The following is a 144,179-nucleotide window of genomic DNA, read 5'->3' as shown; positions in this document are numbered from 1 at the left end:
ATTAGATACACGGCTCAGCAGTCAGTATCGCACAGGAGAGGATTAGATACACGGCTCAGCAGTCAGTATCACACAGGAGAGGATTAGATACACGGCTCCGCAGACAGTATCACACAGGAGAGGATTAGATACACGGCTCAGCAGTCAGTATCACACAGGATAGGATTAGATACACAGCTCAGCAGTCAGTATCACACAGGAGAGGATTAGATACACGGCTCAGCAGTCAGTATCACACAGGATAGGATTAGATACACAGCTCAGCAGTCAGTATCACACAGGATAGGATTAGATACACGGCTCAGCAGTCAGTATCACACAGGATAGGATTAGATACACAGCTCAGCAGTCAGTATCACACAGGAGAGGATTACATACACGGCTCAGCAGTCAGTATCACACAGGAGAGGATTAGATACACGGCTCATCAGTCAGTATCACACAGGAGAGGATTAGATACACAGCTCAGCAGTCAGTATCACACAGGAGAGGATTACATACACGGCTCAGCAGTCAGTATCACACAGGAGAGGATTAGATACACAGCTCAGCAGTCAGTATCACACAGGAGAGGATTACATACACGGCTCAGCAGTCAGTATCACACAGGAGAGGATTAGATACACGGCTCAGCAGTCAGTATCACACAGGATAGGATTAGATACACAGCTCAGCAGTCAGTATCACACAGGATAGGATTAGATACACAGCTCAGCAGACAGTATCACACAGGAGAGGATTAGATACACGGCTCAGCAGACAGTATCACACAGGATAGGATTAGATACACGGCTCAGCAGTCAATCACACAGGATAGGATTAGATACACGGCTCAGCAGTCAGTATCACACAGGAGAGGATTAGATACACGGCTCAGCAGTCAGTATCACACAGGAGAGGATTAGATACACGGCTCAGCAGTCAGTATCACACAGGAGAGGATTAGATACAAGGCTCAGCAGACAGTATCACACAGGAGAGGATTAGATACACGGCTCAGCAGACAGTATCACAGGAGAGGATTAGATACACGGCTCAGCAGTCAATCACACAGGATAGGATTAGATACACGGCTCAGCAGTCAGTATCACACAGGATAGGATTAGATACACGGCTCAGCAGACAGTATCACACAGGAGAGGATTAGATACACGGCTCAGCAGTCAGTATCACACAGGAGAGGATTAGATACACGGCTCAGCAGTCAGTATCACACAGGATAGGATTAGATACACGGCTCAGTAGACAGTATCACACAGGATAGGATTAGATGCACAGCTCAGCAGACAGTATCACACAGGAGAGGATTAGATACACGGCTCAGTAGACAGTATCACACAGAATAGGATTAGATATGCGGCTCAGCAGTCAGTATCACACAGGAGAGGATTAGATACAAGGCTCAGCAGACAGTATCACACAGGAGAGGATTAGATACACAGCTCAGCAGACAGTATCACACAGGAGAGGATTAGATACACAGCTCAGCAGTCAGTATCACACAGGAGAGGATTAGATACACGGCTCAGCAGTCAGTATCACACAGGATAGGATTAGATACACGGCTCAGCAGTCAGTATCACACAGGAGAGGATTAGATACAAGGCTCAGCAGACAGTATCACACAGGAGAGGATTAGATACACGGCTCAGCAGACAGTATCACACAGAATAGGATTAGATACAAGGCTCAGCAGACAGTATCACACAGGAGAAGATTAGATACACGGCTCAGCAGTCAGTATCACACAGGAGAGGATTAGATACACGGCTCAGCAGTCAGTATCACACAGGATAGGATTAGATACACGGCTCAGCAGTCAGTATCACACAGGAGAGGATTAGATACATGGCTCAGCAGTCAGTATCACACAGGATAGGATTAGATACAAGGCTCAGCAGTCAGTATCACACAGGAGAGGATTAGATACACGGCTCAGCAGTCAGTATCACACAGGATAGGATTAGATACAAGGCTCAGCAGTCAGTATCACACAGGAGAGGATTAGATACACGGCTCAGCAGTCAGTATCACACAAGAGAGGATTAGATACACGGCTCAGCAGTCAGTATCACACAGGAGAGGATTAGATACACAGCTCAGCAGTCAGTATCACACAGGAGGATTAGATACACAGCTCAGCAGACAGTATCACACAGGATAGGATTAGATACACGGCTCAGCAGTCAGTATCCCACAGGAGAGGATTAGATACACGGCTCAGCAGTCAGTATCACACAGGAGAGGATTAGATACACGGCTCAGCAGACAGTATCACACAGGATAGGATTAGATACACAGCTCAGCAGTCAGTATCACACAGGATAGGATTAGATACACGGCTCAGCAGACAGTATCACACAGGAGAGGATTAGATACACGGGTCAGCAGACAGAATCACACAGGAGAGGATTAGATACACAGCTCAGCAGTCAGTATCACACGGGAGAGGACTAGATACACAGCTCAGCAGTCAGTATCACACAGGAGAGGATTAGATACATAGCTCAGCACACAGTATCACACAGGAGAGGATTAGATACACTGCTCAGCAGTCAGTATCACACAGGATAGGATTAGATACACAGCTCAGCAGTCAGTATCACACAGGAGAGGATTAGATACACGGCTCAGCAGACAGTATCACACAGGATAGGACTAGATACACAGCTCAGCAGTCAGTATCACACAGGAGAGGATTAGATACACGGCTCAGCAGTCAGTATCACACAGGAGAGGATTAGATACACGGCTCAGCAGTCAATCACACAGGAGAGGATTAGATACACGGCTCAGCAGACAGTATCACACAGGATAGGACTAGATACACAGCTCAGCAGTCAGTATCACACAGGATAGGATTAGATACACAGCTCAGCAGTCAGTATCACACAGGAGAGGATTAGATACACAGCTCAGCAGTCAGTATCACACAGGATAGGATTAGATACACGGCTCAGCAGTCAGTATAACACAGGAGAGGATTAGATACACGGCTCAGCAGTCAGTATCACACAGGAGAGGATTAGATACACGACTCAGCAGTCAGTATCACACAGGATAGGATTAGATACACAGCTCAGCAGACAGTATCACACAGGAGGATTAGATACACAGCTCAGCAGACAGTATCACACAGGATAGGATTAGATACACGGCTCAGCAGTCAGTATCCCACAGGAGAGGATTAGATACACGGCTCAGCAGTCAGTATCACACAGGAGAGGATTAGATACATAGCTCAGCACACAGTATCACACAGGAGAGGATTAGATACACTGCTCAGCAGTCAGTATCACACAGGATAGGATTAGATACACAGCTCAGCAGTCAGTATCACACAGGATAGGATTAGATACACGGCTCAGCAGACAGTATCACACAGGATAGGACTAGATACACAGCTCAGCAGTCAGTATCACACAGGAGAGGATTAGATACACGGCTCAGCAGTCAGTATCACACAGGAGAGGATTAGATACACGGCTCAGCAGTCAATCACACAGGAGAGGATTAGATACACAGCTCAGCAGTCAGTATCACACAGGATAGGATTAGATACACGGCTCAGCAGTCAGTATCACACAGGAGAGGATTAGATACACGGCTCAGCAGTCAGTATCACACAGGAGAGGATTAGATACACGACTCAGCAGTCAGTATCACACAGGATAGGATTAGATACACAGCTCAGCAGACAGTATCACACAGGAGAGGATTAGATACACAGCTCAGCAGACAGTATCACACAGGAGAGGATTAGATACACGGCTCAGCAGTCAGTATCACACAAGAGAGGGTTAGATACACGGCTCAGCAGTCAGTATCACACAAGAGAGGATTAGATACACGGCTCAGCAGACAGCATCACACAGGATAGGATTAGATACTCAGCTCAGCAGACAGTATCACACAGGAGAGGATTAGATACACGGCTCAGCAGACAGTATCACACAGGAGAGGATTAGATACACAGCTCAGCAGTCAATCACACAGGAGAGAATTAGATACACAGCTCAGCAGTCAGTATCACACAGGATAGGATTAGATACACGGCTCATCAGTCAGTATCACACAGGAGAGGATTAGATACACAGCTCAGCAGACAGTATCACACAGGAGAGGATTAGATACACGGCTCAGCAGTCAATCACACAGGAGAGGATTAGATACACGGCTCAGCAGTCAATCACACAGGAGAGAATTAGATACAAGGCTCAGCAGACAGTATCACACAGGATAGGATTAGATACACGGCTCAGCAGTCAGTATCACACAGAATAGGATTAGATACAAGGCTCAGCAGACAGTATCACACAGGATAGGATTAGATACACGGCTCAGCAGTCAGTATCACACAGGAGAAGATTAGATACAAGGCTCAGCAGACAGTATCACACAGGAGAGGATTAGATACACGGCTCAGCAGTCAGTATCACACAGGATAGGATTAGATACACAGCTCAGCAGTCAGTATCACACAGGATAGGATTAGATACACGGCTCAGCAGACAGTATCACACAGGAGAGGATTAGATACACGGCTCAGCAGTCAGTATCACACGGGAGAGGACTAGATACACAGCTCAGCAGTCAGTATCACACAGGAGAGGATTAGATACATAGCTCAGCACACAGTATCACACAGGAGAGGATTAGATACACGGCTCAGCAGTCAGTATCACACAGGATAGGATTAGATACACAGCTCAGCAGTCAGTATCACACAGGAGAGGATTAGATACACGGCTCAGCAGACAGTATCACACAGGATAGGATTAGATACACAGCTCAGCAGTCAGTATCACACAGGAGAGGATTAGATACACGGCTCAGCAGTCAGTATCACACAGGAGAGGATTAGATACACGGCTCAGCAGTCAATCAGACAGGAGAGGATTAGATACACGGCTCAGCAGTCAATCACACAGGAGAGGATTAGATACACGGCTCAGCAGTCAGTATCACACAGGAGAGGATTAGATACACGGCTCAGCAGTCAGTATCACACAGGAGAGGATTAGATACACGGCTCAGCAGTCAGTATCACACAGGAGAGGATTAGATACACGGCTCAGCAGTCAGTATCACACAGGAGAGGATTAGATACACGGCTCAGCAGTCAGTATCACACAGGAGAGGATTAGATACACGGCTCAGCAGTCAGTATCACACAGGAGAGGATTAGATACACGGCTCAGCAGTCAGTATCACACAGGAGAGGATTAGATACACGGCTCAGCAGTCAGTATCACACAGGAGAGGATTAGATACACGGCTCAGCAGTCAGTATCACACGGGAGAGGACTAGATACACAGCTCAGCAGTCAGTATCACACAGGAGAGGATTAGATACACGGCTCAGCAGTCAGTATCACACAGGATAGGATTAGATACACGGCTCAGCAGTCAGTATCCCGTTGGCGCTGGCAGACACACGGTTAAGCAGATAATGCTGCGCAGACCGCAGAGCACTGGGGGAATGTTCTGCAGAATATGATGTAATTACAGTTTGTATCCAAGCGTCTGGGAACTCTGCCGAAATCCACAGACTAAACATTGGGGCCAAGTCTGAGACTGTACGAAGTGACAGCAGCGACACTGACACTGACAGCACCGACACCACAAGTCCAAGTGTTGTCAGGCTGCAGCTCCCAGCGACCTCACTGTGTGGGTGCAGCATTTATTCCCCAGTCCTGGAGCAAACAGGGCTCCAGCAATAATCTGCACAAGACACAACACAAGCCCTCACACAGGGCCGACTCCAGGATTTCATGGGCCCCAAGCGAAAGAGTCTCAGTGGCCCCTTTACCACAAACCACGATTCATTATGGACAGATAAGAAACATAGGTACAGTACAATGCCAACGAATTCACTTCTTAGACAGCACATAGTTCTCCATATAGTATAATGCACACCATAGTCCTCCATATAGTATAATGCACAGCCCATAGTCCTCCATACAGTATAATGCACAGCCCATAGTCCTCCATATAGTAGAATGCACAGCACATAGTTCTCCATATAGTATAATGCACACCCCATAGTCCTCCATACAGTATAATGCACCCCATAGTCCTCCATATAGTATAATGCACAGCCCATAGTCCTCCATACAGTATAATGCTCAGCCCATAGTCCTCCATACAGTATAATGCACCCCATAGTCCTCCATATAGTATAATGCACAGCCCATAGTCCTCCATACAGTATAATGCTCAGCCCATAGTCCTCCATACAGTATAATGCACCCCATAGTCCTCCATATAGTATAATGCACAGCCCATAGTCCTCCATACAGTATAATGCACAGCCCATAGTCCTCCATACAGTATAATGCACAGCCCATAGTCCTCCATATAGTAGAATGCACAGCCCATAGTCCTCCATACAGTATAATGCTCAGCCCATAGTCCTCCATACAGTATAATGCACCCCATAGTCCTCCATATAGTATAATGCACAGCCCATAGTCCTCCATACAGTATAATGCTCAGCCCATAGTCCTCCATACAGTATAATTCACCCCATAGTCCTCCATATAGTATAATGCACAGCCCATAGTCCTCCATACAGTATAATGCACAGCCCATAGTCCTCCATATAGTAGAATGCACAGCCCATAGTCCTCCATACAGTATAATGCTCAGCCCATAGTCCTCCATACAGTATAATGCACCCCATAATGCTCCATATAGTATAATGCACAGCCCATAGTCCTCCATACAGTATAATACACAGCCCATAGTCCTCCATACAGTATAAAGCACAGCTCATAGTCCTCCATATAGTATAATGCTCAGCCCATAGTCCTCCATACAGTATAATGCACAGTCCATAGTCCTCCATACAGTATAATGCTCAGCCCATAGTCCTCCATACAGTATAATGCACAGCCCATAGTCCTCCATACACTATAAAGCACAGCCCATAGTCCTCCATACAGTAGAATGCACAGCCCATAGTCCTCCATACAGTATAATGCTCAGCCCATAGTCCTCCATAAAGTATAATGCACAGCCCATAGTCCTCCATACAGTATAATGCTCAGCCCATAGTCCTCCATACAGTATAATGCACAGCCCATAGTCCTCCATACAGTATAATGCACAGCCCATAGTCCTCCATACAGTATAATGCACAGCCCATAGTCCTCCATACAGTATAATGCACAGCCCAAAGTCCTCCATACAGTATAATGCTCAGCCCATAGTCCTCCATACAGTATAATGCACAGCTCATAGTCCTCCATACAGTAGAATGCACAGCCCATAGTCCTTCATACAGTATAATGCACAGCCCAAAGTCCTCCATATAGTATAATGCAAAGCCCATAGTCCTCCATACAGTATAATGCATAGCCCATAGTCCTCCATATAGTATAATGCACAGCCCATAGTCCTCCATACAGTATAATGAATAGCCCATAGTTCTCCATATAGTATAATGCACAGCCCATAGTCCTCCATACAGTATAATGCACAGCCCATAGTCCTCCATAGAGTATAATGCACAGCCTATAGTCCTCCATACAGTAGAATGCACAGCCCATAGTCCTCCATACAGTAGAACGCACAGCCCATAGTCCTCCATACAATATAATACACAGCCCAAAGTCCTCCATATAGTATAATGCTCAGCCCATAGTCCTCCATACAGTATAATGCACAGCTCATAGTCCTCCATACAGTAGAATGCACAGCCCATAGTCCTTCATACAGTATAATGCACAGCCCAAAGTCCTCCATATAGTATAATGCAAAGCCCATAGTCCTCCATACAGTATAATGCATAGCCCAAAGTCCTCCATATAGTATAATGAATAGCCCATAGTTCTCCATATAGTATAATGCACAGCCCATAGTCCTCCATACAGTATAATGCACAGCCCATAGTCCTCCATAGAGTATAACACACAGCCCATAGTCCTCCATACAGTGTAACGCACAGTCCATAGTCCTCCATACAGTATAAGGCACAGCCCATAGTCCACCATATAGTATAATGCACAGCCCATAGTCCTCCATACAGTATAAAGCACAGCCCATAGTTCTCCATGCAGTATAACGCACAGTCCATAGTCTTTCATATAGTATAATGCAGAGCCCTTAGTTCTCCATATAGTATAATACACAGCCCAAGTTCTCCATAAAGTATAATGCACAGCCCATAGTTCTACATATAGTATAATGCACAGCCCATGGTCATCCATATAGTATAATGCAAAGCCCATAGTCCTCCACACATTATAATGCACAGCCCATAGTCCTCCATACCGTATAATGCACAGCCCATAGTCCTCCATACATTATAATGCACATCTCATAGTCCTCCATACAGTATATAGCACAGCCCATGGTCCACCATATAGTATAATGCACAGCCCGTAGTCCTCCATACAGTATAATGTATTCCCCATAGTTCTCCATATAGTATAATGCACAGCCCATAGTCCTCCATACAGTATAATGTATCCCCCATAGTTCTCCATATAGTATAATTCACAGTCAATAGTCCTCCATATAGTATAATGCACAGCCTATTGTCCTCCATATAGTATAATGCGAAGTCTATAGTCCTCCATATAGTATAATGCACAGCCCATAGTCCTCCATACAGTATAATGCACAGCCCATAGTCCTCCATATAGTAGAATGCACAGCCCATAGTCCTCCATACAGTATAATGCACAGCCCATAGTCCTCCATATAGTAGAATGCACAGCCCATAGTCCTCCATACATTATAATGCATAGCCCATAGTCCTCCATATACTATAACGCACAGCCCCTAGTCCTCCATACAGTATAACGCACAGCCCATTGTTCTCCATACAGTATAAAGCACAGCCCAAAGTCCTCCATACAGTATAACGCACAGCCCAAAGTCCTCCATACAGTATAATGCACAGCTCAAAGTCCTCCATACAGTATAATGCACAGTCCAAAGTCCTCCATATAGTATAGTGCACAGCCCATGGTCCTCCATACAGTACAACGCACAGCCCATAGTCCTCCATACAGTATAACGCACAGCCCAAAGTCCTCCATACAGTATAATGCACAGCCCAAAGTCCTCCATACAGTATAATGCACAGCCCAAAGTCCTCCATATAGTATAATGCTCAGCCCATAGTCCTCCATACAGTATAATGCACAGCTCATAGTCCTCCATACAGTAGAATGCACAGCCCATAGTCCTTCATACAATATAATGCACAGCCCAAAGTCCTCCATATAGTATAATGCAAAGCCCATAGTCCTCCATACAGTATAATGCATAGCCCATAGTCCTCCATATAGTATAATGCACAGCCCATAGTCCTCCATACAGTATAATGAATAGCCCATAGTTCTCCATATAGTATAATGCACAGCCCATAGTCCACCATACAGTATAATGCACAGCCCATAGTCCTCCATAGAGTATAATGCACAGCCTATAGTCCTCCATACAGTAGAATGCACAGCCCATAGTCCTCCATAAAGTATAATGCATAGCCCATAGTCCTCCATACAGTAGAACGCACAGCCCATAGTCCTCCATACAATATAATACACAGCCCAAAGTCCTCCATATAGTATAATACTCAGCCCATAGTCCTCCATACAGTATAATGCACAGCTCATAGTCCTCCATACAGTAGAATGCACAGCCCATAGTCCTTCATACAGTATAATGCACAGCCCAAAGTCCTCCATATAGTATAATGCAAAGCCCATAGTCCTCCATACAGTATAATGCATAGCCCATAGTCCTCCATATAGTATAATGCACAGCCCATAGTCCTCCATACAGTATAATGAATAGCCCATAGTTCTCCATATAGTATAATGCACAGCCCATAGTCCTCCATACAGTATAATGCACAGCCCATAGTCCTCCATAGAGTATAACACACAGCCCATAGTCCTCCATACAGTGTAACGCACAGTCCATAGTCCTCCATACAGTATAAGGCACAGCCCATAGTCCACCATATAGTATAATGCACAGCCCATAGTCCTCCATACAGTATAAAGCACAGCCCATAGTTCTCCATGCAGTATAAACCACAGTCCATAGTCTTTCATATAGTATAATGCAGAGCCCATAGTTCTCCATATAGTATAATACACAGCCCAAGTTCTCCATAAAGTATAATGCACAGCCCATAGTTCTACATATAGTATAATGCACAGCCCATGGTCATCCATATAGTATAATGCAAAGCCCATAGTCCTCCACACAGTATAATGCACAGCCCATAGTCCTCCATACCGTATAATGCACAGCCCATAGTCCTCCATACATTATAATGCACATCTCATAGTCCTCCATACAGTATATAGCACAGCCCATGGTCCACCATATAGTATAATGCACAGCCCATAGTCCTCCATACAGTATAATGCACCCCATAGTCCTCCATATAGTATAATGCACAGCCCATAGTCCTCCATACAGTATAAGGCTCAGCCCATAGTCCTCCATACAGTATAATGCACCCCATAGTCCTCCATATAGTATAATGCACAGCCCATAGTCCTCCATACAGTATAATGCACAGCCCATAGTCCTCCATACAGTATAATGCACAGCCCATAGTCCTCCATATAGTAGAATGCACAGCCCATAGTCCTCCATACAGTATAATGCTCAGCCCATAGTCCTCCATACAGTATAATGCACCCCATAGTCCTCCATATAGTATAATGCACAGCCCATAGTCCTCCATACAGTATAATGCTCAGCCCATAGTCCTCCATACAGTATAATGCACCGCATAGTCCTCCATATAGTATAATGCACAGCCCATAGTCCTCCATACAGTATAATGCACAGCCCATAGTCCTCCATATAGTAGAATGCACAGCCCATAGTCCTCCATACAGTATAATGCTCAGCCCATAGTCCTCCATACAGTATAATGCACCCCATAGTCCTCCATATAGTATAATGCACAGCCCATAGTCCTCCATACAGTATAATGCACAGCCCATAGTCCTCCATACAGTATAATGCACAGCTCATAGTCCTCCATATAGTATAATGCTCAGCCCATAGTCCTCCATACAGTATAATGCACAGTCCATAGTCCTCCATACAGTATAATGCTCAGCCCATAGTCCTCCATACAGTATAATGCACAGCCCATAGTCCTCCATACACTATAATGCACAGCCCATAGTCCTCCATACAGTAGAATGCACAGCCCATAGTCCTCCATACAGTATAATGCTCAGCCCATAGTCCTCCATAAAGTATAATGCACAGCCCATAGTCCTCCATACAGTATAATGCTCAGCCCATAGTCCTCCATACAGTATAATGCACAGCCCATAGTCCTCCATACAGTATAATGCACAGCCCATAGTCCTCCATACAGTATAATGCACAGCCCATAGTCCTCCATACAGTATAATGCACAGCCCAAAGTCCTCCATACAGTATAATGCTCAGCCCATAGTCCTCCATACAGTATAATGCACAGCTCATAGTCCTCCATACAGTAGAATGCACAGCCCATAGTCCTTCATACAGTATAATGCACAGCCCAAAGTCCTCCATATAGTATAATGCAAAGCCCATAGTCCTCCATACAGTATAATGCATAGCCCATAGTCCTCCATATAGTATAATGCACAGCCCATAGTCCTCCATACAGTATAATGAATAGCCCATAGTTCTCCATATAGTATAATGCACAGCCCATAGTCCTCCATACAGTATATTGCACAGCCCATAGTCCTCCATAGAGTATAATGTACAGCCTATAGTCCTCCATACAGTAGAATGCACAGACCATAGTCCTCCATAAAGTATAATGCATAGCCCATAGTCCTCCATACAGTAGAATGCACAGCCCATAGTCCTTCATACAGTATAATGCACAGCCCAAAGTCCTCCATATAGTATAATGCAAAGCCCATAGTCCTCCATACAGTATAATGCATAGCCCATAGTCCTCCATATAGTATAATGCACAGCCCATAGTCCTCCATACAGTATAATGAATAGCCCATAGTTCTCCATATAGTATAATGCACAGCCCATAGTCCTCCATACAGTATAATGCACAGCCCATAGTCCTCCATAGAGTATAACACACAGCCCATAGTCCTCCATACAGTGTAACGCACAGTCCATAGTCCTCCATACAGTATAAGGCACAGCCCATAGTCCACCATATAGTATAATGCACAGCCCATAGTCCTCCATACAGTATAAAGCACAGCCCATAGTTCTCCATGCAGTATAACGCACAGTCCATAGTCTTTCATATAGTATAATGCAGAGCCCTTAGTTCTCCATATAGTATAATACACAGCCCAAGTTCTCCATAAAGTATAATGCACAGCCCATAGTTCTACATATAGTATAATGCACAGCCCATGGTCATCCATATAGTATAATGCAAAGCCCATAGTCCTCCACACAGTATAATGCACAGCCCATAGTCCTCCATACCGTATAATGCACAGCCCATAGTCCTCCATACATTATAATGCACATCTCATAGTCCTCCATACAATATATAGCACAGCCCATGGTCCACCATATAGTATAATGCACAGCCCGTAGTCCTCCATACAGTATAATGTATTCCCCATAGTTCTCCATATAGTATAATGCACAGCCCATAGTCCTCCATACAGTATAATGTATCCCCCACAGTTCTCCATATAGTATAATTCACAGTCAATAGTCCTCCATATAGTATAATGCACAGCCTATTGTCCTCCATATAGTATAATGCGAAGTCTATAGTCCTCCATATAGTATAATGCACAGCCCATAGTCCTCCATACAGTATAATGCACAGCCCATAGTCCTCCATATAGTAGAATGCACAGCCCATAGTCCTCCATACAGTATAATGCACAGCCCATAGTCCTCCATATAGTAGAATGCACAGCCCATAGTCCTCCATACATTAAAATGCATAGCCCATAGTCCTCCATATACTATAACGCACAGCCCATAGTTCTCCATATAGTATAATGCACAGCCCCTAGTCCTCCATACAGTATAACGCACAGCCCATTGTTCTCCATACAGTATAAAGCACAGCCCAAAGTCCTCCATACAGTATAACGCACAGCCCAAAGTCCTCCATATAGTATAATGCACAGCTCAAAGTCCTCCATACAGTATAATGCACAGTCCAAAGTCCTCCATATAGTATAGTGCACAGCCCATGGTCCTCCATACAGTACAACGCACAGCCCATAGTCCTCCATACAGTATAACGCACAGCCCAAAGTCCTCCATACAGTATAATGCACAGCCCAAAGTCCTCCATACAGTATAATGCACAGCCCAAAGTCCTCCATATAGTATAATGCTCAGCCCATAGTCCTCCATACAGTATAATGCACAGCTCATAGTCCTCCATACAGTAGAATGCACAGCCCATAGTCCTTCATACAGTATAATGCACAGCCCAAAGTCCTCCATATAGTATAATGCAAAGCCCATAGTCCTCCATACAGTATAATGCATAGCCCATAGTCCTCCATATAGTATAATGCACAGCCCATAGTCCTCCATACAATATAATGAATAGCCCATAGTTCTCCATATAGTATAATGCACAGCCCATAGTCCACCATACAGTATAATGCACAGCCCATAGTCCTCCATAGAGTATAATGCACAGCCTATAGTCCTCCATACAGTAGAATGCACAGCCCATAGTCCTCCATAAAGTATAATGCATAGCCCATAGTCCTCCATACAGTAGAACGCACAGCCCATAGTCCTCCATACAATATAATACACAGCCCAAAGTCCTCCATATAGTATAATACTCAGCCCATAGTCCTCCATACAGTATAATGCACAGCTCATAGTCCTCCATACAGTAGAATGCACAGCCCATAGTCCTTCATACAGTATAATGCACAGCCCAAAGTCCTCCATATAGTATAATGCAAAGCCCATAGTCCTCCATACAGTATAATGCATAGCCCATAGTCCTCCATATAGTATAATGCACAGCCCATAGTCCTCCATACAGTATAATGAATAGCCCATAGTTCTCCATATAGTATAATGCACAGCCCATAGTCCTCCATACAGTATAATGCACAGCCCATAGTCCTCCATAGAGTATAACACACAGCCCATAGTCCTCCATACAGTGTAACGCACAGTCCATAGTCCTCCATACAGTATAAGGCACAGCCCATAGTCCACCATATAGTATAATGCACAGCCCATAGTCCTCCATACAGTATAAAGCACAGCCCATAGTTCTCCATGCAGTATAACGCACAGTCCATAGTCTTTCATATAGTATAATGCAGAGCCCATAGTTCTCCATATAGTATAATACACAGCCCAAGTTCTCCATAAAGTATAATGCACAGCCCATAGTTCTACATATAGTATAATGCACAGCCCATGGTCATCCATATAGTATAATGCAAAGCCCATAGTCCTCCACACAGTATAATGCACAGCCCATAGTCCTCCATACCGTATAATGCACAGCCCATAGTCCTCCATACATTATAATGCACATCTCATAGTCCTCCATACAGTATATAGCACAGCCCATGGTCCACCATATAGTATAATGCACAGCCCATAGTCCTCCATACAGTATAATGTATTCCCCATAGTTCTCCATATAGTATAATGCACAGCCCATAGTCCTCCATACAGTATAATGTATCCCCCATAGTTCTCCATATAGTATAATTCACAGTCAATAGTCCTCCATATAGTATAATGCACAGCCCATTGTCCTCCATGTAGTATAATGCGAAGTCTATAGTCCTCCATATAGTATAATGCACAGCCCATAGTTCTCGATATAGTACAATACACAGCCATATTCCTCCATATAGTATAATGCACAACCCATAGTCCTCCATATAGTATAATGCACAGCCCATTGTTCTCCATATAGTATTATCCACAGTTCATAGTCATCCGTATAATATAAAGCACAGCCAATTGTTCTCCATATAGTATAATGAACTGCCTATAGTCCTCCATAGAGTATAATGCACCGCCCATAGTCCTCCATACAGTATAATGCACAGCCCATAGTCCTCCATATACTATAATGCACAGTCCATGGTCTTCCATATAGTATAATGCACAGCCCATAGTCCTCCATATAGTATAATGCACAGCCCATAGTCCTCCATATAGTATAATTCTCAGCCCAAAATACTTCATATAGTAAATGCACAGCCCATTGTTCTCCATATAGTATAATTCACAGCTCCTAGTTCTCCATATAGTATAATGCACAGACCTTACTTCTCCATATAGTACAATACACAACCCATAGTTCTCCATATAGTATAATGCACAGCCCATAGTCCTCCATATAGTATAATGCACAGCCCATAGTCCTCCATATAGTATAATGCTCAGCCCATAGTACTTCATATAGTATAATGCACAGCCCATTGTTCTCCATATAGTATAATGCATAGCTCCTAGTTCTCCTTATAGTATAATGCACAGCCCCTACTTCTCCATATAGTACAATACACAACCCATAGTTCTCCATATAGTATAATGCACAGCCCATAGTTCTCCATTAAGTATAATGCACAGCCCCTAGTTCTGCATATAGTACAATACACAGCCCATAGTCCTCCAGATAGTACAATACACAGCCCATAGTCCTCCAGATAGTACAATACACAGCCCATAGTTCTCCATCTATCTATTTATTTAATCGTATGCACATATATTTTAACATCATATAAGAATGAATAATGAACAATAAAAAGGTGATTGAAAAGGGGGCAAAGGAACAGAAATCAGAGTCAAAATGATGTAAAATATATTGACCAAGAGATCTAGATGTAATTTGATTGTTTGGTCGTCAATATTGTTAGTCCTTTAGCGTTACCCAGGGTGCACCACGTGGAGGTGGACTAACGTTGCACCCCTCCATCTATCTATATAATCGTCTAAAGGGTACTTCCGTCTGTCTGTCTGTTTGGAACGGAAATCCCCCTAGGCTGATTGGTCGTGGCCGGCAGGCCGCGACCAATCAGCGACAGGCTTAGTTCGTGTTATATACTACGTGGGCTGTGTTATATACTATGTGGACTGTGCTATATATTACGTGGACTGTGTTATATACTATGTGGACTGTGCTATATACTACGTGGCCTGTGTTATATACTGCGTGGGCTGTGCTATATATTACGAGGGCTGTGCTATATACTACATGGCTGCTATTTACTATGTGGCTGCTATATGCTATGTATGTGGCTGTGCTATATACTATGTGGCTGTGCTAAGTGCGACGTACATAAATACATATATATTCTAGAATACCCGATGCGTTAGAATCGGGCCACCATCTAGTGTTTCCCCGGTAGTAAGACACCCCCGATAGTAAGACGTAGTGGGGGTTTTAGCGGGGTCGGCTAATGTAAGACGCACCCCGAAAGTAAGACATAGTAAACTGTGCGATGGAAAAATATAAGCCATACCGGTAGTACCGGTACCTTTTGCTGCATTAACTGCGGGATACGGACGGATGCGGGATGCGGACGATTCAGCGATGTCTTCACTGGTAACCAGGGTAAACATCGGGTTACTAAGCGCAGGGCCGTGCTTAGTAACCCGATGTTTACCCTGGTTACCAGTGTAAATGTAAAAAAAAAAAAAACACATACTCACATTCCGGTGCCTGTCGCGTCCCCCGGCGTCCGCTTCCCTGCACTCCTCCTGCATCCTGTGTCAGCGCCGGCCGGCCGTAAAGCAGAGCGGTGACGTCACCGCTCTGCTTTATGGCCGGAGCATACACAGGATGCAGGAGGAGTGCAGGGAAGCGGACGCCGGGGGACGCGACAGGCACCGGAATGTGAGTATGTGTTTTTTTTTTTTTTACATTTACACTGGTAACCAGGGTAAACATCGGGTTACTAAGCGCGGCCCTGCGCTTAGTAACCCGATGTTTACCCTGGTTACCCAGGGACTTCGCATACCGTAGTTGGTCGCTGGAGAGCTGTCTGTGTGACAGCTCTCCAGCGACCACACAGTGACGCTGCAGCGATCGTCATCGTTGTCTAGATCGCTGCAGCGTCGCTAAATGTGACGGTACCTTTAGAGCGGGATGCGGACGGATCTGGAGCGGAATGAGTGGAGGGATGTGGAGGCCGCGGGAGCAGCAGTAATGTTGTCCATCAGGACCATGGGCAACATACGATACAAAAACACGCAGCCTCAGTGCCCTCATGGTAAAAACAAAAAACTACATTTTTTTCCCAATGTAAGACATTATCCATACCCCGAAAGTAAGACATAGTGGGACTTTTGAGTGGTAAAAGAATGTAGGACACTGTCTTACTTTCGGGGAAACACGGTAGTATAATGCACCCCATAGTCCTCCATATAGTATAATGCACAGCCCATAGTCCTTCATGTAATATAAATGCACAGCCCATAGTTCTCCATATAGTATAATGCACAGCCCATAGTCCTCCATATAGTGCAATACACAGCCCATAGTCCTCCATATAGTATAATGCACAGCCCATAGTTCTCCATATAGTATAATGCACAGCCCATAGTCCTTCATGTAATATAAATGCACAGTCCATAGTCCTCCATATAGTATAATGCTGAGCCCCTAGTTTTCCATATTGTGCAATATACAGCCCATAGTCCTCCATATAGTATAAATGCACAGCCCATAGGTCTCCATATGGTATAAAGCACAGCCCATAGTCCTCCATATTGTATAATGCACAGCCCATAGTCCTCCATATAGTATAATGCACAGCCCATTGTTCTCCATATAGTATAATGCACAGCCCATTGTTCTCCATATAGTATAATGCACAGCCCATTGTTCTCCATATACTATAATGCACAGCCCATAGTCCTCAATGTAATATAAAGCACAGCCCATTGTTCTCCATATACTTTAATACACAGCCCATAGTCCTCAATGTAATATAAAGCATAGCCCATTGTTCTCCATATAGTATAATGAACAGCCTATAGTCCTCCATATAGTATAATGTGCAGCCCATAGTCCTCCATACAGTTTAATGCACAGCCCATAGTTATCCATGTAGTATAACGTATAGCCCATAGTTTTTCATGTAGTATAATGTACAGCCCATAGTCATCCATGTAGTATAATGCACAGTCCATACTTTGTCAGTGCAGCTCTGGAGTATAATACATGATAAAACTCAGGATCAGTAATGTAATGTATGTACACAGTGACTGCACCAGCAGAAGAGTGAGTGCAGCTCTGGGGTATAATACAGGATGTAACTCAGGATCAGTAATGTAATGTATATACACAGTGACTGCACCAGCAGAAGAGTGAGTGCAGCTCTGGGGTATAATACAAGATGTAACTCAGGATCAGTAATGTATGTACACAGTGACTGCACCAGCAGAATAGTGAGTGCAGCTCTGGGGTATAATACAGGAGGTAACTCAGGATCAGTAATGTAATGTATGTACACAGTGACTGCACCAGCAGAACAGTGAGTGCAGCTCTGAAGTATAATACAGGATGTAACTCAGGACCAGTAATGTATGTACACAGTGACTGCACCAGCAGAATAGTGAGTGCAGCTCTGGAGTATAATACAGGAGGTAACTCAGGATCAGTAATGTAATGTATGTACTCAGTGACTGCACCAGCAGAATAGCGAATGTAGCTCTGGAGTATAATACAGGAGGTGACTCAGGATCAGTAGTGTAATGTATGTACACAGCGACTGCACCAGCAGAATAGTGAGTGCAGCTCTGGGGTATAATACAGGAAGTAACTCAGGATCAGTAATGTAATGTATGTACACAGTGACTGCACCAGCAGAATAGTGAGTGTAGCTCTGGAGTATAATACAGGAGGTGACTCAGGATCAGTAGTGTAATGTATGTACACAGCGACTGCACCAGCAGAATAGTGAGTGCAGCTCTGGAGTATAATACAGGATGTAACTCAGGATCAGTAATGTAATGTATGTACACAGTGACTGCACCAGCAGAATAGTGAGTGCAGATCTGGGGTATAATACAGGAGGTAACTCAGGATCAGTAATGTAATGTATGTACACAGTGACTGCACCAGCAGAATAGTGAGTGCAGATCTGGGGTATAATACAGGATTTAACTCAGGATCAGTAATGTAATGTATGTACTCAGTGACTGCACCAGCAGAATAGTGAGTGCAGCTCTGGGGTATAATACAGGAAGTAACTCAGGATCAGTAATGTAATGTACACAGTGACTGCACCAGCAGAATAGTGAGTGCAGCTCTGGGGTATAATACAGGAGGTGACTCAGGATCAGTAGTGTAATGTATGTACACAGCGACTGCACCAGCAGAATAGTGAGTGCAGCTCTGGAGTATAATACAGGAGGTAACTCAGGATCAGTAATGTAATGTATGTACACAGTGACTGCACCAGCAGAATAGTGAGTGCAGCTCTGGAGTATAATACAGGAGGTAACTCAGGATCAGTAATGTAATGTATGTACACAGTGACTGCACCAGCAGAATAGTGAGTGCAGATCTGGGGTATAATACAGGATTTAACTCAGGATCAGTAATGTAATGTATGTACTCAGTGACTGCACCAGCAGAATAGTGAGTGCAGCTCTGGGGTATAATACAGGAAGTAACTCAGGATCAGTAATGTAATGTACACAGTGACTGCACCAGCAGAATAGTGAGTGCAGCTCTGGGGTATAATACAGGATGTAACTCAGGATCAGTAATGTAATGTATGTACACAGTGACTGCACCAGCAGAATAGTGAGTGCAGCTCTGGGGTATAATACAGGAGGTAACTCAGGATCAGTAATGTAATGTATGTACACAGTGATTGCACCAGCAGAATAGTGAGTGCAGCTCTGGGGTATAATACTGGAGGTAACTCAGGATCAGTAATGTAATGTATGTACACAATGACTGCACCAGCAGAATAGTGAGTGCAGCTCTGGAGTATAATACAGGAGGTAACTCAGGATCAGTAATGTAATGTATGTACACAGTGACTGCACCAGCAGAATAGTGAGTGCAGCTCTGGAGTATAATACAGGATGTAACTCAGAATCAGTAATGTAATGTATGTACACGGTGACTGCACCAGCAGAATAGTGAGTGCAGCTCTGGAGGACTGTAGTTTGCTTCTTCTGTGCTGTCACCATTGGTATGTACCAGTAATGACACAGGTGATTTTCTGGCTGCAGTTCAGACTTCCGTCAGGGTACAGGATATTACTTCATTCTGTTTTTTTGTCTTTATAGCCAGAATCCTGACTTGGCCGGAGAACGTTCCATTTCAGGACTGGGTAATCTGGTGGAACAATGGGGGAGGGGCGAACCCGATATTCTTATTATTGCAGATCGTGAATATTTCTCCTCTGGTGATGTTTCGCCTCCATCTCTGGGGACCTCCAACACATGAGAACCTACAGTATGTGGGGCGGGGGAGGGGAGGCAGCATTATCAGGAGAGGGGCTCAGTAAGAATCCACAGGGGTCGCTCTGTCCATTTTGGATCTTTTATTTGATGAATTTCACAAACAATTGTTACAGAAGTAACAGGAACCAAACTCCTGGTTAATTCTACGCATTTTTTTTTACGTTTTTTGCCCAATTCGTATGGATTTTATCCTCCAGTTACTGCCAGAGCTGCATTCAGTGCTTTTATGTTCTCTTCCAAGAGTATACTTTTACAGAACAGCTGCGGAAATCAGCAGAATTGTGATTACAGCTCCGGATGTAATTAAAGTCACATGCCCAGTAATGCTCCATGTTATAGGGTCATCTGTATGACTAGCACAAGACCCCTCAGTAATAAAATGAACCTAGCTCACCATAGAATTGTATCGGCCTCGGGGGTCCAATTCCCCCAGGACCCCTCACCTATGTGCATCTTAGGCTCCGACATGATCAGTAAATGTTGTTGCCGTTTAATAGCCCACTGTGTAACGACCTTCCTCCCGAACTCTTGGGTTCTTGTCTTACTCATATATTGCAACTGCCCCCGAAAAAAAATTAGACCCCCACACGTCATCAATTCTCTGCAAAGGCCAAAAACTTCTGAGAATCCAATGATTCTGGATTCACACCCCTGGTATCTCAGCAGGATAAAGACATGGAGGGCTGGAAAAAGGGCCGGAGGGATACATCTATTCCAGAAATGTTAAATAAGCGTCTCCAGGATGCAAATATGGGGTAAAGTATACCAATCTGGCCATCCGGGAAGGCAGACAGCCCTCGCCTTTGTCCATGTAATAGATGGGGTCAATTGATTTACCAGTCCTAAAGTCACGCGCTCTCATGATAGCGGGGTCTTATGGGATTCGTGCAGTTTTTTATTATTAGGATCTTGCCCCAGAGTGGAGGAACCTGTGACACTGCAATAAACAAAAGGCCATATTGTAGGGTCAACGGAAGAACCGGCTCACAAGTGCAGAAAACCCTGTCTTCAGCAGAGAGACTGTGGTTGATGCTACCTCCGTAGCTACCGTCCTCTCCACTGCTGCCACCGCCGGCTGAGCCATGACCACAGTCCCCCTGGCTGCAGCTGCCCCAACCACCCCATATATCCCAAGACCGGCAGTGACGCCCAGCGTGACAGCATTGCATGTGAAACGAGTGGTGTAACCGGAGCAAAACTTCTCCTGCTCCTCCTGAAGATGGGACGCCAGCTCTACCTGCAGCTCGCTGTGATGAGACAGGTTGGGACCCAGGAGAGAGTCTTTGAACTTTGCTGTGAGTTCTGCCGACTTCTCCGAGACCAGGGTCCTCATGGTTGATGGCAGGAGGTGATACGGCTATGTAAAGAAGGGAGGAACACAAGATGAGATTCATCACCGAGGTCTACTTTCCATGATCTCAACCTCCAGGCTTAGGACCTACATGCCCGACAGCTCACATGGCTTCACCCAGTCTGAGGTCTCCACCAGTGAAGCGTGTTTTGCAGTTTTAGATGTGGCTCACCTGATTCTTCAGGAATTCCTGGAGTTCATCTTTGATGCTTTCAAGGATCTTTTGGTTTTTGATGGCATAAAACATCTGTGAGATGAAAAATATATGACAGATACAGCAAGGAAGGATGGTGTGGATGGTGTTATAAAGACTGGCTACTTGGATATAGATCGTGGTCTCCCCAACACCTTGACACATTACTCCACAAGTCTCAAGTAACGGACACATCCATTATGTGAAGATGAAAGATCACTCCTCCTCCTTAGGCTCCAGGCTCTGCTGCTTCGGTCTCATCAGCTCCACTGCTGACACAGCGTGGCTCACGATGAAGTGATGTCATTGCACGCCCGCTGAGTCACAAGGAGAGGGGGAGTGATGTGAGAGGGACGCGCTCTCCTCCATCTCTCCTTTCAACTGTATCGGCATCTATGAATCAGCGATGGGGGGTGGCGCCTAGTCCCTCAGCAGCAGTGAGGTGTGCCGCTATTACTGGCTCAGCTGGGGGCCCCTGGAGGAGCAGGGACCCTAGACAGCTGCCTGGTCTGCCTGCCCCTAATGCCGGCCCTGCCTACCTTGGAAGCTCCTCTCTCTTCTGTGGCTCTTCCACCATATCTACTCATCTGAAAACTCTGCCCACTCCCCTGATTCTTCCACCACCTCTCCTTGCTCTCCTGTGGCCTCCAGCACAGGAGTTTTATGGGCCCTAAGATCCCCTGATAATTAGCGGGAGCAGACAGTCTGATGTCGTGGTGGGACGTCTCTTTTTTCACAGCTTATTCTAGATGTAAGATGACATCGCTCACCTCCATTGGGGTAGAGAAACCATAGTTCTGCTTCTCCAGAACATCAACAAAGACCTAAAGAAGAAACGGTCATTAGAGGGTTAAACAGTCAATTGGAAACAAAAAAGTCCAATAATAGATATGGCTAAATAGCCCCTACACAACAGCAGTGCTGTCACTACTCACCCCTCCATGACACCCCTGCTGTCTATCAATGCGGGCCCCCATAACACCCCTGCTGACATAGCCCTACCTCTCAACCACAGCCCTGCTCCTCAGCCACACCCCCTTACGTAGCCCTGCCCATCAGCCACACCTCTGCTTGCACTGCCTGTCCCCCTCAGCCACACCCTTGCTGAGGTAGCCCTGCCCCTCAGCCACACCCCTGCTGACACAGCCCTGCCCCTCAGCAACACCCCAGCTTATGTAGCACTGCCCCTCAGCCACACCCCTGTTGACACAGCCCTGCCCCTCAGCCACACCCCAGCTGATGCAGCTCTGCCCCTCAGTCACACCCTTGCTGACACAGCCCTTCCCCTCAGCCACACCCCTGCTGATGCAACCCTGCTCCTCAGCCACACCTCTGCTTGCACTGCTTGTCCCCCTCAGCCCACCCTTGCTGATGTAGCACTGCCCCTCAGCCACACCCCTGCCGACACAGCCCTGCCCCTCTGCAACACCACTGCTGAAGCAGCCCTGCCCCTCAGCCACACCCCAGTTTATGTAGCCCTGCTCCTCAGCCACACCCCTGCTGAAGCAGCCCTGCCCCTCAGCCACACCCCAGTTGATGTAGCCCTGCCCCTCAGCCACACCCCTGCTGATGCAGCCCTGCCCCTAAGCCACTCCCCAGTTTATGTAGCCCTGCCCCTCAGCCACACCCCTGCTGAAGCAGCCCTGCCCCTCAGCCACACCACTGCTGAAGCAGCCCTGCCCATCAGCCACACCCCTGCCGACATAGCCTTGCTCTTCCGCAACACCTCTGCTGAAGCAGCCCTGCCCCTCAGCCACACCCCAGTTTATGTAGCCCTGCCCCTCAGCCACACCCCTGCTGAAGCAGCCCTGCCCCTCAGCCACACCACTGCTGAAGCAGCCCTTCCCCTCAGCCCACCCCAGTTGATGTAGCCCTGCCCATCAGCCACACCCCTGCTGACACAGCCCTGCTCCTCAGCAACACCCCAGTTTATGTAGCCCTGCCCCTCAGCCACACCCCTGCTGAAGCAGCCCTGCCCCTCAGCCCCACCCCAGTTGATGTAGCCCAGCCCATCAGCCACACCCCCGCTGACACAGCCCTGCTGCTCAGCCACACCCCTGCTGACAGCCCTGCCATTTGACACACCCCTGGTGGCACCACCAGCTCCTGTTGCCACTTTCCATCTGTCACTGCCCTCCTTTCCGCCTCACCCCTGCTGTCACCACCCTGCTCTCCATGATGATAGTAATATGTTGGGTATACATTATGGAGAAATCATAAAATTCCAACTTTACCTGTAAGATGGAGGGAATGTGGCTGCAGGTCAGAACATCTCCCCTCGCATCCATCTTAATCCGATGCCACACTCCCCGCACCACATCTGCCACGTACATTCTCAGATTCTCCTGGAAATCCTCGTCCATATCTGTCAGGAAGATGTTACAGGTGGTAGGAAAGGGGTGATCATAATACATGAAGAATCAAACTAACTCCAGGATCAGGAGATTAGGATAAAACATCAAAGCCATCACTTTACAGGCTAAAAACGTATCACCATCCTCATGATGTAACCTCCCCCCAACCCAGTGTTCATCCACCATCCCGCATTCTGCAGAATGGAACTCCTCTAACACAGGACAGGCTTCTGCAAAGTTTTTGAAAGAAAAACATCATGGCCTAAAATTTGGGGGCATTTCTCACAAGCAAAATTTCTTATCTCCCTCCATCATGGATCAGTTTCCAATCTCCCCAGTAAGGTCACCATCCCCACCACGTCGAAGGACCTCACCTTGAAGTCTTCCTTGGCTCTCTCCAGTAATTCCTTTTCCTGGATGCGGCAGTAGGAAGCAACGAGTGTGACTGCTCTTCAGACCCCATAAAACTTTGGGGTAGCTACGGCCTTTCTGGAGTTTCTAACATGGATATAAGAACATAGATAAATCAAATCTCATATTCCGAAAACATGGAGGGAAAAGCAGAAGGAATATAAATGTCTATAGCATTGGGCTATGGTGAGCTATTTGGAGGTTGGCTTGGTCAATAGTGGAGACTGTCAGCTAAGATGTCCATCAGTCCTCATGGACCACACAGCATGAGCTTCCACCAAGGCCAATGCCCCGAAAAGTCCAGTGTCACACCATGGCAGACCTCATACTGTATGGACTGAGATGTTTGGAAGATGCCTCCATGGATTTTCATACCTCGATTTCCCGACTGATATAAAACCGAGCTGCGTCTCTTCCACAGTTGCTGGAGTCATGCCAGTCTCTGATTAAAATGTCCAGGAACTGAGTTAACATACAGAAGGGAACAAGATACATGAAACATCAGTAATAGGAAATATGGAGCTACAGAGAATACAGAAACCTACATCCTAAATCACCCCCTCCACCCACGACAATCATCAACGGATTATAGGCCGGTCAGGGTCACCTACCTGTAACCGCTCAGAACCAAACTCCTCTCCCATGTTGAGGTACATCTGAAAGGACATAGGTTGTATCATTACTTATCATTAGTGTGGAATGTTGCACACAGAACACACACTCATCTTGAAGGACCTCAGAATTTACTGTCAGTCATTTTATGGAGGACACAACCAATTGGAGGAACCCTCTCTTCACCTTATTCACGATCAATCCCGAATGAGCCTTTTTATGGATGACACAATTATCGAAGAAGCTCCATTTCATGCCCATTCTGATGGACCTCATGATCAAACCTACATAAGCCATATTTTTGAGGACACAACCTATTGGAGTCTTCTATTCACCCCTGTCCTGACAGGCCTCACACAGCCTCAACTATGCCAGCCATTGTATAGGAGGAGACAACCTATTGGAGGAACCCTCTCTTCACATGAATTCTGAAAGACCTCATTACACAGGTTGAGAACAGCCCCTCGTCCATCAAGGTCTCCCTTTCTCCACCAATTGTACATAGTGTCGGCCATTACAACCTCTTGTGGTCAGTATTCCGCAGTCTGACTGCTCCAACTGTAAAGAACCCTTTCCTAATTAGCTGCCGGAATCAGCTTTCTTCACCTCGTGATATAATCTGGAGTATATCGGACAATCGGGCACATGTGACTCATTTCATAGAAAACCTTACAGTAGAAGGTCAAAGCCCAACTTTCCAAACACATCCAAATCTGGTTTAGTAATGATGTTTTCCCGGTTCTGTCTGCCAGTAGATCCTGTTCCTCAGTTATCCAAAATAGGTGTCCATTATCAACCAAACATAGCAAACCAGTCCTGCAGGCTTGTAGAGTGACTAACATATCGGCTCCATATTTCACTAAGGAGTAGTCATTTATCTCTAAATGCCAGTTACATTCCTCTTTAGATCATCCGCGTGGTCACAATTTCATGTCTGCCTCCAAAGTATCTAGTCTGCTCTTGAAGCTTCAAGAACCGATCACATCCCTTCAAGAACTAGACCTGGATATTAGATTTCCAAAATATGTTTTAAGGTTTAGTATAGAATCTACTCGTATTCTGAGGAACCAGCAAGTCCTCAGTCTCATCTCTATATATTCGGAGCACCAAGAAATAATTCAGTCACTAGTCAGTCCTACATCCCTGTAGAAACTATTCAAGAACCCATACACTCCGACGGGCTCTACAGAAACACGTCAAATCAGGGCCTCTTCAGTATAACACTCATCCCGATCCTAACAAGGTCCATCTGTATGGCTGAAGGAATTGTAGACCAGTGATCTACCAAATGCCCACACAACACTCACCTCCATGTAGTCGAGTTCGGTCTCCTTCAAACTTCCAGCCACGTTGAAAACCTACAAGATTCGACAGATTAGCCATTGAATCCGTCTTTTTTTTTATGGACCCAGTAAGATCTATTGAAAATAGTAGAGCCCTCACCAAATGAGAGCTGAGTAGCATGGACAATGCCGAAAGCTTAATGCAGCTCTCCCGATCACCCTCGATATCCAGTGAACCCTCTGTATCCAAAACATAGACCACTACCTAGAGGTACAGAACAAAGTAACATGTCAGAGACTTTATGAAGGAGCAGAAATCTCAGATGAGACGGATGCCCGTCCAGAGATGTGATTCCTGATCTCACCTTCTCTCCCTTCTGGCCCACCATGAAGGGTCTGTTCCAGATCCAGATCCCCTTCGTAGTGCTGTCGATGCCACATTTCCATTCGAAGCCTTGGAGAGGTTCATCATTTGCTCCAAGACTGACGTCCTCGCCCTTCTCCTACAAGAAGTCATAAAGGAGTCTGGTAACATCAAGCGGAGCTATTGGATTCTTCAGGTTAGAAGAGCAAATAAAGGGTCTTATCTCATTGGAGGGCCACCCTCAAAATCCTCACCGGTTAGTCGTTGTATGAGAGCTAGCAAGACCCCAATTCAGATCAATGCCCTAGAATGAAGCTGACTGGTGTGTCACGGAGAATTGAGCATCACTTGACATCCACAGATACCTGCGGGCATCCACTAATATCCATGGTAATCACCGTACAATGGCGCCGGTTATCCCAACACGTAGTAAACATTTGTAATAGCTTTGTTATGAAATGACCTGCGCACTATAAGTTTATGCCCCCTGGCCTCCTCTCACCTGACTCTCCAAGGCCCTCAAGATGTAATTCATCAGGAACGACTTCCCGCGCCGCTTTTCTCCGATGACGCAGAGCAGGTAGACAGGATAAGTGGACAGATAGCTGTTCATGAAGCAGTTGTAGACCACCGACTCATCCAGGTGTAAGCGGCCATTGCCATCCGTCCACACCAGCTGTACTGGGTAACCCTGCTCCGGAGGTTGCAGACATTCCTGTAGAATAAGATGATGGTAACGCCAAGATCTCTTTTTTCTGGATTTTTTAGCTTGCTGGTCACATTGTTACCTGCTCTATGGTTTTGTCCTGGATTCCCTTTTGGATCTTGTCAATGAGGTTCATCAGACGATAGTCGGGTGTAATCTGATTTCGGGGACATTGTGTCCTGCACTCGGGGCAGAGGTAACCATATGGGTGAGGGGTGCTCCAGTGTGTGGTAATACAGTTTCGGCAGAAGGTGTGCCCGCAGGCGATGGACACCGGATTCTGCAGGTCATCAAGGCACACTGAGCAGGTGATGTCCTCGGCTAGGACCTGGAAGCCAACGGCACCATCTGAAGGTAGCGGTGGGTCATTACTGAGGAAAACAGAGCACCAATTCAGCTCGAGTCACAACAGGCAGTTGGCTATGCGGTTACGCCGGTGATCGAGCTGGACAGGGCGGCTATGCCAGCGATCGAGTGGGGCAGGGGGCTACGCCAGCGATTGAGTGGGGCAGGGGGGCTATGCCAGTGATCAGGTGGGACAGGGCAGTTATGCCAGCGATCGAGTGGCTTCTCCCAATGATGGAGCGAGACAGGGCAACTTTGCCAACACGGAGTGGGACAGGGTGCCTTTCCCCAGTGACGGAGTGGGACACGGTGAATACACCCATCATGGAGCATGACAAGGCGGCTATGCTGGTGATGGAGTGGGATAGCGGAACTATGCAGGGCATGGAGCAGGGCAGTGCAGCTATGCTGACGGCAGAGAAGGGCACTGTGGCTATGCTGGCGGCATTGTGGCTATGCTGGCGGCATTGTGGCTATGCTGGCGGTGGAGCAGAAGAGTGCACCGTCTCAGGCGACAGAGCAGGGCAGTGCAGCTATGCTGACGGCAGAGAAGGGCACTGTGTGCTATGCTGGCAGCATTGTGGCTATGCTGGTGACGGAGCAGAAGGGTGCACCGTCTCAGGCGACAGAGCAGGGCAGTGCAGCTATGCTGACGGCAGAGAAGGGCACTGTGTGCTATGCTGGCAGCATTGTGGCTATGCTGGTGACGGAGCAGAAGGGTGCACCGTCTCAGGTGACAGAGCAGGGCAGTGCAGCTATGCTGACGGCAGAGAAGGGCACTGTGGCTATGCTGGCGGCATTGTGGCTATGCTGGTGACGGAGCAGAAGGGTGCACCGTCTCAGGTGACAGAGCAGGGCAGCTATGATGACGGCAGAGAAGGGCACTGTGTGCTATGCGGGCAGCATTGTGGCTATGCTGGTGACGGAGCAGAAGGGTGCACCGTCTCAGGTGACAGAGCAGGGCAGTGCAGCTATGATGACGGCAGAGAAGGGCACTGTGTGCTATGCTGGCAGCATTGTGGCTATGCTGGTGACGGAGCAGAAGAGTGCACCGTCTCAGGTGACAGAGCAGGGCAGCTATGATGACGGCAGAGAAGGGCACTGTGGCTATGCTGGCGGCATTGTGGCTATGCTGGTGATGGAGCAGAAGAGTGCACCGTCTCAGGTGACAGAGCAGGGCAGTGCAGCTATGCTGACGGCAGAGAAGGGCACTGTGGCTATGCTCGCGGCATTGTGGCTATGCTGGTGACGGAGCAGAAGGGTGCACCGTCTCAGGTGACAGAGCAGGGCAGCTATGATGACGGCAGAGAAGGGCACTGTGGCTATGCTGGCGGCATTGTGGCTATGCTGGTGATGGAGCAGAAGAGTGCACCGTCTCAGGTGACAGAGCAGGGCAGTGCAGCTATGCTAACGGCAGAGAAGGGCACTGTGGCTATGCTGGCGGCATTGTGGCTATGCTGGCGGTTGAGCAGCACCGTCTCAGGCGACAGAGCAGGGCAGTGCAGCTATGCTGACGGCAGAGAAGGGCACTGTGTGCTATGCTGGCAGCATTGTGGCTATGCTGGTGACGGAGCAGAAGGGTGCACCGTCTCAGGTGACAGAGCAGGGCAGTGCAGCTATGCTGACGGCAGAGAAGGGCACTGTGGCTATGCTGGCGGCATTGTGGCTATGCTGGTGACGGAGCAGAAGAGTGCACCGTCTCAGGTGACAGAGCAGGGCAGCTATGATGACGGCAGAGAAGGGCACTGTGGCTATGCTGGCGGCATTGTGGCTATGCTGGTGATGGAGCAGAAGAGTGCACCGTCTCAGGTGACAGAGCAGGGCAGTGCAGCTATGATGACGGCAGAGAAGGGCACTGTGTGCTATGCTGGCAGCATTGAGGCTATGCTGGTGACGGAGCAGAAGAGTGCACCGTCTCAGGTGACAGAGCAGGGCAGCTATGATGACGGCAGAGAAGGGCACTGTGTGCTATGCTGGCGGCATTGTGGCTATGCTGGTGACGGAGCAGAAGAGTGCACCGTCTCAGGTGACAGAGCAGGGCAGTGCAGCTATGCTGACGGCAGAGAAGGGCACTGTGGCTATGCTGGCGGCATTGTGGCTATGCTGGTGATGGAGCAGAAGAGTGCACCGTCTCAGGTGACAGAGCAGGGCAGTGCAGCTATGCTGACGGCAGAGAAGGGCACTGTGTGCTATGCTGGCAGCATTGTGGCTATGCTGGTGATGGAGCAGAAGAGTGCACCGTCTCAGGTGACAGAGCAGGGCAGCTATGATGACGGCAGAGAAGGGCACTGTGTGCTATGCTGGCAGCATTGTGGCTATGCTGGTGACGGAGCAGAAGGGTGCACCGTCTCAGGTGACAGAGCAGGGCAGTGCAGCTATGCTGACGGCAGAGAAGGGCACTGTGGCTATGCTGGCGGCATTGTGGCTATGCTGGTGATGGAGCAGAAGAGTGCACCGTCTCAGGTGACAGAGCAGGGCAGTGCAGCTATGCTGACGGCAGAGAAGGGCACTGTGGCTATGCTGGCAGCATTGTGGCTATGCTGGTGATGGAGCAGAAGAGTGCACCGTCTCAGGTGACAGAGCAGGGCAGCTATGATGACGGCAGAGAAGGGCACTGTGGCTATGCTGGCGGCATTGTGGCTATGCTGGTGACGGAGCAGAAGAGTGCACCGTCTCAGGTGACAGAGCAGGGCAGTGCAGCTATGCTGACGGCAGAGAAGGGCACTGTGGCTATGCTGGCGGCATTGTGGCTATGCTGGTGACGGAGCAGAAGGGTGCACCGTCTCAGGTGACAGAGCAGGGCAGCTATGATGACGGCAGAGAAGGGCACTGTGTGCTATGCTGGCAGCATTGTGGCTATGCTGGTGATGGAGCAGAAGAGTGCACCGTCTCAGGTGACAGAGCAGGGCAGCTATGATGACGGCAGAGAAGGGCACTGTGTGCTATGCTGGCAGCATTGTGGCTATGCTGGTGACGGAGCAGAAGAGTGCACCGTCTCAGGTGACAGAGCAGGGCAGCTATGATGACGGCAGAGAAGGGCACTGTGGCTATGCTGGCGGCATTGTGGCTATGCTGGTGACGGAGCAGAAGAGTGCACCGTCTCAGGTGACAGAGCAGGGCAGTGCAGCTATGCTGACGGCAGAGAAGGGCACTGTGGCTATGCTGGCGGCATTGTGGCTATGCTGGTGACGGAGCAGAAGAGTGCACCGTCTCAGGTGACAGAGCAGGGCAGCTATGATGACGGCAGAGAAGGGCACTGTGGCTATGCTGGCGGCATTGTGGCTATGCTGGTGACGGAGCAGAAGAGTGCACCGTCTCAGGTGACAGAGCAGGGCAGTGCAGCTATGCTGACGGCAGAGAAGGGCACTGTGGCTATGCTGGCGGCATTGTGGCTATGCTGGTGACGGAGGAGAAGGGTGCACCGTCTCAGGTGACAGAGCAGGGCAGCTATGATGACGGCAGAGAAGGGCACTGTGTGCTATGCTGGCAGCATTGTGGCTATGCTGGTGACGGAGCAGAAGGGTGCACCGTCTCAGGTGACAGAGCAGGGCAGTGCAGCTATGATGACGGCAGAGAAGGGCACTGTGTGCTATGCTGGCAGCATTGTGGCTATGCTGGTGACGGAGCAGAAGAGTGCACCGTCTCAGGTGACAGAGCAGGGCAGCTATGATGACGGCAGAGAAGGGCACTGTGGCTATGCTGGCGGCATTGTGGCTATGCTGGTGATGGAGCAGAAGAGTGCACCGTCTCAGGTGACAGAGCAGGGCAGTGCAGCTATGCTGACGGCAGAGAAGGGCACTGTGGCTATGCTGGCGGCATTGTGGCTATGCTGGTGACGGAGCAGAAGGGTGCACCGTCTCAGGTGACAGAGCAGGGCAGTGCAGCTATGATGACGGCAGAGAAGGGCACTGTGTGCTATGCTGGCAGCATTGTGGCTATGCTGGTGACGGAGCAGAAGAGTGCACCGTCTCAGGTGACAGAGCAGGGCAGCTATGATGACGGCAGAGAAGGGCACTGTGGCTATGCTGGCGGCATTGTGGCTATGCTGGTGATGGAGCAGAAGAGTGCACCGTCTCAGGTGACAGAGCAGGGCAGTGCAGCTATGCTAACGGCAGAGAAGGGCACTGTGTGCTATGCTGGCAGCATTGTGGCTATGCTGGTGATGGAGCAGAAGAGTGCACCGTCTCAGGTGACAGAGCAGGGCAGTGCAGCTATGCTAACGGCAGAGAAGGGCACTGTGTGCTATGCTGGCAGCATTGTGGCTATGCTGGTGACGGAGCAGAAGGGTGCACCGTCTCAGGTGACAGAGCAGGGCAGTGCAGCTATGCTGACGGCAGAGAAGGGCACTGTGGCTATGCTGGCGGCATTGTGGCTATGCTGGTGACGGAGCAGAAGAGTGCACCGTCTCAGGTGACAGAGCAGGGCAGCTATGATGACGGCAGAGAAGGGCACTGTGGCTATGCTGGCGGCATTGTGGCTATGCTGGTGACGGAGCAGAAGAGTGCACCGTCTCAGGTGACAGAGCAGGGCAGTGCAGCTATGCTGACGGCAGAGAAGGGCACTGTGGCTATGCTGGCGGCATTGTGGCTATGCTGGTGACGGAGGAGAAGGGTGCACCGTCTCAGGTGACAGAGCAGGGCAGCTATGATGACGGCAGAGAAGGGCACTGTGTGCTATGCTGGCAGCATTGTGGCTATGCTGGTGACGGAGCAGAAGGGTGCACCGTCTCAGGTGACAGAGCAGGGCAGTGCAGCTATGATGACGGCAGAGAAGGGCACTGTGTGCTATGCTGGCAGCATTGTGGCTATGCTGGTGACGGAGCAGAAGAGTGCACCGTCTCAGGTGACAGAGCAGGGCAGCTATGATGACGGCAGAGAAGGGCACTGTGGCTATGCTGGCGGCATTGTGGCTATGCTGGTGATGGAGCAGAAGAGTGCACCGTCTCAGGTGACAGAGCAGGGCAGTGCAGCTATGCTGACGGCAGAGAAGGGCACTGTGGCTATGCTGGCGGCATTGTGGCTATGCTGGTGACGGAGTAGAAGGGTGCACCGTCTCAGGTGACAGAGCAGGGCAGTGCAGCTATGATGACGGCAGAGAAGGGCACTGTGTGCTATGCTGGCAGCATTGTGGCTATGCTGGTGACGGAGCAGAAGAGTGCACCGTCTCAGGTGACAGAGCAGGGCAGCTATGATGACGGCAGAGAAGGGCACTGTGGCTATGCTGGCGGCATTGTGGCTATGCTGGTGATGGAGCAGAAGAGTGCACCGTCTCAGGTGACAGAGCAGGGCAGTGCAGCTATGCTAACGGCAGAGAAGGGCACTGTGTGCTATGCTGGCAGCATTGTGGCTATGCTGGTGATGGAGCAGAAGAGTGCACCGTCTCAGGTGACAGAGCAGGGCAGTGCAGCTATGCTAACGGTAGAGAAGGGCACTGTGTGCTATGCTGGCAGCATTGTGGCTATGCTGGTGACGGAGCAGAAGGGTGCACCGTCTCAGGTGACAGAGCAGGGCAGTGCAGCTATGATGACGGCAGAGAAGGGCACTGTGTGCTATGCTGGCAGCATTGTGGCTATGCTGGTGACGGAGCAGAAGAGTGCACCGTCTCAGGTGACAGAGCAGGGCAGCTATGATGACGGCAGAGAAGGGCACTGTGGCTATGCTGGCGGCATTGTGGCTATGCTGGTGATGGAGCAGAAGAGTGCACCGTCTCAGGTGACAGAGCAGGGCAGTGCAGCTATGCTAACGGCAGAGAAGGGCACTGTGTGCTATGCTGGCAGCATTGTGGCTATGCTGGTGATGGAGCAGAAGAGTGCACCGTCTCAGGTGACAGAGCAGGGCAGTGCAGCTATGCTAACGGCAGAGAAGGGCACTGTGGCTATGCTGGCGGCATTGTGGCTATGCTGGCGGTGGAGCAGAAGAGTGCACCGTCTCAGGCGACAGAGCAGGGCAGTGCAGCTATGCTGACGGCAGAGAAGGGCACTGTGTGCTATGCTGGCAGCATTGTGGCTATGCTGGTGACGGAGCAGAAGGGTGCACCGTCTCAGGCGACAGAGCAGGGCAGTGCAGCTATGCTGACGGCAGAGAAGGGCACTGTGGCTATGCTGGCGGCATTGTGGCTATGCTGGTGATGGAGCAGAAGGGTGCACCGTCTCAGGTGACAGAGCAGGGCAGTGCAGCTATGATGACGGCAGAGAAGGGCACTGTGGCTATGCTGGCGGCATTGTGGCTATGCTGGTGATGGAGCAGAAGAGTGCACCGTCTCAGGTGACAGAGCAGGGCAGTGCAGCTATGCTGACGGCAGAGAAGGGCACTGTGGCTATGCTGGCGGCATTGTGGCTATGCTGGTGATGGAGCAGAAGAGTGCACCGTCTCAGGTGACAGAGCAGGGCAGTGCAGCTATGCTAACGGCAGAGAAGGGCACTGTGGCTATGCTGGCGGCATTGTGGCTATGCTGGCGGCGGAGCAGAAGAGTGCACCGTCTCAGGCGACAGAGCAGGGCAGTGCAGCTATGCTGACGGCAGAGAAGGGCACTGTGGCTATGCTGGCGGCATTGTGGCTATGCTGGCGGCGGAGCAGAAGAGTGCACCGCCTCAGGCGGCTGGGCAGTGTAGCTATGCTGATGGCAGTGCAGCTATGCTGGCAGCGGAGCTGACGATACTCTCCTACAACCTGGACTGCATATTTCAGGGTGTCTGTCTTCTCCGGCTCCGGTGTACAGACTGTCACTGTGGTCACCGGCCTCTCACCTCACAGTCTCGGCGCTCTCGCTGGGTCTGTCCGCTCGCTCTCGCCGTGGTCTCCTTCTCACCCTCTTCCTCTGGGGCTCAGTAGTCTGTGGTTGCGCCGGCCTCAGTGCGGTTTGCGGCCTCTCTGCCAGCCTGTGCCTCCTGGCCTCCATGTTGTTGATGCCTCCAGTGACAGTGCCCGCTCCTCCCTTCTCCTCCACAGCTGTTGTTCCTGTTCCTCCCCGCCCGCTGATGCAGCAGAGCTGAGCGGCTCCTTTCACTGTTTCAGTGGTGGAATCTGAACCTTTCTGCGCAGTCTGGAGACAATAAGGAACATGAAATCCTCCCAACATGTCCGGACTGTGGCGGGAGCTCTGCGCCTTGGACGGCGCTCAGCGTGTATGGAAGCAATTAGTGCCCAATCATTCTGTAACTTTCTAGGAGACTTTGGGGCCCATTCATTATTGCATTTGCTCCTTTTTTTTTCGTTTTTGCTGTTTTCCGCCTGTTTTTCATTAGCGCTCTGTTCTTTTTTTATTTTGTGCCTCTTTTATAGTCTATGATGTTCGTGCTCGGCGGCTGTTTTCCATGTTCGCTGTTGGGGTCGGGTTTGGGGTTTCCAGAACTTTGCAGCTGATTTGCAAATGATAAAAAGTCAGAAAAGTTTTGCAGCTTGCGAATTATGTGACATTTTAGAAGAACGTGTCGTGTCGCACCAAACCGTTACATTAGTGATCACAAAGCGCACGGAGCAATGGCGTCTTTTGTCACTTTGGTGGTTCTCACTGATGAGTCTTTGGAAAATTTATGAAAATGGCGCAGGCGGCTCCAGAGCTCGAGGACTTTAAAAAGTCACAATGTCGAAATGATAAAACAAATAAGCAAAAAACAAATAACACAGCCAAAGACATAAAATAGAAATAAAAAAGGGACAAATAAATTATTTTGGTGCAAAAAAGGCTACAAAATAGGCAAAATATGAGCCTAGAGTACAAATGTAGCAAATACTTTATTAATCAAATAGTTAAAATATGGGACAAGGAACTATGAAAAATGGGCGTACCACAACAATACATGGAGGGGAACACAAGAAAGGGCAGCCCTACATAAATTGGCACCAATGTGTAATGGAGAAAAATGAATGTCAATATAGTGCACCGTGCTGAAAAAATGGGAAGCATAAAAGACAACATGGTGTGAAAAACTGCCGTGTAACTGTGCAGCACATGGTCTCAGGGCAAGTGCCCTGTATAGTTATCTACAAGAACCTGACGCACAACGGCAATGAACAGATATAATATGCTTACCCATGTAAGGGGAGACGGAGAGGAGAGGGTCCCACCGGTGGAGAGACTCCAACGCACGTTTCGCAGCGCACAAACGCTGCTTTTTCAAGGGGATGTAGTGTCTGGTGGTACAGGACCTGCCTTTAACCTCCCTGACCCCGGTCACATGACCGGCAGCCACCAATCATGTTGGCGCTGTCGGCGCATGCGCACTGCGGCGGAACGGCGCCGCACAAGGACCTGGCGTCAGGCCAGGTGCGCAGACCAGGAGAAAATTCTCCGGACCTGCGCAGAAGGCTTGTAAGACACCCGTCCCAGCGCGGCAGCCGCCCGCACGCAGGGCGATGCGCACGGCCACATGGGGGCCCACACAGTAGTGGAAGCGGTCAGAAGGACTTTATGTGATATGTAAACAAGGACCCGCACTATGAATGGCTCAAGAGATGTAAACACCAGACTGTAAATACAGATGGGCACCAAAAGAAAACTTATAATAATAGGCCCATACAGACATTGCTGGCAGTAGTATACAGTAAAGTCCATCTTCGTGTGGTGATGGACATCAGCAGCAAAAAGGGAAATAGCTGTCTTCTTATGTGGAGGAGATGTCCACAGAGCCATTCAGAAGTCCATCGATGTGGTGAGATCAGTGGTCCCACAGAAATCAGATGGCGTAAAGCGGGAACAGAAAGACCAAGGCAGGGCCCAAAAAAGGGTACTAATAATAAAAGGAAAAAATTAAAAGGTTAAAAACAATTAAAAACACCAACACAGAAACCACCGGAGGGAATGGTGAAGACCACTCATGCCAAAAAAGAGCGCGACAGAATACAGCAAGGCCAAAAATTTCAGAGGTAGGGAGCGAAACTAAGGGATTCGTTAAGGCCCTTGGGAGTCATTGTGTCGAGCAAAACGATCCATTTAGTTTCGATCTGTGCTAGTCGCTTTTTGTTATCCCCACCCCTGATCCCCAGATGAAGCACATCAATCCCCCTCACCTTAAGCAGTCTCTCATTACAATGGTGATGTGCCTTAAAGTGGCGGGGGATTGTTTTAATGTCCACCCCCGGGGACACCATCCTGGCCGCGCCAATGTCCCGCACGTGCTCCCTGACACGAACCCTAAGTTCTCGGGTGGTGAGACCAACGTATATCCTGGGGCACGGACAGGTGGCATAATATATCACGTTCGTGGTGCCACAGGATATACGTTCTTTGATCTGGAATGTTTTAGTACCATCACTAGAGGTAAAGTCAGAGCAGCGCAGGACATTGGCGCAGGCAAGACAGTGACCACAAGGGGTGCAACCCACACGAGGGCCACCTGTACCGAAAAAAATTCCGTTCCGGGGCTGAAATATAGTGGCTCCTCACCAGCATATTGCGGAGATTAGTGCCTCTTCTGGGAGTCATGAGGGGAGAGGGGCCCAGGGTGGCACACAGGGATGGCTCGGCCTGAAGGACCGGCCAGTGTTTTTTCAAGATAGACCGCATACCCTCCCATTCATGGTTGTAGGTGGAGATGAATCTGATATGTCCATCTCCACCCACAGTACGGCGTCGGGACCTCGAATGCAGAAGATCACTGCGTTGTGTAAAACGTGCTCGATCATACCTGGCCTTAATAGATCTACGACTGTACCCACGGACAGCAAATCTGTCCTTTAGGTCCAGGGCCTGCGACTCAAAACTGGCCTCAGTGGAGCAAATCCGCCGCACCCTGAGGAACTGTCAGACCGGGACGGCCCTAATAGTGGCTGGATAATGGGCGGATGAGGCATGCAGTAGGGAGTTGACGGCGGTCGGCTTCTGATAGACGTCCGTCTGAATGCGCCGGTCAGAATCGACCTCCAGGCGGACATCCAAGAAGTCGACCGCAGTCTCCACAACAATACATGGAGGGGAACTAATAATAATAATAATAATAATAATAACAACATGGTGTGAAAAACTGCCGTATAACTGTGCAGCACATGGTCTCAGGGCAAGTGCCCTGTATAGTTATCTACAAGAACCTGACGCACAACGGCAATGAACAGATATAATATGCTTACCCATGTAAGGGGAGACGGAGAGGAGAGGGTCCCGCCGGTGGAGAGACCCCAACGCACGTTTCGCAGCGCACAAACGCTGCTTTTTCAAGGGGATGTAGTGTCTGGTGGTACAGGACCTGCCTTTAACCTCCCTGACCCCGGTCACCAATCATGTTGGCGCTGTCGGCGCATGCGCACTGCGGCGGAACGGCGCCGCACAAGGACCTGGCGTCAGGCCAGGTGCGCAGACCAGGAGAAAGCAGCGTTTGTGCGCTGCAAAACGTGCGTTGGGGTCTCTCCACCGGCGGGACCCTCTCCTCTCCATCTCCCCTTACATGGGTAAGCATATTATATCTGTTCATTGCCGTTGTGCGTCAGGTTCTTGTAGATAACTATACAGGGCATTTGCCCTGAGACCATGTGCTGCACAGTTATACGGCAGTTTTTCACACCATGTTGTCTTTTATGCTTCCCATTTTTTCAGCACGGTGCACTATATTGACATTCATTTTTCTCCATTACACATTGGTGCCAATTTATGTAGGGCTGCCCTTTCTTTTGTTCCCCTCCATGTATTGTTGTGGTACGCCCATTTTTCATAGTTCCTTGTCCCATATTTTAACCATTGTATTAATAAAGTTTTTGCTATATTTGTACTCTAGGCTCCTGTTTCTCCTTTTAATATAATGCTGTTGGAGCGATGATTTGAGCGCCCGGGTTATAATTATCTCATATCACACTTGTGTTTGTTCCCGGGTTGGCTTATTATGTCTTCGGGTTTCTTAATATTAAAAATAGGCAAAATCTGATGGAAACCCGATGAATCAGCACAGGAAGCTTTTCTTATTCTGCGTAAAAAATATCAAACTGGAGCAAAACTTTCAGAAGAATTTGGCGCAAAAATGCGAAAACGGTTCATGGGGCAGAAAAGGGACGAAACAAAAATGATGAATCGGCCTTGAGTGTTTTGATCATTCGGTTTCAAGGTCCCTGATTGCTGTCATTGAATAATAAACTAGTTCACGGCCGATTACGTTCTCTTTTTTATAGCTGAGGGTTTGTTACAATTGTTTGTGCACACTGGAATCATCTGGGAGTTGAACAATCAGCAGGAATCTCTCTGCTGTCCTCATAGTTTGTTACAATGTATCAGCGCAGGTAGCATGTATCATTCAGGAGGTCACTGCCGGGTTATGCACTAATCTATAGTGACAACACTCCAGCTGTGCGGAATATTCAGTCTGTGAAGTTCCTTTTAATTACATTTAAATGTATTGTAAAATTCCTGAATGGTGCAAAAAAGCGAATAAACTTCTCTTTAGCGCCTTGGCCCCTCCCTCTTGGCATCACAGTTTGAAAAGCCCATTATTTGGTGCACAGTGAATCCCCTTCATTGTCTTCTACATCTGCTCATTTTTAGGATCTCTGCTTGCTGTTGATCAGTGACCTATGACTTATGGAGGAGTTCACATTGTTATACTGCCACCTGCTGCTGTCATTGAGTATTGCAACTTATAAGGCAGGAGGAGGCATAGTGACACACAACAATCTGCAGCTGTGCATTAGTACTAAACCATATCTATCCCACAATGCACTGCATAATTATTAAACTTTCAAAAATGTTATTAGATACAAATATGTATGTGATATCTGCTATCTGACAACAAGGAGGGGAATAAGACTGCAGTCATGTATCTCTGTATACAGGGAGCTCCCCCTAGTGGTGACTGCAGACAGGATCTTATCATGTATCTCTGTATACAGGGAGCTCCCCCTAGTGGTGGTTGCAGACAGGATCTTATCATGTGTCTCTGTATACAGGGAGCTCCCCCTAGTGGTGACTGCAGACAGGATCTTATCATGTATCTCTGTATACAGGGAGCTCCCCCTAGTGGTGACTGCAGACAGGATCTTATCATGTGTCTCTGTATACAGGGAGCTCCCCCTAGTGGTGGCTGCAGACAGGATCTTATCATGTGTCTCTGTATACAGGGAGCTCCCCCTAGTGGTGGCTGCAGACAGGATCTTATCATGTGTCTCTGTATACAGGGAGCTCTCCCTAGTGGTGACTGCAGACAGGATCTTATCATGTATCTCTGTATATAGGGAGCTCCCCCTAGTGGTGGCTGCAGACAGGATCTTATCATGTATCTCTGTATACAGGGAGCTCCCCCTAGTGGTGACTGCAGACAGGATCTTATCATGTATCTCTGTATACAGGGAGCTCCCCCTAGTGGTGGCTGCAGACAGAATCTTATCATGTATCTCTGTATACAGGGAGCTCCCCCTAGTGGTGACTGCAGACAGGATCTTATCATGTATCTCTGTATACAGGGAGCTCCCCCTAGTGGTGGCTGCAGACAGGATCTTATCATGTATCTCTGTATACAGGGAGCTCCCCCTAGTGGTGGCTGCAGACAGGATCTTATGTATCTCTGTATACAGGGAGCTCCCCCTAGTGGTGACTGCAGACAGGATCTTATCATGTATCTCTGTATACAGGGAGCTCCCCCTAGTGGTGGCTGCAGACAGGATCTTATCATGTATCTCTGTATACAGGGAGCTCCCCCTAGTGGTGACTGCAGACAGGATCTTATCATGTATCTCTGTATACAGGGAGCTCCCCCTAGTGGTGGCTGCAGACAGGATCTTATCATGTATCTCTGTATACAGGGAGCTCCCCCTAGTGGTGGCTGCAGACAGGATCTTATCATGTATCTCTGTATACAGGGAGCTCCCCCTAGTGGTGGCTGCAGACAGGATCTTATCATGTATCTCTGTATACAGGGAGCTCCCCCTAGTGGTGGCTGCAGACAGGATCTTATCATGTATCTCTGTATACAGGGAGCTCCCCCTAGTGGTGGCTGCAGACAGGATCTTATCATGTATCTCTGTATACAGGGAGCTCCCCCTAGTGGTGGCTGCAGACAGGATCTTATCATCTATCTCTGTATACAGGGAGCTCCCCCTAGTGGTGACTGCAGACAGGATCTTATCATGTATCTCTGTATACAGGGAGCTCCCCCTAGTGGTGACTGCAGACAGGATCTTATCATGTATCTCTGTATACAGGGAGCTCCTCCTAGTGGTGGCTGCAGACAGGATCTTATGTATCTCTGTATACAGGGAGCTCCCCCTAGTGGTGACTGCAGACAGGATATTATCATGTATCTCTATATACAGGGAGCTCCCCCTAGTGGTGACTGCAGACAGGATCTTATCATGTACCTCTGTATACAGGGAGCTCCCCCTAGTGGTGGCTGCAGACAGGATCTTATCATGTACCTCTGTATACAGGGAGCTCCCCCTAGTGGTGGGTGCAGACAGGATCTTATCATGTATCTCTGTATACAGGGAGCTCCCCCTAGTGGTGACTGCAAACAGGATATTATCATGTATCTCTGTATACAGGGAGCTCCCCCTAGTGGTGACTGCAGACAGGATATTATAATGTATCTCTGTATACAGGGAGCTCCCCCTAGTGGAGGCTGCAGACAGGATATTATCATGTACCTCTGTATACAGGGAGCTCCCCCTAGTGGTGGCTGCAGACAGGATCTTATCATGTATTTCTGTATACAGGGAGCTCCCCCTAGTGGTGACTGCAGACAGGATCTTATCATGTATCTCTGTATACAGGGAGCTCCCCCTAGTGGTGACTGCAGACAGGATATTATCATGTATCTCTATATACAGGGAGCTCCCCCTAGTGGTGACTGCAGACAGGATCTTATCATGTATCTCTGTATACAGGGAGCTCCCCCTAGTGGTGACTGCAGACAGGATATTATCATGTATCTCTATATACAGGGAGCTCCCCCTAGTGGTGCTGCAGACAGGATCTTATAATGTATCTCTGTATACAGGGAGCTCCCCCTAGTGGTGACTGCAGACAGGACCTTATCATGTATCTCTGTATACAGGGAGCTCCCTCTAGTGGTGGTTGCAGACAGGATCTTATCATGTATTTCTGTATACAGGGAGCTCCCCCTAGTGGTGACTGCAGACAGGATCTTATCATGTATCTCTGTATACAGGGAGCTCCCCCTAGTGGTGGCTGCAGACAGGATCTTATCATGTACCTCTGTATACAGGGAGCTCCCTCTAGTGGTGACTGCAGACAGGATATTATCATGTATCTCTATATACAGGGAGCTCCCTCTAGTGGTGACTGCAGACAGGATATTATCATGTATCTCTGTATACAGGGAGCTCCCCCTAGTGGTGGCTGCAGACAGGATCTTATCATGTATCTCTGTATACAGGGAGCTCCCCCTAGTGGTGGCTGCAGACAGGATCTTATCATGTATCTCTGTATACAGAGAGCTCACCCTAGTGGTGACTGCAGACAGGATCTTATCATGTACCTCTGTATACAGGGAGCTCCCCCTAGTGGTGGCTGCAGACAGGATCTTATGTATCTCTGTATACAGGGAGCTCCCCCTAGTGGTGGGTGCAGACAGGATCTTATCATGTATCTCTGTATACAGGGAGCTCCCCCTAGTGGTGACTGCAGACAGGATATTATCATGTATCTCTGTATACAGGGAGCTCCCCCTAGTGGTGACTACAGACAGGATCTTATCATGTATCTCTGTATACAGGGAGCTCCCTCTAGTGGTGGTTGCAGACAGGACCTTATCATGTATCTCTGTATACAGGGAGCTCCCCCTAGTGGTGGCTGCAGACAGGATCTTATCATGTATTTCTGTATACAGGGAGCTCCCCCTAGTGGTGACTGCAGACAGGATATTATCATGTAATTCTATATACAGGGAGCTCCCCCTAGTGGTGCTGCAGACAGGATCTTATAATGTATCTCTGTATACAGGGAGCTCCCCCTAGTGGTGGCTGCAGACAGGATCTTATCATGTATTTCTGTATACAGGGAGCTCCCCCTAGTGGTGGCTGCAGACAGGATCTTATCATGTATCTCTGTATACAGGGAGCTCCCCCTAGTGGTGGGTGCAGACAGGATCTTATCATGTATCTCTGTATACAGGGAGCTCCCCCTAGTGGTGACTGCAGACAGGATATTATCATGTATCTCTATATACAGGGAGCTCCCCCTAGTGGTGCTGCAGACAGGATCTTATCATGTATCTCTGTATACAGGGAGCTCCCCCTAGTGGTGACTACAGACAGGATCTTATCATGTATCTCTGTATACAGGGAGCTCCCTCTAGTGGTGATTGCAGACAGGACCTTATCATGTATCTCTGTATACAGGGAGCTCCCCCTAGTGGTGGCTGCAGACAGGATCTTATCATGTATTTCTGTATACAGGGAGCTCCCCCTAGTGGTGACTGCAGACAGGATATTATCATGTAATTCTATATACAGGGAGCTCCCCCTAGTGGTGGCTGCAGACAGGATCTTATCATGTATCTCTGTATACAGGGAGCTCCCTCTAGTGGTGGTTGCAGACAGGACCTTATCATGTATCTCTGTATACAGGGAGCTCCCCCTAGTGGTGGCTGCAGACAGGATCTTATCATGTATTTCTGTATACAGGGAGCTCCCCCTAGTGGTGACTGCAGACAGGATCTTATCATGTACCTCTGTATACAGGGAGCTCCCCCTAGTGGTGACTGCAGACAGGATATTATCATGTATTTCTGTATACAGGGAGCTCCCCCTAGTGGTGACTGCAGACAGGATATTATCATGTACCTCTGTATACAGGGAGCTCCCCCTAGTGGTGACTGCAGACAGGATCTTATCATGTATCTCTATATACAGGGAGCTCCCCCTAGTGGTGGCTGCAGACAGGATCTTATCATGTACCTCTGTATACAGGGAGCTCCCCCTAGTGGTGACTGCAGACAGGATCTTATCATGTATCTCTGTAAACAGGGAGCTCCCCCTAGTGGTGACTGCAGACAGGATATTATCATGTATTTCTGTATACAGGGAGCTCCCCCTAGTGGTGGCTGCAGACAGGATCTTATCATGTATCTCTGTATACAGGGAGCTCCCCCTAGTGGTGGCTGCAGACAGGATCTTATCATGTATCTCTGTATACAGGGAGCTCCCCCTCGTGGTGACTGCAGACAGGATCTTATCATGTATCTCTGTATACAGGGAGCTCCCCCTAGTGGTGGCTGCAGACAGGATCTTATCATGTATCTCTGTATACAGGGTGCTCCCCCTAGTGGTGACTGCAGACAGGATCTTATCATGTATCTCTGTATACAGGGTGCTCCCCCTAGTGGTGACTGCAGACAGGATCTTATCATGTATCTCTGTATACAGAGAGCTCACCCTAGTGGTGACTGCAGACAGGATCTTATCATGTACCTCTGTATACAGGGAGCTCCCCCTAGTGGTGGCTGCAGACAGGATCTTATGTATCTCTGTATACAGGGAGCTCCCCCTAGTGGTGGATGCAGACAGGATATTATCATGTATCTGTATACAGGGAGCTCCTCCTAGTGGTGACTGCAGACAGGATGTTATCATGTATCTCTGTATACAGGGAGCTCCCCCTAGTGGTGACTGCAGACAGGATCTTATCATGTAGCTCTGTATACAGGGAGCTCCCCCTAGTGGTGACTGCAGACAGGATCTTATCATGTATCTCTATATACAGGGAGCTCCCCCTAGTGGTGGCTGCAGACAGGATATTATCATGTATCTCTGTATACAGGGATCTCCCCCTAGTGGTGGCTGCAGACAGGGTCTTATCATGTACCTCTGTATACAGGGAGCTCCCCCTAGTGGTGATTGCAGACAGGATATTATCATGTATCTCTGTATACAGGGAGCTCCCCCTAGTGGTGACTGCAGACAGGATATTATCATGTATCTCTATATACAGGGAGCTCCCCCTAGTGGTGGCTGCAGACAGGATCTTATCATGTACCTCTGTATACAGGGAGCTCCCCCTAGTGGTGACTGCAGACAGGATCTTATCATGTATCTCTGTATACAGGGAGCTCCCTCTAGTGGTGGCTGCAGACAGGATCTTATCATGTATCTCTGTATACAGGGAGCTCCCCCTAGTGGTGGCTGCAGACAGGATCTTATCATGTATCTCTGTATACAGGGAGCTCCCCCTAGTGGTGACTGCAGACAGGTTCTTATGTATATCTGTATACAGGGAGCTCCCCCTAGTGGTGGCTGCAGACAGGATCTTATCATGTATTTCTGTATACAGGGAGCTCCCCCTAGTGGTGACTGCAGACAGGGCCTTATCATGTATCTCTGTATACAGGGAGCTCCCTCTAGTGGTGGTTGCAGACAGGACCTTATCATGTACCTCTGTATACAGGGAGCTCCCCCTAGTGGTGACTGCAGACAGGATATTATCATGTATCTCTATATACAGGGAGCTCCCCCTAGTGGTGGCTGCAGACAGGATCTTATCATGTATCTCTGTATACAGGGAGCTCCCCCTAGTGGTGACTGCAGACAGGATCTTATCATGTATCTCTGTATACAGGGAGCTCCCCCTAGTGGTGGCTGCAGACAGGATCTTATCATGTATCTCTGTAAACAGGGAGCTCCCCCTAGTGGTGACTGCAGACAGGATCTTATCATGTACCTCTGTATACAGGGAGCTCCCCCTAGTGGTGACTGCAGACAGGATATTATCATGTATCTCTATATACAGGGAGCTCCCCCTAGTGGTGGCTGCAGACAGGATCTTATCATGTATCTCTGTATACAGGGAGCTCCCCCTAGTGGTGACTGCAGACAGGATCTTATCATGTATCTCTGTATACAGGGAGCTCCCCCTAGTGGTGGCTGCAGACAGGATCTTATCATGTACCTCTGTATACAGGGAGCTCCCCCTAGTGGTGACTGCAGACAGGATCTTATCATGTATCTCTGTAAACAGGGAGCTCCCCCTAGTGGTGACTGCAGACAGGATCTTATCATGTATCTCTGTATACAGGGAGCTCCCCCTAGTGGTGGGTGCAGACAGGATCTTATCATGTATCTCTGTATACAGGGAGCTCCCCCTAGTGGTGGGTGCAGACAGGATCTTATCATGTATCTCTGTATACAGGGAGCTCCCTCTAGTGGTGGCTGCAGACAGGACAGGATCTTATCATGTATCTCTGTATACAGGGAGCTCCCCCTAGTGGTGACTGCAGACAGGATCTTATCATGTATCTCTGTATACAGGGAGCTCCCCCTAGTGGTGACTGCAGACAGGATCTTATCATGTATCTCTGTATACAGGGAGCTCCCTAGTGGTGGCTGCAGACAGGATCTTATCATGTATCTCTGTATACAGGGAGCTCCCCCTAGTGGTAACTGCAGACAGGATCTTATCATGTATGTCTGTATACAGGGAGCTCCCCCTAGTGGTGACTGCAGACAGGATCTTATCATGTATCTCTGTATACAGGGAGCTCCCCCTAGTGGTGGCTGCAGACAGGATCTTATCATGTGTCTCTGTATACAGGGAGCTCCCCCTAGTGGTGACTGCAGACAGGATCTTATCATGTTTCTCTGTATACAGGGAGCTCCCTCTAGTGGTGACTGCAGACAGGATCTTATCCTGTATCTCTGTATACAGGGAGCTCCCCCTAGTGGTGACTGCAAACAGGATCTTATTATGTATCTCTGTATACAGGGAGCTCCCCTTAGTGGTGGCTGCAGACAGGATCTTACCATGTATCTCTGTATACAGGGAGCTCCCCCTAGTGCTGGCTGCAGACAGGATCTTATCCTGTATCTCTGTATACAGGGAGCTCCCCCTAGTGGTGACTGCAGACAGGATCTTATTATGTATCTCTGTATACAGGGAGCTCCCCCCTAGTGGTAACTGCAGACAGGATCTTATCATGTATGTCTGTATACAGGGAGCTCCCCCTAGTGGTGACTGCAGACAGGATCTTATCATGTATCTCTGTATACAGGGAGCTCCCCCTAGTGGTGACTGCAGACAGAATCTTATGTATCTCTGTATACAGGGAGCTCCCCCTAGTGGTGACTGCAGACAGGATCTTATCATGTATCTCTGTATACAGGGAGCTCCCCCTAGTGGTGACTGCAGACAGAATCTTATGTATCTCTGTATACAGGGAGCTCCCCCTAGTGGTGACTGCAGACAGGATCTTATCATGTATATATACAGGGAGCTCCCCCTAGTGGTGGCTGCAGACAGGATCTTATCATGTATCTCTGTATACAGGGAGCTCCCCCTAGTGGTGACTGCAGACAGGATCTTATCATGTATCTCTATATACAGGGAGCTCCCCCTAGTGGTGGCTGCAGACAGGATCTTATCATGTATTTCTGTATACAGGGAGCTCCCCCTAGTGGTGGCTGCAGACAGGATCTTATCATGTATCTCTGTATACAGGGAGCTCCCCCTAGTGGTGGCTGCAGACAGGATCTTATGTATCTCTGTATACAGGGAGCTCCCCCTAGTGGTGGCTACAGACAGAATCTTATCATGTATCCCTGTATACAGGGAGCTCCCCCTAGTGGTGACTGCAGACAGGATCTTATCATGTATCTCTGTATACAGGGAGCTCCCCCTAGTGGTGACTACAGGCAGGATCTTATGTATCTCTGTATACAGGGAGCTCCCCCTAGTGGTGGCTGCAGACAGGATCTTATCATGTATCTCTGTATACAGGGAGCTCCCCCTAGTGGTGACTGCAGACAGGATCTTATCATGTATCTCTGTATACAGGGAGCTCCCCCTAGTGGTGACTGCAGACAGGATCTTATCATGTATCTCTGTATACAGGGAGCTCCCCCTAGTGGTGACTGCAGACAGAGTCTTATCATATATCTCTGTATACAGGGAGCTCCCCCTAGTGGTGACTGCAGACAGGATCTTATCATGTATCTCTGTATACAGGGAGCTCCCCCTAGTGGTGACTGCAGACAGGATCTTATCATGTATATCAGTATACAGGGAGCTCCCCCTAGTGGTGGCTGCAGACAGGATCTTATCATGTATATCAGTATACAGGGAGCTCCCCCTAGTGGTGACTGCAGACAGGATCTTATCATGTATCTCTGTATACAGGGAGCTCCCCCTAGTGGTGACTGCAGACAGGATCTTATCATGTATCCCTGTATACAGGGAGCTCCCCCTAGTGGTGGCTGTAGACAGGATCTTGTATATCTCCGTATATAGGAGCCATATAGAGATACAAAAGCCAATGTGTAACTGAGTGAATAAGACACAGGATTTGGTGCTCTGTATCAGAACGTGTATAAACTTTTATTATATAATTTATTAGTACACAAAATAAACAATATTTTAATTTTAAGAAAAATTGTCCGACATATTTTTGTTTGTAACATTCAATTGATACAAAATGGTCAACAACCTATAAACCATATATTTTATTCTTTCCTCTATTAATATTTAGTTATATTTACTGTAAATTTAATAAATTAATGAAAATCTCTTGGAGTCACAGACTCGATATCTGGAATTACACGGTACCCGGACCGCCAATTCTGGATGTGTTCCAGACGTCTGGGAATCCTGAGAAAATCTCACCCTATAGGGGACAAGTGGCAGCAGCGCAGGATCACTCCCCAATAATGAGAATGGAAGACATGGGAACATCTGAGTGGGCGCTCGCCGGCCCTGACCTTGCTCATCACTTCTCCAGTGAATGAGTCTGATGGGCGTCCTGTTACTTCTCTTATCTGTTCAGCGCCCCCTAGAGGACACATACACAGTGCATCCTATTCAGTCTTATCGGAAGATCTGCTTTGGTCTCCAGAGTAAATAACATGAAATGGCCTCATCGGTCCAGAAAATCTAATTAAGACATCACTCTACAATCTTGATGGTAGTTGCCACTTTTTGGGCTTATGTCTTCTTTGGGGTCTGATGATGGCGGTCACTCTTCACTCCGCTTTGGGCACCAGCTTTTGGGTGTCTTCAGGCGTTGAACCATTGATATTACCTTGGTCATCGGGCGTCTGATCCTTCTTCTTCGCTATATGCCCAATAATCCCCCCCACACCTCCTCCAACTCCTGTCCCAATAGCCCCTCCGACGGACCCTCCGACCGCCCCACCGATTATGACCGCCTCGGTAGCCAGGACTGTTCCAGCCACGGCTGCTCCCACGATTCCTCCCGCCAAGGTGAGGATCCCCCCACCCACCGCACACCCGATCCCCACCGCGCACTTTGTGAAGCGCTTGGAGTATTCGGAGCAGAATTTCTCCACTTCTTGGTCCAGTAGAGCCTTCATCTCGTACATGAGATTTTTCCTTGCGGTGTCATTGCTGCCCCTCAGGTTCTGCTCATACTCCTGAAGGAGCCGCAAGGCCTCCTCGCTGACCACCTCCCTCATATTAGAGGGCCTGACCTTCAGGACCTTGATAGGAGAAGACGAGCTGGGAGCCTGAGGAGGACACGAGAAGATAAGTTACAGTCCATGGTCCACAGCCTGAGATGGACGAGGCTGGTGCTCATCTAGAAACATGCCGCCATACCCGCTAGCTCCGGATACAGAACGTATCCCCCCGGGACGAGAGCTCTTACCTTATTTGTAACAAAATCCTGGAAAATTTTCACCGTGATCTTCAAGTTTTTGTGGTTTTCAAGGGAATAGAACATCTGGAGGAAGAGAACGAGGAGTTAATGTGGTGACCGAAGACGAGGAGACTCATCCCATCCTGTATGTATGATACCGGGGGGTGAGAACTCATAACCGAGGATCAACGATACGGCCATGGGAAGATGGAGGGGAATCATCTTATGTGTCAGACTGGAGCTGATGCTTCTTGGAATGTTTCAGAATTACTGTATGTATCCTGAGGGTTTCCTGTATGTGAATGACTTGGGACTGCACACCAGAGAGCCGGGCCCCAGGGAGAGCCGGGCCCCAGGGAGAGCCGGGCCCCAGGGAGAGCCGGGCCCCAGGGAGAGCCGGGCTCCGGACGGCCACGAATCATGCAGATTAGGGGTCACTTTGATTTTGTGGATTGTAACTCGCTGCCTCTAGTGGACAATATAGGACATGGCACCATTACCTCTATAGGGGAAGCAAAGCTGAAGTTTTCTTGCTGCAAAGTACTGACGAAATCCTGAAAAATAAACACAGGAGAGAGAAGGGTAAACAAAAAATAAAAAAAATAAAAATAAAAGATATATATATATATATATATATATATATATATATATATCATACAGTAGCCGAGAAGGTGGACATAATGTCACCTGAGCATCAGTGGACTCAGACATGGCCGGAATGGAGCTGGTCCGGGAGACAAAATAAAGAATTCAGTTTGTTTGTGTTTTGTTTCTACGCTTTCATAGCTGATTGCCCGATCCTCCATGTCAGCAGGATCACGGTGACTCCAAACTTGTAGAATTTATTCTTTTATTTAGGTGATGAAAAAAGATTTGGAAATTAACTATTTTGTCAGCGTTTTCGGAAACCGTAGTGTTTACATTTTCCCCCCATCGCTGACATTTCCATTCTTCACATTTTGGAGCTGGTAGGATTGTTGTTTCTTTTCATTTTTATTTTCAGGGAGATGCAGAGACCAAAACAACTCATTCTGTTTCTCGTTTTTCTGTCTCCGTTTCTTTCTGTACAGGTTCAATAATCGTAGATTTAATAAATTGGACTCCGCATCAATATTATGCATTTTCTTCTTAATCACTTTTAGTCCTTTATTGCCCGTGATATCTCGCTGTGTGCGGGGAGAAGAGGACTCGGTTACTTGGATGAGAGTAGAGGTTTTTTATAATTGTGGGGGAGGAGGGGGCGGCATTAACATTGTCTAAGATGTGCGCTATCATTGAGCCAGGGGTGCCATGTGTGCCTTGCCCGGGTGCCGGGAGCCCAGAATACGCCGCTATCCCTTCTTTTCCAGGTTTTCAGATTCTGGCCGGGTCTTCTCCTCGCTGCACCGTCTGCTCTCGGCATTAAAGCCTCCTCTTCACCTAATCTTTAGTCCTGACACCCGTCGCTCATATTATTCCTCTTTTTGCATCCAGTAAAAAGGATATTGATGCCACATGTAGCCCTTGAGTCATGTAATGCCCCTCTTAGGCTACTTTCACACTAGCGTTGCAGTGCGTCGGGCCGAGGTCACCGACGCTAGCGTTGTCTCCGCCGTACAACGGGGGCATCGGATGCATTTTTCCAGCGCATCCGCTGCCCCATTGTGAGGTGCGGGGAAGTGCGGGGAGGTGGGGGCGGAGTTCCGGCCGCGCATGCGCGGTCTGAAAAAGCGGACCGTCGGGAGCAAAAAAACGTTACATGTAATGTTTTTTGCTCCCGGCGGACCGCCACAACACGGCGCAACCGTCTCACGACGGTTGCGACATGTGGCAATCCGTTGCAATGCGTCGCTAATGTTAGTCAATGGAGAAAAAACGCATCCTGCAAGCACTTTTGCAGGATGCGTTTTTTCTGCAAAACGACGCATTGTGACGGATTGCAGTTAACGCCAGTGTGAAAGTAGCCTTAGATGGATTTGTAACAGAAAAGTCAGGGTTCCTCCCACCACGCCATCATTAGTTGATAAGGGGGAATTTTGGACCACATTTCTTGACCGTAATGGGTTTTATCAATTTACAAGACATGATGTGCGAGGAGACTCCATGCCGTCAGGTCCATAGTGCGGGCGCCCTTTAGTAGCAGAAAACACCATCTACCGACCCAAGAATCGCCAGCAGAACACTTATTAACATTTCATGCCCAACCTTCAGCATTCGGCCCAGCTGGCCGCACGTGATCCTCTCTCCATGGACATCGGTTTTACGGTGGAGCCAAACTTCGTCCACGAGGTTGGAGATGAATGTGGTCAGGTGGCTCCTGAAATCATCGTCCATGTCTGTGAAGAGACCCAATAATCATCACACTGGAATATACAGGTATATCCTACCGGATATTAATGGGTGGGAGCAGTCCCGGCATCTATTACCCCCCAGGCTTGCAGTAATTTGGGGCGAGCGGTGCGTGACGGATGGAGGGGAAATGTAACATTGGATGGTGCCCATATAATGGTGGAGCAATGTTTCCATTGATGTTTCCCTCATGGCTCCGTGTGATCGGTCTGTAGAGGACAGTCCCTCTAACTCGTGTCTTACCTGATAGCCGCCCTTCACTGGATCTCAGGAATGTTTTCCCCGGGTGAGGCAGGAGGAAGCCGCTCGCGGACGGACTGCGCAGAGTCTCCAGCACACGGCGGTATGTCGCGCTCTTCCGCAGCTTCTACAACAACACAAAGTGCAACTTTCCATCTCCAGTGTCAGGTTCGTACACCTCCTGGGATGGCCAAAACCCACCCAAGACTTTATTCTCGCAGTCATGTGTTGGAGACTTGTAGCACCCCGAGTTTTGACCAACGTTTGGTGAAAAAGAACCCAAATACAGACCGGCGCAGTTTGTTAAAGGCAGCAGCAAAAACATCTTCAACAATTGGTGACCATGAACAATAAAAAACCTTTTGGAAATCGTGATAATCTGCAAGTCGACACAAATGTTGGACCTGTTGTTGCCACCACAGCCGGACAGTCCTAGATTACTATCAGAACTCTGTCGTACCTCCGTCTCGTGCTCCATGTAGGACTTCGCTGCGTCTCGACCACAGTCGTCGGGGTTATGCCAATCACGAACCAGAATATTCAGGTGCTAAAATGTAGAAGACATCAAAAATGGAGAAATGCAACCATTGGGAGATGCAGGATGTCAAAGGATGATGGGGACACCAAGTATCTGCTCTGCTCCTAATCTTCAGGCATGGCGACTCCTCTGGTTTCCATTGCTTGTTACTGGGGGTCTGTTGCAGAGGACAAGTACCCAACCTCACAATGGCTGACCTTAGCAGTGGTCCTTCATCTACACATCACCAGAGCAAACATAGGAGATGCCACAAGCTCGACCAGAAATGACAGCTACAGTAAGGTTCCAATAAGTTGTGGTCATGATTTTGGGAAATAGCCTGAAGGTTGCTGGGAAGAAGCTGCAGACTTCGACATCAGACCAATTATGTCATCAAGATGTCAGGAATGAACACTATCAAAAAGCTGCATTCTAGAGATCCTGCAAAACTTTCCCTGGAGGATCGGTAAGAATGAGTGGAGAGTACGACGCATAGAGGAGATCACCTGTAGATATTGTAGACAGAAGGATTCACCTGTGAGCTCCGACACATGGAGATACATCTGAAAAGAGAAAAATACATCTCAATCGATCCAGTCCATCACCGTAGAAATGAAACTCAAGGTTACATGGGCAGAAGCAACTTCATTCCACTGATACATTGTAGTGAGACAATGTAACGATGGTCCATGATACATTCAAGGACTGACGTCAAGGAGAATAACACAAAGGATGTTTGAAGAGATGTCCTTGACTTCCGTACCTCCAGATAATCCAGCTCGGTTGTTTTCAAGCTTGCATTAATGTTGAAGATCTGAGGACACAAACAAACGTTACATCAGAAGATGTTCATGAAGAGGATGGACGTCCTATCACCCTCCACCATCCAGCACCAAGACGTCACATCCAGCTGCATTAGACGTTACACGAAATTACATCAACCCCCACTAGAGAGAGTGAGTCACACAAATATAGCAATCCTGACATGGACGGAGGGCTACATCAATACCTAGGGGGTCTATACAAACTGCATAGCGCAGCCACTCATTTACCTTTTATGTGGTTTGATTACCAACAATTAGTGCCAAAACAAAAATGTATATTGCAGTCATACATGTGTATTCCACCCCCCGAAATAGCAAGGTTTGATGGAGTAAAGAGGTGAGTGGGCATGTATATTTAGGGCTCCTCGAAGACCTCACATACCAGGTAGGAGCTGAGGAGCATGGACAAGGCGGAGAGCTTCACACAGGTCTCCCTATCACTTTCGATGTCCATTGAACCCTCTGTGTCCAGGACAAACACGGCCATCTGTACAGAGGAGAAAGAAGGGTAATGTCATTACCAAGGACTATGGCGTCGGCTGTGAAAGTGCTTCTGTAAATGAGATATGATGGGGTCGCTACAATAAGATCTGACATTCATCCATTATTTACAGAGATCCAAGATGGAAGCGATAATCGTTAGTATTGATGCTACCGGCGGCTCACAATAAAGAGTACGAGGACAGACCTGATGAGAGGCATACATTGTGTCCTTTACCTTTTCGCCGTTCCTCTCTAGGATAAAGGGTCTATTCCACAACCATATCCCTTTAGTGATACTGTCTGTCCCGGATCGCCACTCGAAACCATGCAGGGGCTCCTCCTGTTCCCCTAGGCTGATCGGCTGCCCCTTCTCCTACACAGAAAAAAAGCAAAATTTATCAAATCATTTTGAAACTATTTTCTCAATAGCAAGGATGGATCTCCATCAATAACAGATCTCTAAATGCAAGCCCCCATCCCAGCGTAAGCATGTGCAGAACTCCTACATTACAATGGTAACTTTGGGTTGGAGCAGATACAAGCATGAGGCCCCCCTAACTCTTGACTTGAGGGGTGATGATATGATCCCATTTGGTCCCTTGTGACATTGGATTTTGCCCTTTATCTTGCAGGTTATGATTACTCACCAGGCTGTAAAGTGCTCTCAGAATATAGTTCATCAGGCTGGACTTTCCTCTTCTCTTCTCTCCGATCACACAGATAAGACACAGGGGGTAACCTGAGATCTTACTGTCCAAAAAGCATCCATCAAGAACAGATTCATCCAGCCCCATTTTGTTGCTTGCATCGGTATAGACCAGCTGGACGGCACGTGGAGGAGCCTAGGAGGACATTAGTCATATTCAATAATTATGGAGAAAAGCAGATCATTGCATCTCATAGCTATGAAGTAGACAAAGGAATGCCTAATGGTCTGCCATCTGTGATGAACCACAGGCTCCCCCTCCATCATATCAAATGAACTTCCATCTAAAACATTGTCACCGGTGGTATTAACTGAAGACTGGCATGGCCCAAGTACCCATGGCGTTCCCTACTATTCTCTAATAATCCAAATGATACAACAAAGGAATGGGGCCATAATAAAGGTCTGTGCCATAAATCTTTATGAACATGTGGACTTTGTACCAGACATAACCAAGTGTTTCTCTGTATTTGGCAATAAATTATTAGCACTTTAGAGGATCTAAAAATCGTAGTTACTTACCGATAACGGTATTTCTCTGATCCCATGATGGCACCACGGAGAGAGGGGTCCGCCCCCAGGGACAGGAAACCTACAGCTGAAAAAAGGGCGTACCTCTCTCCCGCATCAGTTGGTTTACAGAGCCTTATACAGAACTTCAGCTGCAACTTAACATTTACACAATTAAGCTTAACAATTTTAACTTAACAGAGGCACCGTGACTAAACTAATTATCAACATTATTATTATGTGCACACCTGTGTGTGAAAAGGGAGGGAATATACGGGTGCCATCATGGGATCAGAGAAATACCGTTATCGGTAAGTAACTACGATTTTCTCTATCCCCATGATGGCACCACGGAGAGATTTACATAGATTGTAATTTTTTTAGGGAGGGACCAATGCCTCTAGAACCCTTCGACCAAAGGTGAGATCAGAGGAGGTCAAGTCTAAGCGGTAGTGTTTGAAAAATGTAGACTGGGAAGACCAAGTGGCCGCTCTACATATCTGTTGTATTGAAGCGCCCGCTCTTTCCGCCCAGGATGATGCCACTGCTCTGGTCGAGTGCGCTTTTATATTCTCCGGGATGGCCGCCCCGCTGGAAGAGTAGGATAGGGCGATGGCATCTCTTATCCACCTCGCTAGCGTAGCTTTTGACGCTTTCTGTCCCTTCCGCGGACCCTGGAAGCAGACAAACAGAGCCCTATCCTTCCTGCACTCCCTAGTGGCTGACAAGTATTGGAGTAGGCACCTCCTAACATCAAGGGTATGTAGTGTTTTTTCTCCCTCATTCTTGGGGTTGGGACAGAATGAGGGCAGGGAGACCTCTTGTGTCCTGTGAAATTGAGACGCGACTTTTGGGAGGTAAGCCGGGTCTGTTTTTAGAATGACTCTGTCCTCGAGAATTTGAGTGAAGGGAGGGCCCGCGGACAATGCTTGTATGTCACTAACGCGACGGGCTGAGGTTAGGGCCACTAAGAGTGTTGTTTTTAAAGATAGAATCTTTAGGGGTGCGTCTGCCAAGGGCTCAAAAGGAGATTTGGTTAGTGCATTTAGAACAAGGTTTAGATCCCATGGAGGGGCATTATGCAAAGGAACCGGTCTTGATCTACCCGAGGCTTTGATGAATCTCACGATCCATCGGTTTCTGGCTAGATCGTAATTATACAGCGCTCCCAAGGCTGCTACCTGAACCTTTAGAGTACTTGTAGCTAGCCCTTTTTCCAAACCCTTTTGCAGGAATTCGAGAATTTTATCTATTGGGATTTCCCCCCCTGGGTCAGCTCCCGATACAGACATGAATTTCTTCCACACTTTGCCATATATTTTGGTGGTTACGGGTTTCCTACTCTGTAGTAATGTGGACACTAGATTGGATGAAAACCCTTTGCTACTTAATAGCTTCCTTTCAAAAGCCAAGCTGTCATATGTAGGCTTTTTACATTGGGGTGACACACTGGGCCCTGGGATAATAGATTTTGCGTGTCTGGTAGAACCCACGGGCTGTCTAAGGACATCTTTCTCAGCCAAGAAAACCATATTCTGCGAGGCCAGAATGGAGCTATGATTATCACTGTTGCCCCCTCCTCCCGAATTTTCCTCAAGACTAGGGGAATGAGGGATATTGGAGGGAACGCGTAGGAGAGGCGATAGTTCCAGGGGACTGTAAGAGCGTCCAGAGCTACTGGCCCTCCCCGGGGGTCGATTGAGCAGAACTTCCTCACTTTCCGGTTCTGATAGTCCGCGAATAGGTCTATTTCTGGCTCTCCCCAACGCTTCACTATTTGGTTGAATACCGACTGTTTCAGCTCCCACTCCCCCTGTTTCAAGCGTGTTCTGCTGAGGAAGTCTGCGGTCTGGTTTTCTGAACCCTTTATGTAAAGGGCCGTCAGGGACTTCAGATTGTGTTCTGCAATGTAAAAGATGGATCGAGTTTCTTCCATCAGTGTTTGTGACCTGGTGCCCCCTTGGTGGTTTAGGTATGCTACCACTACCTGATTGTCCGAGAAGATTTTTACGTGGTGGGAGCGGATGATTTTTAGAAAGTGTATTAGGGCGAGTTTTACCGCTAGCAGTTCTTTCATATTTGATGAGGTTAGTTCTTGATTTTTGCTCCAGTTCCCTTGTGTCACCTGACCGTCTATATGAGCACCCCACCCCCAGGGGCTTGCATCCGTCGTTAGGATTTTTTCTGTCGGTAGTGACCAGGGGACCCCCCTGGTAAGATTTATCGGGTCCGCCCACCACTGTGGGGAGTGTATCGTAGTTGGTGATATGCTTAACTGCCCGTCTAAATTTCCTCCCAGACACAGGCTTGAACTTAAAGTTTCCCATTGTAAGTCCCGGGAATGGCACTGTGCCCACTGCACGGCCGGGATACAGGATGTCATGGAGCCCAGCAGGGACATGGCTTTCCTGAGCGTGGTGACCGGGGATGCTGACAACTGTACTGCTGCCTGTGTCATTTTTTGAATCTTCCCCTGAGGAAGATAACACATTTGTGTGGTTGAGTCGAGGACTATCCCCAAGTACTCCTGTACCTGCGATGGGACTACTTTGGATTTGGTAAGGTTCAGCAGCCAACCTAGACTTGACAGAGAAGTCATAACCAAATCCAACTGCTGTTTGCAGTGATGGAATGATGTCCCTGCTACAAGGAGGTCGTCCAGGTAGGGAACTATCAGGATATTCTGTTCTCGTATATGAGCCATCACTTCCGACATTAGTTTCGTGAATACCCGGGGTGCGACAGCTAACCCAAATGGGAGGGCCCGAAACTGATAATGTTTCACCTCCCCCTGGATATTCGCTGCTAGCCGGAGGTACTTTTGATGATCCTTGTGGATCGGTACATGATAGTATGCATCTCGTAGATCTAGAACCGTCATGAAACACCTGGGAAAGAGTATTTTTACGCAAGATTTTATTGTCTCCATTTTGAAGTGTGGGATCTCGAGAAAACTGTTTAACTTTTTGAGATTTATTATCGTCCTGTATGATCCATCTGGCTTCTTTCGGAGGAAGAGGGGAGAATAGAAGCCCATGCCTCTTTCCTGGTGAGGGACTTCCTGTAGGACCTCCTTCTGGACTAGGCCTAGAATTTCTTCCTGAAGAGCCGACTGTTCTTGAGACTGTCTCTGTGGTGTCACCATGAAGAGGTTGTTGGGGGGAATGCGGAACTTTAGCTTGAGCCCTTCTCGTACTATGCCTAGTATCCAGGGACTGCTTGAATTTTTTTCCCAGGCTGGAAGAAACCTTTTCAGTCTTCCGCCAACCTGGTGGACACCTTCATTGAGTTTTTTTGTTGTCGGGAGTAGGTTTGTTGAATAGGAACCCTCTGGTTTTATTTCTTTTTTCCTCCCATGTTTCTTTGTTCCCTTTCGGAGGTTTTCTCCGCATAAATTTTTTATTCCGAAAGGAACGTCTGTAAGATTGGTTGGGGAAACCAGGGAAAGACTTTTTCTTGTCCTCGGCTTTCTCGAGGATGTCATCTAGCGTTGCGCCGAACAAGAATTCACCCTCACAGGGTATTGAACACAGTCTTGTTTTTGTCTGAAGGTCCCCTGGCCAACATTTTAGCCACAGGGCACGTCTTGCGGCGTTCGAGAAGGCGGCAGCCCTGGCTGCTAGTCTGGCCGAATCTACAGATGCATCCGCCAGAAAAGCTGCTGCACCTTTCATTACGGACACTGATTTTTGAATTGTGTCTCTTGAGACTTTTTCTTTTAATTGGGAATCCAAGTGTTCGAGCCACACCATTAGCGCGCGAGCTGTGCAGGTGGCCGCGACAGCTGGTTTAAGCCCGCCTCCTGCCGCTTCCCAGGAATTTTTTAGGAAACCCTCGGCTTTTTTGTCCATCGGGTCTTTTAAGGTACCCATGTCCTCAAAAGGTAGGGCAAACTTTTTTGAGGCCTTTGCTATGGCCACATCTAATTTTGGTGCCTTACTCCAGGACGAGCAGGCTGGGTCATCAAACGGGTATTTTCTTTTGGGGGTCAGGAGAGCTTTTTTGTCTGGCTTTTTCCATTCTCTTTTGATTAGCGAGTGAATTTTCTCATTTACTGGAAATGCTCTTTTCCTTTTTTGTTCCAGACCGCTGAACATTATGTCCTGCGCTGTTCTTTTAGGTCGCTCATCTACTAGCCCCATTGTTGCTCTGACCGCTTTTACCAAAGCGTCTGTTTCCTCGATAGGGAAGCAACTGCGTCCCCCCTCAGAGGATACTGAAGAGGTGTCAGAGGCTGACGAATCATTTGAGTCAGATAACTCGCTTTCTGACTCGTCCGCACTAGACTCAGGGAACTCCGGTCTTTTTTTATGTTTTTTCTTTGTGGTTTTAATATTTTTAATGGCACTTTCCACCTGGCTTTTTATTAATGATTTTAATTCTGAGGCAAATGATGGGGTTTCCTCCTGAATCGTCTTTTTTATACAACCGCTGCATAATCTCTTCTCCCAAGAGGAAGGCAGCTCATCTGAACATATGGCACATTCCTTGTGCTTAGTTTTGCTTGTACATTTTTTACCCTAGAATAAAAAAGAGTAACCCCATATTAAACTCAGCACTTTCACGTAGATCACTCACCCCCTGTGGATCAGAGATACCGTCTCAGGCCTGGGGACTGTATCCGCTGGAATCGTCACTGGCCGTGCGGTTTTTGCAGATCCTCGACTGCGTTGAGACTCTGATCGTCCGCTGCTGCTGCGCTGTACAGAGGAAAAGTTTCCTTTGCGCTGCTGCTGTAAGTGCAGACGCCGCTGCACTTGTGCCTGCTCAGGAGATTGCTGGACAGCTTCCTGCATAACCTGCTGCTCGTTTTCGCTCATAGTGGCCTCCGCACTGTCTGGTGCACTTGGAGTTTGAATTTGCCACACTTTTCTGTTTGCTGGCGTTCTTTTATTGTATTTGTGCCGGCGATACCAGAAGTGGTGGTCTGCGCATGCGCCCGCCCCACTTCCGGTTCCCTGGATGGCCGGCCTCACATGGGGAAAGATATGCGCTGGGACGCCGGCGCGCGCGTACTAGCGCTCTGTCGGCGCCTACACTTCGGCGGTAACGGCTCTGCCGATAATGACGCCGGTGTTCTGCCCACATCGTCCGGTCATGGTTCGGGCATTGCAGCCCCGATCTTGCATGGGCTTATGGAAAGGTAGCCGCCGCTACTTCCATGCGGTGGTATAGAGCTCTTTTGGCGGCCGCCGTCACCCGCTCCTTCCTACCCCCTTTTTTTTTTTTTTTTTTTTTGAGGAAGGCAGACTTGCTTCCTTTCACTGCCTTCCCCCCTCACTCACCCATGAGGCCCGCCGACCCCTGTGGTGGTGCTTCAGGGAAGGGAAAAAAAAGGGGGAGAAAACCGCTCAATCCAGCCGTGACAGGGCGCCCCCTATCAAGAAATCGACTGGACCAGCCCCTGGAATCCCACGAAGAATCCTTCAGGTACGTGCTGTAGGTTCCCCGTCAGGGACAGGAAACCAACTGATGTGGGAGAGAGGTACGCCCTTTTTTCACCTGTAGGTTTCCTGTCCCTGGGGGCGGACCCCTCTCTCCGTGGTGCCATCATGGGGATAGAGAAAACTCACTTTTACCTACTAGTTTGGATTGTTATTTTTTGACAGCTAGCTAAACCATTAGTGTGAATTTTCAGGTATTGCAACCAACTCATTGTCTGAACAGTGGCATGGTTGAAATACCCATGGCGGTCCCTAGAGTTTATTAATAAGCCACATAATACTCTTATTTGCGTTATGATAGGTTAACACAAGTTAACTGTGCTGTAAATCTCATCAATGTGTAGACTTTGTACAAGCTATAACCATTATTACTTCAGCGCTTATCATTAAGGTATAGAAGGGCACACATGCTACAGACCGTGCAACTTTCTTTCTTACTTTCACCTACCAGTTTGGACTGTTCTTCTTTGACAACCAGCTGAACCTTTGACACCAGTTGCTGCAGGCGGTAGGCAGGTATGAGCTGATCTCTCGGGCAGACTTTCCTGCATTCTGGACAGCGATACCCAAAGGGTTGTGGCGTGGACCAGTAGGAAGAGATGCAGGGTTTACAAAAAGTGTGACCGCAGGTGATAGATACCGGGTCATGGATCTCATGGAGACAAATGGAGCATGTGATATCGTCTTTTAGTTTGGAGAAATGTGCAGACCCTTCATTTGGCATGGTCGCCCTAATTCACAGAGATATCAGGGGGGAAGAAAAGGAAAGTTACAAGTCTCAACACGATAAATTATGTGAAAACAGGGAGTAAAGTACAAGCAAAGCAGCCGAAAACAGTAACATCAAAGCTGTGACGGAGCACAGATCACAAGATGCAGGGGAAAGTACAAACATGGACGACAATATGTGATAACTGGTCACATGACCCTGGAATAAAATGATCCAAAGACTATAAACACGATGTGAAAAGTAAGGGATGACTTACGGCTTAGAGCGGCTGCTTCCCATGTGGTGAGTGCAGGGCGCCCCGATATCTACGGAGCCTGCGGGACAGAGGTCAGTGACTGAAATAGGTAGGATGAGAAAAAGCAAACACATCAGACATGGAAACGCCCTGACGGAGTTAACCCCTGAGCTACTGACACCGCGCAGAAAAAGGAGAACAGGAAGATCAACAGCCACAGGCCATGACTGCACAGTGTATACATGCCATCACCCCAATATCTATATTAGGTCCATACACTACTGTATCTCCGCTATATCCATACACTGTACACCCCCCCATTATAGCCATACACTGTACACCCCCCATTATATCCATACACTGTACACCCCCCCATTATATCCATACACTGTACACCCCCCCATTATATCCATACACTGTACACCCCCATTATAGCCATACACTGTACACCCCCCCCATTATATCCATACACTGTACACCCCCCCATTATATCCATACACTGTACACCCCCCCATTATATCCATACACTGTACACCCCCCATTATATCCATACACTGTACACCCCCCATTATATCCATACACTGTACACCCCCATTATATCATACACTGTACACCCCCCATTATATCCATACACTGTACCCCCCATTATATCCATACACTGTACACCCCCCCATTATATCCATACACTGTACACCCCCCCATTATATCCATACACTGTACACCCCCCATTATATCCATACACTGTACACCCCCCATTATATCCATACACTGTACACCCCCCATTATAGCCATACACTGTACACCCCCCCCATTATATCCATACACTGTACACCCCCCCATTATAGCCATACACTGTACACCCCCCATTATATCCATACACTGTACACCCCCCCATTATATCCATACACTGTACACCCCCCATTATATCCATACACTGTACACCCCCCATTATATCCATACACTGTACACCCCCCATTATAGCCATACACTGTACACCCCCCATTATAGCCATACACTGTACACCCCCCATTATAGCCATACACTGTACACCCCCCATTATAGCCATACACTGTACATCCCCCCCCATTATATCCATACACTGTAGACCCCCTGAATGCCCAGTTATATCGATACATTGTACATGTTCCGTATCATCAGAAAAGCTACAAACAAGAGCAGAACTGTATAAAGATAAGGATTTATTATTACAGCTAAACACACAATATACAGGATAACAGAGGCGACCTCAACAGGAATAATCCCAGAGAAGGTAGAAAGGATGGAAATCCTGCACCAATGACGACCAAGAAGAGGAACAACACAGCGGAGAGCGGGTACACGAAGGTGGAGGAGTCAAGAACAGCAGAAAGGGGTCTGAAAAATCATCTCGGCATAAAATCAGCAGGACGCAGTGTGCATTACTTTCAAGCACCTGAAGAACGTTTCGCCGTGGCTTCTTCCAAGGGGCGAAATGCGTGTCAGGTGCAGGAAGGCAATGCCTGGGCCATTCCTTTAGGCTGTGTGCACACGTCACATTTTTGTTGGTTTTTTCTCTCCATTACTAGCAGCAGGGCTTGATGTCAGCTTTGTTTTTGGACAATTCACAACCGTCATCAACCCCAAGACCCGTTACCCCCATTGTCACTGCACCAGGGCAATCAGGAAGAGTCGGGTGAAGTGCCACGACGGACACATCTCACATGATGCTCCACTTCTGGGGCGGCTGCGGACTGCTCTTATTAGGCTGGGAAGGGGCCAATATCTATGGACTATCCCTGCCGGCTTTACCTTAGCTGGTTATCAAAACTAGGGGGGACCCAACGTCGGTTATTGAAATTATTAGCTTCATACAAAGCTGGACAATGCATTCCACATGAAAGGCAACAAAGGGGGCAGTGATCTATTATGTTAGTGGATTGTGCAATGACAGATCTGACGGATATCTAGTCATTATCTATTAGACTGTGGGGGCTTCACGTGGTGCTCTGCTTAGGTGCTCATAGTGCGGACTGCGGACCAGTCACTGATAGCGAGTACTGCGCTAATGGAGGATAACCACAACCATAACTATATGCACATTACGATGATGGAGCCGCGGCCAGAGGGGGCATTGTGGTAGTGTATATGATATTGGGGGTGGTGAGGGGTCTGCGGCAGGGGCTGCACCTGGGCTTGGTGTCATTGGTGCACGAGTTACATCCTATTCTGTAGGTTAGTGATGCTCCATAACTTCCTGCTAAATCCAAACACCGTAACCCCCCGTATCATACACCCCCTGTATCATACACCCCCTGTATCATACACCCCCCGTATCCATACACCCCCCGTATCATACACCCCCCGTATCATACACCCCCCGTATCATACACCCCCCGTATCCATACACCCCCCGTATCCATACACCCCCCCGTATCATACACTCCCCCGTATCATACACCCCCCGTATCCATACACCCCCCGTATCCATACACCCCCCGTATCATACACCCCCCCGTATCATACACCCCCCGTATCATACACTCCCCCGTATCATACACCCCCCGTATCCATACACCCCCCGTATCCATACACCCCCCCGTATGCCCTCATTATACTGCCCTCTGTATCCCCGTTAGTACCTTGTATCCCCCATGTTATTCTCACCCCGTTTTCCCCCATTAGTACCCTGTAGCCCCCCGTTATACTCACCTCATATCCCCGTTAGTGCCCCGTGTTTGTACCTCTCCCTGTAGCCCCCTTTATACTCACGCCATATCCCAAGTTAGTACCCCGTATCCCCCCGTGCTTGCACCTGTCCCTGTAGCCCCCTTTATACTCACCCCGTATCCCCCCGTTAGTCCCCCGTATCCCGCCGTATTCCCCCGTTAGTACCCCATATCCCCCCCGTATCCCCCCGTATCCCGCCGTGCTTGTACCTGTCCCTGTAGCCCCCTTTATACTCACCCCGTGTCCCCCCGTTAGTACCCCATATCACCCCGTATCCCCCCGTATACCGCCCTGCTTGTACCTCTCCGTATCCCCCGTATACCGCCCTGCTTGTACCTGTCCCTGTAGCCCCCTTTATACTCACCCCGTTTCCCCCCGTTAGTACCCCATATCACCCCATATCCCCCGTATACCGCCGTATCCCCCCGTATACCGCCGTGCTTGTACCTGTCTCTTCTCTTTCTCTCTCTCCTCGGTTTGCAGGAAGCAGGAATAGAAAGTGAAAGTGTCCTGGCTCCGCCCCCCGGCGCTGTGATTGGTGGAGGCTGGGACAGGGGGCGGGGCTTTCATTGTATCTCCTGACTGATACATTGTATCCACAGCTGCTCTCTGTTACTTTCTGCTTAACCCTTCGTCCCCCGGTGTCAGTCTCCTCCGCGGTCCGCCCTCACCGCCGGGGCATGCCGGGATCTCAGCGGCTCCTCAGGTCACTGCTGTGTGAGCTCCGCTGCTCCAGGAGATTTAGGTTTGTGCGGATTTTACCTTTAATTGCTGGTGGAAATATCGGAGACCCCCATAAAGAGCGGTGTGGCCCCTGTGTGAGGAGGGGTCGGCTCCTGATACCCCCCATATACCGCCCCAGGTGGGAGCTCAGTCACCAGCTCAGGGGCTCCTGTCCCCCATTCTCCCCACTATACTGGTGTCAGAAGGAAGAGCGGACATTTCTGCGTCTGTTCTCAACCAAAATCTGCGACTGATAGCATCTTTTACTCTGGTTTTGGCAAACTAGTTCACAGTGGGAGGGGCTTAATATAATGGGCGTGGCCTACAGAAAATATCCTATATGTCAGAAATCTCTGCCCAAATCTACACCGGCCAATCACATTTCTGCTGCATGTAGAGGCGTAACGTAAGTGTATAGAAAGCCTCTTTATGAAGGGATCATATTGTTCTAAGTCCGGCACAGACAGAAGAGGCCCCTGAAGAGGCCCCTGTGCAGACGGCTCAGAAGAGGCCCCTGTGCAGACGGCTCAAAAGAGGCCCCTGTGCAGACGGCTCAGGAGAGGCCCCTGTGCAGAGCGCTCAGGAGAGGCCCCTGTGCAGAGCGCTCAGAAGAGGCCCCTGTGCGGAGCGCTCAGGGGAGGCCCCTGTGCAGATGGCTCAGAAGAGGCCCCTGTGCAGAGCACTCAGAAGAGGCCCCTGTGCGGAGCACTCAGGGGAGGCCCCTGTGCAGATGGCTCAGAAGAGGCCCCTGTGCAGAGCACTCAGAAGAGGCCCCTGTGCGGAGCACTCAGGAGAGGCCCCTGTGCGGAGCACTCAGAAGAGGCCCCTGTGCGGAGCACTCAGGAGAGGCCCCTGTGCAGATGGCTCAGAAGAGGCCCCTGTGCGGAGCGCTCAGAAGAGGCCCCTGTGCAGAGCACTCAGGAGAGGCCCCTGTGCAGAGCGCTCAGGAGAGGCCCCTGTGCGGAGCACTCAGGAGAGGCCCCTGTGCGGAGCACTCAGAAGAGGCCCCTGTGCGGAGCACTCAGGAGAGGCCCCTGTGCAGATGGCTCAGAAGAGGCCCCTGTGCGGAGCGCTCAGAAGAGGCCCCTGTGCAGAGCGCTCAGAAGAGGCCCCTGTGCGGAGCGCTCAGGGGAGGCCCCTGTGCAGATGGCTCAGAAGAGGCCCCTGTGCAGAGCACTCAGGAGAGGCCCCTGTGCAGAGCACTCAGGAGAGGCCCCTGTGCAGAGCACTCAGAAGAGGCCCCTGTGCGGAGCACTCAGGAGAGGCCCCTGTGCGGAGCACTCAGGAGAGGCCCCTGTGCGGAGCACTCAGGAGAGGCCCCTGTGCGGAGCACTCAGGAGAGGCCCCTGTGCAGAGCACTTCATGGCCCCTGTGCAGTACAATATCTCATCATAATGCACAGTTTCAGCAGCTTTGGAGGCGGTAGTGGCCCCTTATCTCTTGGGCCCCTGTGCAGAGACACCAATGGTGTCTGCTGCTTGTGCTGTGCAGTGTCTGAGCCCCACGCCTGTCCTATATCTATTGCCGTAATTACACCGCCACTTAGTGGCCTAGTCTGATGTAAAAACTAGTGAGCGAGTACTCGTTGCTCGGGGGTCCGAGTATTTTTTAGTGTTCGGAGATTTAGTTTTCGTCACAGCTGAATGATTTACAGCTACTAGCCAGGCTGAGTACATGTGGGGGTTTCCTGGTTGCTAGGGAATCCCTATATGTAATCAGGCTGGCTAATAGCTGTAAATCATGCTGCTGAGGTGACGAAAACTAAATCTCCGAGCATTAAAAAATACTCGGACCCCCGAGCAACGAGTACTCGCTCATCACTAGTAAAAACCTAATTGTAATCACCCAGTATTTCCTTTTTCAGTTGGGGTCCCTGTAGACCCCCATGATTGAGCTGCAGTGGTCAGTGACTATACGGAGCCTCCCTCTGTGGGGTCCCGGCACGTCCGCGCATTACACCGGTGATGCCTTGGCTTCGTTCCTCCTGGGGGGCGCTGCAGGGAAGCTCAGCACCTGCCCTCGGATCCTAAATGTCCGGGTTCCCAGCTCTACCAGATCTGTCCTGAAAAGAGCGATGAGGACATGGAATTATTTTCCGTACATTTTCAGCAGCACAGAGGGTTTAAGAAGGAATGGTAAAATAAAGGCTGAGGGTGCGGGCGGTCCCAGCGGAGTCAGTGCGCTGCGCCTATTAATAGCTCCGTGTATCTGGACAGACGTCACATCTGATTGTCAGCTCCGCGGATGTTCTCCAGGAACCGGCTCTTCAGGTTACGGGGGGTGATCGCGTCACAGGGCGACAATACTGATCCGTGGGGCTCGTTCCGGAGACCGCAGGGCGAGGTGCTCCGTCATCTATCTGCTGGAAATGTGCATTCAGGGCAGAAACTGGTTACCCCACATTCCCCCGAGACCGGCGGAAGATCATCCGTAGTGGTCCGCGAGCGCAGAGCAGGAGCCGAGGATGTCCTCCCCGCCAGCCGCCTGGAGCCTGAGCCTGATCCTGCTGGGTGAGCGACCCGACCCCACACCCGATCCATCTATCTATCTATCTATCTATCTATCTATCTATCTATCTATCATTTATGTATCTATGTATGTATCTATTATCTATCTATTATGTATCTATCTGTCTGTCCTTCTGCCCTCTCCCCTGGTCCCGCCGTGTGTTATGGATCCCGTCACTGTTGTATTCTGGGGATTCTGTAATTTGCTGCTTTATCCTTTCCCTGTTCGGTTACCTCCATACTCCGCACTGGCCGCTTTGAGTTCTTTGAGAAAGCTCCACACGTAGGATGGAAACGTCGCCACAGAGGCTAATAAATGGCTCCGCGATACTTGTTCTATGGCGCGCTGCTTCTAATTTTGTTCCATTAAGTATCTATTACCTATCTATTATCTGTCTCTCTATCATCTATCTATCTTCTATTTATATCTAATTATCTCTCTTCATGTGGAGTCTTTGTCGCCGTCCCTTACATCTTGGATACTGTAACCTTGCAGGAGGATAAATATTAATTTAACCCTTTATTTCCCACCTGCAGGGACTTTTGGCGTTTGTCCATCTACACAAGGTGAGTCCAGACCTACAGTTGTATACAGATCAGAAAAACTAATATCAGATGTATAAGGGTTTATATGTGCTGTAAGTGTGCGTCACCCACAGATCCCCCATAACAGTGCATCATCGACAGATCCCCATAACAGTGCACCATCCACAGATCCCCCATAACAGTGCATCATCCACAGATCCCCCATAACAGTGCATCATCCACAGATCCCCCATAACAGTGCATCATCGACAGATCCCCATAACAGTGCACCATCCACAGATCCCCCATAACAGTGCATCATCGACAGATCCCCATAACAGTGCACCATCCACAGATCCCCCATAACAGTGCATCATCCACAGATCCCCCATAACAGTGCATCATCCACAGTTCCCCCATAACAGTGTGTCATCGACAGATCCCCATAACAGTGCATCATCCACAGATCCCCCATAACAGTGCATCATCGACAGATCCCCATAACAGTGCACCATCCACAGATCCCCCATAACAGTGCATCATCGACAGATCCCCATAACAGTGCACCATCCACAGATCCCCCATAACAGTGCATCATCCACAGATCCCCCATAACAGTGCACCATCCACAGATCCCCATAACAGTGCATCATCCACAGATCCCCCATAACAGTGCATCATCCACAGATCCCCCATAACAGTGCATCATCGACAGATCCCCATAACAGTGCACCATCCACAGATCCCCATAACAGTGCATCATCGACAGATCCCCCATAACAGTGCATCATCGACAGATCCCCCATAACAGTGTGTCATCGACAGATCCCCATAACAGTGCATCATCGACAGATCCCCCATAACAGTGCATCATCGACAGATCCCCATAACAGTGCACCATCCACAGATCCCCCATAACAGTGCATCATCGACAGATCCCCATAACAGTGCACCATCCACAGATCCCCCATAACAGTGCATCATCCACAGATCCCCCATAACAGTGCACCATCCACAGATCCCCATAACAGTGCATCATCCACAGATCCCCCATAACAGTGCATCATCCACAGATCCCCCATAACAGTGCATCATCGACAGATCCCCATAACAGTGCACCATCCACAGATCCCCATAACAGTGCATCATCGACAGATCCCCCATAACAGTGCATCATCGACAGATCCCCATAACAGTGCACCATCCACAGATCCCCATAACAGTGCATCATCCACAGATCCCCCATAACAGTGCATCATCCACAGATCCCCCATAACAGTGCACCATCCACAGATCCCCCATAACAGTGCACCATCCACAGATCCCCCATAACAGTGCATCATCCACAGATCCCCCATAACAGTGCATCATCCACAGATCCCCCATAACAGTGCATCATCGACAGATCCCCCATAACAGTGCATCATCGACAGATCCCCCATAACAGTGCATCATCGACAGATCCCCCATAACAGTGCATCATCGACAGATCCCCCATAACAGTGCATCATCCACAGATCCCCCATAACAGTGCATCATCCACAGATCCCCCTGATAATCCTTGCCTCACAATAAGTCTGTTTTCCAGTACTGAATGTCCTGTGTGATGATTTCGGCCGCATGTTCCCGTTCTATGAGACATTTCCACGATCATTCACTTCACTTGTTCTTTCTTGTGATAGTAAAATAATTATCAGTGACCACATCCAGTAATAACACCGAGGAAAATGTAAAGTATGAACTGAGTAATACCGCATCATCCTGTGCCAGGAGACTGAGCCTGCAGGTCATACTGAAATATATCATGCCGCACCCATACACGGTGATAAGGGAACGTGAAATAACCGGAGGAAGAAGACGTCATGTGATCACAAGAATCCACAGTCAGCGAGGACACAAACTGCCAAATACAACACAGACACACATAGGGGTAGTATTATAGTAGTTATATTCTTGTACATAGGGGTAGTATTATAGTAGTTATATTCTTGTACATAGGGGCAGTATTATAGCAGTTATATTCTTGTATATAGGAGCAGTATTATAGTAGTTATATTCTTGTACATAGGGGTAGTATTATAGTAGTTATATTCTTGTACATAGGAGCAGTATTATAGTAGTTATATTCTTGTACATAGGGGCAGTATTATAGTAGTTATATTCTTATATATAGGGGCAGTATTATAGTAGTTATATTCTTGTACATAGGGGCAGTATTATAGTAGTTATATTCTTGTACATAGGAGCAGTATTATAGTAGTTATATTCTTGTACATAGGGGCAGTATTATAGTAGTTATATTCTTGTACATAGGAGCAGTATTATAGTAGTTACATTCTTGTACATAGGGAGCAGTATTATAGTAGTTATATTCTTGTACATAGGAGCAGTATTATAGTAGTTATATTCTTGTACATAGGAGCAGTATTATAGTAGTTATATTCTTGTACATAGGGGCAGTATTATAGTAGTTATATTCTTGAACATAGGAGCAGTTTTATAGTAGTTATATTCTTGTACATAGGAGCAGTATTATAGTAGTTATATTCTTGTACATAGGAGCAGTATTATAGTAGTGATATTCTTGTATATAGGAGCAGTATTATAGTAGTTATATTCTTGTACATAGGGGAAGTATTTTAGTAGTTATATTCTTGTACATAGGAGCAGTATTATAGTAGTTATATTCTTGTATATAGGAGCAGTATTATAGTAGTTATATTCTTGTACATAGGAGCAGTATTATAGTAGTTATATTCTTGTACATAGGAGCAGTATTATAGTAGTTATATTCTTGTACATAGGAGCAGTATTATAGTAGTTATATTCTTGTACATAGGGAGCAGTATTATAGTAGTTATATTCTTGTACATAGGGGCAGTATTATAGTAGTTATATTCTTGTACATAGGAGCAGTATTATAGTAGTTATATTCTTGTACATAGGGGCAGTATTATAGTAGTTATATTCTTGTACATAGGGAGCAGTATTATAGTAGTTATATTCTTGTACATAGGGGCAGTATTATAGTAGTTATATTCTTGTACATAGGAGCAGTATTATAGTAGTTATATTCTTGTACATAGGAGCAGTATTATAGTAGTTATATTCTTGTACATAGGGAGCAGTATTATAGTAGTTATATTCTTGTACATAGGGGCAGTATTATAGTAGTTATATTCTTGTACATAGGAGCAGTATTATAGTAGTTATATTATTGTACATAGGAGCAGTATTATAGTAGTTATATTCTTGTATATGGGGCAGTATTATAGTAGTTATATTCTTGTACATAGGAGCAGTATTATAGTAGTTTTATTCTTGTACATAGGAGCAGTATTATAGTAGGTATATTCTTGTACATAGGTGCAGTATTATAGTAGTTATATTCTTGTATATGGGGCAGTATTATAGTAGTTATATTCTTGTACATAGGGAGCAGTATTATAGTAGTTATATTCTTGTACATAGGAGCAGTATTATAGTAGTTATATTCTTGTACATAGGGGCAGTATTATAGTAGTTATATTCTTGTACATAGGGAGCAGTATTATAGTAGTTATATTCTTGTATATAGGAGCAGTATTATAGTAGTTATATTCTTGTACATAGGAGCAGTATTATAGTAGTTATATTCTTGTACATAGGGAGCAGTATTATAGTAGTTATATTCTTGTACATAGGGGCAGTATTATAGTAGTTATATTCTTGTACATAGGAGCAGTATTATAGTAGTTATATTATTGTACATAGGAGCAGTATTATAGTAGTTATATTCTTGTATATGGGGCAGTATTATAGTAGTTATATTCTTGTACATAGGAGCAGTATTATAGTAGTTTTATTCTTGTACATAGGAGCAGTATTATAGTAGGTATATTCTTGTACATAGGTGCAGTATTATAGTAGTTATATTCTTGTATATGGGGCAGTATTATAGTAGTTATATTCTTGTACATAGGAGCAGTATTATAGTAGTTATATTCTTGTACATAGGAGCAGTATTATAGTAGGTATATTCTTGTACATAGGGAGCAGTATTATAGTAGTTATATTCTTGTACATAGGGGCAGTATTATAGTAGTTATATTCTTGTACATAGGGAGCAGTATTATAGTAGTTATATTCTTGTATATAGGAGCAGTATTATAGTAGTTATATTCTTGTACATAGGGAGCAGTATTATAGTAGTTATATTCTTGTATATAGGAGCAGTATTATAGTAGTTATATTCTTGTACATAGGAGCAGTATTATAGTAGTTATATTCTTGTATATAGGGGGCAGTATTATAGTAGTTATATTCTTGTACATAGGGGCAGTATTATAGTAGTTATATTCTTGTACATAGGGGCAGTATTATAGTAGTTATATTCTTGTACATAGGAGCAGTATTATAGTAGTTATATTATTGTACATAGGAGCAGCATTATAGTAGTTATATTCTTGTATATGGGGCAGTATTATAGTAGTTATATTCTGGTACATAGGAGCAGTATTATAGTAGTTTTATTCTTGTACATAGGAGCAGTATTATAGTAGTTATATTCTTGTACATAGGTGCAGTATTATAGTAGTTATATTCTTGTATATGGGGCAGTATTATAGTAGTTATATTCTTGTACATAGGAGCAGTATTATAGTAGTTTTATTCTTGTACATAGGAGCAGTATTAGAGTAGTTATATTCTTGTACATAGGAGCAGTATTATAGTAGTTATATTCTTGTACATAGGGGCAGTATTATAGTAGTTATATTCTTGTATATAGGAGCAGTATTATAGTAGTTATATTCTTGTACATAGAGGCAGTATTATAGTAGTTATATTCTTGTACATAAGAGCAGTATTATAGTAGTTATATTCTTGTACATAGGGGGCAGTATTATAGTAGTTATATTCTTGTACATAGGAGCAGTATTATAGTAGTTATATTCTTGTACATAGGGGGCAGTATTATAGTAGTTATATTCTTGTACATAGGTGCAGTATTATAGTAGTTATATTCTTGTACATAGGAGCAGTATTATAGTAGTTATATTCTTGTACATAGGGGGCAGTATTATAGTAGTTATATTCTTGTACATAGGAGCAGTATTATAGTAGTTATATTCTTGTACATAGGAGCAGTATTATAGTACTTATATTCTTGTACATAGGAGCAGTATTATAGTAGTTATATTCTTGTACATAGGGGCAGTATTATAGTAGTTATATTCTTGTACATAGGAGCAGTATTATAGTAGTTATATTCTTGTACATAGGGGCAGTATTATAATAGATATATTCTTGTACATAGGAGCAGTATTATAGTAGTTATATTCTTGTACATAGGGGCAGTATTATAGTAGTTATATTCTTGTATATAGGAGCAGTATTATAGTAGTTATATTCTTGTACATAGGGGGCAGTATTATAGTAGTTATATTCTTGTACATAGGAGCAGTATTATAGTAGTTATATTCTTGTACATAGGTGCAGTATTATAGTAGTTATATTCTTGTACATAGGAGCAGTATTATAGTAGTTATATTCTTGTACATAGGGGGCAGTATTATAGTAGTTATATTCTTGTACATAGGGGCAGTATTATAGTAGTTATATTCTTGTACATAGGAGCAGTATTATAGTAATTATATTCTTGTACATAGGGGCAGTATTATAGTAGTTATATTCTTGTACATAGGGGCAGTGTTATAGTAGTTTTATTCTTGTACATAGGAGCAGTATTAGAGTAGTTATATTCTTGTACATAGGAGCAGTATTATAGTAGTTATATTCTTGTACATAGGGGCAGTATTATAGTAGTTATATTCTTGTATATAGGAGCAGTATTATAGTAGTTATATTCTTGTACATAGAGGCAGTATTATAGTAGTTATATTCTTGTACATAAGAGCAGTATTATAGTAGTTATATTCTTGTACATAGGGGGCAGTATTATAGTAGTTATATTCTTGTACATAGGAGCAGTATTATAGTAGTTATATTCTTGTACATAGGGGGCAGTATTATAGTAGTTATATTCTTGTACATAGGTGCAGTATTATAGTAGTTATATTCTTGTACATAGGAGCAGTATTATAGTAGTTATATTCTTGTACATAGGGGGCAGTATTATAGTAGTTATATTCTTGTACATAGGAGCAGTATTATAGTAGTTATATTCTTGTACATAGGAGCAGTATTATAGTACTTATATTCTTGTACATAGGAGCAGTATTATAGTAGTTATATTCTTGTACATAGGGGCAGTATTATAGTAGTTATATTCTTGTACATAGGAGCAGTATTATAGTAGTTATATTCTTGTACATAGGGGCAGTATTATAATAGATATATTCTTGTACATAGGAGCAGTATTATAGTAGTTATATTCTTGTACATAGGGGCAGTATTATAGTAGTTATATTCTTGTATATAGGAGCAGTATTATAGTAGTTATATTCTTGTACATAGGGGGCAGTATTATAGTAGTTATATTCTTGTACATAGGAGCAGTATTATAGTAGTTATATTCTTGTACATAGGTGCAGTATTATAGTAGTTATATTCTTGTACATAGGAGCAGTATTATAGTAGTTATATTCTTGTACATAGGGGGCAGTATTATAGTAGTTATATTCTTGTACATAGGGGCAGTATTATAGTAGTTATATTCTTGTACATAGGAGCAGTATTATAGTAATTATATTCTTGTACATAGGGGCAGTATTATAGTAGTTATATTCTTGTACATAGGGGCAGTGTTATAGTAGTTATATTCTTGTACATAGGGGCAGTGTTATAGTAGTTATATTCTTGTATATAGGAGCAGTATTATAGTAGTTACATTCTTGTACATAGGAGCAGTATTATAGTAGTTATATTCTTGTACATAGGAGCAGTATTATAGTAGTTATATTCTTGTACATAGGAGCAGTATTATAGTAGTTATATTCTTGTATATAGGAGCAGTATTATAGTAGTTACATTCTTGTTCATAGGAGCAGTATTATAGTAGTTATATTCTTGTACATAGGAGCAGTATGATAGTAGTTATATTCTTGTACATAGGAGCAGTATTATAGTAGTTATATTCTTGTATATAGGAGCAGTATTATAGTAGTTACATTCTTGTACATAGGAGCAGTATTATAGTAGTTATATTCTTGTATATAGGAGCAGTATTATAGTAGTTACATTCTTGTACATAGGAGCAGTATTATAGTAGTTATATTCTTGTACATAGGAGCAGTATGATAGTAGTTATATTCTTGTACATAGGAGCAGTATTATAGTAGTTATATTCCTGTACATAGGGGGCAGTATTATAGTAGTTACATTCTTGTACATAGGAGCAGTATTATAGTAGTTATATTCTTGTACATAGGAGCAGTATTATAGTAGTTATATTCTTGTACATAGGAGCAGTATTATAGTAGTTATATACTTGTACATAGGGGCAGTATTATAGTAGTTATATTCTTGTACATAGGAGCAGTATTATAGTAGTTATATTCCTGTACATAGGAGCAGTATTATAGTAGTTATATTCTTGTACATAGGAGCAGTATTATAGTAGTTATATTCTTGTACATATGAGCAGTATTATAGTAGTTATATTCTTGTACATAGGAGCAGTATTATAGTAGTTATATACTTGTACATAGGGGCAGTATTATAGTAGTTATATTCTTGTACATAGGAGCAGTATTATAGTAGTTATATTCCTGTACATAGGAGCAGTATTATAGTAGTTATATTCTTGTACATAGGAGCAGTATTATAGTAGTTATATTCTTGTACATATGAGCAGTATTATAGTAGTTATATTCTTGTACATAGGGGCAGTATTATAGTAGGTATATTCTTGTACATAGGAGCAGTATTATAGTAGTTATATTCTTGTACATAGGGGCAGTATTATAGTAGTTATATTCTTGTACATAGGAGCAGTATTATAGTAGTTATATACTTGTACATAGGGGCAGTATTATAGTAGTTATATTCTTGTACATAGGGGCAGTATTATAGTAGTTATATTCTTGTACATAGGGGCAGTATTATAGTAGTTATATTCTTGTACATGGGGGCAGTATTATAGAGTTATATTCTTGGACATAGGGGCAATATTATAGTAGTTATATTCTTGTACATAGGGGCAGTATTATAGTATATAAATAACAGAAATACCGACTGAAACATCAATAACTAGACTGAACACGTGCATACCAAAAAAAGCAACTTATATACAGTTAGGTCCATATATATTTGGACAGAGACAACATTTTTCTAATTTTGGTTATAGACATTACCACAATTAATTTTAAACAAAACAATTCAGATGCCGTTGAAGTTCAGACTTTCAGCTTTCATTTGAGGGTATCCACATTAAAATTGGATGAAGGGTTTAGGAGTTTCAGCTCCTTAACATGTGCCACCCTGTTTTTAAAGGGACCAAAAGTAATTGGACAATTGACTCCAAGGCTATTTCATGGACAGGTGTGGGTAATCCCTTTGTTATGTCATTCTCAATTAAGCAGATAAAAGGCCTGGAGTTGATTTGAGGTGTGGTGCTGCATTTGGAAGGTTTTGCTGTGAAGTAAACATGCGGTAAAGGAGCTCTCCATGCAGGTGAAACAAGCCATCCTTAAGCTGCGAAAACAGAAAAAACCCATCCGAGAAATTGCTACAATATTAGGAGTGGCAAAATCTACAGTTTGGTACATCCTGAGAAAGAAAGAAAGCACTGGTGAACTCATCAATGCAAAAAGACCTGGGCGCCCACGGAAGACAACAGTGGTGGATGATCGCAGAATAATCTCCATGGTGAAGAGAAACCCCTTCACAACAGCCAACCAAGTGACCAACACTCTCCCGGAGGTCGGCGTATCAATATCCAAATCTACCATAAAGAGAAGACTGCATGAAAGTAACTACAGAGGGTTCACTGCACGGTGCAAGCCACTCATAAGCATCAAGAAGAAAAAGGCTAAAAAACATCTAAAAAAGCCAGCACAGTTCTGGAAGAACATTCTATGGACAGATGAAACCAAGATCAACCTCTACCAGAATGATGGAAAGAGAAAAGTATGGCGAAGGCGTGGTACAGCTCATGATCCAAAGCATACCACATCATCTGTAAACCACGGCGGAGGCAGTGTGATGGCTTGGGCATGCATGGCTGCCAGTGGCACTGGGTCACTAGTGTTTATGGATGATGTGACACAGGAATGAATTCTGAGGTCTTCAGAGCCATACTGTGTGCTCAGATCCAGCCAAATGCAGCAGAACTGATTGGTCGTCGTTTCATACTACAGATGGACAATGACCCAAAACATAAAGCCAAAGCAACCCAGGAGTTTATTAAAGCAAAGAAGTGGAATATTCCGGAATGGCCAAGTCAGTCACCTGATCTCAACCCAATTGAGCCGCATTTCACTTGTTAAAGACTAAACTTCAGACAGAAAGGCCACAAACAAACAGCAACTGAAAACCACCGCAGTGAAGGCCTGGCCGAGCATCAAAAAGGGGGAAACACAGCGTCTGGTGATGGCCATGAGTTCAAGACTTCAGGCAGTCATTGCCAACAAAGGGTTTTCAACCAAGTACTAGAAATGAACATTTTATTTACAATTATTGAATCTGTCCAATTACTTTTGGTCCCTTTAAAAACAGGGTGGCACATGTTAATGAGCTGAAACTCCTAAACCCTTCATCCAATTTTAATGTGGATACCCTCAAATGAAAGAGGAAAGTCTGAACTTCAACTGCATCTGAATTGTTTTGTTTAAAATTCATTATGGTAATGTCTATAACCAAAATTGGAAAAATGTTGTCTCTGTCCAAATATATATGGACCTAACTGTATCAAAATACGAAAATTGTTGCACTCAATTGTGTAAGGCATGTCAATGTGAAATATATGAAGTGGGAATAGCAAAATCTTTGAAATGACCTTTGAAATTTATGAAAAATACACATGAGAAGTTTATCACAAAATTTGGCTAGGCTAGGTTCAGATTGCGTTAGTGCAATCCGTTTAGCGCTAGTGCTAGCGGATTGCGCTAACGCAATGTCTTTTTCGGGGCCGCGTTTAGGGGTCGCGTTAACATCCCCGCTCGGGAACGGAGCGGGGAACGGACCTCTGGCGCGCCGCAAACGCTGCAAGCAGCGTCCGAGGCGCGCTACAAAAGACCAGCACATCGCTAGCGCGTGCCGAAAATGACACGCGCTAGCAATGCGCTTTAACATTGCCGGCAATGGGAGCGCTAACGGACGCGGTGCACGGTGTTAATTTCGCCGTGCAACGCTGTCCGTTAGCGCTCTCCCATTAACGCAATGGGAACCTAGCCTTAACAGTGTGAGCCCATCCACAAGGGTCAATGTACTCTTATGAATTTGATGGGTCCCCGCCCTACCTGCCCCGTGTGAACACTTACCTATGGCTAATATCTGAATTCATGGGTGAATATTAACACCTCTCTTGGTAAAGCCTACATTTATGGGTTGGTCGGAACCTGATGTGATCAGATGTAATTAAAGTCACCAATGTTGGAGTGTGACTGCTTGAGGTCGTGGACAGGAGTCTTTTACACTGATAACAAGATCAAACAGGAGCCATTACTACAAGTAATGAGTGGAGGACAGAGGAGCCTCTTAAAGAAGAAGTCACAGGTCAGTGAGAGACAGAAATCTTCCATGTTTTTCGGAGACCAAATACTTATTTTCCACCATAATTGGCAAAATAAATCTTACCAAGTCAGACAAGGTGATTTTCTGGATTTGTTTTCTCATTTTTACTCTCATAGTTGTGGTCTACCTATGATGGCAAGTACAGGCCTCTCATCTTTATAAGTGGGAGAACTCGCACAATTGGTGGTGGACTAAATACTATTTTTCCCCACTGTATTTTCTTGTACATAGGGATCAGTAATGTAATGTATGTACACAGTGACTGCACCAGCAGAATAGTGAGTGCAGCTCTGGGGTATAATACAGGATGTAACTCAGGATCAGTAATGTAATGTATGTACACAGTGACTGCACCAGCAGAATAGTGAGTGCAGCTCTGGGGTATAATACAGGATGTAACTCAGGATCAGTAATGTAATGTATGTACACAGTGACTGCACCAGCAGAATAGTGAGTGCAGCTCTGGGGTATAATACAGGATGTAACTCAGGATCAGTAATGTATGTACACAGTGACTGCACCAGCAGAATAGTGAGTGCAGCTCTGGGGTATAATACAGGAGGTAACTCAGGATCAGTAATGTAATGTATGTACACAGTGACTGCACCAGCAGAATAGTGAGTGCAGCTCTGGAGTATAATAGAGGATGTAACTCAGGATCAGTAATGTAATGTATGTACACAGTGATTGCACCAGCAGAATAGTGAGTGCAGCTCTGGGGTATAATACAGGATGTAACTCAGGATCAGTAATGTAATGTATGTACACAGTGACTGCACCAGCAGAATAGTGAGTGCAGCTCTGGAGTATAATACAGGATGTAACTCAGGATCAGTAATGTAATGTATGTACACAGTGACTGCACCAGCAGAATAGTGAGTGCAGCTCTGGAGTATAATACAGGATGTAACAGAGGATCAGTAATGTAATGTATGTACACAGTGACTGCACCAGCAGAATAGTGAGTGCAGCTCTGGAGTATAATACAGGAGGTAACTCAGGATCAGTAATGTAATGTATGTACACAGTGACTGCACCAGCAGAATAGTGAGTGCAGCTCTGGAGTATAATACAGGATGTAACTCAGGATCTGTAGTGTAATGTATGTACACAGTGACTGCACCAGCAGAATAGTGAGTGCAGCTCTGGGGTATAATACAGGATGTAACTCAGGATCAGTAATGTAATGTATGTACACAGTGACTGCACCAGCAGAATAGTGAGTGCAGCTCTGGGGTATAATACAGGATGTAACTCAGGATCAGTAATGTAATGTATGTACACAGTGACTGCACCAGCAGAATAGTGAGTGCAGCTCTGGAGTATAATACAGGATGTAACTCAGGATCAGTAATGTAATGTATGTACACAGTGACTGCACCAGCAGAATAGTGAGTGCAGCTCTGGAGTATAATACAGGATGTGACTCAGGATCAGTAATGTAATGTATGTACACAGTGACTGCACCAGCAGAATAGTGAGTGCAGCTCTGGAGTATAATACAGGATGTAACTCAGGATCAGTAATGTAATGTATGTACACAGTGACTGCACCAGCAGAATAGTGAGTGCAGCTCTGGAGTATAATACAGGATGTAACTCAGGATCAGTAATGTAATGTATGTACACAGTGACTGCACCAGCAGAATAGTGAGTGCAGCTCTGGAGTATAATACAGGATGTAACTCAGGATCAGTAATGTAATGTATACACACAGTGAGTGCACCAGCAGAATAGTGAGTGCAGCTCTGGAGTATAATACAGGATCAGTAATGCAATGTATGTACACAGTGACTCTTCGGTCTGTATCTCAGTTATATGAGCTGTACGTGTTTGTGTGACTTCAGTTATTGATATTGATGTCTGTTTGTTTCTTTAGATAAACTCCTCTTTGTTGTTTTACCTAGGGCACAATTCTTGTGTATCTTCGTTACTTATATGTGACCAGTAGATGTCAGTGTTTTCTGCATTTAGTGTTTCCGTTTAGCTTTCATGCTCCAGTCTTCAGGCGCTTTCACACTGAGCTCGCACTCATGGTCTCGTTCCTTGGTCTCGTTCCTTGGTCTCGTTCCTTGGTCTCGTTCCTTGGTCTCGTTCCTTGATCTCACTGGAGCTTATGTCCGACCTCTCACACAAAACGGGATTCGGGTGTTTGTGCCTTAGGGGACCCCAGGTTATTATGGTGCTGACAGTGACCGTGCGCTCTGTCGTGCATCATTTTCAGGCCTGTACGCCTACTGGAGGTGGACACCTAGATAAAGTAAGTGCCAGAATGCAGAGTGAAAAAAAACCCTAATAATTAAATAAAGAATAATTTACAGTGATTCACACTGTGTTTAAAATATTTTTGCATTTTTTTCCTCACTTTGCCACATTTTGTTGCCAATTGTAATTTTATTTTTGTTTTGCCAAAATCTGATGTAAACTAATTAATAAATGTTTAGGTTTCTCTTTTACACATGGACATCAGTGAGAAAAGCGATACATTGTTTTAGAAGTCTGTTCCTTTTCTATCTTTACCGTTTCTCTTTATCCTTCACCACGTCCTTTTTCTTCTCATTTTTTTCATATTTTCTTTGTCTTTCATCACTGTCCTAGTTCTTCTTAACACTTGGTCTTTCTTCTTGTTCTCTATCTCTTGCTTTGTTCTTCTTCACTTTTTTATTTTTATTTATTTTCTTCTTGCATTGTATCACTTTGTTCTTGATTCGTATACAGCCATTGTTCCTTCTCTTTTGCATCGTACCTCGTTGTTCCTCCTCTTCTGCATCACGCCCCATCATCCCTCTTCTGCTTTGTGCCCCATCGTCCCTCCTCTTCTGCGTTGCGCCCCATCATCCCTCCTCTTCTCAGTTGCGCCCCATCGTCCCTCCTCTTCTGCGTTGCGCCCCGTCGTCCCTCCTCTTCCTCGTCGCGCCCAGTCGTCCCACCTTTTCTGCATCATACCTCGTTGTATTCCCTCTTCTGCTTCACACCTCCACACTCCTCCCCTTCTGCATCGTACCCCCTCTTCTGCATCATTCCTTGTCATACCTTCTCTTCTCCTTCGTACCTCGTCTTTCCTCCTCTTCTTCGTATCTTGTTGTACTTCCTCTGCTGCGTCGTGCCTCCTTGTTACTCCTCTTCTGCATCATGCTTCATCGTTACTCTTCTTCTGCATCATGCTTCATTACTCTTCTTCTGCATCATGCTTCATTACTCTTCTTCTGCATCATGCTTCGTTACTCTTCTTCTGCATCATACTTCATTACTCCTCTTCTGCATCATTCCTTCTCTTCTGTCGTATATTGTTGTACCACTTCTTCTGCATCACACCTCGTCATTCCTCCTCTTCTCCTTCGTATCTCATTGTACCTCCTCTTGTGTCGTGTCTCATCACTGTTCCTCTGCTGCGTCGTGCCTCCTCGTTCCTCTTCTTCTGCGTCATGTCTCCTCATTCCTCTTCTTCTGCATCATGCCTCTTCATTCCTCCTCTTCTTTGTATCTTGTTGTACCTCCTCTGCTGTGTCGTGCCTCCTTGTTACTCTTCTTCTGCATCATGCTTCATCGTTACTCTACTTCTGCATCATGCTTCATCGTTACTCTACTTCTGCATCATGCTTCATCGTTACTCTTCTTCTGCATCATGCTTCGTTACTCTTCTTCTGCATCATACTTCATTACTCCTCTTCTGCATCATTCCTTCTCTTCTGTCGTATATTGTTGTACCACTTCTTCTGCATCACACCTCATCATTCCTCCTCTTCTCCTTCGTATCTCGTTGTTCCTCCTCTTGTCGTGTCTCATCGCTCTTCCTCTGCTGCGTCGTGCCTCCTCGTTCTTCTTCTGCGTCATGCCTCTTCATTACTCCTCTTCTGTGTCATGCCTAATCGTTCCTCCTCTTCTGTGTCATGCCTCGTCGTTCTACCTCTTCTGCATTGTACCTCGTCATTCCTCCTCTTCTCCATCATATCTCTTTGTACCTCCTCTTCTGCATCGCACCTCCTTGCTCCTCCTCTACTGCATCATGCCTCATCGTCTCTCCTCTTCTGCATTGTACCTCATCATTCCCCCTCTTCTCCTTCATATCTTGTTGTTCCTCCTCTTCTGTATTGTACTTCCTCACTCCTCCCATTCTGCATCGTACCCCTTCTTCTGCATTGTACCTCATCATTCCTCCTCTTCTGCATCATATCCCCTCTTCTGCATTGTACCTCATTGCTCCTGTTCTCCATCGTATCTCGTTGTACCTCCTCTTCTGCATCGTACCTCTTCATTCCTCCTCTTCTGTGTCATACCTCATCGTTGCTCCTCTTCTGCTTCATACCCCTTCTGCATCGTACCTTGTCGTTCCTCCTCTTCTGCATCATACTCCTCTTCTGCATCGTACCTCATCATTCCTCCTCTTCTCCGTCTTATCTCGTTGTACCTCCTCTTCTGCATCATACCTACTCATTCCTCCTCTGCTGCATCATTCCTCCTCAATTGCGTCATACCTCCTCGTTCCTCCTCTTCTGCGTTGTACCTCCTTGTTCCTCCTCTTCTGCTTCGTGCCTCATTGTACCTCCTCTTCTGCATCGTACCTCCTCATTCCTCCTCTTCTTGGTCGTACCTCCTCATTCCTCCTCTTCTGTGTCGTGCATCATTGTTGCTCCTCTTCTGCATCCTTCGTCTTTCTCTTTGTTGTTTGCCTCTCTTTAACAACCCAAAATCCTGTCTCCTCTTCTCTTAAAATCCCCAAACTTTCTTTTATATTTTCCCATCTGTAGAATGTGGAAAACCTCAAGTCTCCAATCGAATCATGGGTGGACAGAACGCCCAGGCCGGTGAGTGGCCATGGCAAGTGAGCTTACGGTTGAACGGTCGTCACTTTTGTGGAGGGTCTCTCATCAGTACGACGTGGGTCGTGTCAGCGGCGCACTGTATAACAAGGTTACGTCCTTCTCTTCTTTTTCTGCACCAATGTTGGTCTCAGCATTTCTCCTAATTATTGTATTGTTGGTCTTTTTCTAGTGATGTGACGACCTCCTCGCTCACCGTCCATCTTGGTTCATATCAAATCTCTTTGCCAAATTCCAATGAAATCTCTGTTAATGTGAAGAAAATCATTAGGAATCCTAGTTTTAGTGACATAGGATCATTAGGTGACATCAGCCTGATCGAGCTCGCGAACAACGTGAACTTCACATCTTACATCCTCCCCGTCTGCCTCCCTACAGCCAATGTAACCTTTCCCATGGGCCTCATGTGTTGGATCACCGGCTGGGGAGACACGCGATCTGGTGGTAGGTATTCACATTGTGATGTGCAGGGCGTCGTGTTCTTCCTATCATGAATGTTACAGACACAGGGAGTCTTGCTGGTTGTGACTCCGGTGGGGCGTGCAGCTTTACGGTTACACTCCGATTAGATACAGCAAGGAGACAACAATTGTAGCAAGACAATCCATTAATGGTCCACTTCTCACTGATGACCTGGAGTCAAGTAGTGCCTTCCTGGCATAGCCTGTCTCCATTCTTGGTGCTTGTCCATGGCACTTAGGTGATTGCAACCACAGCACCCTGGATAGAGTCTTTTTTTCTAGCTACATGCTACACTTTGGCGTCTAGTCTCCACACTCTCCCCACTCGTTCTTCCCAATCTGGTACACACATTCTACTCCAGAAGACCACACTCCGATCTGACTCGGCCTTGTCTCTCTCCAGGGCCTGATATGGTTTCTCTCCAAGTTCTACGTCATACACAACGGTATGTGACCACTTCTCATGGAGCTTGTGTGCTGAACACAGGTGTGCGCCCGATAGGGTTTCTTGCACCAACCCTGGCCCTTTGTAAGGTCTGACTTATTAGCCCAATGGAAGATACAGCACAACGTCCTTGCCTTCCTCAACATCATCACAAGATTACAAAGATGGCGCTGCCCATGACAAACCTCACATGGAACCGCCGCTGGGACTGAAGCGCCCTCCATCTGTCCCTGAACGATGACCATGAGGTTCTGTTCCAAAGAAGTCACCCCGGCTGAATCCTTTCCACAGATGTCACCACTGCAAAATGCCAAGTGTTGTTGAAGAGAAGAAAATCAGGTGATTCTCAGCACATCGGTGGATCAGTGAGGGTTCATTTGCAAAAAGTCACAAGCAAGGAAAACTCTTCACCCGCATTATCTGAAGGCGTCCACTCATGATAAATGCAACATTACGATGACTAATAATATTTCACTTGGAGATGTGACTCAACTCATAAAATGTTATATAGAAAAACTCTAACATATGTGTACATTGTGCGGGCGCACAGGGGCCAAGAATGTGGAGAAACCTCGAGGCCACAGGTTGCTGTCAAGTTAGCTTGTGATGAGGTCTCTTCTCCAAACGAAACCAATAAATCTTACGTTGAGTTGGCGTTCTTCTGCCCAAGCTGTGCTGAGGATGTCACATACTGGAGGCCTCCTAGACTCTGGGTCAGTAACTCTGTCCTGAGAGAGGGGTGTGAAGCATTGTGGTCTTTGTGTCTGGTTCCCATGATCACACAAGGTAGATTTTCCACCCAGATTTCCTGCCTGACTCTTATTATTGCAGTATTTAAAAACTGGATGAGAATTTACCATATTTTACTGAGCGAAGAGATCGATCACTGGAGACGGACATCGTGGTCGGAAGAATATAAGGAACAAGACGAAGCGGAAGACCAAGAACCGATGGCTGGATAAAGTCACGATGTCATCGGAGAAGACCCTGGTGGACGTATCTAGGCTGCACGACATCGATCTTCCTACAGATCATTCCTCCATCAAGTCTCCATGGCTGGAGATCGAGCTGAAGGCTGTTAAATAATAACAACGGTGCAGAAAAAAATAAGATGAAATCTGCACTGAGAAGTTGACCCTCTGAAATTCACTCTTTGCAATAACATCTGTGGAAAGTTCACGACAAATCCTCCTGAAGTGTCGCAGATGTTCTGATTTGTCCCAGATTTTGACACTCAGTTACATGTCGTGTGGATGTTTCCTAAAATGTCCTGGATGATAATTATGGGATGAGCCATGAATGAATGTGTGAGGTCTTTTCTTGCAGTGAGTCTCCCAAGTCCCATGACTTTGCAGGAAGTGTCGCTGCCTCTGATCGATACCCAGACCTGCGATGAACTCTATCACATCTCGTCTACAACCAGCAACTCAACTCCAATTATCCTGGGGGACATGATCTGCGCAGGGTATAAAATAGGGGGCACGGACTCGTGTCAGGTAGGTGTCCTTATGTCAGATATCATTATATCCAGTATCATCTTATATCGCATGGGACTGATAAGTGAATCTGCCGAAATCAGAATTTGGCCAGGAAATTTGATTTGCATTCAAGTGATTCAACGCAACTTGAATGTTCCATATTCTGCCTCTGGGGTTTGGAGAGAATAAATGTAGGGTAGCATAAAAAAAAAAATTCTCCCTGCGTCGTCCACCTGGCTTGCCGCCCACCCGGCTTGCCGCCCACCTGGCCTGCCGCCCACCTGCCCTGCCGCTCCAGCCACTCTTTCAGCCCTCCATGCATCTCCCTCCGGCCTCGTCTTTCCATCAGTGCACAATGTCCTCGTCCATGTCAACATGTCATGGCGTAAGGATGTGCAATGCCCGAGGTACTGACTGTGCTGCTAGAGGAACGCGTGACGTCAGAGCTCGGCTCTGCATGGAAGTTACTGCGCAAAGTGAAAATGCTGGAAGAGGGCGCTGCACATTGAGGGCCAAGAGTAGTTTCATGGAGGACAGACGCAGGGACACAGCGACGGACGAGATGAGCAGTCAAGTGTGAGAATTTTATTCTCCTTTCCCAGTGCTCTAAAAAATCTGCAAAGTAAAGGCCAGCCAGAGCCATTTCATTAAATTCTCATGAAACGAATCACAAAAAATTTTGAAAAGGGAAAAATTTCAATTTTTTGGAAAACTTAAGGTGAATCCAGTTGGGAATCCTGTCATGGAGCAGGACGAGCTGAGCGGATTGATGTATACTTTTCTGGACAAAGATTCAGTAGAACTTGTAATATGTTTAATTTGACTGTGCACAGGGATAGCTGTCAATCACTAGGTAGGACCGCCCACTGGACTCCTAAGTCCAGAATAAGTAGAGATTAAAATCAATAAAATACAAATTATTCTGAGTCTTCTCCCTCTAGGTTATAGATTCATCTGCTCAGCTCTTCCTGCTCTATAACATTATGACCGCAGGTCGGACTGAATTTAACATGATGAGTTCCCCTTAAAGTAACAGAAAGAGATGAGAGAACGGTAAGAGATAATGAGATCGGGGTGGATGTCGTCACGGCGTATGTTGTCAGGACGGATGTCGTCGGGGCGGATGTTTTCAGGAGCAATGTCGTCAGGGCGTATGTCATCAGGACAGATGTTGTCGGGGAGCAAATGTTGTCAGGAGAGATGTCGTCAGGGCGTGAATGCTGTCAGGATGGATGTCATCAGGGGGGATGTCGTCAGGGGGGATGTCGCTAAGGGATGTGGTCAAGAGTGAAGTTGTTAGGGGATGTGGTCAGGAGGGATGTCGTCAGGACAGATTTGGTAGGGAGGGATGTCGTTAAGGGGATGTGGTCAGGAGGGATGTCGTCAGGGGAATGTTGTGAGGAGGGATGTCGTCAGGGAGCAAATGTTAGGAGGGATGTCGTCGGGGCGGATGTTTTCAGGAGGGATGTCGTCAGGGCGTATGTCGTCAGGACGGATGTTGTCGGGGAGCAAATGTTGTCAGGAGGGATGTCGTCAGGGTGTGAATGCTGTCAGGATGGATGTCATCAGGGCAAATGTCGTCAGGGAGGATGTTGCTAGGGGATGTGGTCAGGAGTGATGTTAAGGGATGTGGTCAGTAGTGAAGTTGTTAGGGGATGTGGTCAGGAGGGATGTCGTCAAGGGGATGTGGTCAGGAGGGATGTCGTCAGGGCACGGATGTGGTCAGGAGGGATGTCGTCGGGGGTATGTCGTCGGGGTGCTGCACATGATGACACCCGCCAGACCAGATGAAATTAAGGACTTAATGAACACTACGCATTTCAAGGACCTTTCTCCCCCCTTCATCAGGTAAGAACCAGCACTGAGTGTCACTAGTAGAATTTATATAGACCAATAATAACACATTAATTACATGAAACAAGCAATTACAGCAATATAAAAACAGTAAAAATGATAAATATTAGGAAATAATAAAGAAATAACAAGGAGGGCTCACTCCGTTCTAATATCTGGGTGGTCTCCGGTATTTACTCTCAGATAGTCAGACATAAACTCTCAGGATATTTTGGTGATTTATTAGTAATGTCTGAATAACTGTTATTCCCTTTCTTATGTTTATCTATGATGAACCAATATTTCTTCACCAGGCTCCTGATGACACTATGGGGCCCACAGAATGTAGTGACATTTATATTTGTTGTCTATAGTGGACTCAGGCCCTCTTGGTCCCTCCTTTTAGCCAGGCAATCTATCTGGTGGAGGTTTTTGGTTCTTTCAGAACCCTTAGGTTAGCCCCTCCAAAAATAACCCCTATTCAAGAAATGTGGCACTCTCTGAAAATCTTCATTCCTTGTAGAATTTTTTCCAGTATTGTCCATATTTTATCCACTTCGGAAGATGGCCACTGGATAATCCAAGTAACTGTTCACTTTCTTGAAATGAGTCAATGTATAAATTTCACCATCGTCATTTCTTGAAATGATCAAATCGAGGAATTCAATGCAATTATTTGAGAAGGTGGACGTGAATTCCAGCCTCCATGAGTTCTTATTCAGATAATTCGTAAAGGATTGAGCTTCACCTTAGGTTCCTGTCTGGATGAATAATAAATAATCTATAAATCTCCTGTAAAAGAAGATGTGACGCCCCCCAGCAGGAGAGACCACCCAGTGTGTAGAGAATCAAAAGGCCCCACTGAGAGATTGGCATTACTGGGTGCGAATCTCGTCCCCGTGGCACAGTCCCTGGTCGGCCGATAGGTCACACCCTCAAAGGAGAATATGTTATGCTCAGGTCTAAACTCAGTACTCGAAAAAGAAACTCTCTCTGGTGGTCGGGAATGGAGTTATCCCGGTAAAGGTAGGACTCCACCGTAGCCGGGCCTAGTTGATGGTCAATGGTAGAATATAAAGAGCTGACATCTATGGTAAAGAGAATACATTGAGGAATGGGTGGGAGTCTTTTCAGTGCCATGATCAGAGGTGATGAACCCCGTATATGAGAGTTAAGTTGTTATTCTGAAGGAACAGATCAATATAATGGGACAAATTTGTCGTTATGCATTTTACCCCTGAAATGATAGGGCGCCCAGGAGGTGAATGAGACTGCTGTGGATCTTGGGTAGGAAATAAAAATAGGGCAACGGGAAGAGTTTGACCCAATAAAAATCATTGTCTCTTTTGTTTAAAATATTCAGAGAAGTTGCTCTGTTCACTATCATGGTATTGATTGGTGAGGGGTCCTGTTCAGTGTACAATAACGCTTAACAACCCCCTAAATGTGTAATCCTTCCGCAACGTACCACGTTCTATCCACTATGACCACCACCCCCCGTGTCCGGACTTATCACCATTTGTCCTTTGGCTTTCAGTCATCTAAGGGCTCGGCGTTGAGCCGGGATAAATGATCCCTTCCCTGAACTTGGGGAAATGTCTTAATTTCTTTAGTAAAAGATGATGAAAAATGTTCAATCTAAAAAATCCCATTACTCCCAGTTTTATCTCTGGAAGGAAGGGGCCGTGTGACCCCTCCAATCACTGCTCACTGTCCCCTGAATTACAGCGGGTCTATAGGTGTGAGAATTCCAAATGTGCTAAAACATGGCTGCCAGAGCGTTCAGTCTAAAGTAACTGGGAGGTTTCCCCATCAACCAGTTCTTGTATTGCAACACATCATTTGTCCTCTATTGGAGAGTGGCGGTGGTCTCCAGTGTGGGGGGACGCACAATCTACCCAGGTCACAGCAGAATAAAGGCATAGATGCTGCATAAGAAATGGAATAACAGACCAGAGCTATCCAACATTATTAATAAATTATCAAAATATCCTGAGAGTTTGTCTCACTATCTGAGAGCAAATACCGGAGACCACCCAGACCAAAGACTAAACAACGGGGGAACCCTCCGGAGTTTTATATCAGCCACCTCCTGATCAGGACTGAACCTCAGTATTGAGCGCACCCATTCGCCCTGACCACAGCCGGCCTGACCACAGCCGCCCTGACCACAGCCGGCCTGACCACAGCCGGCCTGACCACAGCCGGCCTGACCACAGCCACCCTGACCACAGCCACCCTGACAACAGCCGGCCTCTGACCACAGCTGGCATGTCCCCAGCCGGCTTGACCACAGCCGGCCTGACCACAGCCAGCCTGACAATATCCGGCCTCTGACCACAGCTGGCCTGACCACAGCCACCCTGACCACGGCCATCCTGATGACAGCTGCCCCCTGGCAACATCCTCCCTTACTATTGTCTCATCTCTCTCTGTATCATGCCTCCTGTGCTCGGAGTTTGCGGCAGGTGGAAGGTGCAGCAGTGCTTTGAGACTGCCAGCTATCTGCTTGAAGCAGCGTTATGCCGGCACATTCCTGTCCTTGGTGACCTCCACATGGAGATCTCATGATTTGGTTGTCTTTCCTTAAAGTGACAGGATACAGAGTAGAGAAGCTATAGGGTAAGTTATACTCAGTGGGAGATGCTTGATGAGGTCAGGCCCTGGTCAGAGAACTCGCCATCAATACACTGATTTGTAATGGAGTTGTAACAGACAGTGGTGTCCGGTGTCCATATTGACCGCTATGACTGGGAGACCAGTTGTGCCCCGGTCCTGTGGGATCTCTGATAAGGTTGGATATATCAGGGTGCACTTTGTTATTGACCATCTTCCTATTTCTGTTTCCCTCTCTCCAGGGTGACTCGGGTGGCCCCTTGGTGTGTTCGCAGGAAGGACAATGGTTTTTGGCCGGGTTGGTGAGTTGGGGAGAGGGATGTGGCCAGTTGAATCGTCCTGGCGTCTACACCAAAGTGACTTCCCATATAGACTGGATTAATATGAACGCTGCAGACTCAGAAGAGAATACTTTGGATGTTACGTTCACCGGCGTGGTCAATAAAAATGCTTATCTGTACACCACGAGCGTGGCCACGAGCCTGACCACCAGCAGAGCTAAGGGCCTCCTCTGTGTGTTTCCGCTCCTGTCTATCCTGGACTCACTTTTCATATAATGCTAAGGGAAAGTGGAGAGCTGTCCAAGAGCCAAGAAGCAAAGACCACCCACCTGCCCCCACACCAGCAATGATCCCAGTCAGCCTCCTATTACTGGGAATCTAACAGATGAATACTTGTATAGAGTTGTTTTTAATTTCTGTTTTTTTTTTTTTAACTCATGGGTTATTATATTAAAAGAAGCTGATATCTTGGCAGGTCTCCTTCTTTTCTCTGAAAATCCTATTAGGCTGATAACAGATCACCTCGTCTTCCTCCCTGCATAGGACACAAAGCATGCCTCCTACAATCTCCCATTGAAGTCAACCAGTGATGTCACAGGTCACTTCTTCCCACTCTCTGACTAATAACATCTGCACTAATAAGTGATCACCCACACAAATCTACCATAGAACCCATTGTTACAGCTCACCTCCTCTTCCTTGTTGTAGAATTACTTTTTCCCAGGTGACAGAGCATGCTCGTAACACTTTCCTATAGAAGTCAATAGGTCATAGTTATAGCTCTCCTGCCTACCTGTGCACAGATCACAGAGTATGCCTACAAAATGTCCCCCTCCTCATTTGGTGGAACGACCTTTGGATGGGTCATAGATGGCCATCCCATTTAAGTCAATGGACAAAACTCGCCTCCTCCCCCTCTCTGCACAGTGATATCACAAAGCATGTCCACAACACTCTCCCATGGAAGTCACTGAACATTTCAGAACTACTGTTATTTATGGCCCCGGGCCATAAATATTGAGTATCAGTCCTAATAAAGATTGAATGAATGGTTTCATTTGTCCTTATATATTGGCCCCCAGACAACAAATATGTATGGGGCATGTCAAAACAACAGTAAGGGCTGTGGCAAATCCTGGCACTGCAGGTCTTGATTAGAGGCACCCAAGAACCAGGACGTGGGGTCACTACAGGTGTCAGTCTGCCGGATATTGAGCAGAGTCGATCTTGCTGCTGGTGAGTGACCAGCCAAAATGTGAGCTATAGCTGAGAAAGAGATGTGCCAGGGTCTCACTCTGAATAGATGAAAAGAAAACAAGGCACTTCTGGAAAAATAGTGATGCACAAGTAGGATAACCCAATCTGTCGCCTAGAATGTAGAAAAATATTTAGAATTGAGAGTCCTCAGTAGTTAACCACTGAGGACTCTCAATTCTAAACATTTTTCTATCTACTGGCTAACACGGTACAAAGATATAGATCTTTCCTGTAACTGTAATGTAGAAACACTTCCACTCGTTTAGGTGTGCTCAAAGGAAATTTATTAGTAAATCTAGAAAAACAAGAGACGTTTCAGTCAACACAAGACCTTCATCAGTCTATTAACAAAAATACAAAAATGTGTAAAGGAAAATACAGACAGAACACCATCAATTCTGTCATTGAATGCAGGAACAAACAATAATTCTACCAATCATCATCTGTACATGAGGAAAGAGAGGAGGAAGTTCCCAAATCAGCAAAAATCTAATGTCACTCATTCAAAATAAGGAAAAAAGAGAGAGAATTAGTAGTGGAAAAAAGTGTCCTAAGTTCTCACCAGTAGTAAGCACCCGCTGGTATTCAGGTATTCTCCTACCTTATTTTGAATGAATGACATTAGATATAGTTGAAACCAGAAGTTTCCATCCACTATATATAAAGACACATCTGCAGGTTTTTCCCAATATCTGACACGAAATCAGAATAAACCTTTGCTGCTATAGGCCAATTATTACCATAATTATTAATATTTGTTTCTGTATTGTCCTTTATTTTACAGTTTTTTTGTATTTTAGTTAAAAGACTGATGAAGGTCTTGTATTGATCGAAACGTCTCTCATTTTTCTGGACGTACTAAGCTTAATAAATTTCCTTATTGGAAGTGTCAAGTGTTTCTATATTACATCTGTCTGAATGGAGACTGCACGGGTCAGCTGGGAAAGCTGAGCAGTTTGTGTGTTGGAGCTGTAGGATGACGCGTGGCAGGTGCAGCCTGTTCAGTGTGATCTGTGCACGGAGTTGAACACTCCTGTTTGGCACTGGAGACTGCTGGAGCTCGTTCTGAAGGTGATACTTATAGTGGGGGATCATCCTCTTCTGTGTATGAAGTTTGCTCCTGGAGAAAGGACTGTAATCTGTTGGGGTGACCCGCGCTGACACATTTGTGCTGCTGAATGAACTTGTTATTTGCTGTGATACCTTTGTGACCAGAAAAGCCTGTTTCGATTTTAGTTTCTTTGGAGTCTTATGAAAGCAATTAAACTGCACCTGTTTGGCCCAAACCGCATCGCCTGTGTGAACGCTGCCTAATGCCTATGGAGCACCCCCACAGCCGCAGGGCCACAGCGTACTCCGTACCGGGTCTCTCTCTGCTGGCTCTGTCGATGTCACGGTGGCTAGACCCCGGTTGTGACCCTGCTGAGGGGCGTCCAATAAAGGAACAACAGTTCGATCTGTGGTGCAAGACGCAGTCAATAACAAGGACACAGGGATGCAGTCTCTTTACCTCTTTACTGAAGGTTTCAGGATCCTCAGTCCGGAATACGGTTAACCGAGCTGCGCAAGCCCAGCCGATCCGATGGCACCTCCAGAGTTCCTTTTGCAGGTGGAAATCGTTGCCTACCTTCCAGCACTTGTGTGTTGTGGTCCTTCCCTGCTGTGCTTACGGGATAGTCCCCACAACTGTTGTGTCTGTTTCTTAAGTTCCCTCACAACTCAATTATGATGTTCTTCTTCGTCCCCCAGATGCTATGGCTAGGACGCACCCGTATGACGGGTAGGCTCGGAGTTCTTCCGGGACCCTAGAGTCGCCCCTCTCCAAATGTTGCCCCCTATGTCTTCTTAGGTGATTTGGGTGAGACAGCCCGTCTATAACTGACTGTCCTGCCGTTGGTTTGAAGCTAGGCCTAGAGCTCTATACTTCCTCGGCGTTCCGGCCACCGGCTGCGCGCCTCAGTAGGATGTTGCCTCGACTTACAGCACGACTCCTACTGGTGTTTCTCCTTGATGCGTTGATCTCGTTTCTCACTCTTCTCAATCCACCTCGCTTCTTATCCTTTCCTAGGATGCCACCGCAACGGGTGCAGGCGCGGCTCCTTTTACGTTCTGTTCTAGTTCGCTAGGTCTCTGCCAGGATCCCACTCCTGACAAGGACCCCCCTGAGTCCCTCCCCGCAACACCCTCTGCCACAGGATGTTGCCTGTTCGATTCCCAGTCAGCTTCTCTCTAACTTCCTATCTAACCCCCAGTTTTACCAGACTGTGAGGAGTGGCCTAATACATAGCGCCCTTAGCTCCCCCTGGAGGCCAGACTGTGAAGTGTATTGGTGTCTGTGATACCTGGTCAGGTGAACTCCTTCAGTGCCATCAGACGTACCATAGCCCCCCTTAGCGGCGGAGCAACAGTACTGCAACGACCAGGACTCTGGGGCGCTGCACTCCCCCCCGGTTAAATCCAGTACTCCTGGACTGGGAAGAAAACAACAATACATGTCAGCAAAAAGACATACAAGTTTTGAAATGCAATAACTTTTAACAGAGCTTCCCTTTATGGGAGGTGAGGACACTTGAACGTTACAAACATGGTTAAATACTTTTAAATAACATACTATAAATAACTTCTTTTACCCAACCGGGTATTCTACTAAGTGCAAATTTCTGAACAATAATTTAACATTGCCTTTAAGGACGTACACGCTGAATCCACTAAAGACCTTCTTATAAAACACTACAAGGCTAATCAACTTTTCTTCATTCTCCATCTTTATATCTGCAGGACCGCCTGTCTATCTGCCCCAGGCCTACTGCCTCTCGTTCTGTTGCAGGACAGCCCCTTTCCGCCTGGGCCTTCTGCCTTTCTGCTACTATACACAGTATAGGACGTACCATCCATCTCTTAGTTCAAAATCACTGAGCCACCTCTGTATGACTCCTAGGAGGACTCACTGACTAACCCCGTACGGGTTCACTTTCTGTCCTCATTCTTCTAGCAACATCATTAAACATTTCTCACAATTAACTAGTTAGCTACATATAATTTTTACATATTGGCATTATTACTTCTTCTGTCAAGACATCATTACCATTCAACTATCTTAAGGCAACACTATTCGTAAGTGCAACATGTGAGCATTCCTTTTAAGAAGGAACCAAGTCTCTAGGAGGTAGTGCAACTTCTCAAGCTGCAAGTCTGTATACAGTAAGGACTCCGGTGCTGTTTCCAGGAACAGTTTCTTCGCAAAGAGTCCTTTCTTTTGTAAAACCAGTAGAGAGCACCTTTAAGAAGGTGCAAACTATTTACAATGAGTTTGTAATCATGCAGTGTTCATGATCCAGCAGTTCTTTCAACAATGATAAAACAGGAAACAAAAACAAAAAGCAGAGGAAGGGATCCCGGGTAAACAAAGGGATCCTTTTAAGAGTTTAACCCTAGTCGGGTTGTAGCAGCAAAAGGACACATAGAAAAACGAACAAGTAACTATGTACATTCCTGTGGTATCGAGGTTTATCCCTCCAAGTCTGGGGGTGGCTTCCGTGAGTACTGCCCTCCACCTGCCACCACATAAAGGGCGTCCGCACCCTGGATAGGGGTCTGGGTACTCACGGTTCTCCTCGGGGTGATGGTCCGCAGGCATTTGGCACACAGGGAGATTGGAGCAATGACTGCTGGTCCCGGTGAATCGTCGGATGGTGGTACTGTCACTTCCGGCTTGTATTTGCGCACGTGAAAGGCATACCACCCTTTGTCTCCCCAGTGGCGGGTGTACCGAACTCGGTCTCCCGGGTAAAGATCCCGGCCTGGGTGTCCCTCGATGAGGTGCGCCTCCACATCCCGCCGGTTCACGAATACCTCCAAAGCGAGACCGGGCTCTTTGATGAAGCCCCAACCTCCCTGCAGCCAGAAAGTGCTGATGACTCCATGGCGCTGCGGGCCCCAGTCCTCCTCAGCAGCTTGCCTAACCTGGGCTTTAGCCTGAAGGTCCTTCTCCCGCTCTGCCTGACGCCGGAGCTCTTTCTTGCGGGCCCACTCCTCTTCCTGCTGGCGCAGCTGCTGGCGATATTCCCTCTGGCGGATGACCTCGATACTCTCCCCCTCCTCCTGGACATCCCCTGGGAACCCAATCAAATTGGTGGTGGCCGCACGGGTCCACTTGAAGGTCACCCATTCTCCCTGGAACTTTACGGGCTGCTTGGTGGGTCGCAGGGGGTTGTCGGCCGTCTGCAGGGTTTCCCAAGGCCTCTCGCATTCAATGCGACTACACACCCGTCCGGGTGGTCGTGGTGGAGGTGAGTCCACATCCACTAGCAAGGACTCTTCGGCCGCCGCGGCAGGGTCGGTGCTGCTACCTGCTTCCGGAGCACCTCCGGTGCTGGTCTCCTCTGCTGCCGGCTGCGGTACCAGTGCCTGGTGATGGTGCGGTCCCTCACTAGCAATGGTCGCTCACTGGCACAGACTCCGGAACTGCCGGCACAGCTCTTCCACCTCCGCTCCGAGGATTTCCTGGCCTGCGCAGCCTGGTAGGAGCTCCCTCGGCTCCCATTGGCGGGGCCTGGTACGGGTCTTCTCCCCCTCTCCTGGGTGACTTCCGCTCTCCATGCTGCCAACCGGATTCTGCCTCGTGGCATCCAGTGGTTCTTGCTCCTCCCCGTCCGGAGGGCGGCCTCTCCTTCACCATCCCACACTAGGAGGCGGACCTTTCTCGTTGATGGGCATATCTCCCGGACATAGTAGTATCTGTGAGGGGCTGGTTCCACCTTCGCGCCACTCTTCCAGGCTACACCCACGATGACACGCCCCATCCTTCCTGCGCGCCACATGGTACTGTAATGGCGGCGGTTTTGGCGGTAATCCTTTTGGCCATACACAGTCTTTTCAATAAAGCACAGTCCAAGCACAATTCAATCCCAGTTCCAAGGCACACATGACCCGATCCTCGGGCTTAAGTAGGATCCTGTTCGTGACGCCAAGTTGGAGCGCCCCCACAGCCGCAGGGCCACAGCGTACTCCGTACCGGGTCTCTCTCTGCTGGCTCTGTCAATGTCACGGTGGCTAGACCCCGGTTGTGACCCTGCTGAGGGGCGTCCAATAAAGGAACAACAGTTCGATGTGTGGTGCAAGACGCAGTCAATAACAAGGACACAGGGATGCAGTCTCTTTACCTCTTTACTGAAGGTTTCAGGATCCTCAGTCCGGAATACGGTTAACCAAGCTGCGCAAGCCCGGCCGATCCGATGGCACCTCCAGAGTTCCTTTTGCAGGTGGAAATCGGTGCCTACCTTCCAGCGCTTGTGTGTTGTGGTCCTTCCCTGCTGTGCTTACGGGATAGTCCCCACAACTGTTGTGTCTGTTTCTTAAGTTCCCTCACAACTCGATTCTGATGTTCTTCTTCGTCCCCCAGATGCTATGGCTAGGACGCACCCGTATGACGGGTAGGCTCGGAGTTCTTTCTGGACCCTAGAGTTGCCCCTCTCCAAATGTTGCCCCCTATGTCTTCTTAGGTGATTTGGGTGAGACAGCCCGCCTATAACTGACTGTCCTGCCGTTGGTTTGAAGCTAGGCCTAGAGCTCTATACTTCCTCGGCGTTCCGGCCACCGGCTGCACGCCTCAGTAGGATGTTGCCTCGACTTACAGCACGACTCCTACTGGTGTTTCTCCTTGATGCGTTGATCTCGTTTCTCACTCTTCTCAATCCACCTCGCCTCTTATCCTTTCCTAGGATGCCACCGCAATGGGTGCAGGCGCGGCTCCTTTTACGTTCTGTTCTAGTTCGCTAGGTCTCTGCCAGGATCCCACTCCTGACAAGGACCCCCCTGAGTCTCTCCCCTCAACACCCTCTGCCACAGGATGTTGCCTGTTCGATTCCCAGTCAGCTTCTCTCTAACTTCCTATCTAACCCCCAGTTTTACCAGACTGTGAGGAGTGGCCTAATACATAGCGCCCTTAGCTCCCCCTGGAGGCCAGACTGTGAAGTGTATTGGTGTCTGTGATACCTGGTCAGGTGAACTCCTTCAGTGCCATCAGACGTACCATAGCCCCCCTTAGAGGCGGAGCAACAGTACTGCAACGACCAGGACTCTGGGGCGCTGCACCTACCTGAGGGGTGAATCCCTACAGGGCACATATGGGGGAAGTTCTATTTTTGCCTCTCAGCTGATCCATCATGGCACCCTCTGGTGTATACAATTGTGGCCGCTTGTTTGGGTTGATCGGGGCATGGCATTTACAAGGGTCAGTCCCGGTGGCCATTTTTTTGCATTTCATTGCACTTTTATTGCTATTCTCCTTTTCTGTAACAATTTTTTTTTATTGTTCCTGTCCAGTAAAATAAAAAGACACAATTTGAAAGCTTCCTCATATTTTGTGTACACGAGCTTATGGTGGTACATTTAAATGGAGGGTTAAAACCAAGAAGCCTAATCCTTACCACCCAGGTAATACTTATAATGGAAACCCTTTCTCCAAGTACTGACCTCTGGCTGAGCTCGTTCCTGTACTCCAATTAGTAAGAGCTTGGGAATTTCCATAGCATGAGGTCAATCACCCGCAGGTTCTTGGACAGCCTGCAGTTGTGCAACATGAGGACCGGTATGAACGGAAGCTATCCATACGGTCCCTGACTCAGGAGTAGAAGGAAGCAGGGAAGGCTAGGGTTACAGTTTGGGTTAAGGCTTAGGGTTAGTGTTATAGCAATTAGCGTTGCCAAATCCTGACTCCTATTCTATGGAATACGGACTATTGCGGTTAAAGGTCAATCAAAAAATCTTAAATTCAGTCCAGTTTCTGATCATCATTACATTTTTCCCTGGTAGACCAAAATTGTCTACCACTTGGGAGACTACGCAACTCAAATTGGTTGTAACTGAATTGATTGAGATGATCTTCCCACAAATTGATTCCTGAAACTCCTTTTATATGTTCCTCTACCTCGCTTGTACTTTTTGCAGTGCCTAATTCTTCACCATAAATTTATGTAGGTCACCATGGGGGCACCGCCTGCCAGGACTGATAGAGAAGATCTAGTAGACCACCTCCAGTTCTTTGGTGTTGGAGGACACAACAGAATTCCGAAGAACTTGAATTTTCTCAACACTGTCACCCACATCATTGAACTCCCCACTGAGCAGGAATGTTTTTTTTCTGCCATGTGTTAGATGGATCCAGCAGTGAAGGTGATCATTGGTATAATGTGGTGGTCTTGATTAGGAAGGTCTTCCATCCCTCACATCTCTTTTTGGATTCCCAATTACAACCCCTGGCAAAAATTCTGGAATCACCGGCCTTGGAGGATCTTCATTCAGTTGTTTAATTTTGTAGATAAAAAGCAGATCACAGACATGGCACAAAGCTACAGTCATTACAAATGGCAACTTTCTGGCTGTAAGAAACAATAAAAGAAATCAAGAACAAAAAATGTGGTAGTCAGTAATGGTTACTTTTTTAACCAAGCATAGGGGAAAAATTATGGAGTCACTCAATTCTGAGGAAGAAATTATGGAATCATGAGAAACAAAGAAACAAAAAACATCACTAGTATGTTGTTGCAGCACCTCTGGCTTTTATAACAGCTTGCAGCCTCTGAGGCCTGGACTTAATGAGTGTCACACAGGACTCTTCATCAATCTGGCTCCAACTTTCTCTGATTGCTGTGGCCAGATCAGATTTGCAGGTTGGAGCCTTGTCATGGACCATTTTCTTCAACTTCCACCAAAGATTTTCTATTGGATTTAGATCCGGACTATTTGCAGGCCATGACATTGACCTTATGTGTCATTTTTCAAGGAATGTTTTCACAGTTTTTGCTCTATGGCAGGATGAATTATCATCTTGAAAAATGATTTCATCATCCCCAAACATCCTTTCAATTGATGGGATAAGAAAAGTGTCCAAAATATCAACATAAACTTGTGCATTTATTGAAGATGTAATGACAGCCATCTCCCCAGTGCCTTTACCTGACATGCAGCCCCATATCATCAATGACTGTGGAAATTTACATGTTCTCTTCAGGCAGTCATCTTTATAAATCTCATTGGAACGGCACCAAACAAAAGTTCCAGCATCATCACCTTGCTGTTGTGAACTCTGTTTTCAGGCTCCCTCTTGTGGTCGCTGGTGGTATGGTGTGACTTTTGCTTTGGGCTCCCCCTGGTGGCTTTGTTTGTTATCCTGCTGGTCTCTGGCTATCAGCTGGTTCGTTATCCTCTGGGAGGTTCCTATATAGCTCTGTTTCACTTCCACTTGTTGCCGGCTGTCGATGTAATCAGTGCTTCTCAGATTCCTTCTGACTACCTTGCTCCCAGTCCATCCAGGACAAGCTAAGTTTTGTTTGCTCATTTTTTGATCAGCAGTGTTTATCATGTTTTCTTGTCCAGCTTGCTAAAATGTGATTCCCTCGCTTGCTGGTTGCTCTAGTGGACTGAGTTTCTCCCCACACACCGTTAGTTGGTGTGTGGGTTCTTGAAATCTCAGGATGGATATTTTGTAAGGGTTTTTTATTGATCGCATAGACCCCTGCTCTATTTTCTGCTTTCTAGTACTAGTGGGCCTCTTTTGCTGAATCTGATTTCATCCCTATGTATGTGCCTTCTTCTTACTTCACCGTTAATATTTGTTGGGGGCTTCTATATCTTTGGGGATTATTTCTCTGGAGGCAAGCGAGGTCTTTCTTTCTCTTTAGGGGTAGCTAGTTCCTCAGGCTGGCTCGAGACGTCTAGGAATTTTTTAGGCACGTTCACCGGCTACCTCTAGTTGTGTTGGATAGGTTCAGATTTGCGATCAGTCCAGTTACCATCTCCCTAGAGCTTGTCCTAAGTTTATTCACTTGCTGGTCTATTTGTGATCCTCAGCCACTAAGGATCATAACACCTTGCCCAATGCAGATTCGCGATTCATCAGTGAATATGACTTTCATCCAGTCATCCACAGTCCACGATTGCTTTCCCTTAGCCCATTGTAACCTTGTTTTTTCTGTTTAGGTGTTAATGATGGCTTTCGTTTAGCTTTTCTGTATGTAAATCCCATTTCTGTTAGGCGGTTTCTTACAGTTCGGTCACAGACGTTGACTCCAGTTTCCTCCCATTCGTTCCTCATTTGTTTTGTTGTGCATTTCCTGTTTTGGTGACATATTACTTTAAGTTTCCAGTCTTGACGCTTTGATGTCTTCCTTGGTCTACCAGTATGTTTGCCTTTAACAACCTTCCCATGTTGTTTGTATTTGGTCCAGATTTTAGACACCGCTGACTGTGAAGAACCAACATCTTTTGCAACATTGCGTGATGATTTACCCTCTTGTAAGAGTTTGATAATCCTCTCCTTTGTTTAAATTGACATCTCCCGTGTTGGAGCCATGATTCATGTCAGTCCTCTTGGTGCAACAGCTCTCCAAGGTGTGATCACTCCTTTTTAGATGCAGACTAACGAGCAGATCTAATTTGATGCAGGTGTTAGTTTGGGATATGAAAATTTACAGGGTGATTCCATTATTTTTTCCTCATAATTGAATGATTCCATAATTTTTTCCCTATACTTGGTTAAAAAAAAGTAACCATTACTGACTACCACATATTTTGTTCTTGATTTCTTTTAGTGTTTCTTAAAGCCAGAGAGTTGCCATCTGAAATGACTTTAGTTTTGTGCCATGTCTGTGATTGGCTTGTTTTCTACAAAATTAAACAACTGAATGAACATCCTCCAAGGCCGGTGATTCCATCATTTTTGCCAGGGGTTGTACAAATGCTTGAGATGCCATTTGGCTCAAGAGACATTGTTAATTGTAACCAAGATTAGGTCCATGAGTGTCATGTGGAAACTCGTCTGGGTTCCTACTGATTTTATTTTCATGCTAGAAAGAGAATAATTCTTGGCGTCTACTTCACTTGACTAGAATCAAGTTGGAAATCTTTGGCGTTACAAAAATCCATCCTAGAGAGGATAGAAGTGTTCTAGCTCTGATCTCTTGTCTTCATAGGAGCATCATTGACATCTAGGTGCGGCACAATGACAATTCTCTCTAGATGGCCACCAGTCAACATTTTTAGGACCAGTTCGGAGCAGAAACTAGTTATTGTATTAATCCCAAATGGAAGGACCTAAAATTGGAAACACCATATCTTTCACCTTCTGCCAGATGGCTAATTTTAAGAATTCTCTCTGGGCCACTAGGTCTTACATAAAGACATTTCTGAGGTCCCGAGAAACCACCAGTAGCAGGATCAATCTTTAGAGACCTTGCCTTCAATTCTACAAGATAGATAGTTGTAAACACTCGAATGCTGATCTTTGATGGGACTCAGCTCCAAAATGTTAGGTTTAGGGGATTACATGGTAAGTCCACACCTGCGCTTTCCTCCTGGATGGTACTGATGTAATGATGGTCATGGGGATGTGCTCTGCAGGTAACATAATCCTCTGTTAGCACAGCAGACGGACATGATGATGGGTGGTGCAGTGATTAGAAGGATATTAGAGGACGTAGACAACCTGTCCTTAACCACTTAGAACTTGGAAGTGACTGATCTTCGTGCCTGCTCGTCTAGATAAGTCACCAATAACTGGGATTACCCAGGAAAAACGCTGCTACATCTCAGCCCTTCAGAGGTAAGAAGTCTCCTCTCCATGATGCCATTTACCGGGAATCTCTGAGGATTATGATAAGGTCCTGAGATATTTGTTTTCTTCTATATTTCTCTACTTCTCACAATGGGATCTCAGTTCCACCAGTAACACCAGTAAATCTACATACACCACATAGGTATCTCCAATATATTTCCATCACTATTACCAGTATCTCCAGGACATGTAACCAAATGTCACACCGGTATTGGCAGGAAATTTCCCACTTCTCACACCATTATCTCCACTACATCACTTCTCTCGGCTCACAGGTGCTCGATTCCAGAGACAGGTCAGTGATCGGGAGATTTATTACAAAACCTTACAATTTATATAAATCTGTGGCTGTGTTACTATTATGTTCTGATACAATGACACCCAGATTCCGTGTCCATATCTTCCAGGTATTAACCCTCCATGTATAACCTACAACCATATATCAATATCTTACAGTAATATTTCCAGGACCTGTATCTTCCACATGTATCTGAAGATGTTCCATGATATTAACAATATTCTGCTGACATTCAAAGTCTAGAAGAATTCTTTACTTATAACCATTGATACCCTGATGGGAGTTGTATTCCTTCCTCTGGATCCAAGTTGCAGGACCATAGTGTGAACTGGGCTCATGGCTATGACTTATGTACACAGGTGTCGGTTGAAAACGTCTTTCCTCTTCGTTGGTCTTCTGCTCTTCTCGATAATATGAAGTCTCGACTGTTGGAGCTTCACTTGTTGACATCCATCCTGGCCCTGGGTAAGTGGACATTATTGAATTGTACGTAAATGATCCGGATAATTGGATCAGTCGTAATCATATGACCATTACCAGTCCAGTAATGGTCCTCATAGACAAGTTCCACCGCATGATAGAGCAGTAATGTGAAAAACACACTGGAACTGAAGCCCAAGAAGTAAATTTTTGAACCTAAATACCTGAACCCTGATAACTAATTATGGGGTCATCTGTCTGGTGCAAGGTGGGTGGTTTAAGTCCACTATAACTATGATTGTGGTGTCTTTCCAAACCCAATATATTTTGTGTAGATTGTAGGCTCTTTGGGGCATGTCCTTCCTTCTGTATCAGTCTTATGATGTCTGATATGTTTCTCTTAATTGGATTGACTGAGATAATGATCAGATATTATGGAGTTACTAGAATGTTCTACATGACTTAGGTCTTTTTTGGATCTGATCTGGTTGGTGACTTCTCAGAAATTATTCCCAAATTTTCCCTGCAGACATTGACAAGTCACTCGTGTTTATTCTGCCTCTGATTGCAGCTATTTTTGGTCAGATATATCTGTGAATCCATAGAAACTTCTATTCACAGATCACTTGTTCCATGGCACAATACTGAGGCTGGAGCTCCTTATCCTGAGGAGAATGTTCTCAGCACTCACGGTAAAGCCATTGTCTCTGGTTACCAGTCTTTTATGTCCGGAGCCGTCATGTATGACAAGTCTGGAGAATAAGGTGGATGTTCCCGCTGCTACATATATAACAAGTCAACAGTGACCGCAAATTCTGAGAAAAGACCAAAAGCCATTGTGATATAGATTATAGATGAGCGGCCGGCGTCCATTGTCTGGTCCTACACGGGAACAGCGACCTGAAGGATAAAGGCATTGTCTGCTGGGATTTCTTAGATAATTTCGAGAGTGGATGAAGGATCGGAACACTAAGAAGGAGATTATGGTGGATAGGACACACTAAACATTGGACTTCCCCCTCCTCAGTGGTGTACCACGTGTTACCAGCACCAAGGGATTTTGTCACCACCATTAACACCCCCTAAGTCCGATTCATCAGACCAGTACTGAATCACTTATCCACCAACACATGTATCATACTTTACACAAATATTGAAGTCATTATAATTTGCTCCTTTGGTCCTCTAGGTTTTTTTTCTGCTTTTTGCAAATAAATAGATAAAACGCTATACATTGTTACATATTTTTTACCTGATATTTTTATATTATATTTTTTATATAACTATTTTTTCCTATCCCTAACCCTAAAAATAATGCTAGCCTTAACCTAAACCTAACTATAGCCCTAGGCCTAAAAATAACACTTGCCCTAAACCTAGTTCTAGCCCTAACCCTAAACCTAACTATAGCCCTAACCCTAAAAATAGTGCTAACCCTAAACATACCTTTAGACCTAACACTAAACCTTACTATAGTCCTAACCCTAAAAATAAAGCTAGCCCTAACCCTAATCCTAATTATAGCCCTAACCCTAAAAATAACGCTAGTCCTAAACCTAGCCCTAGCCCTAACCGTAAACTTAGCTCTAGCCCTAACCAGGGGCGGACACTGACAGCTTGGGGCCCCTGTGCAAAAAATGTGTCTGTCCAGATGCCCCACACCATATACTAAAATTGCATAAGCCCTGGATGGGACATCTGTTTCTCTCTCTACCTATGCCAGCCTAATATTGATTCTCTCTACTTTAAGTGAGGTTTGACAAAGATCCGGGGCAGGGTCGAAACGTTACCTTGTTTTCACTTATTTTCTTTTCTGTGGTGAATATTTCTGGTATTTGAAATAAACAAAAGTTCCATTTTGCAACCTTATAAGACTCTTTGAGTGCAGCTGTTCCTCCTATTGGTTACGTTATACCGCTATACACCGGAGAGCATTGACCCCACAATGTGTGTGACACATGCAACTAACATGATGGTTCTCTGCTATTGCAGGTCTTGTGAAGAGGACAACTTCAGGTAAATAGAAAATATCTGTCTGTCTATCAATCATCTATGTATTATCTATCTATGTTATCACATGGGCCACAGTAGCAGGAAAGACCTTACACAGTTACAAAGAGAAACGCTGCACCTGCACCCAACTGGTTCCCGTACAGACAAGAAAGTCCCTAAATGCACAACTTCAAAACACCTCCTCGGACCTAGCTCCCTAATAGGCCAGCGAGTGGTTTCTCATACCTCCTGAGGGACCGGAAGAGAGGCTGCATGTTATGATCCTTAGTGGTTGAGGATCACAAATTACTCCAGCAAGGTGACTAAACATAGGACAAGCTCTAGGGAGGTGGTAAACTGGACTGACCGCAAAACTGAACCTATCCAAACACACTAGAGGTAGCCGGTGAACGTGCCTAAAATTCCTAGACGTCTCGAGCCAGCCTGAGGAACTAACTACCCCTAGAGAGAAAGAAAGACCTCTCTTGCCTCCAGAGAAATAATCCCCAAAGATATAGAAGCCCCCAACAGATAATAACGGTGAGGTAAGAGGAAGGCACATACATAGGGGTGAAAGCAGATTCAGCAAATGAGGCCCACTAATTCTAGATAGCAGAAAATAGAAAAGGGATCTATGCGGTCAGTAAAAAACCCTTACAAAATATCCACACTGAGATTTCAAGAACCCCCGCACCAACTAACGGTGTGGGGGGAGAAACTCAGTCCCCTAGAGCAACCAGCAAGAAGAAATCACATTTTAGCAAGCTGGACAAAAAAACATGATGAACGCTGATAATCAGAAAATGAACAAACAAGAACTTAGCTTGTCTTGAAGAGACTGGGAGCAAGGTAGTCACAAGGAATCTGAAGAGCACTGAATACATTGATAGCAGGCAAGGAACTGAGTATCCAGGTGAGTTAAATAGGAAACCAACCAAGGATAACGAACCAGCTGATGCAGCCAACCTGCAGAAAGACAACACTACACAGTACCGCTTGTGACCACTAGAGGGAGCCCAAAAATAGAGTTCACAACAGCTGCAATACAAATCCTACAAAGGGAAAGGAGACCGTGAAGGACATGAAAACCCAGGATAAGAAACCAAACACGTTCACACAGGATAGACAGGGAAACACACAGAGAGCCAAAAAACAAATGGACTAAGTGAAAAACCTCTCTGACTCCCAAATGTAATAGAAAGGGAAGGGAACTGGGAAGGAGGACTTGCAGTAAGACTGAAAAAAAAGCAACTGGGGTTAATCAAGCAAGATAATCCCTTGTTGAGGAGATGGAACTCCTATCACCATCTACATAGAAGTATAGCCAGCAAAGAAAGGCAGTGAGCGGTGATTATATAAAGCCCATCCCAAAATGTGATAGGTCACAACCAAATGAGAAAATGGAAACACCTGAAGTAAAGTAAACCAAGAAAAAGAAAGCAAGGACAAAAGAACCATCAGCATTTGGAAAGATGACCTGGGATGTGTCTCAACAGAGAGGGAAATAGACCACACATCGGATCAAGTCCTGAAACAGAGCCATGTCTATCTATCTATCTATCTATCTATCTATCTATCTATCTATCTATCTATCTATCTATCTATCTATAAAAAAAGAGGAACAGCACAGTATTATACTTCTCTTCAGGTGCAAGGCCCCCCGGCAATGTGTCCAATGATTGTCCACACTTCATAGATTAAAAAAAAGAGGCAGCACTACATTGTTTCAGTGACAAAAAACGTGCAGGATTTAATCCACCCACATGTCTGGGCGACGTTTCAGCTCCAAATGAGCTTTTCTTGAGAAACGTCTTCTGACGTTTCTTCTTGGTTCCACAGTGTGTGGGCAGCCACCGTTCTCACAGCGCATTGTGGGTGGTCAGAGCTCCATCCCGGGAAAATGGCCGTGGCAGATCAGCGTGAAGCACGGTAACATCCATCTATGTGGAGGATCCCTGATCTCCAGGAGCTGGGTGGTGACTGCTGCACATTGTGTGAGGTGAGGAGACGATCTGTATAGGGGAACACATGTACATGGTCCCTGCACCGGGTGCCATATTTCATCCATACAGTACACAGCCATGGCAGGTCTGACCCTCACATTACTCACTTTTTGATCTTGCCGCCATCGATCCTTCAGTCTTTGTCTTTGCAGTCCAGAGAGCTCAGAGTCTGGCACAGAGACAGTAAGAGAACACAGAAGAAGCAATGACTACAGAAATTCCATGGGCAGAAGACTACATCGGAAGAGACAGACGTGAGTACTCTCAGCAGAGTGATGAGCTCTCTACTTACCGATATCACAAGACCTCTCCTGTGGTGCACCTGTTCTCTGTGATGCTCTTCCTCAGTCATGCTTTCTAGTCACATGCTGAATGTTTCCAGTGCTTCTTCCTATCTCCACTACTCTGTAATGCATTTCTCCTACCCTCTCCACCTCTATCATGAACTATTCAACATATTTGATACCAGTGACCACAGAGATCACACACCGAGGTGCCTGATTTATCTCCCTCCTGGATAATGAACCTCATTTTTTGTACCTCTAACGCCAGGACACCCTAGAGTCTCTTATTGTTGTAGACCATAATTTGTTGACCATGTGTCCCGTACTCCACAATGCAATATGTTGGTACTGTATCGGGTAATATTTGCCTTATAATTTCTTATCCATGTGATTCCCAGGTCCGGAAGGTTCTACGTGATGTTGGGCACGTTGTACCTCACGGGCGTTAGTACCACCAGAGTTATTGTACCAGTGAAGAACATCATCATCCACCCAATCTACAGCGGAGATGGGACCAGTGGAGATATAGCTTTAATGGAACTCGACGGTCCAGTCACCTTTAATAACAACATCCAGCCCATCTGCCTCCCCTCTCCCTACCATGTGTTTCCAGATGGAGCCATGTGTTGGGTGACCGGCTGGGGGGACACCGCAGAAGGTGGTGAGTTACATGGCCATTGACCAGTGATCGGGGAGTATTGGTTTGGGCACCGCCACAGGGTAAAGTCTCTCATTCCTGCAGTCACTGTTACAATGTAGCACCGTTACATGATCTGTAAGTAAAGGTTTTTCTGCATCTCTTCTTTCCAGTGACATTGTCAACTCCGGAGGTCCTGCAGGAGGTGAAGCTGCCTCTCATCAACTCCTCCACATGTGACCATATGTTCAAAGACGTCTACAACATCACTTCCTCCATCACCGTTGTGCAAGAAGACATGATCTGTGCTGGCTACAGTGAGGGCGAGAAGGATGGCTGCCAGGTGGGCACACTCGAAATTCACCAATATTATAACTCACTGCATATACACAGGTGCTTCTCACAAAATTAGAATTAAAGGGATTCACTCACAATGTGTGGGGGCTTCTCATCCGTGGAGGGGGTCACTCACAATGTGTGGGGGCTTCTCATCCATGGAGGGGTTCACTCACAATGTGTGGGGGCTTCTCATCCATGGAGGGGATCACTCACAATGTGTGGGGGCTTCTCATCCATGGAGGGGATCACTCACAATGTGTGGGGGCTTCTCATCCATGGAGGGGGTCACTCACAATGTGTTGGGGCTTCTCATCCATGGAGGGGATCACTCACAATGTGCGGGGGCTTCTCATCCATGGAGGGGGTCACTCACAATGTGTTGGGGCTTCTCATCCATGGAGGGGATCACTCACAATGTGCGGGGGCTTCTCATCCATGGAGGGGATCACTCACAATGTGTGGGGGCTTCTCATCCATGGAGGGGGTCACTCACAATGTGTTGGGGCTTCTCATCCATGGAGGGGATCACTCTCAATGTGCGGGGGCTTCTCATCCATGGAGGGGGTCACTCACAATGTGTTGGGGCTTCTCATCCATGGAGGGGATCACTCACAATGTGCGGGGGCTTCTCATCCATGGAGGGGGTCACTCACAATGTGTGGGGGCTTCTCATCCATGGAGGGGGTCACTCACAATGTGCGGGGGCTTCTCATCCATGGAGGGGATCACTCACAATGTGTGGGGGCTTCTCATCCATGGAGGGGGTCACTCACAATGTGTGGAGGCTTCTCATCCATGGAGGGGATCACTCACAATGTGCGGGGGCTTCGCATCCATGGAGGGGATCACTCACAATGTGCGGGGGCTTCTCCTCCATGGAGGGGATCACACACAATGTGTGGGGGCTTCTCATCCATGGAGGGGATCACTCACAATGTGTGGGGGCTTCTCATCCATGGAGGGGGTCACTCACAATGTGTTGGGGCTTCTCATCCATGGAGGGGATCACTCACAATGTGTGGGGGCTTCTCATCCATGGAGGGGGTCACTCACAATGTGTGTGGGCTTCTCATCCATGGAGAGGTCACTCACAATGTGCGGGGGCTTCTCATCCATGGAGGGGATCACTCACAATGTGTGGGGGCTTCTCATCCATGGAGGGGATCACTCACAATGTGTGGAGGATTATCATCCATGGAGGAGGTCACTCACAATGTGTGGGGGCTTCTCATCCATGGAGGGGGTCACTCACAATGTGTGGGAGCTTCTCATCCATGGAGGGGATCACTCACAAAGTGTGGGGGCTTCTCATCCATGGAGGGGATCACTCACAAAGTGTGGGGGCTTCTCTTCCATGGAGGGGATCACTCACAATGTGTGGAGGCTTATCATCCATGGAGGAGGTCACTCACAATGTGTGGGGGCTTCTCATCCATGGAGGGGGTCACTCACAATGTGTGGGGGCTTCTCATCCATGGAGGGGGTCACTCACAATGTGTGGGGGCCTCTCATCCATGGAGGGGATCACTCACAATGTGCGGGGGCTTCTCATCCATGGAGGGGGTCACTCACAATGTGTGGGGGCTTCTCATCCATGGAGGGGATCACTCACAATGTGTGGGGGCTTCTCATCCATGGAGGGGATCATTCACAATGTGTGGGGTCTTCCCATCCATGGAGGGGGTCACTCACAATGTGTGGGGGCTTCTCATCCATGGAGGGGGTCACTCACAATGTGTGGGGGCTTCTCATCCATGGAGGGGGTCACTCACAATGTGTGGGGGCTTCTCATCCATGGAAGGGATCACTCACAATGTGCGGGGGCTTCTCATCCATGGAGGGGATCACTCACAATATGGGGAGGCTTCTCATCCATGGAGGGGATCACTCACAATGTGCGGAGGCTTCTCATCCATGGAGGGGATCACTCACAATGTGCGGGGTCTTCTCATACATGGAGGGGGTCACTCACAATGTGCGGGGGCTTCTCATCCATGGAGGGGATCACTCACAATGTGTGGGGGCGGGGCTTCTCGTCCATGGCGGGATCACTCACAATGTGCGGGGGCTTCCCATCCATGGAGGGGATCACTCACAATGTGTGGAGGCTTCTCATCCATGGAGGGGATCACTCACAATGTGTGGGGGCTTCCCATCCATGGAGGGGATCACTCACAATGTGTGGAGGCTTCTCATCCATGGAGGGGATCACTCACAATGTGTGGGGGCTTCTCATCCATGGAGGGGATCACTCACAATGTGTGGAGGCTTATCATCCATGGAGGAGGTCACTCACAATGTGTGGGGGCTTCTCATACATGGAGGGGGTCACTCACAATGTGTGGGAGCTTCTCATCCATGGAGGGGATCACTCACAAAGTGTGGGGGCTTCTCATCCATGGAGGGGATCACTCACAAAGTGTGGGGGCTTCTCTTCCATGGAGGGGATCACTCACAATGTGTGGAGGCTTATCATCCATGGAGGAGGTCACTCACAATGTGTGGGGGCTTCTCATCCATGGAGGGGGTCACTCACAATGTGTGGGGGCTTCTCATCCATCGAGGGGGTCACTCACAATGTGTGGGGGCTTCTCATCCATGGAGGGGATCACTCACAATGTGCGGGGGCTTCTCATCCATGGAGGGGGTCACTCACAATGTGTGAGGGCTTCTCATCCATGGAGGGGATCACTCACAATGTGTGGGGGCTTCTCATCCATGGAGGGGATCATTCACAATGTATGGGGTCTTCCCATCCATGGAGGGGGTCACTCACAATGTGTGGGAGCTTCTCATCCATGGAGGGGGTCACTCACAATGTGTGGGGGCTTCTCATCCATGGAAGGGATCACTCACAATGTGTGGAGGCTTCTCATCCATGGAGGGGGTCACTCACAATGTGTTGGGGCTTCTCATCCATGGAGGGGGTCACTCACAATGTGTGGAGGCTTCTCATCCATGGAGGGGATCATTCACAATGTATGGGGTCTTCCCATCCATGGAGGGGGTCACTCACAATGTGTGGGGGCTTCTCATCCATGGAGGGGGTCACTCACAATGTGTGGGGGCTTCTCATCCATGGAAGGGATCACTCACAATGTGCGGGGGCTTCTCATCCATGGAGGGGATCACTCACAATGTGTGGGGGCTTCTCATCCATGGAAGGGATCACTCACAATGTGTGGAGGCTTCTCATCCATGGAGGGGGTCACTCACAATGTGTTGGGGCTTCTCATCCATGGAGGGGGTCACTCACAATGTGTGGAGGCTTCTCATCCATGGAGGGGATCATTCACAATGTATGGGGTCTTCCCATCCATGGAGGGGGTCACTCACAATGTGTGGGGGCTTCTCATCCATGGAGGGGGTCACTCACAATGTGTGGGGGCTTCTCATCCATGGAAGGGATCACTCACAATGTGCGGAGGCTTCTCATCCATGGAGGGGATCACTCACAATGTGCGGGGTCTTCTCATACATGGAGGGGGTCACTCACAATGTGCGGGGGCTTCTCATCCATGGAGGGGATCACTCACAATGTGTGGGGGCGGGGCTTCTCGTCCATGGAGGGGATCACTCACAATGTGTGGAGGCTTCTCATCCATGGAGGGGATCACTCACAATGTGTGGGGGCTTCCCATCCATGGAGGGGATCACTCACAATGTGTGGAGGCTTCTCATCCATGGAGGGGATCACTCACAATGTGTGGGGGCTTCTCATCCATGGAGGGGATCACTCACAATGTGTGGAGGCTTATCATCCATGGAGGAGGTCACTCACAATGTGTGGGGGCTTCTCATACATGGAGGGGGTCACTCACAATGTGTGGGAGCTTCTCATCCATGGAGGGGATCACTCACAAAGTGTGGGGGCTTCTCATCCATGGAGGGGATCACTCACAAAGTGTGGGGGCTTCTCTTCCATGGAGGGGATCACTCACAATGTGTGGAGGCTTATCATCCATGGAGGAGGTCACTCACAATGTGTGGGGGCTTCTCATCCATGGAGGGGGTCACTCACAATGTGTGGGGGCTTCTCATCCATCGAGGGGGTCACTCACAATGTGTGGGGGCTTCTCATCCATGGAGGGGATCACTCACAATGTGCGGGGGCTTCTCATCCATGGAGGGGGTCACTCACAATGTGTGAGGGCTTCTCATCCATGGAGGGGATCACTCACAATGTGTGGGGGCTTCTCATCCATGGAGGGGATCATTCACAATGTATGGGGTCTTCCCATCCATGGAGGGGGTCACTCACAATGTGTGGGAGCTTCTCATCCATGGAGGGGGTCACTCACAATGTGTGGGGGCTTCTCATCCATGGAAGGGATCACTCACAATGTGTGGAGGCTTCTCATCCATGGAGGGGGTCACTCACAATGTGTTGGGGCTTCTCATCCATGGAGGGGGTCACTCACAATGTGTGGAGGCTTCTCATCCATGGAGGGGATCATTCACAATGTATGGGGTCTTCCCATCCATGGAGGGGGTCACTCACAATGTGTGGGGGCTTCTCATCCATGGAGGGGGTCACTCACAATGTGTGGGGGCTTCTCATCCATGGAAGGGATCACTCACAATGTGCGGGGGCTTCTCATCCATGGAGGGGATCACTCACAATGTGTGGAGGCTTCTCATCCATGGAGGGGGTCACTCACAATGTGTGGGGGCTTCTCATCCATCGAGGGGGTCACTCACAATGTGTGGGGGCTTCTCATCCATGGAGGGGATCACTCACAATGTGCGGGGGCTTCTCATCCATGGAAGGGGTCACGCACAATGTGTGGGGGCTTCTCATCCATGGAGGGGATCACTCACAATGTGTGGGGGCTTCTCATCCATGGAGGGGATCATTCACAATGTGTGGGGTCTTCCCATCCATGGAGGGGGTCACTCACAATGTGTGGGGGCTTCTCATCCATGGAGGGGGTCACTCACAATGTGTGGGGGCTTCTCATCCATGGAGGGGGTCACTCACAATGTGTGGGGGCTTCTCATCCATGGAGGGGATCACTCAGAATGTGTGGAGGCTTCTCATCCATGGAGGGGATCACTCACAATGTGCGGAGGCTTCTCATCCATGGAGGGGATCACTCACAATGTGCGGGGTCTTCTCATACATGGAGGGGGTCACTCACAATGTACGGGGGCTTCTCATCCATGGAGGGGATCACTCACAATGTGTGGGGGTTTCTCGTCCATGGTGGGATCACTCACAATGTGCGGGGGCTTCTCGTCCATGGAGGGGTCACTCACAATGTGTGGGGGCTTCTCATCCATGGAGGGGATCACTCACAATGTTTGGAGGCTTCTCATCCATGGAGGGGATCACTCACAATGTGTGGGGGCTTCTCATCCATGGAGGGGATCACTCACAATGTGTGGAGGCTTCTCATCCATGGAGGGGATCACTCACAATGTGTGGGGGCTTCTCATCCATGGAGGGGGTCACTCACAATGTGTGGGGGCTTCTCTTCCATGGAGGGGGTCACTCACAATGTGCGGGGGCTTCTCATCAATGGAGGGGGTCACTCACAATGTGCGGGGGCTTCTCATCCATGGAGGGGATCACTCACAATGTGCGGGGGCTTCTCGTTCATGGAGGGGGATCACTCACAATGTGTGGGGGCTTCTCATCCATGGAGGGGATCTCTCACAATGTGCGGGGGCTTCTCGTCCATGGAGGGGGATCACTCACAATGTGCGGGGGCTTCTCATCTATGGAGGGGATCACTCACAATGTGTGGGGGCTTCTCATCCATGGAGGGGATCACTCACAATGTGTGGGGGCTTCTCATCCATGGAGGGGGTCACTCACAATGTGTGGGGGCTTCTCATCCATGGAGGGGATCACTCACAATGTGCGGGGGCTTCTCATCCATGGAGGGGATCACTCACAATGTGCGGGGGCTTCTCATCCATGGAGGGGGTCACTCACAATGTGCGGGGGCTTCTCATCCATGGAGGGGATCACTCACAATGTGCAGCGGCTTCTCATCCATGGAGGGGATCATTCACAATGTGTGGAGGCTTCTCATCCATGGAGGGGATCACTCACAATGTGTGGGGGCTTCTCATCCATGGAGGGGGTCACTCACAATGTGCGGCGGCTTCTCATCCATGGAGGGGATCATTCACAATGTGTGGGGGCTTCTCATCCATGGAGGGGATCACTCACAATGTGTGGGGGCTTCTCATCCATGGAGGGATCACTCACAATGTGCGGGGGCTTCTCATCCATGGAGGGGATCACTCACAATGTGCGGGGGCTTCTCATCCATGGAGGGGATCACTCACAATGTGCGGGGGCTTCTCATCCATGGAGGGGATCATTCACAATGTGTGGGGGCTTCTCATCCATGGAGGGGATCACTCACAATGTGCGGGGGCTTCTCATCCATGGAGGGGATCACTCACAATGTGCGGAGGCTTCTCATCCATGGAGGGGATCACTCACAATGTGCGGGGGCTTCTCATCCATGGAGGGGGTCACTCACATTTATAACTAAGAACATGGTCTATACCAGCTGTACAATATATAATTATATACCAGAGATATCATAGAATGTTCTATACTTGCAATTACTGTACTTTTTTTCTTTTCAGGGGGATTCGGGGGGTCCGCTTGCATGTCAAATTGGTAATTTCTGGTTTCTTGCTGGAATTGTAAGCTGGGGAGATGGATGTGCCAGGCCGGGAGAGCCAGGAGTCTACACCAAGGTCTCCAGCTTCTCAGCCTGGATCCAGGAAACCACTGATCTCGCCGGAATATCAGAGAGAAATGTCAATGCGACAACCATCGATATCAATACAATCCGCACCAGGGAGCCAGCGACCGCCGTACAAAACTTCTCCTTCTTCATAAACATCCGCGGAGGGACCAACCACGCTGGGCAGAGGCCTGACATGGACGTGGCACAGTTACTGCTCCGCATTGCTCTGATCAGCACATTTCGCTTTGTAACAATGTAACAGATCTGTTCTGTCATGAAGGTTCTGGACCATTTGTGTCATGAGGGCAGAACTGAGAGATAAGTGTGAAAGGTCCCCACTCTCCGTCCCGCAGGTCCTGTGCATGCGCTCACCGGTCCCTCCTGGTCCATGCCCCAGGTCCTGTCCTGGACACACTGGTCAGTCCCCCTGGGAGGTGGGTGCCGAAGACGCGACAGGTCGTACACATTACTACAAATTGTGGCTGATGTGAAGTGCTGATTAAATTTTTGTTTCTAACCCGTGTGCAGACTTTAATATTTTTTCTTAATTCCCTGGGGACCCCTTTAATCATAAACCCCCTGCAGTCCCTTTAATCACCCTGACAGCAGCCTATTAATCTATCTGACTCTGAAGAATTCATGGTCTGGGTCAACATTGATCTGGATGGCCTTGGGCCTTTTTAGCCTTCTTAAAGGGCTTTCCAGGACTTATAAATTGATGGTGTATCCTTAGAATATTAGGTTAGTGGGGTCCACCACGTGGCAGCCCCCGATCAGCTGTATGTAGGCTGAGTATAGAACAGTGCCATATACCGAGCTGTGGCCGTTCTTGGTACTGCAGCTCAGATCACATTATTATTATTATTAGACATTTTTATAGCGCCATTTTTCCATGGCGCTTTACATGTGAAATTCACTTTAATGGAAGCTGAGCTGCAGTTCTGAGGACGGCCACTCCACAACGTGTGGCGCTGTGCTGTTCTGATTCCGTTCCCTGTGTATTTCAGGCCGCAGCAGAAGATGATTATAGTTGATCGCTGAGGTTGGACCCCACTGATCTGATATTGAGAGCCCACCCTAAGTCCCTATTATGGGCTGCTCTTGGAGCGATGTTGCACAGGACTGGGGATGAATACAGGGGGATTGGAAGAGCTCCAGTCATGGGAAGTGACGGAGTTCAGTGAGTTATGTAACAGGCTGCAGTGAAGTCACGTTGTCCCTGTCATCACGTCTCTTAGACTTATTTATATTAATATTTCTGGACTCATCCGTCCACGATTGTTCCCTCTGAGCACCTTCATTATGTAACGTCCGTCTATAAGTTACTTATTGTTCTTCGCTCCTTACACTAATCACTTCCATGTGAGTCCTGCCATGTGTCCTGCCGCCAACATGTGCCACAGCTCTGACCTCACGTGGTCCTCACCTCCAGGAGATCCTGTCCTTCCGGGTCCCTATCAATGAGGCTTCTCACACAGAGGCCCGGGAGCAGCAAGAAGAAGAAGATCATTGTTCTTCCTGTGATCTGCGCCAATTACTCCTCTGTTATAGTGATACATTTACACTAATTGTCCTGGTACTTACCTACAGAGCCACCTGACGGCTTCATCTTCTATCCTATCTGGAGAATATAAGGAGCCGATCCTTATGTAGGGGATGTGGCAGTACATATCATACTCCACTCCCTTCTCCTGTGATAAAGTTCTTATAGCTGCTATGTGCCTAATGTATATAATGTTATATTGCTTATACTTGTTATATAGGGAAAGCATAGTACTGAAGTTTGTCCATTAGATGGATTACTTTAGAATAGTGTACATAGTACTAGATGGAATTCCACATAGTCAGGAACTATTTAATGTAGGAGGGGTCAGCTGCAGCTAAGAGAAGGAGCATTTCCTGAATTAGGGAGAAGACCAGGGTGCCCAGACAGTCCACACAGGCTTAAGTGCCCAGGACAATAAGCAGCAACCACGCAACATTGTTTTACTAAAAGGAGAAAGCCCAGACATCCACAGCATCAGGCTGGAACAGCAGAGGCCAGTACAGCAGCGGGAAAGGAGAAGCAAGACAGTACGGGGGCACCGGTAGCTCCAGGATGTGGCAGCTTATAGCTTGGGCTGATGCCCTCAGTACCGGGGCGAAACAGTTGCTGGGGGAACTCCCAGATGCAGTGAGCTTGGAACAGGAGGATGCTGGGTCACCACAAAGCACAGTACTGAAGGGCAGGTCACTTGCCAGGTGTCAACTAGCTTCGGAGATGGAAATTCTCTTGTCTGGGGCGAAACAGACTAAGGAAGGGCTAACCGTGGCAGAGAAGAAATGGGAGGATGCTGAGGAACTGTGCGGCACGGTCCAACCCTGGTGTGTGCTGTGTGACAGGAAGGAAGGTGCAGGGAAAGAGAAGATGTGTAATGCGAATCCTTTTGTAAATGCTGTGAAGAATCTGGATGTTCATAAAGTTAACAGTAAAGTTTATTTGAAAGTTGCAAAGGACTGTGTCTCGATCTTTATTACACCGACTGATGGGAACCTACAGCAAAACTGAGGTGACCCTGACGGCGCAGAAAGTGGAGCCACAGGTACACAAAGTGATGGACAATGTTTTCATGTATTGGGAGGCCAGGGCGCAGACACACAGTAGTATTCGGCCATGTCTGCGGCCCTGGTCGTGTCCCTTACGCTTACTGTCTGTAAGACAGAAAGAAAAGTCATAAAAGTTCTACATCTGAGTGGATATACTTGGACTGATGTTAAGGAGAGGGGACAGACATTGCAGATGCTGTTTATCACTGCCCACAACTAGGGGGCGACTGTGAAGGAGGGATCAAGGCAGTAACCGCGTATAGAGCGCGTCCTGCCCTCAGCGGTGTGTAGACAATGCTCTGTGAGCTAAACAGCCCGGACTCCACAATGATACATTGTAACAAATTAGAGCTTTGTGCAGCTTCTCGTGTCTACAGCGTTGTCTTGACCACATTTGTCAAGTTTTTGAACTTGGCATCCGAGGAGAGGGCCAGAAATATGGCGTGCATAACACCAAATACCAAGGAGTCCACGCTCCATCCTCTCCATGCCCAGTGTCTAACACCTCACCACCTCACCTCTGAGACAGCGAGCCAGGCGAAACCTTCAGGAATTGCAGATTTCTTGAAGGCTTCAGAGGCACAATTGGCGACTCTTCCGGGAGTCTGAGTTTTGCTCCTCTTTGCCCTGAGCCTCATCTGTGGTCTACACTGGAGAGATTGGTTTCTGCTCCTCAGCTGTATAATGTGATTGTCATTATTTGCCTCTGGAAAATAACGAATGATCACTGGTAACAATCAGACATCTTGGAAATGGCAAAGAACTGTAACAGAAACTGCTAGGAAGTCTTTTTTTATTCCAGATTTTTTGCTGAAATTTAATATAAACTTTTAAAAAACTTGCACATTATAAATTACTGGTTGGGCCTTTTTATTATTTTTTATGTAACTATTTTACATTAGCATTAACCCTTTTGCTAACCCTAGCCATAAACCTAGCCTAAGCCTATCACTAACCCTATAGTGATAAACTCGGCACACACCAATTTGTTTGCAGTGAATAAAGGGGGGGTTTATTAAATGAGGTCAAGTACATACAGTAGACGTTTCGGTCTAATCAATAGACCTTCATCAATGTACTGAAAACAAAATATGACAGAATATGAGTAAATAAAGTATATACAAAAAAAATAATTAAAGGGTCATAACATGATAATAGGTATAGAACAATATTTGAGCAATGCTTTACAATGAGAATTGCCTGTGTACAGGCAAGGTAGGAAACATCAAAATATTTCAGCAGCAAGGAATAAGGCCATGAGGATATACAACAGATTAGGCCCAGATAAACATATCGATATATACATTGAACCAGTTTGTGTCTATTTAAGAGAAAATGAACCGCACCTACCCTCACTTAGTTAAGTACTAGTGTGCCCCAATGCAGGTGGTGGACAATCAGTCCTGTAAGAGAGTGGGAGGGAAATGTGATATTGTGTTCCCTAAGAGACATTACTGTGGGAAAGTAGAGGTTAACGTACCCTGTTATAGAAGAATAGCTCCTGACGTTAGAGAAGGAGCAGACCGCTGGAAGACAAAGAGCGGTAAGGCCAATATAAGTATGGTGTCTGGAAGTGCCGACTAGGTAGCGGGCGTGAACAGAGGTACACTTACCACAGTGGGAGGAGGCCAGTGTGTGCACACCGTGGACGCAGTATCCACCGCTTGTCCAGTGTGCCCCGGTGTCCCAATAGTGCGTCTCTTATAGCGTTCCCTGTGCTTCTGAATGTGCGCGGCCGGAAGTCCCAGACCGGAAGTGGAACAGACAGGCCGGTGACGTGTGTGCGTTCCACTGGACTGCGGAGTGGGCGGGGGTAAGTCCGGGTGTGCGTTCCAGCTAGCGGGCATGCGCATGGGGAGGACATGTCAGAGGATTTGTGTCTCAGGCGATGGTGATGATCTAAGGGATTCAAGTAGTGGAGGCGTGATCCTAAGGGATGGTGCCTTAGTAGAGGCGGTTCTGTAAAAGAAGGCACAAATATATTAGAATGTTGTACAGGCATTACATGCACATAATATCATAATGACCAGGCAGTTGTTGAAACAAAACCAGTAAATATATTGAGGCATGTGTTAAGCATGTTTAAAGCAGGACATAGGGTAAAGAGCGGTAGTTAGACCCATTATGGTAAAAATGACTGGATATCGTATTCCCTATTCAGGCCCCGTGGAGCAAGAGTCTGGAGTTCATGCATCCAGTATGCATCCAGTATGTTTATCTGGGCCTAATCTGTTGTATATCCTCATGGCCTTATTCCTTGCTGCTGAAATATTTTGATGTTTCCTACCTTGCCTGTACACAGGCAATTCTCATTGTAAAGCATTGCTCAAATATTGTTCTATACCTATTATCATGTTATGACCCTTTAATTATTTTTTTTGTATATACTTTATTTACTCATATTCTGTCATATTTTGTTTTCAGTACATTGATGAAGGTCTATTGATTAGACCGAAACGTCTACTGTATGTACTTGACCTCATTTAATAAACCCCCCCTTTATTCACTGCAAACAAATTGGTGTGTGCCGAGTTTATCACTATATTCAATACGGCTTGGGCCCCTACTTGAGCACCACCCCTCTTAGTAGTGCCTACGTTTATACTTCATACTGTAACCCTTACGTAGTGCACACTATAGGGTCATGAGTTCACTCACGTTCTCTTATAATGCGGAGGAAACATCTAATATTATAGCACAATCAACGGTTCCAACAGATTTCCTTAGAGTACCACCTAAGGAGACAAGAGGCCGGGATTGGGAGAGAGAACTAAGACGCTGCACAAACTTAGAACTTCACTGCACCACCCTCACGGAGTACTTAAAAGTCCAGAGAATACCGAGAGGTTTACGCGTTCCCCTTCGACCGACTCTCTTCAGTGACTCCGCAGATTATTGTACGCGTTTCGAAAAAATACTTAACAAATGTTCTTTCGATCTTATCACCCTCACGCTAGAACATCTGCATCAAGGAATCACTCATAGCAAGGAACAAGCAGCCAATATTGAGAGACAATTGACAACATCAACCACCGCCGAGGAATTCCACAGTCTACAATCCAGAGTTAATACTGCAATAGAACAACATCGTCGAGACACCGAAGCAAGGAAAAGATCCAAGTTTATTCGAGATACCGAGGATTACGAGCACAACAGAGTATATAAATGGCGAGACAATCCGAACTCTGGGGCTTTTTCTTCTCGTTTAAATTTCAGGTCCTCTACAGACATCTCATCCTCGGGGTCCGAACAGGAGAGACAGGACAGACCTCCACCAACCGGTCGTTTTTTAGGCCAGGGCCGAAGATCAACCAGAAGAAGAAGACCCGTCGAGGAAAGAGAACCTCGCAGAAATATGGACTTCACGAGAATTACGCGATCTCAGGTATTGACCCACTTGTGATTAACATCTCATCTAAATCACTGAGTATTGCCGAACATCAGATCCTACAAAAGGGTCTGTCGTTCTGCCCGAGTTATAGACTCAATACCTTTAATCTAGAAATGGATTTACAGAGATTTTACAGATCACTCAGACTTAAGCTACTTTTTTCAGAAAAAGACAGAATGAGTGTTCCAGAAACCATTTCGGAAGGTAATCTTCTCACATCCAGGAGCCTGGGTCTGAGAACCATGAGTAGCTATAGACCTCCTTTAGGATCACACGCACTTGAGACATTTATCTCATTTGTCCAAAACTCGTTCCAAAAACTCAGACAGGATCTAGATCAAGGAAAATTACATGTCCCGTCCAACCTTACCCCCCTGGACCAACAGGCACTGAGAACCCTTGAAACAACGAAAGATCTGGTCATAAAACCAGCAGACAAGGGGGGCTCCATTGTCATTATGGACAGAACCTCCTATATGAGCGAGGTCTCTCGCCAACTAGGGGACTCAACCATTTATATACCCCTACAGAGGGACCCCACCAACACTGTGAGGGACGTGATTCAACAAACACTCAGCAAATACACAAGTCTGGGCGTTTTAGATCTAAAAACGTGTGAATATTTAACAAAACCGCATCCCATCACGCCCGTCTTTTATGTGCTCCCCAAGATCCATAAACGCTTGGATAATCCACCGGGGAGACCCATTGTCGCCTCTACCGAATCGATCCTGTCACCCATCTCCATATATGTAGAAAAAGTCCTAACACCCCTTATCAAACAAACTACCTCCTTCCTATTGGACACAGGAGCCTTTTTGAATCTCATTGAGAATTTAAAAATGATTCCTAAGGGAGCATACTTAGTGACATTTGATGTGAAGGACCTATACACTTCCATACCACACTCGGAAGGGATTAAATCAGTTAGAAAATTACTTGTAGCATCAAATAGGACCCCAGAACAGGTGAACCTAATATGTGACCTACTTACAATAGTACTCACAAAAAAAATTTTTTTCCTCTTTGAGGACAATTTCTACCTACAAGTACGGGGCACAGCAATGGGCTCGAACGCTGCGCCCCCTTACGCAAACAGCTATATGGCAGATTATGAGGACAGCACCATCTACATCAATGACCTCTTCCGCACACATGCCATACTGTGGAAGAGGTACATTGATGACATTTTTTGCATATGGGACGGCCCACTTGACACTTTACAAACTTTCTTTAATTTTTTGAAAACCTCGTGGCCCGGTCTAGACTTTACCATGACTTACAGTCTGGAACAGGTCAACTTCTTGGACACTCTGGTGGTAAGAAATGACAAAGGCGAGCTATATACAGACATCTACTCAAAACCCACGGATAGAAACAGCCTGCTTCACTACCAGAGTTTCCATCCAACCAGGATGAAAGACTCCATCCCGAAGTCACAGTTTAAAAGGGTACACAGGATAGTCTCCAGACAGGACCTACGTACACAACGCCTTGATGAAATGCGGTCAAAATTTGTGGAGAGGGGCTATCCCCCCCATGTCTTGAACTCTACAGAAACCGCCATGGTAACACAGTCCAGATCCAAACAGGAGAACCGGGTTCCCTTTGTTCATAGTTACCATCCTATGGCCTACCTAATACACAAGTCAATACGGCGACATTGGCATATTCTCGGCACAGCTCATCCGCAAGTCAAGGAATTCAACTGTCCATTTCTTCCTTGCTTCAGGAGACCATGCAACATTAGGGACAGACTGGTTAAAGCCGACATAGGCCCCTCACGGATACCAAAACAACGATTTCTGATTAACCCAAAATTTGGTACCTTCCCCTGCCTAAGATGCACACAATGTAACAATATACAACGGGGTGGGGTATTCCATCATCCCCTCACGGGCAAAGAATACACGGTCAAGTGATACTACACATGTGACTCAGCTTTCGTAGTTTACCTTATAAAATGCCCATGCGGTCTCGGTTATGTGGGTGAGACCACACAACCCATACGAGATCGCATTTCAAAGCACAAATCTACGATTAGGTGCAAAAACCTCCTTTTACCTGTCCCTAATCATTTTGTTACCCACGGACATACCATAGCACAATTGAGGTTTCAAATAATAGACGCAGTGGCACAACCACGCAGAGGAGGAGATAGAGTTCGCCTCCTCAAGAAACGGGAAGCATACTGGATGCATGAACTCCAGACTCTTGCTCCACGGGGCCTGAATAGGGAATACGATATCCAGTCATTTTTACCATAATGGGTCTAACTACCGCTCTTTACCCTATGTCCTGCTTTAAACATGCTTAACACATGCCTCAATATATTTACTGGTTTTGTTTCAACAACTGCCTGGTCATTATGATATTATGTGCATGTAATGCCTGTACAACATTCTAATATATTTGTGCCTTCTTTCACAGAACCGCCTCTACTAAGGCACCATCCCTTAGGATCACGCCTCCACTACTTGAATCCCTTAGATCATCACCATCGCCTGAGACACAAATCCTCTGACACGCTCTCCCCATGCGCATGCCCGCTAGCTGGAACGCACACCCGGACTTACCCCCACCCACTCCGCAGTCCAGTGGAACGCACACACGTCACCGGCCTGTCTGTTCCACTTCCGGTCTGGGACTTCCGGCCGCGCACATTCAGAAGCACAGGGAACGCTATAAGAGACGCACTATTGGGACACCGGGGCACACTGGACAAGCGGTGGATACTGCGTCCACGGTGTGCACACACTGGCCTCCTCCCACTGTGGTAAGTGTACCTCTGTTGACGCCCGCTACCTAGTCAGCACTTCCAGACACCATACTTATATTTGCCTTACCGCTCTTTGTCTTCCAGCGGTCTGCTCCTTCTCTAACCTCAGGAGCTATTCTTCTATAACAGGGTACGTTAACCTCTACTTTCCCACAGTAATGTCTCTTAGGGAACACAATATCACATTTCCCTCCCACTCTCTTACAGGACTGATTGTCCACCACCTGCATTGGGGCACACTAGTACTTAACTAAGTGAGGGTAGGTGCGGTTCATTTTCTCTTAAATAGACACAAACTGGTTCAATGTATATATCGATATGTTTATCTGGGCCTAATCTGTTGTATATCCTCATGGCCTTATTCCTTGCTGCTGAAATATTTTGATGTTTCCTACCTTGCCTGTACACAGGCAATTCTCATTGTAAAGCATTGCTCAAATATTGTTCTATACCTATTATCATGTTATGACCCTTTAATTATTTTTTTTGTATATACTTTATTTACTCATATTCTGTCATATTTTGTTTTCAGTACATTGATGAAGGTCTATTGATTAGACCGAAACGTCTACTGTATGTACTTGACCTCATTTAATAAACCCCCCCTTTATTCACTGCAAACAAATTGGTGTGTGCCGAGTTTATCACTATATTCAATACGGCTTGGGCCCCTACTTGAGCACCACCCCTCTTAGTAGTGCCTACGTTTATACTTCATATTATCACTAACCCTAGACTGAAACCTAGCTCTAATTCTTATCCTAACGATAACCTTGTCTCTAACTCTAGCCATAACCCTAAACCTAGCTTTAACCCTTAATCTAGCCCTAATCCTATCACTAACCCTAGCTCTAACCCTCATCACATCACTATCCTTTTCTCCTACCCTAGCCTTAATTCTAAGCCTATCCCTAAACCTACCACTAACCCTAGCTCTAACCTTTACCCTAACACTATGCTTATCTCTAACCCTAGCCCTATCCCTATCACTAACCCTAGCTCTAACCTTTACCCTAGCACTATGCTTATCTCTAACCCTAGCCCTATCCCTATCACTAACCCTAGCTCTAACCTTTACCCTAGCACTATGCTTATCTCTAACCCTATCCCTATCCCTATCACTAACCCTAGCTCTAACCTTTACCCTAGCACTATGCTTATCTCTAACCCTAGCCCTATCCCTATCACTAACCCTAGCTCTAACCTTTACCCTAGCACTATGCTTATCTCTAACCCTAGCCCTATCCCTATCACTAACCCTAGCTCTAACCTTTACCCTAGCACTATCCTTGTCTCTAACCCTAGCCCTATCCCTATCACTAACCCTAGCTCTAACCTTTACCCTAGCACTATCCTTATCTCTAACCCTAGCCCTATCCCTATCACTAACCCTAGCTCTAACCTTTACCCTAGCACTATCCTTGTCTCTAACCCTAGCCATAACCCTAAGAGTATCCATAAACCTATCACTAATCCTAGCCCTAAAACTAGCTTTAACCCTTATCCTATTATTAACCATTTTTCTAACCATATTCCTAATTCCTAACACTAATAGAAACCCTAACCTTTTCTCTAACCCTAGCCCTAAACCTAGCCTAACCTGATCCTTACCATTAATCCTAACCCACGCTTAACTTTTACAAAGCCATAACTATAGTTAGTGTTCGAAAAAGCTTAGCACCATATCAGCAACTCTAAGCTTTATCATCTCGGTCGCTGGCTGTTTATAAAGGGTTGTCTTCTAATAAGCCCTTTCTATATTATTTTCCCGGTGACACTTTAGCTTTTCTGTCATGGATAAGATGCTGGTGTTTATTCTGCCTCTGATTGTGACTATTTGTATTAGGATATAACTATGGATCTATAGAAACTTCTATTCACAGATCACTTGTTCCATGGCACAATACTGAGGCCGGGGTTCATTATCCTCAGGAGAACGTTCTCAGCCCCCAACGTAAAGCCACCACTGTCTCTAGTTACCAGTCTTTTCAGTATGGAGCTGTCATATATGACAAGTCTGGAGAATAAGGCAGATGTTTCCTCTTCCACATATATAATATGTCACCAGTCAGCCAGAAAAACCCAGAAGCCATTGTGATATAGATGAGCGTCCATTGTCCGGTCCTATAAGGGAAGCATAAAGCAATTGTCTGCTGGGATTTATTAGGTAAACTCCAGAGCGGACGAGAGATCTGAAGACTTTGTGTTATAGACTAAGGAGGAGATTATGGCGGATAGGAAACACAAACCTTTAATCTCGTATGATAATATGATGAAAACTGGTGCAGAGAAACTATCTCATTGCTGGAGCCGCGTGACCTCGAGGGCAGGTGGAATAGACTTATGGCCACCCAACAGGCAGGATAACCAGTGTGTTTGAAAGAAACCTTGATGAGTCCTGTAATGGAGCAGCATGGCGGGTAACACTACCTACTGGATCCTACCAGAGGGCAGACCCACGATAGTATGTCTTTGTGTATCTGTGTCCACATATTCGCCTAGAACCACTAATATGCGGCCCTGATACAACTCACACACAAGAGGATCTCATCTGGCCAAGGTTCAGCCAAGTTGACCAAATAACAGATGGAACTCGATGATCTCAAATGGATTTGTCCTGAACTCATGGTCAGAAGAACGTCTCAGCTCTCATAAATCAAGGACAACTCAACAGAACATTTCCATCATGGCTGATGAAGATGTGAAAACAGAAGAAAACCTGCGGATCCTTATAGTGATCAAGGAATTTTGACTAGGCTGTAAACAAACATTTCTAAACATATGGGCCACCACCAATCAATGCTAATTACCAGCCATCTACTCACCACCAACCGTACACTAACCACTTCTCATCCAACCTACTAACCAACTATTCACCAATCATCGGCTTATCCATCGGAAGTAAAGAGGTAATGTCAGTATACCCGGTGGTCTGGGGTAAAGTCAGTACACCCGATGGTCTGAGGTAAAGTCAGTATACCCGGTGGTCTGAGGTAATGTCAGTATACCCGGTGGTCTGGGGTAAGTCAGTATACCCGGTGGTCTGGGGTAAAGTCAGTATACCGGGAGGTCTGGGGTAGTGAAAGGATAAAGTCTGTATACCTGGTGGTCTGGGGCAGTAAATTATTAAAGTATATCTGGTGGTCTTTAGGTAGTGAAGAGGTAAAGTCAGTATACTCGGTGGTCTGAGGTAAAGTCAGTATACTCGATGGTCTGGGGTAAAGTCAGTATACCCGGTGGTGTGGGGCAGTAAATTATTAAAGTAAATATATCTGGTGGTCTTCGGGTAGTGATGGGGTAAAGTTAGTATATCCCGTGGTCTGGGGTAGTCAAAGGGTAAAGTCAGTATATCCCATGGTCTATGCTAGTGAATGTGTAAAGTCAGTATACCTGGTAGGCTAGGGCAGTGAAGTAAAATCAGTATACCTGGTAGTTTGTGGTAGGGAATGATTAAAGGCAGTGTCATGGGTTTACCGCAACAGAGAGGAGCCAGAAGATCGCAGCGTCTGATTTCTTCTACTCCTGCACTAATGAGAAGCACTTCAACTTCATATTAAATGGTGTAAGTTTCTTTTAGCAGTGCATGGGTTAATCTGTTCAGTTGAGAGCTCCTGGAAGCTTTCCTGCATTAAGGCTCACAGCTGTTCACTGTTAGCCACTCCCTTCTCCTATATAAACTGGGCACTGGATAGCACTCATTTTCAGAGCCGTATGTTTGTGTGTTTGGTATTTTTTGTTACCCCTGTTCTTACTACCTTCTTAGTCTGGTGTATTACAGTATACTACTACTTCCCTCTTCCCTGGGTGGGTAAGGATACAGACTAAGGGCGGATTCAGGAGCTAAGGCACGGTACGTGGCCCCTGCATCTTCACCATCAGAAGTAATCCGGGACAGTATGAGCTAGGGCGCCAATGTTAGTGACAAGGAAGGAGCCCTTGGTCCCAGGATACCCATCAACAGAGTTGTGACAGTCAGTGTACCTGGTGGACTGGGGTAGTGAAGTAAAGTCAGCATACTTGGTGGTCTGAAAATGTTACATTGTTCATTTCTAATTTCTTCAGTTCTGGCTAAGATCAGGCAGAGTGATTATGGAGCGCTCTGCCCAATCATTGTGTGCCGAGCTCAGGGTGTCTGTGCATCCACGTTCTCTGTGGTAACAGAGGGGATCCAGGGTATCTGGAACCCTTCAAGTGCTCTCCTGGGAAGCATTACATTATCACGTGCAGCACATCATGTTATTCTGGGGCGGATAATCTGACTGTAACATGTGGCTGAGAGGGATGGGGACGTACGCTCATTATCCAGAGTCATCAACATCTAGAAGAATGGGGCGGATTATCCTCCTTCGTTACATAAGTGATCTGCCGCTTCTTCCAGGAATTCTGTCCGTAATGCAGGACTGTAGAAGCAGGCGTCTGTTCAGATGATGAAGTGCTGTCAGCCCTGAACCTGCTCAAATCTCTAATAATGACTGACAAATTACCGAACGTTCTGTGACAGCACAACATGACCCCACAAGTGCATAGAGACCCTCATAACAGCCCAGTGTAAGGCAGGGGTCTCAGGTCATTAGATTATATGATATATCACAAGCACAATATTATATTGAGGGAAAAAGGGGTTTAAACGTTGCCAATCAGGCGGCATCTAAAATGTTGTTTTGGCAGGTTCCCGCAGCCTGACTGACAGGGCCCGCTTACTCCCCTTTTTCCCGTTTTTATCTACCTTATTCTGGAGCCATTTCTGGCCGCGGAGCAGCAGTCGGGATTCTCCCAATATTGGTCATTCCCAGACTGGTTCTTGTCTTTCCCACAGCTCTTATAGTTGAGTGCAGGATTGTTTGTGATCAGCACATTTCTGCTTTACGCTGTGGAGCGCCCCTACTTGTGTCCCATAATGTCACATTACGAGACCCTTGTGCCCAATGTAACGGTCCCCAGAGCTGAGTGCTCGGCTCCACATGGTGCCCACATGGTGCCCACGTCCGGTCACCGCTGACCCACCATACTATTACGGAGAATCTTCTCACTTTCTTTTTTTTGTTTGTTTTCCAAATTCAATAATGTATTTATTTTCTAAAGAGAATGAATCAATCATAAGATCCGAAAGCTGATATAAAACCCAACAGAGAGTAACATATTGTGTCATCCCTAGGATGTGAACCGTCAGCGGTGAGGATGGGGGGCTGCCGTTACCACCTCGGAGGAATCGCAAACAATCCCCCACTCACAAAGAGACTGCAATATCCACAGAAGAAAAGCAGAGCAGGAAAAGAAGAAAAATGGGGGAAAAAGGTCCTGGAAGGAGAGTGGGGCAGAGGGAACGCAACCGCGGAGGGGTCTACAAGTTCCCGTCCACATCAGGTACATTACAGGCGGACATGTTCCTCTGGAATAACTGACTTGCTATGTGCAGGATGGAGTGTCGATGTTGTGTCCCTAGCAGAGAAATATTAATTTGTGGTGGTTCAAAATGTAGAAAAATATTTTAAAAAATATCAAACAGACCAGATCTTCTTGGCCGCTCATCTTCTTCCAAGAGTTGAGCAGTGAGATCTGCAATATGGGGTGAAGCCCATCTCCTCCAACCATTCCTCTAGTGTGATGGAGCTAGAGGACTTCCATTTTCATGGAATCACTGACTTTGCAGCTTGTAGAAGATGAGGAACCAGTGATCACTTGGTTGAGGTAGTGGGAGAGTAAAACGTGAAGGGTCGGACACAGACAGAAGAAGCCCCTGTGCCAGAACAATATATGGGCCCTTTGCAGTCAAATTGCTCCTCATAATGCTCCATTCCACCTGATTTGGAGGAGGTGGTGGCCCCTCTACCTCTTGGGCCCCTGTCTGGCTGCCCAGGCTGCACCAATGGTCGGTCCGCCCCAGATTAGGACACCTTAGAGTATTCGATACAGATATTCCCACCAGTTTGCAGATAATTTTGAGGAGCGATGTCCAAAATCCTCATTTAGTGAGGCCTCTCCCCCAGCTGTGGGACTTTGTGCCCCCAGGAGAACCTCAATATCAGTGGTCAGGTACAGAGGGGCTCCATCTATGTGGAGTGGACCATGGAGACAAGATTTAGTGTTTTCTTTGAACTTGTTGCAGTCGCCACTCTGTGAGATACAGTACGTCCTCACTTTCTGCAGTTACTTTGTAAAGGAAAAGTCCTCGGGCGTCCGGCAGCGCCTTGTACAGTCGGTGATGATGGAGTTTCTGACTTTATTGTAGTCCTGCATGGCAGAAAGATTTGCTCTTGGATCTGCCACTTTATTTCTGCGCGAGGCGATTAATTCCTCATTTGTTCTTCTAATTGTTGATGTGATAATCTCTGGGCGCCGTCATTTATGAATTATTGCTATTATGTAGGAAAGTTGGCGCAGTTCTTCTGGGAGACAATGGAGGCTCAGTCCCCGAGCGAGGACACGGAACGTTCTCTGGACTAACAGTGCCTCAGGGAGCCAGGAGGCTACAAAATGCAGATGGAGACTGTGCAGTCAGTCATTCACCTGCTGGAGGACAACAGGACACCGGTGGGGTCTACGAGGAGCAACTGTGAAGACTGGAGGGCTAGGAGACATCCTGACAAAGATAAAGAGGGAGAAGACTACATTGGGGTGAGGCGGTTGATGCTCATAGTCAGCGGCTCTTAGAGAGTCACCGGTGTGAAGTATATCCAGTGAGAATCCACCAGTCCGACCAGCTGCATATTCCACTTATCGAGGACACCGCTGCACTGATGATGGAGACCCATTGGCCGAGAAATGGTGTCCGATGTCTCCATGGTCAAGGACAACCAATGACCTGGAGGACCACATCTGCCATTTTACTTCTAGCTCTAGGTGAGTGGTCGGACATGACGGCTAATGCCATTTTCTATGGTTACAAAGCTTCCTACATCTAAGACAGGCTGCTTAGAGACATTTGCCAAGGTGCCCTGTATACCTGAGGGGGTGAAGATAGCGAGAGCCTGGTCCACCAATTGAGACAACATTGTGAGCCCCAATGGGGACAGTGATGATGACGAAAAGCTGTGGAGTAAATGGTGATATGTAAAATACATAGGGAGCTCTCTGGACAGTGTGTGACCTCAGGATCTGCGAGTTTATCTCCCAGGACCGTACTGGTGACCATCTGCTCCAGCTCTTCTCGTACATTACTAGCTTTTACACAATATGTCTTCATTCTAAATTCTACAATGTGTGATAATTCAGGAGAACACGAGACATTGCTGGTTATAGATGATTATCTCATATAAAATGTATTATGTTATCAATATTTTATATATCTGCTCAACAACTGATGGCTCATTGTTCTTATTCTGCAGGGATTGTGAGGACTACAGCTCCAGGTATCTATATAATAATCTATCTATTATCTATTATCTATCTATCATCTATCTATCTATTATCTATCTATCTATCTATCTATCTATTATCTATCTATCTATTATCTATCTATCTATTTATTATCTATCTATTATCTATTATCTATCTATTATCTATCTATATCTATCTATTATGTATCTATCTATTATCTATCATCTATCTATTATGTATCTATTACCATCTATCATCTATCTATCATCTATCTATCATCTATCTATCTATCCATCTATCTATCTATCTCTTATCTATCTATTATCTATCTATCATCTATCTATTATCTATCATCTATCTATTATGTATCTATCTATTATCTATCATCTATCTATTATCTATCTATTATCCATCTATTATCTATCTATCTATCTGTTATCTATCTATCTATCTATTATCTATCTATTATCTATCATATATTATCTATCTATCTATCATCTATCTATTATCTATCTATCTATCTATTATCTATCTATTATCTATCTATCTATCTATCTATCTATCTATCTATCTATCTATCATCTATCTATTATCTATCTATTATCTATCTATCATCTATCTATTATCTATCTATTATCTATCATCTATCTATTATGTATCTATCTATTATCTATCATCTATCTATTATCTATTTATTATCCATCTATTATCTATCTATCTGTTATCTATCTATCTATCTATCTATCTATCTATTATCTATCTATTATCTATCATATATTATCTATCTATCTATCTATCTGTCATCTATCTATTATCTATCTATTATCTATCTATCTATCTATCTATCTATTATCTATCTATCTATTATCTATCTATCTATCTATCTATCTATCTATCATCTATCTATTATCTATCTATCTATCTATCATCTATCTATCTATTATCTATTATCTATCTATCATCTATCTATCTATTATCTATTATCTATCTATCTATTTATCTATCTATTATCTATTATCTATCTATCTATTTATCTATCTATTATCTATCTATTATCTATCTATCTATCTATCATCTATCTATCTATCTATCTATCTATCTATCTATCATCTATCTGTCTATCATCTATCTATCTATCTATCTATCTATCTATCTATCTATCTATCTATCATCTATCTGTCTATCATCTATCTATCTATCTATCTATCTATCTATCATCTATCTATCTATCTATCTATCTATCTATCTATCTATCTATCTATCTATCTATCATCTATCTGTCTATCATCTATCTATCTATCTATCTATCATCTATCTATCTATCTATCTATCTATCTATCTATCTATCTATCTATCTATCATCTATCTATCATCTATCTATCTATCATCTATCTATCTAAAACCAAGAGAAGAGAAGCCACTGAACAAATGTTCGCACACCACCTGATGCGTATCAAAAAGGAACAACTTTATTGGGTAACACAACAAAAATAAAAGCATTTAAAAACAATACAACACAACTCCCCCCGTCAGGCCCATATAGCTCATAAGTATATATATTTCCATGCCACGTAAAGCCGGCTGTGTTCACAGATAAGGTACCATGTGATGTCACTTAAAATAATGAAGAAAAACCGGGCATCCAGAAGATCTAGGTCCAAATGCCCCACAAGGAAACTCAGAGGGGGGAAGGAGAAGGAGAGCAACGCGCCCAACCCCCTCAAATGGAATCCCCTAAAGAGCCAAAACAACTATGGCGTCCTGTGTATGAGTGCCTAAGATATATGATAATATCTTGCCCCCTGGTACGATGTAATCAGGAAGAACAATGTCTGGGCGCACTCTACAGGAGGACCCCTCGGCTCACATGGATGGTACAACAACAGCCATATAGTCACCTTCAATAAGAACCATAAGAGCAGGCCCGACACGAGGGAGGACCCGACACGAGGGAGGACCCGACACGAGGGAGGACCCAACGCGTGTCGCGGTTATTTTAAGTGACATCACATGGTACCTTATCTGTGAACACAGCCGGCTTTACGTGGCATGGAAATATATATACTTATGAGCTATATGGGCCTGACGGGGGGAGTTGTGTTGTATTGTTTTTAAACGCTTTTATTTTTGTTGTGTTACCCATTAAAGTTGTTCCTTTTTGATACGCATCAGGTGGTGTGCGAACATTTGTTCAGTGGCTTCTCTTCTCTTGGTTTTGGGTTATACATTCCAGCCACTAGCTCTGCACCCCCATCCATGTAGCATTGACACGTATTTAGGAGTGCGTCAGCTGTTGTGCTACTTTGTACTATCTATCTATCTATTATCTATCTATCTATCTATCTATCTATCTATCTATCTATTATCTATCTATCTATTATCTATCTATCTATCTGTCTATTATCTATCTATTATCTATCTATCTATCTATCTATCTATCTATCTATCTATCTATCTATCTATCTATCTATCATCTATCTATCTATTATCTATCTATCTATTATCTATCTATATATCTATCTATTATCTATCTATCTATCTATCTATCTATCTATCTATTATCTATCTATCTATCTATCTATCTATCTATCTATCTATCATCTATCTATCTATTATCTATCTATCTATTTATCTATCTATTATCTATTATCTATCTATCTATTATCTATCTATATATCTATCTATTATCTATCTATCTATCTATTATCTATCTATATATCTATCTATTATCTATCTATTATCTATCTATTCTCTAATTCATCAATATCTGATTGTTTTTATACAGCTGATTAGAGATGAGATCCATTATGGTTTCTTTCTTGCAGTGGACGGTCACCAGATGATCTCCCGTGTTGTGGGTGGGCAGAACGCGGACCCCGGGGAATGGCCCTGGCAGGTCAGCCTCGTCTGGACCTCATACACGGTGTGCGGAGGGGCTCTCATCTCCCCCTCCTGGGTGGTCAGCGCAGCGCACTGTTTCGAGTAAGTTCCTTTCTCTCTTATAATCTTTCTACCTCTTCACTGGTCCAATCTACTTGTGGGAGACGTTTTTATGGCTGGGGTGGTGCCCCAGAGGGTCCTCCGCCAGGCCCATGTGTAATACTATTGCCCACATGGTCCAGCGGAAGAAAATGTAATGATCTAACCTGTGGGAGGATGATACGACCATATAAGGGAAATTAAAGGGAATGTGTAACCAAGTTTTTGTCACCTAATCTGAGAACAGCATGATGTAGAGACAGAGACCCTGATTCCAGTGATCTGTCACTTACTGGGGTGTTTGCTGTAGTTTTATCAGCAGGAGGTTAGGAGGTTATCCCTAGAGACTAGTAAACCTGCTACCAGGCAGTCCTCCATCTTCTTAAGCTCTGTGTAACCCCGCCCCCACCACTGATTGGCAGCTTTTGGCTTGTGCACACATGCTCACAGAAAGCAGCCAATCAGTGGTGTGGGGCAGGGTTTTATAGAGCTCAGCATTAAGAGAACTCCTAGATCTGCAGCAGAGAAAGCAGAGATTTTATTAAAATGGCAGCAAGCAGATCAGTAAGTGACACGTCAATGGAATCAGCATCTCTGCCCTTTCATCATGGAGCTCTCACATGAGGAGCAAAAACGGGCGGCAGATTCCCTTTCAATTAGGCATGAAGCGTTGAATAATGTTTCTGTGCTGAGGCCAAATACTTCAGTCAGAGGCCGGTAGTATTTTATGGAAAGAGTCGTTTTGCCTCTCATTTTATGCACCAGGTTTAGAATTTGCAGTTTTTGTTATGATTTGCATTAGTAAAACATTTTAAAAGAGAATCTAAACTATTTTCCATGTACGGTATTTAATTCTTGACCTGCTTTTGCAAAGTTTCTAATCTTTATATTATACTCCATTACTTTATTTTACTATTATATTTATTATTACATCTTATAAAGTGCGCAGTTAGCTGCCTCCTTCATGCTCTTTTAGAAGCTGCTTTGAACTGCTGCTCTACAAAGAATCAGTACAATCAAACACTATTTACAAAGAGTGTCATTGTCTCAGCATGGGGGAGGCGAGCAGAGCGGCCCATACAGTGAAGTGTTTCTATATAGTGTTTGATTACAGTTTTTGCTAGAGCAGCATTTCAAGGCAGCTTGTAAAAGAGCATGAACTAGGCAGTAAAAACAGCACTTTCAGCAAGGCGTTTGAAAAAGTGGAAAGCAAAATTAGTAATTGAGTCTACTATAAAGATTCTAACTTTGCAAAACTTGTTCCATGAATAAATGAATATAATATACTAGATGGTGGCCCGATTCTAACGCATCGGGTATTCTAGAATATGTATATAGTTTATTTATGACGTTTTCAGAATAATGCAATTTATACACAGGATTTGGCCGGCCGGCGCGACCAATTAGTGAAGCCAGGGCCTGCTCCAGGTTTTTGAGGCTCCGGGCGAAAGAATCTCAGTGGGCCTCCCTCTTTAACACATACCACGATTCATGATGCACGGATACAGCAGAGAAATATAGCACAGCCAAGTAGCGTATAACACAGCCACGTAGCATATAACACAGCCCACGTAGCATATAACACAGCCCACGTAGCATATAACACAGCCACGTAGCATATAACACAGCCACATAGCATATAGCAGAGCCACGTAGTATATAGCACAGCCCACATAGTATATAGCACAGCCCACTTAGTGTACAACACAGCCATGTAGCATATAGCACAGGCCACGTAGTATATAGCACAGACCACGTAGTATATAACAGCCCACATAGCATATAGCACAGCCCACGTAGCATATAACACAGTCCACGTAGCATATAGCACAGCCCACGTAGCATATAACACAGCCCACGTAGCATATAGCACAGCCACGTAGCATATAACACAGCCACGTAGCATATAGCACAGCCACGTAGTATATAGCACAGCCCACTTAGTATACAGCACAGCCCACGTAGTATATAGCACAGCCCACGCAGTATATAGCACAGCCCACGCAATATATAGCACAGCCCACGTAGTATATAGCACAGCCCACGTAGTATATAGCAATGTGGGCACCATATCCCTGTTAAAAAAAAGAATTAAAATAAAAAATAGTTACCGTATATACTCACCCTCCGTCGGCCACCGGATCCAGGCGAGGCGTTTACCGATGCTCCTCGCGACACTCCGGTCCCAAGAATGCATTGCGGTCTCGTGAGATGATGACGTAGCGGTTTCACGAGACCGCTACGTCATCATCTTGCTAGACCATTGCGGCCCGGAGCGTCGCGAGGAGCGGCAAAGGCGCCGGAAGGTGAGAATATAATGATTTTTAATTTTTTTAATTATTTTTCACATTAGATCTTTTTACTGTTGATGCTGCATAGGCAGCATCAATAGTAAAAAGTTGGTCACACAGGGTTAAAAGCAGCGTTAACAGACTGCGTTACACCGCGGCATAGCGTGGTGTAAGGCAGCCATTAACCCTGTGTGAGCGCTGACTGAAGGGGGCACTGACAGAGAGTAGGAAGGAGTGAATTTGCGGCCCGCCGGCCGCGACCAATCAGCGACGTGGGATTTCTGTGACAGACAGACAGACAAACAGACGGAAGTACCCCTTAGACGATTATATAGATAGATATCTATATAAGATAGTAAAATAAATAAAATATTACTTGAAAATATAGTTTAGACGTTCTTTAAACAATAAAGCTTCATGTGATTGGCTCCGATCATTTTGACATGTAATACCACTCCCGGCCACCTGGTGCGCTGTTAGGGAGAATCATCTCTCTGATCCATGTTTCCATTGGAGCTTATGCTAAAGCGCCACCTTGTGGTAAGAAGGTAACTGCAGTATATTTTTAAGGATTTTATATCTGCTCGCACTTGTTGGTTTAACCAAAACTACCTCCAATGATGATCATAAGCTTGATTTTGTTATTATCCATATTGACATTGCTCTTTATTGTTTTTATCTCAGTTACAAGAATGCCAGTGACTTCACTGTGGTGTTGGGGGCGCTGAACCTCACCGGAGCGAGCCCCACAAAAGTTTTTATGGCAGTAAAACAAATAATCCTACATCCCATTTTCGATGGAGATGGAAGCCCTGGAGACCTGGCCCTTCTAGAACTCGCCTCCCCCGTCAGCTATAATAACTACATACAGCCAGTTCCTCTTCCATACCAAGACCAGGAGTTCCCCGATGGAAAGATCTGCTGGCTGACCGGCTGGGGACAGATTGCAGAAAAAGGTGAGGAACCCAGAAAATCCCAAATCTTTTATATCACTTGCTGTCATTTTCTTTTTGTCATTTGATTATTCAAAAAAGAAAAAAGTCAATCATCTTCCATGATATAGGGGCAGAAATCCTGATTCCAGGGATGTGTCACACAGCCTAGTCAGTGATACAGTTTTCTTTGAATGTTAAACTGTGTATAACCCCACCCACACCACTGATTGGCAGCCTTCTGCTTTAACAAAAAGCAGCCAATCAGTGGTGGGGCATGGCTGGACTAGGAGGCACCAGACACCTAGTCCTGTAGTGATAAAATCAGTGTTTAATCAGCAGGAGATTATCGCTAAAGGACTACGCCCCTGGTGCCTCCTAGTCCAACCACGCCACCACCACTGATTGGCAACCTTCTGCTTTGACAAAAAGCTGCCAATCAGTGATGTGGATGAGATTACACAGAGGTCCGCATTCTGAGTTCTGCTAGATCTTCAGCAGGTAAATCTGTGATTCTGTCACAACTACAGCTAGCAAACCTAGTCCTGGAATCAGGGTCTCTGCCCTGTTGTCAGATTACATAGCAAAATTTTGCTAACAGATTCCTTTTAATCAGAGTGAACTTGAGAAGAATCCAAAAGCTCCATGAAGAAGTCGACCTTTGTTAGTTTACGGCCTTCAGTTCTCTAAAGGAACAAAATCAAAACCAGCCAAAACTTATTTCACTATTTGAAGTTTTCTTCAGATTCTTCCAATGCGATGCTGAGTAACAGGAAATATATCTCATAGAGATGTCCACATTCTGGTGTCCACATTGTGGTGTCCACATTATAGTGTCCACATTATAGTGTCCACATTCCAGTGTCCACATTGTGGTGTCCACATTATAGTGTCCACATTGTGGTGTCCACATTATAGTGTCCACATTCCAGTGTCCACATTGTGGTGTCTACATTATATTGTCCACATTATAGTGTCCACATTCCAGTGTCCACATTGTGGTGTCCACATTCCAGTGTCCACATTGTGGTGTCTATATTCTAGTGTCCACATTGTGGTGTCTACATTATAGTGTCCACATTCCAGTGTCCACATTGTGGTGTCCACATTATAGTGTCCACATTATAGTGTCCACATTGTGGTGTCCACATTGTGGTGTCCACATTGTGGTGTCCACATTCCAGTGTCCACATTGTGGTGTCCACATTCCAGTGTCCACATTGTGGTGTCTACATTCTAGTGTCCACATTCTGGTGTCCACATTATAGTGTCCACATTCCAGTGTCCACATTGTGGTGTCCACATTATAGTGTCCACATTATAGTGTCCACATTATAGTGGCCACATTGTGGTGTCCACATTATAGTGTCCACATTGTGGTGTCCACATTGTGGTGTCCACATTGTGGTGTCCACATTCCAGTGTCCACATTATAGTGTCCACATTCCAGTGTCCACATTGTGGTGTCTACATTATATTGTCCACATTATAGTGTCCACATTCCAGTGTCCACATTGTGGTGTCCACATTATAGTGTCCACATTGTGGTGTCCACATTATAGTGTCCACATTCCAGTGTCCACATTGTGGTGTCTACATTATATTGTCCACATTATAGTGTCCACATTCCAGTGTCCACATTGTGGTGTCCACATTCCAGTGTCCACATTGTGGTGTCTACATTCTAGTGTCCACATTGTGGTGTCTACATTATAGTGTCCACATTCCAGTGTCCACATTGTGGTGTCCACATTATAGTGTCCACATTATAGTGTCCACATTGTGGTGTCCACATTGTGGTGTCCACATTGTGGTGTCCACATTCCAGTGTCCACATTGTGGTGTCCACATTCCAGTGTCCACATTGTGGTGTCTACATTCTAGTGTCCACATTGTGGTGTCTACATTATAGTGTCCACATTCCAGTGTCCACATTGTGGTGTCCACATTATAGTGTCCACATTATAGTGTCCACATTATAGTGGCCACATTGTGGTGTCCACATTATAGTGTCCACATTGTGGTGTCTACATTATAGTGTCCACATTCCAGTGTCCACATTGTGGTGTCCACATTATAGTGTCCACATTGTGGTGTCCACATTCCAGTGTCCACATTGTGGTGTCCACATTGAGGTGTCCACATTCCAGTGTCCACATTGTGGTGTCCACATTATAGTGTCCACATTGTGGTGTCCACATTCCAGTGTCTACATTGTGGTGTCCACATTCCAGTGTCCGCATTATAGTGTCCACATTATAGTGTCCACATTATAGTGTCCACATTATAGTGTCCACATTATAGTGTCCACATTCCAGTGTCCACATTGTGGTGTCCACATTGCAGTGTCCACATTGTGGTGTCCACATTCCAGTGTCCACATTGTGGTGTCTACATTCTAGTGTCCACATTGTGGTGTCCACATTATAGTGTCCACATTCCAGTGTCCACATTGTGGTGTCTACATTATATTGTCCACATTATAGTGTCCACATTCCAGTGTCCACATTGTGGTGTCCACATTCCAGTGTCCACATTGTGGTGTCTACATTCTAGTGTCCACATTGTGGTGTCTACATTATAGTGTCCACATTCCAGTGTCCACATTGTGGTGTCCACATTATAGTGTCCACATTGTGGTGTCCACATTATAGTGTCCACATTGTAGTGTCCACATTATAGTGTCCACATTGTGGTGTCCACATTATAGTGTCCACATTGTGGTGTCCACATTCTATGGTATCCACAAATACAATTTAAAGTGTTTTGAATGCTCCTTTGAGGTCTGAAAAAAATAAAAATAGTAAAAAAGACAAGTATTTCCGATTTTTCTTTGCATTTTACCCCAATATCTAAAAAAAAGAAAACAAAAATGGCATAATAACTAAGCCCCGTGTATTGCAAAAAAGATGCAAAAATTATTTGAATATTTGAATGAGAGAAAATGATAAAGCACATGTGTGATAAATCCTGAAGAAGTGCCCGGTTAGCAAGGAACCCAGCCCAGGTCGCTTCCACGATTACCACAAATTTTTAACAAATCCCCCTTTTTATGGACCGTCCAAGACTTTCTGGATCGTTGTCATCAGCGGCCCCATGTCCTTGCTGGATGTAGGATAGCCTCAGGGCAGGCGCCGTGCATCGGATGGCGCAGGGTGTTAATATCTCCTTTCTTTGGTTTCAGCTAAACTGCCGGCTCCGCAGACGTTACAGGAGGTCCCGCTCCCTCTTATCAATTATATGGAGTGCAATAAAATGTTCCAAAAGGCTTTCAGCGCAAGTTCACCTTTTGACTATGTAAAACATGACATGATGTGTGCCGGCTATCCCGAAGGCAAGAAAGATGGCTGCCAGGTGAGCGCGCTTCATTTACTCTGAGCTCATAAGTTGCCTTCTGTGTGACTTACCCAATATAACTTGATCCCATTGCATTCTGCAGGGGGATTCTGGAGGACCCTTAGTGTGCAAAAATGATGAATCCTGGATACTGGTTGGGATCGTGAGTTGGGGCGTTGGCTGTGCCCGGCCAAACATGCCGGGAGTCTACACGAAAGTCAGCAGCTTTTCCACCTGGATACGAGATGAATCCGGTGTGTTTACAGTTTCGGAAATTAACAAGGATGCAATTACTGAACACTTGTCCGCCCTCGTCACAGAGATGACAGCAGTGGACTCTCCGACTGAACACTTGTCCACCTTGGTCACAGAGAAGACAGCAGTAGACTCTCCGACTGGACACTTGTCCTCCCTCGTCACAGAGAAGACCAAAGTAGACCTTCCAACTGGACACTTGTTCTTCGTCACAGAGCAGACAGAAGAAGACCCTCAGACGGTCTCCTCATCTAAAGTGACCAATCGAGGCACCGTCCCAACTGGAAAGAAGCTCCCAATGAGTCTTTTGGTCGGGGTCTTTGTGTTGATCAGAATTTTGGATGTTGTGTAAGAAGTTCTCCCCTGTTTGTAAATAAGGTTAATTTTAATATCTATGAACTTTATTTTTTTTCCACATATTTTAGAAACTTGTCAATAAAAAGTGTCAACCGTCAATTATTCATTACTTTCCATAATGTTAACCCCCTCCTTCAGAAACGTTACATAGTAGGAGGAACATTCACAGGGGACAGTTAGTGTGCCGAGGCCAGACCATGGTAGGTGAGAGAAGCAACGTTCAGCCTCTTGTTGGTGAACCATTTTGGTTTTTTTAGTCCCTATTGGTTAATCGTAAACCATATAGAGGATGTTACTATATATCTATGATTGCAAGAGTTCTCACAGCCTCTCCAACCAAGAGAACAGAGTCACTGTGTCACCCACATACAGTGGAGGAAATAAGTATTGGATCCCTTGCTGATTTTGTAAGTTTGCCCTCTGACAAAGATATGAACAGTCTATAAATTTAAGGGTAGGTTAATTTTAACACTGAGAGATAGAATATCGAAAATAAAATCCAGAAAATCACATTGTATAAATTATATAAATGTATTTGCATTTTGCAGTGAGAAATAAGTATTTGATCCCCTACCAACCATTAAGTTCTGGCTCCTACAGACCAGTCAGACTCCTAATCAACTCGTTACCTGCATTACAGAGAGCTGTTACATAGTCACCTTTATAAAAGACTCCTGTCCACAGACTCAATCAGTCAGACTCTGACCTCTACAACATGGGCAAAACCAAAGAGCTTTATAAGGATGCCAGGGACAAGATCATAGACCTGCACAAAGCGGGAATGGGCTACACAACCATAAGTAAATTCTGGGTGAGAAGGAGACAGCTATTGGTGCAATAGTAAGAAAATGGAAGAAATACAAAATGACTGTGAATCGACATCGATCTGGGGCACCATGCAACATCTCACCTTGTGGGGTATCCTTGATCATGAGAAGGGTGAGAGATCAGCCTAAAACTACATGGGGGGAACTTGTTAATGATCTCAAGGCAGCTGGGACCACAGTCACCAAGAAAACCATTGGTAACACATTACGCCGTAAAGGTTTATAATCCTGCACTGTCCGCAAGGTCCACCTGCTCAAGAAGGCACATGTGCGGGCCGCATGTCTGAAGTTTGCCAATGAACCCCTGGATGATTCTGTGAGTGATCGGGAGAAGGTGCTGTGGTCAGATGAGACAAAAATTGAGCTCTTTGGCATTAACTCAACTCTCGCCATGTTTGGAGACAGAGAATTGCTGCCCATAACACAAAGAACACCATCCCCACTGTCAAGCATGGAGGTGGAAACATTATGTTTTGGGGGTGTTTCTCTGCTATGGGCAGAGGACTACTTCACCACATCAATGGGAGAATGGATGGAGCCATGTACCCTAAAATCCCGAGTGACAACCTCCTTCCCTCCGCCAGGACATTAAAAATGGGTCGTGACTGGGTGTTCCAGCAAGAACAAATAAGATGTGAGCACTCCTGGAAGGGTGCACAGGTAGGTTCCCACACCATGTGACATAAATATGAATAGAACCCGGCACTTAACTTAAGTATATGTAGCTCAACATTTATTTGCAGTACCAGTAAATGTTTTGGTCATGAGAGACCTTCTTCAGTTTCGTACTGTCAGACTTGTAGAGAAAAAATTGGTGGTTGATCACATTGAATCCTGATTCCTCCTGACATGTGCGCAAACCTCATCATCATCTACAAAAAACGTCTGACTGCTGGGTTTGCCAACAAGGGTTTTACCACCAAGTATTAAATCTCGTTTGCCAGAGGGATCAAATACTTATTTCTCAATGAAAAATGCACATAAATGTATATAATTTATACAATGTGTTTTTCTGGATTTTATTTTTGATGTTCTATCTCTCAATGTTAATATTAACGTTCCCTTAAAAGTATAGACTGTTCATGTCTCTCAGTGGGCAAACTTACAAAATCAGAGAGGGATCAAATACTTATTTCCCGCACTGTAGATGGTCAGATACCTGAGATATCCACTCCCCAGATCCACTGCTCTTACTATAGAGAACCAGCTCCAGAGGTGACTACACCACACATTTACAGATCTCTTAGATTGAACCTTGTTTTCTCCAGCAGGAGAGGGGGCTCTTGTCTTTTGGGGGGATTTTACATAAAACGGTTATTGACCATCTTTTTTGTATGGGTCAGTTACGTACCTGTACACATTAATGATGTCCCACTTAGAGGTCTCTTCTCATACATAAATAAATGTAATTCTTTTAAGCTTTTACATGCCGCTCCTATGTACCCTCCAGACCCATCTGTTCTCCTCCCCCAAACCATCTTGTCTTCTACAGACACCTCTGTCCGCTCAAGATTTTTTTGTCCTCTTCTCTCCTCCTCCAGACTCCACGCCAGGCTCCTCTGTCTCCTTCAATCATCTCTGACCTCCTCCATGCTCTTATCTCACCCTCCAGACTCCTCTGTTCCCCCAGGCACCTTTTCTTGCTCTAGACTCCTTATACTTGAGATAATTGGACCGCATTAACGAACTTGGTCCCAATTTTATTCCCCTACAGCCCCAGAGAGATTGACAGATTTGTGGCACCAGGGTAGAGATGAATGAACCAAATCTAAGTGAATCAAATTGGCAGCAGATTTTGAAAAATTTACCAACGTTGGTGATTTGTTTTTCGCTTAGGCTGTTGCCACGTGAGTGGGTCGCCCACCAGGGCAGTGGGGTACTCAGTACCTGCTGCTTGTAGCTTACTGGCAAAGAATCCTCTCTCTCCTGTCCTGG

At 46.3% G+C, this 144,179-nt stretch overlaps 3 protein-coding genes across 4 annotated transcripts; 1 reads left to right on the top strand and 2 right to left on the bottom strand.

The window, feature by feature from the left end:
- Positions 1-20,950: 20,950 nt before the first annotated feature.
- On the bottom strand, positions 20,951-35,065 carry LOC143785121 (RING finger protein 112-like). Its single transcript, XM_077273797.1, has 13 exons — positions 34,783-35,065; positions 27,775-28,063; positions 27,489-27,701; positions 26,988-27,125; positions 26,783-26,887; positions 26,647-26,697; positions 25,339-25,383; positions 25,103-25,189; positions 24,691-24,814; positions 24,197-24,327; positions 22,733-22,786; positions 21,942-22,016; positions 20,951-21,775 (listed from the first exon to the last, which is right to left on the bottom strand). The coding sequence occupies exons 1-13, from the start codon at positions 34,932-34,934 to the stop codon at positions 21,386-21,388; spliced, it is 1,854 nt and encodes a 617-aa protein (XP_077129912.1). The 5' UTR covers positions 34,935-35,065; the 3' UTR covers positions 20,951-21,385.
- A 13,185-nt stretch (positions 35,066-48,250) lies between these two features.
- LOC143785138 (RING finger protein 112-like) lies at positions 48,251-65,021 on the bottom strand. Of its 2 annotated transcripts, none has more exons than XM_077273821.1 (14): positions 64,722-65,021; positions 61,590-61,668; positions 61,052-61,334; positions 54,591-54,785; positions 54,179-54,316; positions 53,843-53,947; positions 53,400-53,450; positions 53,143-53,199; positions 52,580-52,666; positions 52,123-52,246; positions 51,736-51,866; positions 50,052-50,105; positions 49,561-49,635; positions 48,251-49,420 (listed from the first exon to the last, which is right to left on the bottom strand). In XM_077273821.1, the coding sequence occupies exons 2-14, from the start codon at positions 61,610-61,612 to the stop codon at positions 48,917-48,919; spliced, it is 1,827 nt and encodes a 608-aa protein (XP_077129936.1). In that variant the 5' UTR covers positions 61,613-61,668; positions 64,722-65,021; the 3' UTR covers positions 48,251-48,916. The 2 variants fall into 2 exon arrangements, with proteins under 2 accessions (XP_077129936.1, XP_077129935.1); XM_077273820.1 differs by lacking the exon at positions 64,722-65,021 and adding an exon at positions 64,543-64,564.
- Positions 65,022-67,203: 2,182 nt separating this feature from the next.
- LOC143785261 (uncharacterized) lies at positions 67,204-141,505 on the top strand. Its single transcript, XM_077273995.1, has 20 exons — positions 67,204-67,507; positions 68,042-68,071; positions 83,451-83,613; positions 83,695-83,966; positions 85,755-85,924; positions 90,598-90,902; positions 103,087-103,268; positions 105,216-105,239; positions 107,055-107,214; positions 107,371-107,472; positions 107,901-108,163; positions 108,313-108,482; positions 116,627-116,770; positions 119,167-119,323; positions 120,738-120,937; positions 120,997-122,139; positions 134,053-134,249; positions 137,222-137,493; positions 140,654-140,823; positions 140,909-141,505. Exons 1-20 carry the CDS (start codon positions 67,462-67,464, stop codon positions 141,410-141,412), a joined length of 4,674 nt encoding a protein of 1,557 aa, XP_077130110.1. The 5' UTR covers positions 67,204-67,461; the 3' UTR covers positions 141,413-141,505.
- Positions 141,506-144,179: the final 2,674 nt, after the last annotated feature.

The sequence above is a fragment of the Ranitomeya variabilis genome, chromosome 7 (assembly GCF_051348905.1).
Source record: "Ranitomeya variabilis isolate aRanVar5 chromosome 7, aRanVar5.hap1, whole genome shotgun sequence".
NCBI lineage: Eukaryota > Metazoa > Chordata > Amphibia > Anura > Dendrobatidae > Ranitomeya > Ranitomeya variabilis.
The sequence above is the reverse complement of the archived record's forward strand: the minus strand, read 5'-3'. Positions and strand labels throughout refer to the sequence as shown.

Coding starts and splice junctions, on each gene's coding strand:
- LOC143785121 (XM_077273797.1), bottom strand. CDS start 34,934: ATGGAGGCCAGGAGGCACAGGCTGGCAGAGAGGCCGCAAACCGCACTG. Junction 25,384..26,646: donor CCGAACTCGACTACATGGAG/GTGAGTGTTGTG, acceptor ATGTCCTTTCAG/ATGTACCTCAACATGGGAGA. Junction 25,190..25,338: donor TTGGTTCTGAGCGGTTACAG/GTAGGTGACCCT, acceptor ATGTTAACTCAG/TTCCTGGACATTTTAATCAG.
- LOC143785138 (XM_077273821.1), bottom strand. CDS start 61,612: ATGGGAAGCAGCCGCTCTAAGCC. Junction 52,247..52,579: donor ACATGGAGCACGAGACGGAG/GTACGACAGAGT, acceptor GTGTTGTTGTAG/AAGCTGCGGAAGAGCGCGAC. Junction 49,636..50,051: donor GCTTTGCTTCCCCTATAGAG/GTAATGGTGCCA, acceptor CTCTTCCTCCAG/ATGTTCTATTCCCTTGAAAA.
- LOC143785261 (XM_077273995.1), top strand. CDS start 67,462: ATGTCCTCCCCGCCAGCCGCCTGGAGCCTGAGCCTGATCCTGCTGG. Junction 137,494..140,653: donor GGGACAGATTGCAGAAAAAG/GTGAGGAACCCA, acceptor CTTTGGTTTCAG/CTAAACTGCCGGCTCCGCAG. Junction 140,824..140,908: donor GCAAGAAAGATGGCTGCCAG/GTGAGCGCGCTT, acceptor TGCATTCTGCAG/GGGGATTCTGGAGGACCCTT.